The sequence below is a fragment of the Melanerpes formicivorus genome, unplaced genomic scaffold, assembly GCF_026170545.1.
Source record: "Melanerpes formicivorus ecotype bairdi unplaced genomic scaffold, bMelFor1.0.p_v2 SCAF_137, whole genome shotgun sequence".
NCBI classification, from domain to species: domain Eukaryota; kingdom Metazoa; phylum Chordata; class Aves; order Piciformes; family Picidae; genus Melanerpes; species Melanerpes formicivorus.
Window position 1 is genome coordinate 989,522 of NW_027142489.1, and position 129,501 is coordinate 1,119,022.

The 129,501-nt window shown below is 58.0% G+C and overlaps 5 protein-coding genes and 3 long non-coding RNA genes across 8 annotated transcripts in view; 1 reads left to right on the plus strand and 7 right to left on the minus strand.

Moving 5' to 3' along the window:
- The window catches only part of HYDIN (HYDIN axonemal central pair apparatus protein), a 130,497-nt gene extending 124,935 nt beyond the window's left edge, over positions 1-5,562 (plus strand). The window contains exons 61-64 of the mRNA XM_068168409.1: positions 404-554; positions 2,967-3,146; positions 3,649-3,828; positions 4,759-5,562. Of these exons, the coding sequence (XP_068024510.1) occupies positions 404-554; positions 2,967-3,146; positions 3,649-3,828; positions 4,759-5,220 (973 nt within the window). The 3' untranslated portion in view covers positions 5,221-5,562. The remainder of the gene's footprint in view (positions 1-403; positions 555-2,966; positions 3,147-3,648; positions 3,829-4,758) is intronic.
- Positions 5,563-5,723: 161 nt separating this feature from the next.
- On the minus strand, positions 5,724-10,776 carry LOC137456801 (C-C motif chemokine 17-like). Its single transcript, XM_068168423.1, has 3 exons — positions 10,569-10,776; positions 7,692-7,797; positions 5,724-6,661 (listed from the first exon to the last, which is right to left on the minus strand). Exons 1-3 carry the CDS (start codon positions 10,633-10,635, stop codon positions 6,571-6,573), a joined length of 264 nt encoding a protein of 87 aa, XP_068024524.1. The 5' UTR covers positions 10,636-10,776; the 3' UTR covers positions 5,724-6,570.
- A 53,581-nt stretch (positions 10,777-64,357) lies between these two features.
- LOC137456796 (uncharacterized) lies at positions 64,358-66,776 on the minus strand. The gene is made up of 4 exons (XR_010991107.1): positions 66,638-66,776; positions 65,456-65,586; positions 64,805-65,008; positions 64,358-64,391 (listed from the first exon to the last, which is right to left on the minus strand). It is a non-coding gene; the product is annotated as an uncharacterized lncRNA (long non-coding RNA).
- An 18,758-nt stretch (positions 66,777-85,534) lies between these two features.
- LOC137456783 (uncharacterized) lies at positions 85,535-88,236 on the minus strand. The gene is made up of 3 exons (XR_010991105.1): positions 88,088-88,236; positions 86,666-87,258; positions 85,535-85,577 (listed from the first exon to the last, which is right to left on the minus strand). It is a non-coding gene; the product is annotated as an uncharacterized lncRNA (long non-coding RNA).
- Positions 88,237-88,686: 450 nt separating this feature from the next.
- Positions 88,687-95,647, minus strand: LOC137456788 (ubiquitin carboxyl-terminal hydrolase 36-like). Its single transcript, XM_068168410.1, has 14 exons — positions 95,386-95,647; positions 95,094-95,315; positions 94,281-94,391; positions 93,542-93,644; positions 92,891-92,958; positions 92,657-92,727; positions 92,212-92,294; positions 91,788-91,899; positions 91,347-91,487; positions 90,941-91,044; positions 90,566-90,653; positions 89,976-90,275; positions 89,484-89,609; positions 88,687-88,935 (listed from the first exon to the last, which is right to left on the minus strand). Exons 1-14 carry the CDS (start codon positions 95,645-95,647, stop codon positions 88,687-88,689), a joined length of 2,040 nt encoding a protein of 679 aa, XP_068024511.1.
- A 5,302-nt stretch (positions 95,648-100,949) lies between these two features.
- LOC137456789 (obscurin-like) lies at positions 100,950-113,587 on the minus strand. The gene is made up of 7 exons (XM_068168411.1): positions 113,534-113,587; positions 109,217-109,378; positions 108,494-108,763; positions 107,272-107,538; positions 104,679-104,948; positions 103,238-103,504; positions 100,950-101,658 (listed from the first exon to the last, which is right to left on the minus strand). Exons 2-7 carry the CDS (start codon positions 109,227-109,229, stop codon positions 101,321-101,323), a joined length of 1,425 nt encoding a protein of 474 aa, XP_068024512.1. The 5' UTR covers positions 109,230-109,378; positions 113,534-113,587; the 3' UTR covers positions 100,950-101,320.
- Positions 113,588-114,183: 596 nt separating this feature from the next.
- Positions 114,184-116,176, minus strand: LOC137456790 (obscurin-like). Its single transcript, XM_068168413.1, has 3 exons — positions 115,912-116,176; positions 115,051-115,326; positions 114,184-114,421 (listed from the first exon to the last, which is right to left on the minus strand). The coding sequence occupies exons 1-3, from the start codon at positions 116,174-116,176 to the stop codon at positions 114,303-114,305; spliced, it is 660 nt and encodes a 219-aa protein (XP_068024514.1). The 3' UTR covers positions 114,184-114,302.
- A 1,238-nt stretch (positions 116,177-117,414) lies between these two features.
- LOC137456793 (uncharacterized) lies at positions 117,415-121,661 on the minus strand. Its single transcript, XR_010991106.1, has 3 exons — positions 121,549-121,661; positions 118,176-118,431; positions 117,415-117,609 (listed from the first exon to the last, which is right to left on the minus strand). It is a non-coding gene; the product is annotated as an uncharacterized lncRNA (long non-coding RNA).
- Between the last annotated feature and the right edge of the window lie 7,840 nt (positions 121,662-129,501).

A 129,501-nucleotide genomic window follows, 5' to 3' on the forward strand; every position in this document is an offset into this window, starting at 1 on the left:
TCAGTAGGTCAGAGAGGATCTCCTGCCCCTCTGCCCTGCCCTGCCCAGGCCACCTCTGGGCCCCTCAGGCCCAGCAGGAGCTCAGGGAGCTGCTGCAGAGAGTCCAGCCCAGAGGCACAGAGCTGCTGCAGGCAGGGGAAGAGCTCCCTGGGAGCACAGCTGAGGCAGCTGGGAGCACAGCAGCCCGAGGGGGATCAAGCTGTGCAGGGCTGGAGCCAGGCTCTGCTCAGGGCTGGCCAAGGACTCCCTCCACATCCTGCAGAGCTGTCCTCCCAGGTGGCTGAGAGCTTCCTCCCTCTGCCTGAGGGGCTGAGGAGGAGGAGGAGAGGGCCCCTGCAGTCCCCACACAATGCACCCCCATGGGAGCCCTACCTGCTGACCTGCTCCCCACCTCCTCCCCCAGGTTCCTGGTGCTGGTGGACATCCTGCAGCCTGAGAAGCTGGAGAGCAGCCCTGTGCTGAAGGGCCTGGAGGCCCTGGAGGTGCCAGGCTCTGCCAGGAGGGACTACAAGCTCACCTTCCTCTCCTACACAGAAGGGGTCTTCAACACCAAGGTGAAGTGGGAGCTCTGGGACCCTTGAGGGGGCTGTGGGACCCCTCAGGGAGAGCTGTGGGACCCCTCAGGGAGAGCTGTGGGACCCCTCAGGGAGCTGTGGGACCCCTCAGGGAGAGCTGTGGGACCCCTCAGGATGCTGTGGGACTCCTCAGGGAGCTGTGGGACCCCTCAGGGAGCTGTGGGACCCCTCAGGGTGAGCTGTGGGACCCCTCAGGGTGCTGTGGGACCCCTCAGGGAGAGCTGTGGGACCCCTCAGGGTGCTGTGGGACCCCTCAGGGAGCTGTGGGACCCCTCAGGGTGCTGTGGGACCCCTCAGGGAGCTGTGGGACCCCTCAGGGTGCTGTGGGACCCCTCAGGGAGCTGTGGGACCCCTCAGGAAGAGCTGTGGGACCCCTCAGGATGCTGTGGGACCCCTCAGGGTGCTGTGGGACCCCTCAGGGAGCTGTGGGACCCCTCAGGGTGCTGTGGGACCCCTCAGGGAGCTGTGGGACCCCTCAGGAAGAGCTGTGGGACCCCTCAGGATGCTGTGGGACTCCTCAGGGAGCTGTGGGACCCCTCAGGGAGCTGTGGGACCCCTCAGGGAGAGCTGTGGGACCCCTCAGGATGCTGTGGGACTCCTCAGGGAGCTGTGGGACCCCTCAGGGAGCTGTGGGACCCCTCAGGGTGAGCTGTGGGACCCCTCAGGGTGCTGTGGGACTCCTCAGGGAGCTGTGGGACCCCTCAGGGAGCTGTGGGACCCCTCAGGAAGAGCTGTGGGACCCCTCAGGATGCTGTGGGACTCCTCAGGGAGCTGTGGGACCCCTCAGGGAGCTGTGGGACCCCTCAGGGTGAGCTGTGGGACCCCTCAGGGTGCTGTGGGACCCCTCAGGGAGAGCTGTGGGACCCCTCAGGATGCTGTGGGACTCCTCAGGGAGCTGTGGGACCCCTCAGGGAGCTGTGGGACCCCTCAGGGTGAGCTGTGGGACCCCTCAGGGTGCTGTGGGACCCCTCAGGGAGAGCTGTGGGACCCCTCAGGGAGCTGTGGGACCCCTCAGGGTGCTGTGGGACCCTCAGGGAGCTGTGGGACCCCTCAGGATGCTGTGGGACTCCTCAGGGAGCTGTGGGACCCCTCAGGAAGAGCTGTGGGACCCCTCAGGATGCTGTGGGACCCCTCAGGGAGCTGTGGGACCCCTCAGGGTGAGCTGTGGGACCCTCAGGGTGCTGTGGGACCCCTCAGGGTGAGCTGTGGGACCCCTCAGGGTGCTGTGAGACCCCTCAGAGTGCTGTGGGACCCCTCAGGGTGCTGTGTGCTCACTGAGAAGCTCCAGGCCTGCTCCACTCCCCCCTGTGCCTATGGGTGGGGTTGCAGAGCAGGTGTGGGTAGGGGCTGGGCTCTCCACACACCCACTCGTGGGACAGTCTCTGAGGGCTGCCCAGGGAGCTTCTGACCTTCCTGGAGCCTCCTCCTCTGGGCCAGGACCTTGGTGAGCTGGAGGCAGCAGGCAGTTAGGGCAGTCCCAGGTGCAGTGCAGGTCCCAGCCATGAGCCCTGGGCTTGGCTGCCCCCTTGGCTGCTTCTGGCCACCCTTGGAGGCAGGGTGCTGAACTTGGAGGAGCTGGAACAGCACAGCAAGGAGAAGTGCTTGCTGCAAGGTCCTGCAGCCGGCTCAGGGCAGTGGAGTGGCTGAGAGCAGCCTGCAGGAGAAGGCCTTGGGGGTGCCAGGGGGTGGCAAAGTGCCCAGGAGCCAGCACTGGGCCCTGGCAGCCCAGAGGCAGCTGAGTGCTGAGCTGCAGCCAGAGCAGGGAGAGCAGCAGCACAGGGAGGGGATTCTGCCCCTCTGCTCTGCTCTGCTCAGCCCCCACCTGCAGCACTGCCTCCAGCTCTGGGGCCCCCAGCACAAGGAGGACCTGGAGCTGCTGCAGAGGCTCCAGAGGAGGCCCCAGAGATGCTGAGAGGCTGCAGAGCCTCCCCTGTGGGGCCAGGCTGGGAGGGTTGGGGCTGTGCAGCCTGCAGGAGAGAAGGCTACAGGCAGAGCTCAGAGCAACCTTGCAGGAGCTGAAGGGCTCCAGGAGAGCTGGGGAGGGACTCTGGGCAAGGGCTGGGAGTGCCAGGAGCAGGGAGAATGGCTTGGAGCTGGGAGAGGGCAGAGGGAGAGTGGAGAGGAGGAAGGAATGGTTGGCAGGGAGGCTGGGGAGAGCCTGGCACAGGCTGCCCAGGGAGGCTGTGGCTGCCCCCTGGCTGGAGGTGCTGAGGACCAGGCTGGATGAGGCCTTGAGCAGCCTGGGCTGGGGGCAGGGGTCCCTGCTCATGGCAGGGGGTTGGAGCTGGCTGAGCTCTGAGCTCTCTAGCAGCTCTTCCTGTGGCTCCTTGCCCCCAGGGCCAGGGCTGCAGGGGGCAGGCTCCAGCCCTGTCCTCTCCTCCTCTCCTCCAGGTGACTTTCCTCAACGAGGTGACCAAGGAGTACTTGTTCTACCTGGTGACCTTCAAGGCCACCCCTGCAGGGCCCCCCAGCACTGTGGGAGTGAGCAGAGCTCTTGGGCAGAGAGTGTCTTGCAGTGCCAGGGTGGCCAAGCCCCTGCCCCCGCGCCTCAGCCTCCCTCCACCCCCACAGGTAGGAGCAAGGCTCAGCCAGCTCTGGGCCCCTGCCCTGCAGCCTGCCTGGGGGCTCAAGGGGCAGGAACCACCTGGGGGCTTCTTTCCAAGGGTGACTCTCCCCCTCCACCACCCCCTCCACCCGCAGTGGCATCCCCTGGGTGCCAGCTGGAGCAGAGGAGGTGCCCTGGGAACAGGAGGGAAACTCTGTCCCTGTGAGGCTGCTGGAGCCTGGAGCAGGCTGCCCAGGGAGGCTGTGGAGTCCTCCTTGTCTGGGGGAGCTTCCAACCCCCCCTGGATGTGTTCTGGGTGCCCTGCCCTGGGTGCTCTGCTCTGGCAGGGGCTTGGGCTGGGTGACCTCCAGAGGTCCCTTCCTGTGCTCCATGGAGAGGGTCCTGGGCTGCCTTCCAGCACTGTGAGTGCAGCAGGCCCTGCTCTGCCTCCTCCTGGGCCCTGCCTCCTCCTCCTCCTCCTCCTCCTCCTCTCCCTGAGCTTTGGCTTGTTCCCTTCCTTCCTGCCAGGCTGCCCTTGTCCTGGACTGCCAGCCCCTGGCAGTGGCTGAGGGCAGTGGGTGCCTGCTGGGAGCCTCCAGGAGCAGGGCAGAGCAGCCCCTCCGCTTCTGCACCACGCTGGGCTCCAGGCAGACCATCAGCACCACCCTCAGGAGCTATGCCCAGCACAAGACTCAGTACCAGCTGCAGGTGAGCCCAGCCTGCTCCTCCTGTGGGCACCAGGCTCCCCTGCCTGGCACCAGGCTCCCCTGCCCACCACCAGCCCTCTCCAACCCTGCCCCTCCAGCCTGGCCTGGCACAAGCAGAGGTGGCCATGGGGACTCAGGGCTCTGCCACCCACCCTGGGCTTGGCCCCAGCAGGACTTCCTCTGCCCTGCTGCCCTCCTTAGAGCTGCTCCTGCAGCCTGGGCTGCTGCTGGGGCTGGGTTCTGGGGCTCTGGGGGCTGGGTTGGAGCTGCTGGGGCATGTGGGCAGCCCCTGAGGTGGGCACCCAGCAGGTGCCATAGTGCCTGGGCTGGAGCTGGGTCCAGGGGCTCTGGGGGCTGGGTTGGAGCTGCTGGGGGCATGTGGGCAGCCCCTGAGGTGGGCACCCAGCAGGTGCCATAGTGCCTGGGCTGCAGCTGGGTCCAGGGGCTCTGGGGGTTGGGTTGGAGCTGCTGGGGGCATGTGGGCAGCCCCTGAGGTGGGCACCCAGCAGGTGCCATAGTGCCTGGGCTGCAGCTGGGTCCAGGGGCTCTGGGGGTTGGGTTGGAGCTGCTGGGGGCATGTGGGCAGCCCCTGAGGTGGGCACCCAGCAGGTGCCATAGTGCCTGGGCTGCAGCTGGGTCCAGGGGCTCTGGGGGCTGGGTTGGAGCTGCTGGGGGCATGTGGGCAGCCCCTGAGGTGGGCACCCAGCAGGTGCCATAGTGCCTGGGCTGGAGCTGGGTCCAGGGGCTCTGGGGGCTGGGTTGGAGCTGCTGGGGGCATGTGGGCAGCCCCTGAGGTGGGCACCCAGCAGGTGCAGTGGCAGGGAAGGGAAAGGGACCTTGCCCAGCCTGCTGGAGGGGCACCACTGCTTTCTTGCTGAGCTGCTGCTCTGCTCTTTTTGCCCCCCCCCGGTCTCTTCTCTCCCCTCTGCAGACCAACTCTGCTGCCTTCCAGACACAGAGAAGCCTCAGTGTGAGCCCTGCCAGCCCAGGGGGCTCAGAGCTGAGCCTGGAGGTGACCTTTGAGCCCTGCCAGCTGGGGGAAGCCCAGGCCACCCTGCAGCTCTCCTCTGCCCTCGGCACGGAGCACAGCATCCCCCTCCTGGGCCTCGCCCTCCCACCCAAGCCCCAGGGCCCCTTCCCCATCAGGGCTGGCAGCACCTTGCCCATCCCCTTCCAGAACATCTTCCAGCAGCCCATGGCCTTCCAGTACCAGGTGGAGCACCCAGGCTTCACTGTCAGGGGCCCTGAGAGCCTGCCTGCCAAGGCCACCACCCTCCTCCACCTCTCCTTCCAAGGTGCCACCCCTGCCAGCAGCAGGATGGTGGTGACCCCCCGGGGGGAGCCCAGTGTCTCCTGGGTCTACTACCTCCAGGGCCTTCCCCCCAGCAAGTGAGCTCCTGGGAAGGCCCTCGGGGGCAGGGGGTGGTGCCCTGGGGGTCGCCAGGGCTGTGCTGAGCGGGCAGGAGGAGTCCTCCATGAGCTCAAGCTGCTGTTCTCCAGGGTGCTGGAAGGACCTCTGGCTAAGGGCAGCCTCACCTGTGGGTCCCTGGCCCCTGACCCCATTCTCCCCCTCCCAGTGCAGCCCCTCCACCCCCCATGGCCATGCAGTGCCTGCTCCAGGCCACACCATGGGAGTTGTTTGGGCAGCCCAGGCCATGGCCTGGCAGGTTCTGCTCCTTGGGCTGAAGAATCAAGAGGAGTTCTGAGAGCAGCTGGTGGCAGAGAGTCTTTATTACAAATGGGCACAGCCCTGGCAGGGCAGTGGGGGCAGGAGGGCCCTGGATGCCAGCTGGCTGTGCCACCCTGGCACCTGGGCTGGTGCCAGCTGTGCCAACGTGGAACAGCCCTTTGGAGAGGTGCTGTGAGGATGCCAGGGGCTGGAAGGGACCTTTGGAGGCCATTAAGTGCACCATGGAAGGATCAAAGGAAAGCTTTGAGGCTTGAGGGTACCTGAGCTGGCAGCCAGCTCCCCCAGCCAGGTCTGGGCTTGGCAGGGAGCTGGGCAGAAAGGGCTTCCCAAACCTCTGAGAGGCCACCAGGCTGCAGCCCATGCAGCAGGGTCACAGCTCCAGGGTGCCAGGGGCAGGAAGGGATCTCTGGAGAGCTCCCAGTGCCAGCCCCTGCCAGAGCAGGAGCACAGAGCCCAGCCCAGGGGCACAGGAACACATCCAGCCAGGGCTGGGAAGGCTCCAGAGCAGGAGACTCCACAACCTCTCTGGGCAGCCTGCTCCAGGCCTCTGGCAGCCTCCCAGCCAAGAAGTTCTTCCTCCTGCTGAGCTGGAAGCTCCTGGGCTGCAGTTTCCAGCCCTTGCCTCTTGTGCTCCCCCAGGGCACAGTGAGCAGAGGCTGGCCCTGTGCCTCCCTTCCTGCCCCCCAGCCCTCAGCTCTGGAGAGACATTGCTCAGATCCCTCTCAGCCTTCTCCTCTGCACACTGCACCCCCCCAGGGCTCTCAGCCTCTCCTGCCCAGGCAGTGCTGCAGTCCCTTCAGCAGCCTTGGAGCCCTCCCTTGGCCTCTCTGCAGCAGATCCCTGTCCCTCTGGAGCTGGGGAGCCCAGAGCTGGAGGCAGTCTTCCAGCTGTGGCCTCCCCAGGGCAGGGCAGAGCAGAGGACTAAGCACCCCCAGGGCTCTCAGCCTCTCCTGGTAGGGAGCAACCTCTGCAGATGAGAGGCCTCAGAGGGCAGGGCAGGTGTTGGAGGGCAGGTGGGGGGCAGTGGAGGGCAGTGGAGGGCAGTGGAGGGCTTCACTTTCTCCTTCCAAGCCTTTTCAAGGCTTTCTTCACCCAGAGCTTCCCGGGGTCAGCGCAGATCTCCTGCCCGCCGGCAGCCACAATCCTGCAGGGAGAGGGAAGGGCACAGGCATGAAGCAAGCTCCCTGCCCTGCCCTGCTGCTCGCTGCCTGCAGCGTGGAGCCTGGGAAGCCATCTCCCAGTAGCCTGTGCCCTCCTCAGGTGCATCCCCTGGTGCCCTGCCCCAGCTCAGAGCGTCAGCAGCAAGCACCAGCCCCAAGTCCTCTTCTCCTCCACTCCCCCCATGGAGCTCCTGTGGCGTTGTGCTGGGGGGGACAAGGCCTGGGGTACAACCTGCTGGTGGGGGAGGTGCTAGAAATGAGGCAGCAGTGGTCCCTGGCAGCCCAGAGTGCCAATAGTGTCCTGGGCTGCATTGGAGCAAGTGTGGCCACAGCCAGCACAGGGAGGGGACTCTGCCCTCTGCTCAGCCCCCATCTGCAGCACTGCCTCCAGCCTTGGGGGTGGCAAAGTGCCCAGGAGCCAGCAGTGGGCCCTGGCAGCCCAGAGCCAGCTGAGTGCTGAGCTGCAGCCAGAGCAGGGAGAGCAGCAGCACAGGGAGGGGATTCTGCCCCTCTGCTCTGCTCTGCTCAGCCCCCACCTGCAGCACTGCCTCCAGCCCTGGGGCCCCCAGCACAAGGAGGACCTGGAGCTGCTGCAGAGGCTCCAGAGGAGGCCCCAGAGATGCTGAGAGGCTGCAGAGCCTCCCCTGTGGGGCCAGGCTGGGAGGGTTGGGGCTGTGCAGCCTGCAGGAGAGAAGGCTGCAGGCAGAGCTCAGAGCAACCTTGCAGGAGCTGAAGGGCTCCAGGAGAGCTGGGGAGGGACTGTGGGCAAGGGCTGGGAGTGGCAGGAGCAGGGAGAATGGCTTGGAGCTGGGAGAGGGCAGAGGGAGAGTGGAGAGGAGGAAGGAATGGTTGGCAGGGAGGCTGTGGCTGCCCCCTGGCTGGAGGTGCTGAGGACCAGGCTGGATGAGGCCTTGAGCAGCCTGGGCTGGGGGGAGGGGTCCCTGGGCATGGCAGGGGGCTGGAGCTGGCTGAGCTCCGAAGTCACTTCCCACCCAGCCCCTTCCCTGCACTCACACCACGGCCGGCAGGGAGCAGCCCCGGGGCGTGCGGTAGAAGCTCCGCGGGTGCCGGATTGGCCTCGCTGCGTATCGGTCACAGCACTCCAGGGGCGGGGAGTAGCCTGCAAGGGCAGAGGGAGAGGTGCTCAGCACCACTGCCAGCGCCGTGCTCAGCACCCCTGGCAGCGCCGTGCTCAGCCCCACTGCCAGCGCCGTGCTCAGCCCCACTGCCAGCGCCGTGCTCAGCCCCACTTCCAGCGCCGTGCTCAGCACCCCTGGCAGCGCCGTGCTCAGCACCCCTGCCAGCGCCGTGCTCAGCCCCACTGCCAGCGCCGTGCTCAGCACCCCTGCCAGCGCCGTGCTCAGCACCCCTGGCAGCGCCGTGCTCAGCCCCACTGCCAGCGCCGTGCTCAGCCCCACTGCCAGCGCCGTGCTCAGCACCCCTGCCAGCGCCGTGCTCAGCACCCCTGCCAGCGCCGTGCTCAGCACCCCTGCCAGCGCCGTGCTCAGCCCCACTGCCAGCGCCGTGCTCAGCACCCCTGCCAGCGCCGTGCTCAGCCCCACTGCCAGCGCCGTGCTCAGCCCCACTTCCAGCGCCGTGCTCAGCACCCCTGGCAGCGCCGTGCTCAGCACCCCTGCCAGCGCCGTGCTCAGCCCCACTGCCAGCGCCGTGCTCAGCCCCACTTCCAGCGCCGTGCTCAGCACCCCTGCCAGCGCCGTGCTCAGCACCCCTGCCAGCGCCGTGCTCAGCCCCACTGCCAGCGCCGTGCTCAGCCCCACTGCCAGCGCCGTGCTCAGCCCCACTTCCAGCGCCGTGCTCAGCCCCACTTCCAGCGCCGTGCTCAGCACCCCTGCCAGCGCCGTGCTCAGCCCCACTTCCAGCGCCGTGCTCAGCACCCCTGGCAGCGCCGTGCTCAGCCCCACTTCCAGCGCCGTGCTCAGCACCCCTGCCAGCGCCGTGCTCAGCCCCACTGCCAGCGCCGTGCTCAGCCCCACTGCCAGCGCCGTGCTCAGCACCCCTGGCAGCGCCGTGCTCAGCACCCCTGCCAGCGCCGTGCTCAGCCCCACTGCCAGCGCCGTGCTCAGCCCCACTGCCAGCGCCGTGCTCAGCACCCCTGCCAGCGCCGTGCTCAGCCCCACTGCCAGCGCCGTGCTCAGCACCCCTGGCAGCGCCGTGCTCAGCACCCCTGCCAGCGCCGTGCTCAGCCCCACTGCCAGCGCCGTGTTCAGCACCCCTGCCAGCGCCGTGCTCAGCACCCCTGCCAGCGCCGTGCTCAGCCCCACTTCCAGCGCCGTGCTCAGCACCCCTGGCAGCGCCGTGCTCAGCCCCACTTCCAGCGCCGTGCTCAGCACCCCTGGCAGCGCCGTGCTCAGCCCCACTGCCAGCGCCGTGCTCAGCCCCACTGCCAGCGCCGTGCTCAGCACCCCTGCCAGCGCCGTGCTCAGCCCCCCTGCCAGCGCCGTGCTCAGCACCCCTGCCAGCGCCGTGCTCAGCCCCACTGCCAGCGCCGTGCTCAGCGCCCCTGGCAGCGCCGTGCTCAGCCCCCCTGCCAGCGCCGTGCTCAGCACCCCTGGCAGCGCCGTGCTCAGCGCCCCTGGCAGCGCCGTGCTCAGCACCCCTGGCAGCGCCGTGCTCAGCCCCACTGCCAGCGCCGTGCTCAGCACCCTGCCAGCGCCGTGCTCAGCACCCCTGCCAGCGCCGTGCTCAGCCCCACTGCCAGCGCCGTGCTCAGCACCCCTGCCAGCGCCGTGCTCAGCACCCCTGCCAGCGCCGTGCTCAGCCCCACTGCCAGCGCCGTGCTCAGCACCCCTAGCAGCGCCGTGCTCAGCACCCCTGGCAGCGCCGTGCTCAGCCCCACTGCCAGCGCCGTGCTCAGCACCCCTGCCAGCGCCGTGCCGCTCCTGGCACCGCCAGCAGATGCCGGTGCAGGCTCCGTGCCCGGCCGGAGCTCCGCAGCAGCCTCCGCAGCATCCCGCGGCAGGGCTGCAGGTCCTTTCGGGGCAGCCGGCAGAGAGCTGGTCCCGATGGCGCCCCCGGAGCCCGCAGGGCTGCAGCTGCCGGAGGGCACAGCGAGCTTGTGCTGCTCGGGGGGCCGGGGCCCGGGGTTGGGGGTTCCAGTGTGAGGCTGCAGCCTGCAAGGTGTTTTGGGAGGCTCCGAACATGTTCCCCCCTTCCCCTTCCTCCCCTCTCCCAGCTCTTGCTTGCACCCAGCTGAGCCCTGGGGAGCTGCTGCCAGCTTCTTCTCCAAGCTCCTGGGGCATCTCCCCAGGGCTGGCACTGCTGAGGGCATCCCCAGCAACCCCCCTGCCCTCCCTGTCCCTGCACCCCTCTGCCATGCCCTGCCCTAGCCAGGGGGTTGCCCTCCAGGGAGCTGCTGGAGAGAGCCCCAGGGGAGGCTATGAGGATGCTGGGAGGAGAGGCTGATAGCCCTGGGGGTGTTTGGCCTGGAGAAGGTTAAGAGAAGATCTGATCAAGGTCTGTAAATATCTGAGGGGTGGGGGGCAGGGTGGAGGTGCCAGGCTCTGCTCAGGGGTGCCCAGGGCCAGGCCAAGGGGCAGAGGGCACAGACTGGCACCCAGGAGGAGAAAGTTGTTTGGGGTGAGGCTGCTGGAGCCTGGAGCAGGCTGCCCAGAGAGGTTGTGGAGTCTCCTGGTGTGGAGAGCTTCCAACCCCCCCTGGGCACTGTGCCCCTGGGCATTGTGCTGGGGGTGCCCTGCTGGGGCAGGGCTTGGACTGGGGGAGCTCCAGAGCTGCCTTCCAAGCCCTGCCCTGCTGTGACTCTGCCACCATCCCCATCCCCTGCTGGGCTCCCCTGCCTGCCCTCTCCAGCAGCTCATCCCCAGTGGGAAGCCCAAGCCCCCAGCCCCAGTGGTGGCCCAGGAGGTGCCATACCTGTGGCCTGCTGCAGGCAGCAGGTGAGGAGGAGGCCAAGCAGCAGCAGAGTCCTTGCAGGGAGCATGGTGGCCGTGGCAGGGCTCTTCCTTCCTTCCTCTGCCTCCTGTCTGTGGCTCTGGGTCTCCCCAGGCCATCCTTTGTCCCCCCATGCCTCCCACGCCCAGCAGCCTTCCAGGCACTCCAGAGGTGTTCTCAGAAGCCTCCTTCCCAGGGGCTGGGGATTTCTGGGCAGGCTTCTGGCAGGAGGTGGGGGGGGAGGGCAGGTCCTGTGGTGGGTGGGAGAGCCCCAGGCACGGAGCAGCCACTTCTGCTTTCTGCAGAAGAGCTCCAGAGGCTGCTGGGGGGCTTGGGAGGAACTGAAATGTACCCTTGGAAGAGGATCAGAAACTGCCTGCTGGGGAGGGCAGAGCTCAGCCCTCAGGCTGCAGAGGGATGGGGAAAGGGAGAGGGATGAAGAGGGGGTGAGGACAAGAGCAGGGATGAAGAAAGGGGAGAGGAGGGGGTGGGCTGGGAGGGGAGGGGATGGGCTAGAATGCTGTCTGGCAGCAAATGCCACACTGCAGCAAAGCAGGAGGGACCCCCCCAGAGCAGCAGGGGCAGAGGTGCTTTGGCTGGGTGGTTTTTGGAGGGGAAGAGATGAGGCTGCAGAAGAGGAGTGGCTGAGGAGAGCCCAGGCCTGACTGAATCAGAGAGTTGAAGGCTTGAGGTCAGCAGTGCCTGGAGGGGACATTCCTGCAGGCAGCTGGGGCAAACCCTGGCACCACCTCAAGAGCCTCATCCCAGCCCCCCGAGGGGGCCTGAGGCCAGGTGGCAGAGCCTCTGGTGGCAGCACCACGCAGCACTGCTGGGTGCCAGGCTGCCAGGGAGAGCTCTGCCCCCCAGGGAGGAGAGAGGCAGAGGCAGCCTGCAAGGAGGGGCTGAGGAGGTGGCAGGGAGCCCTGTGGGGTGATGCTGCTGATGTGTGGGAGCAGAGGAGGGGTCCTGGCTGTGGCCTGGGGGTGAGGCAAGCCCTGGGGGAGGCTTTTTGGAGAAGAAAGGTGGAAGCAACCTTCCTGGCAGAGCATCTCTCCTGCCTGCATTGCTTCTCTTCAGGGGAAAGGAGAAGGAAAGGCTGTGAGGAAGAAGTTGTTGGGCAGGAGGGTGGTGAGAGCCTGGCCCAGGCTGCCCAGGGAGGTGGTGGAAGCCTCCTGCTGATGCCTGGAGGTGTTTGCAGCCAGGCTGGAGGTGGCTGTGAGCAACCTGCTGTGGGGTGAGGTGTCCCTGCCCATGGCAGGGGGCTTGGAGCTGCCTGAGCCCAGAGCTCCCTTCCAGCCCTGGGGTTCTGTGACTCCAGCTGTAGACATCTGCTGAGGTTCTCTTGCCCCTGCTAAGGCTGCCAGCTCCAAGCTGCCTTGTGGGAGCTCTGCCACCTCTGCTCAGTGGGGCTGGCAGCTCTCACCCTGCTCTGATGCAGTCCTCCTCTCCTGGGGAGCATTGGGCTCACAGAATCCCTGTGACTGGAGAAGGCCTTCGAGACCACCAGGTCTGCCAGGGCCATCCTGCACAGAGCCTTCAGCACCACCTCTGGATGGCTTTTAAACACAGAATCACAGGGCCAGAGAAATGCTGAGGTTGGAAGAGACCTTGGAGGTCACCAAGCCCAGAGCTCACACTGCCAGCCCTGCTGCTGAGCCAGCACCACTCAGCCACCTCCCTCAGCACCACATCCAGGCAGCTTCTAAGCCCCTCCAGGGCTGGGGACTGCACCACCTCCCTGGGCAGCCTGGGACAGGCTTTCAGAACCCTTGCTGGGGGGGAGGTTGTTCCTGATGCCCAACCTGAGCCTCCCCTGGCACAGCTTGAGGCTGTGCCCTCTTCTGTCACTTGTTGCATGTGAAGAGAGACCAACCCCTGACCACTCTGGCAGCAAAGGAATTGTTCCTCAGCTCCAACCTCAGCCTCCCCAGGCACAGTTTCAGGCCAGTTCCTCTCCTTCTGTCCCCTGAGCCTGGGGAGCAGAGCTCAAGCCCCAGCTGGCTGCAGCCTCCTCCCAGGGAGCTGCAGAGAGCAACGAGGTCTCCCTCAGCCTCCTCTGCCCCACACCAACCCCCCCAGGGCCCTCAGCTGCTCCTCCCCAGCCCTCTCCTCCAGACCCTTCCCCAGCTTGGTTGCCCTTCTCTGGCCCTTCCCAGTGCCATGGCCTGGGTTGGTGTGGCCCAGAGCAGTCCAAACCTCACCCAACCACCTCCTCTCTCCTGCCCAAGGCAACCAGTGCCAGCCTCAGGAGCTGGTTCCTTGGAGCCAGAAGTGACCTCTGGCTCTGGAGATGGCCTCAGCCCACACTTGATGCAGAGGTCTTGGGCCATGACTGTAAGGAGGGAGAGAATGAAAGGGCAGGGGAGGGGGGAGGAGAAAATGTGTTTGGCACTGCAGGGAGCTGAACTTTCTCACATGAAAAGCAAAGCAGCAGGAAATGAGGAGCAGATGTGTGGCTCCTATGGGGCAGGCAGCAGGTCCTGGCTGGGAAGTCCCAGGGCAGCCTGGGCCTCGTGTTTGTGAGGTCATCAGAGGGGGCAGAGAGCATCACCCCAAGCTTTCACTTCTCTGAGCACCACAGCTTCCTCCTCCTCCTCAACATCCCCCCCAAACCCCTCCTCAGGCTGCACACTCTGTGCTCTCCCACAGGCTGCTGGGGAGCAGCTGGCACCCAGCACTGCCAGCCCAGCCCCAGCCATGCCCTGGGCTGAGCCCCAGCAGGGTGGGCAGCAGGGGCAGGGAGGGGATTCTGCCCCTCTGCTGTGCTCTGCTGAGACCTCCCTGCAGTGCTGGGGCAGCTCTGGAGCCCTCAGCACAGACAGGGACCTGCTGGAGCAGGGCAGAGGAGGCCACAGCAGTGCTGGCAGGGCTGGAGGGGCTCTGCTGTGAGGCCAGGCTGAGAGAGTTGGGCTTGGGCAGCCTGGAGAAGGCTCCAGGGAGACCTTCTGGTGGCCTTGCAGTGCTTCCCCTGCTGGCATCCCCTGCTGGCATCCCCTGCTGGCATCCCCTGCTGGCATCCCCTGGTCTCCTGACACAGAAGCTGTCAGATGCCTGAGAGTCTCCTACAGAAATGTCTCATTTCTGGAGTTCTGGAGTACTGCATCCAGCTCTGGAGCCTCCATGCCAGGAAGGCTCTGGAGGGGCTGGAAGGTGTCCAGAGCAGGGCCAGGAGGCTGAGCAGAGGGCTGGAGCTGCTCTGCTCTGAGCACAGCCTGAGAGAGTTGGGCTTGTGCAGGCTGCAGAGGAGAAGGCTCCAGGGAGACCTTCTGGTGGCCTTGCAGGATCTGCAGGGGGCTGCAGGAAAGCTGGGGAGGGACTTTGGAGGGGGTGAGGGAGGGACAGGCCTGGGGGGGCTGGTGCAAAACTCGAAGTGGGGAGCTGGAGATTGGCTGTGAGGAAGAAGCTCTTCCCCAGGAGGGAGCCAACCCTGACAGCTGTGTGATTCTATGGCATCCCAGCCCTGCAGAGCACCCAAGCAGCTCCTCCTGCCAAGCCCTGGCCCTGGGCACAAGCCAGGGATGCAGAGCAGCGACAGCAAAGAGCCTCAGGAGCCCTGCACCCCACCAGCTGTTCCATGGAGTGGCACAGAAACCACAGCAGAGATGGGCAGGGCACCAAAGCCAGGCAGACACCTGAGGCTCTCAGCCCTCCTGAAGCCTCAGCTGCTGCCTCAGCTGAGAGGGCAGAGGGTCCCCAGACCTCCTCCTTCTGCCTTGGGCTTTCTGCACCCCACGTTGTAAAGAGGAGGTCTCCTCAGTCTCTGCTCCTGCCCAGGCTCAGAGCACCAGGGAATGGGGTTGGGGTTGGAAGGGAGCTCAGAGCTCAGCCAGCTCCAGCCCCCTGCCATGCCCAGGGACCCCTCCCCCCAGCCCAGGCTGCTCAAGGCCTCATCCAGCCTGGTCCTGAGCACCTCCAGGCAGGGGGCAGCCACAGCCTCCCTGGGCATCTAATAGCTGATATAATCTAATACCTAATGCTATCATCTAATAGTGATCTCTTACAATACCATCTAACAGCTAATCTCACCTAACAGCTAACAACAGGGAATGTGCTGCCTGGGGAGGTGGTGGAGTCCCCATCCCTGGAGGTGTTCAAGAGGGGACTGGATGTGGCACTTGGAGCCATGGGTTAGTCATGAGGTCTGTGGTGACAGGTTGGACTCGATGAGCTTTGAGGTCTCTTCCAACCTGGGTGATACTGTGATATCCAACACTATCTAATGCCATCTAATTGCTAATAATCACTGAGCTCTACTGCCCAGGCTGCCACATGTCCCCTGAGAGCTAATATCTGCTAATACCTCACAGTCTCACAGTATCGCTTAGGTTGGAAAGGACCTCGAGGATCATCGAGTCCAACCTATCAACACAGACCCCATGGCTAGACCATGGCACCAAGTGCCACATCCAATCTCCCCTTGAACGCCTCCAGGGTCGATGACTCAACCACCTCCCTGGGCAGCACATTCCAATGCCGAATGACTCGCTCGGTGAAGAACTTCCTCCTCACCTCGAGTCTGAACCTCCCCTGGCACAGCTTGAGACTGTGTCCCCTTGTTCTGGTGCTGGTTGCCTGGGAGAAGAGGCCAACCCCTTCCTGGCTACAACCACCCTTCAGGTAGTTGTAGAGGGCAATGAGGTCACCCCTGAGCCTCCTCTTCTCCAGGATAAACAATCCCAGCTCCCTCAGCCTCTCCTCACAGGGCTGTGCTCAAGGCCTCTCCCCAGCCTTGTTGCCCTTCTCTGGACACGCTCAAGTGTTTCGATGTCCTTCTTAAACTGAGGGGCCCAGAACTGGACACAGTACTCAAGGTGCGGCCTAACCAGAGCAGAGTACAGGGGCACTATGACCTCCCTGCTCCTGCTGGCCACACTATTCCTAATGCAGGCCAGGATGCCATTGGCCCTCCTGGCCACCTGGGCACACTGCTGGCTCATATTCAGGTGGCTGTCGATCAGCACACCCAGGTCCCTCTCTGTTTGGGAGCTTTCCAGCCACTCTGCCCCCAGCCTATAGCTCTGCATGGGATTGCCATAGCCAAAGTGCAGCACCTGGCACTTGGACTTGTTGAATGCCATCCCATTGGACTCTGCCCATCTGTCCAGCCTGGCAAGGTCCCTCTGCAGAGCCTTTCTACCCTCTAACTGACTAACATCTGCCCCTAACTTTGTGTCATCTGCAAACTTGCTGATGACTGACTCTACCCCTTCATCCAGATCATCAACGAATATGTTGAAGAGGACAGGGCCCAGCACTGATCCCTGGGGGACACCACTGGTGCCTGGCTGCCAGCTGGATGTGGCACTGTTCACTACCACTCTCTGGGCCCGGCCCTCCAGCCAGTTCCTAACCCAGCACAGAGTGTAATGGTCCAATCCACGAGCTGACAGCTTAGCCAGCAGTTTGCTGTGGGGGATGGTGTCAAAGGCCTTTCCGAAGTCCAGGTAGACCACATCCACAGCCTGCCCCACATCCACCAGACGGGTCACCTGATCATAGAAAGAGATCAGGTTGGAGAGGCAGGATCTGCCCTTCCTGAATCCATGTTGGCTGGACCTGAGCCCTTGGCCATCCTTCAGGTGCGCAGTTATTGCTGCCAGGATAATCTGCTCCATCACTTTCCCTGGCACTGAGGTCAGGCTGCCAGGCCTGGAGTTTCCAGGTTCCTCCATCCAACCCTTCTTGTGGATGGGGACCACGTTGGCCAGTTTCAGTCATCTGGGACCTCACCTGTGAGCCAGGACTGGAGGAAAATGATGGAGAGCTGCCTGGCCAGCACATCTGCCAGCTCTCTCAGCACCCTAGGATCGATCCCATCCAGCCCCATGGACTTGTGAGTGTCCAAGTGGCTCAGCAGGTCCCGAACTAACTCCTCATGGATTTCCGGGGCATTACACTGCTCCCCGACCCCATCGCCCAGCTCTGGAGGCCACTCGTCCAGAACTCCTGCCCTGCTGTTAAACATTGAGGCAAAGAAGGTGTACAGGACCTCAGCCTTCTCCTCGTCTTCAGTCACCATGTTCCCCTCCAGGTCCACTAGGGAGTGCAGGTTCTTCCTGCCCTTCTTCTTATTCTTAATATATTTATAAAAATGCTTTTTATTGTCTTTGACTGAGGTGTTCAGCTTCAGTTCCAGCTGGGCCTTAGCCTCCCTAATTTTATTCCTACATAATCTAATAGCTTCCTTGAACATACCTGGAGAAGCCTTCCCCTCCTTCCAAAGGTGATACAGCCTCCTCTTCCCCCTTAAATCCTCCAGGAGCTGCTTGCTCATCCAGGCTGGTCGCCTTCCCCGCCGGCTTGCCTTCCGGCACATGGGAACCGCCAATTCCTGTGCCTTCAAGAGCTCCTGTTTGAAGTAGGTCCAACCCTCCTGAACCCCTTGGTTCATGAGGGCTGGTACCCAGGGGACTTTGCAGACAAGTTTTTTAAATAGGCTGCAGTTTGCCCTCCTGCAGTCCAAGGTGAAGGTTCTGTTGGCAGTGTTCCCTATCTCCCTGCATATTGAAAACTTCACTATCTCGTGGTCACTGCACCCTAGGCAGCCTCCCACCATCACCTCTCCCACCAGCCCTTCCCTACTGGAGAGCAGCAGGTCAAGCAGAGTCTGTCCCCTGGTAGGCTCACTTAACAGCTGTGTCAGGAAGCAGTCCTCCATTCGCTCCAGGAATCTTCTGGACTGCCTCCTCCCTGCTGAATTAAGTTCCCAGCAGATATCTGGGAGGTTGAAGTCGCCAACAAAGACAAGATCTGATGATCTTGAGACGGCCTCCAGTTGTTTGTAGAACAACTCATCAGCCTCCTCATCCTGGTTGGGTGGTCTGTAACAGATTCCAATCAGGATGTCAGACTTGTTAGGCTGTCCTCTGATTTTGACCCACAGGCTCTCAACTACCTCATCTTCCACCTCAAGTTCCGTGGCAGAGATTGACTCTCTAATATACAGAGCCACCCCTCCTCCTCTTCTCCCTCGCCTGTCTCTCCTAAAGAGCCTGTAACCCCCCATTGTAGCACTCCAATCGTGGATGCTGTCCCACCAAGTTTCTGAGATGGCGACTACATCATAGTCGCCCTGATGGATTAGGACCTCCAACTCCTCTTGCTTGTTGCCCAGGCTGCGTGCATTGGTGTACATGCACTGCATCTGGGTTCCTGACTTCTCAACTGACCCTACCTTGTGCCCTACTCTTACCTCTGCACAGGGACCGATTGCCTCGCCCACCCCCTTCAGACCTAGTTTAAAGCCCTCCTAATGAGCCCTGCCAACTCCAGTGCCAGGACTCTCTTACCCCTTCTAGATAGATGCACCCCATCAGGACCCAGCAGGTCAGTGTGGTGGGGTTGGAAGGGTAAGGCCAGTTCCCACAGGAATGTCATCAGGATTCAGAGTTTCATGTTCACCATAGAGTAGCTCTCTAACAGCAAATTCTCTCAAGCGCTTAATTCCCTCATCTATGGTAGTCCAGGGTTTAGGATTCCATGGAAGATCATCTCGGGAAGGGTATCTCAGGGCAACCGCCATTAAAAGGCGTATCCATAGATTAACCTTACCGAGAGCCCTGCCTAGATGTCTATCGATTCCATTATCCCTCGAGAGAGTTCCTAACTGAGCTGCTGACTTGTCTCCAACTGTCAGAGCCATAGCACCTGTATCATAACACCTACTAAGCCAAGCTAGAACTGGCTCCTTATCTGCCCTGGTGAAATCTTTACGGACGTCACGCAATTCCTCGTGGGGAGAAGAACACTCTGAAATATCATCTCCGTCTTCGTCTCCCTGAATTCTTTGTCCATATAATCCTGCTGTCATTCTCCTAAGGGTCTCTTTAAGCTGAGAACCACCTTTGCCAGCTGCTTTCCTAACTTCATCTCCATCCTGCTTTGATCTCACTAGGTTAGCTAGATCTTTAAAACAAACCTTCTCTTCCTCCTGAGCAGGATCTTTTAGAGTAGAGGGCCCCTCACCAGGATCAGTCTCCAGCTCTTCTTCTCCATCTTTGGCCTTTCCACTTCTAGTCTTTAAAGTAGCCACCTTAACTGGAGCTGTGTTTGAATTTACAGCCACCTTAATGGAAGCTGACAGGTCCTGAGATAAATCAGCTGCTGGGGCAGTGACTTCCGGTCCCACCGAGGGAGTGGGCAGAAGTGACGTTGCTCCGTTAATGGCCGACGGAGAAGAAGAAGGAGGAGAAGGAGTAGGAGAAGGAGTAGGCGCCGTGTTGATACCAGCCGACGCCTTTGGCAGCTTGCCAGAATCAGCAGAAAAGTCATTTAGAGCTGCTTTACCAATTAACTTTTTAGCCTTCTTTATAGCTGACACAGATTCTGCACATTCCTCATCACTAGATGACTCTGGGACTGATCCAGAGCCACGGCGTTTTCTTTTTGATCTGGTTTTAATAACAAAACAAGCTCTGGACACCTTTCTCTCTCACCGCAAAGAAATCAGGAGATACACGTTAATTATCACCAGCAGCAGAATTATAGACACCAAATAAATCACCTTTGGATCCCAGGCATCACCTAAAGTTACTCTCTCCTCAGGCGGAATCCTAAAACCCTTTATCTCAATTGTGAGAGTGGTGGAGGTAACATTTCTGCATCTCACTGGCCATAAGAAATTAATACATTTTCCATACCATAGTCTAACTCTATACATAACCCACATATAAATTGTCCGCACCAAATATTTACCCAGGTAATCCAAAATCAAACCCAAACAATATCTGTAAACTAGAGCCCCAAAAATTGAAAAGAATAATCGCTCCACAAACCACAATACCTTCATGTTTGCTAATTCAGGTGGAAAACACTAAATCAATCAAGTAATAAATTAAACAAATTATCTGCCCCACGTTGGGTACGCCAATAAAAAAAATGTGGTGGGGTTGGAAGGGTAAGGCCAAGAAGCCTCCTCCCTTCCCCCTTGTAAGGTAAAGGGAAAGAAAATTGAAGGGAAAGGAAAAAAAACCCTCACAAGCTGAATTAGCAAAGCAGTGGAGCTTTATATTTACAAAGCAATGTAGGGTATGCAGGGGAACATATATACAAATTTACAATATCTACAATATATACAAAGATATACAATAAAGTAACACAGAAATGAGAGTAACCCCCCTTGCAGAGGGGGTTCCCCACCTCCGCTCTCCCCTCTCTCCCCCCCTTTCCCCAGAGTAGGGCAGAAAAGAGAGAGAAAGAGGAAAAAAAAGGTTAGAGGCAGTTTCGTGTTAATTGGAAAGGAGTTAACACAGGCCTGGTATCTTATCGGCTTCAAGGCCGAAGCCTTGGCAGAAAGCCCAGCACAGAAAGCTGCTGCCTGAAGAAGAGGCGGAAGCAAGACTGCAGAAAAGTGCTGGAAAGCCCAGTATACCTTCCTGCTGTCCCAGTTCAGAAGGTGCTTCCTCCCATTTCACCAATGAAATAGTTTAGATTATTCTTTCCGTTTACCAACTTCTGTCCACCATATTCCCTTTCTTAAGGGGACAACGTCAACCGGTCACAGTCAGGTGCGGTGAAAGTTGTCCCATGGTCATAGAACCCAAAGTTCTGCCTCTGCCACCATCCCCTGAGCCAATTGTTGATGGTGTGGGTTCTCCCATTCCTCTCAGTGTACACCCCTGCCACTGAGGGAACTGAGCAGAACACCACTTGAGCTCCTGCCCCATCAATCAATTGTCCAAGGGCCCTGAACTCCTTCTTAATCACCTTGGTGCCCTTCCTGTCAATCTCATCGCTTCCAGCCTGTATTACCAGCAGAGGGCAATAGTCAGAGGGCTGGATTAATTTAGAGAGTCTCATTGCAATGTCCCAAACCCCTGCCCCTGGTAGGGAGCAGACCTCCCTGTGGGATGGGTTGGGACGACATATGGGTCCCTCAGTACCCCCCAGGAGAGAGTCCCCAACAACTATAACCCTTCTCCTTTTCTTTGTGGAGCTGGTTGTTATAGCTGGTGGGGACCGCTTGGGCTTAGGCTTCCCCCCGGAGCTGGTCGTTACAGCTGGTGGGGTCCGCTTGGCCTTAGGCTCCCCTCTGGATGGCTGCTCCTCAGCCTCAGCCCTCTCATCCTTACTGCCCTCAGTCTGCAGGGCCTCATACTTATTATGCAAGGGCAGCGGAGGAGGAGGAGAGGGTTGGGGTGGATTTCTCTTGCCACCCCTGGCAGGGACCTGTATCCATCCCTCTCTGCCTCCAGGAACCCTTCCCTCAGCAGGGGAGATCTGCAGAGCCTTCTCCCACAAGTCTAACTCCCTTTCACTTTCCCATATTGTCCTTAGCCTAGACACCTCCTCCTTCAGCTCGGCCACTTCATCCTTCAGCTCTGCCACCAGGCTGAGGAGAAAATTCACCTGCTCACACCTGACACAGGTGTCCTCTCCCTCCCCCTCTATTCCAAGTGCCAGGCTGAAACACTCTCTGCAGCTAGCAGCCTGGACTCCAGCATGTTGGTAAAACAGCTCTGTCTGGGCAGATGCTGCTTTTTTACCCTTTGTCCGAGTGACGACCATGGTGCAACGTTTGAGGTTTGGTTTTTGTGTTTGGGTGGGGTTTTTTTTTTTGTCACCCAGCCGCTTGGCAGCTACTGAACCACAAAGGCGCCGCGCGCACAGGCCATAGGCAGCTACTGAACCACAATGGCGCCGCGCGCACAGCCCATAGGCAGCTACTGAACCACAATGGCGCCGCATGCACAGCCCGGGTGGCTTTTAAAACTGCCGCGGCTGACGTCAGGCTCCTGTGAGCATGATCCTGCTGGCTCCTCCCCCTACCAGCAGTCCTCCCGACCCGCGAAGCCCCGAAAGGAAAGCAAAAAACCCCCGAGAAACTCACAGCTTAAGCGGAGCGGTTCCGGACGAGCGGTCCCGATCAGCTACTGAACCACAAATACTGAACCTAATAATATCTAACACTCTCTAACAGCTAACAGCTGATAAGACCCAATGGCTGCAGTGTCTATCATCATCTAATGTCTCCTCCTACCTGATGATAGCCAATGAGCTCTCCTAGCTCCCGCCCCAAATCCACACCTCCGACCCCACCCCTCCCAGCTGCCCTGCTTCAGGCTGAGCTGGGGGCTGCAAGTCAGGGCGGAGCCCAAGTGCCGGAGCCAAGCCCCCGGCCCAGGGGACCCCCCAGGGGGTTAAGGGAGCAGCGGCAAGCCGCAGAGCAAGGGCTGCCTCCAGGAGGGTGCGGGGCAGCGGCTGAGGATGTGCTGCTTCCCTTGGGCGCTCACAGGATGCCTGAGCAGGAACAAACCCACCCAGAGAGCCTCCAGGGCTGGCCCCTCGCTGACCCCAGCCCCAAGGTGACAGGGGACAAGAGGAGCCACAGGACCCTACCGGCTCTTTCCACCCCTTGAGTCCTGTGTCCAGCTGTGGGCTCCTCAGGTTAGGAAAGATGTTGAGATGCTGGAAGGTGTCCAGAGAAGGGCAACAAAGCTGGGGAGGGGTCTGGGGCACAGCCCTGTGAGGAGAGGCCGAGGGAGCTGGGGTTGTTTAGCCTGGAGAAGAGGAGGCTCAGGGGAGACCTCCTGGCTCTGCACAACTCCCTGGAAGGAGCTCTGTGAGCAGATTCGGAAGGGCCCCGTGTGCTGCTGCAGCAGACATTGCCCTCCTGTGGTGGCTCCTTCCTCGCTTCTGCCTCTGCTCTGCCTCGGGTGGGCTGGTTCTGCCACGTGGGGCAGGGGGCTGCTGCAGCAGAGCAGCAGGTGAGCGAGGGCTGGGGGGGCCCCCTAAAGTGCTGAAAATTCTCCGAGGGGACCACAAAATCTTTAACACTGTAAGTACTGGGGTGAGGCGAGGCGGAGCCAAACCTCTGGTGTGCAGCTGGAGAGGGATTGGAGTGACTGGTGCGTAAGAAAGCTTTGGAAACGACCCCCCCGTCTGCCCTCTCTGCTTCTAAAAGGCGTTTAGCATTGGAAAAAAAGCCCCCCGTGGGGGCCCGGCTGCTGCCCACGCCCAGGGAGGTGCTCAGTGCTCAACCCTGTGTGTAATGGCCGGCAGTGCAGCCGTGCCGCGGTGTCTGCCGCTCCGGGGGAGCTCAGTGCTGCCACCCGGTGTGTAATGGCCGGCAGTGCAGCCGTGCCGCGGTGTCTGCCGCCCCGGGGGAGCTCAGTGCTGCCACCCGGTGTGTAATGACCGGCAGTGCAGCCGTGCCGCGGCGTGTGCCGCCCCGGGGGAGCTCAGTGCTGCCACCCTGTGTGTAACGGCCGGCAGTGCAGCCGTGCCGCGGCGTGTGCCGCCCCGGGGCAGCTCATTTCTGCAGCCTAACTGCACTGAATGCTCAAAATGCTCGAAAATTATTAGGGGAAGAGGGGAGGGCGGAGAGCTTGACTCGAGCGTCGCTATGGATACGGCGCCTGCGCCCTAGCCCGCCTCTGCCCGTGTCAGAGGGGTAGCGTCCCGGTGGTCGCTATGGATCTAGCGCCTGCGCCCTAGCCCGGCTCTGGTCGCGCCAGCGGGGGCAGCGTCCCGGTCATCGCTGTGGTTACAGCGCCTGTGCCCTAGCCCGGCTCTGGTCGCGCCAGAGGGGCAGTGTCCCGGTCATCGCTGTGGTTACAGCGCCTGCGCCCTAGCCCGGCTCTGGTCGCGCCAGCGGGGCAGCGTCCCGGTCATCGCTGTGGTTACAGCGCCTGCGCCACAGCGGGTCTGGTCCCGCGCACGTGCCCTCCTCGTGGGCTGCGCCCCGCTTTTTTGGCAGGGACGTGGGCGCCGTGCTGTGCAGCTTTGGCACAGGACTGCTCATGGAGAGCCCTGATTCGGCGCCTGACGCCGTTCTGTGCCCCAGGGTGCCTGCGAACCGCCATCCTTTGGCGGGGGAAGGGGTCCTGGCGCATTCGGGGAGCTTGCAGTGCGGTTTCCGGTGTTGCTGCCGGCCCGGGACTCCCAGGTGTGTTCCTTCTGGCATCTGAAGGTGATCTGGGGGCATTTGCAGGGCTTTTGGGGGTGAGAGAGGAGGTCTGGGGGCACCTAAAAGGGTCTGGGGATATCTAAAGTTCTCGTGGGGTCATCTGAAAGGGTCAAGGGTCATGTAGAGGCACCTGGGCACTTCTGAAGGACCCTTTGGGAGGTCTCTGCAGGCTCCTGTGGGACATGGGGGTGTCTCGGGGTGGGTTTGGATTTGGATTTGTGCTGCAAACAGTGCTGATAACATAGGGATGTTTTAATTCCCACTGAGCGCATTGCATACTCAGCAAGGATTTTCGAACTTAGCAAGGCCATGCCGCATGCTCAGCCAGAAGACTGGAGGGCAGGTTGGCCAGTGGGCTACTCTCCAGGACTGGATTAACCTCAGTCAGCTGACGGTGAGCAATAGCATTCATTTCCATTCCTCATCCTCCTTAGGACTTCTGTTATTATTGCTCTTATTATTGGTATTACTATTGTTCCTACCCCTGAGTTTTCTCACTTTTACCCTTCCAATTGTCTTCCCCCCACATCCTGCTGTGTGATGCATGTTTGCTAGCTGGCGAGTGCCCTCAGGGCTGTGCCGGATGCAGAGCCTGCTTGTGTGATCTGCCTGGGCACACTTATGTGAATCCAGCATTCAGACAGGTGCTGCCTGTTTGAAGTATAAAGTTGGGCCGATTCAGTCCTATCAATGTGATGTCTGCAGGTAGCCAGCAGCTTGGCATATTTTCCTGAGCTCAGAGCCAGACAGCAGGATCGAACTCAGGTGCTAAGAGTGACCTGTGGTAAAAGCTGTGAACAATTTAATTGACATGTAATTAAGGTTTGGACACAAGGTCGTGGGAGTATGAGTGGGACAGAGGCTTCAGTTTCAGAAGCCTGTATTTCATAGTTTCATAGTTTCATTCAGGGTTGGAAGGGACCACAAGGATCATCTAGTTCCAACCCCCCTGCCATGGGCAGGGACACCCCACACTAGATCAGGCTGGACAGAGCCTCATCCAGCCTGGTCTTAAACACCCCCAGGGACGGGGCCTCGATCACCTCCCCGGACAACCCATTCCAGGGCTTCACCACTCTCATGGTGAAGAACCTCCTCCTCACATCTAGCCTGAATCTCCCCACCTCCAGCTTCATTCCATTCCCCCTAGTCCTATCACTACCTGAGAGCCTGAGAAGTCCTTCCCCAGCCTTCCTGTAGGCCCCCTTCAGATACTGGAAGGCCACAATTAGGTCACCTCAGAGCCTTCTCTTCTGCAGACTGAACAGCCCCAACTCCTTCAGTCTGTCCTCACAGGAGAGGTGCTCCAGCCCTCTGATCATCCTTGTGGCCCTTCTCTGGACACATTCCAGCACCTCCACATCCCTCTTGTAATAGGGGCTCCAGAACTGGAGGCAGTACTCCAGGTGGGGTCTCACCAGGGCTGAATAGAGGGGGAGAATCACCTCCCTTGCCCTGCTGGCCACACTTCTCCTGATGCAGCCCAGGATCTGATTGGCTTTCTGGGCTGCAAGTGCACACTGAGAGCTCATGTTGAGCTTTTTGTCCACCAGCACCCCCAAGTCTCTCTCCTCAGGGCTACTTTCCAGCCAGTCACTGCCCAGCCTGTATTTGTGCCTGGGATTGCCTCGACCCAGATGCAGGACCCTGCACTTGCTCTTATTGAACTTCATGAGGTTGGCTTGTGCCCACCTCTCCAGCCTGTCAAGGTCCCTCTGGATGGCCTCCCTTCCCTCCAGCCTGTCTGCTGCACCACAGAGCTTGGTGTCATCAGCAAACTTGCTGAGGGTGCACTCAATGCCACTGTCCATATCACCCACAAAGATGTTGCTAGGAGGTCATTCTACAGCTGAACACAGGAGCCGTGAAGTGCAAACCAAATGATTTCCAGAGCTCATGAAATTCAGGCCTGCCTTCCTGTAGTTTTGGATCTCTCAAGGGGAAAAAGGGGATAATTCTTTAGCTTTCTCTCTGTTTTCTTTCCCTTGATACACTTTGTCTTGCTTGGCTTTGAGTCATGACTGTGACATTCAGTTAGGTGGTGAATGTGTACGAGGTGGTATGACACCAAAAGAAGGGTAAAAAGAAAAGGAATAATTTGTCATAAAATACCCAATTCCTGTGGGATTTCGAGTTCCTGCTTAATAATATAAAGCAGTTTGTGGTTTGGTTGTTTTTGGTTTTTTCTTCTTGTTGTGCTGCAAAGATTTTGATAGGAATTTCTAGGTATTTACTACAGCCAGAGCAAGCCTCTAATTGCCTTGGAAATGCGGTGAAACCCTTTTGGGAATCGGTTCTGCTTTGTTACTCCTAAAGCTATGTACACACACACACACACAAAGTTGTTAACAGAGTTTCTTTGTGCATTCCAGGTCTGGTGCGTTCAGACTGGCAGGATCTTCCTGGGCCATCCAATTACAGTTTCTGTTGACACTTTTCAGCTCTTCCATCTAGTTTGCTGACAGAGGGTGTTGGATTTGTGGGGCCCAGCAGCAACAGATTTCCAAAGAGGAGCTCTAAGGGCAGCTGCAAGGTTAGGTTTGGATTCTCCTGGGGTGCCTGTGCTTGAAACGCCCCAGTCTGCAGCTGAGGCCATGCAGAGTGGTGCCCGCAGTAGCTCTGTGCAAGTCTGCCGTGGCCTCAGAAGGCCAGTATCTAGAGAGAGGGAAGGACAGAGACCTTTTTGAGACAGTTTTAAAGAAATAATTATGAGAAGAGACAAATCACTTCTGGGGACTAGTGTGATATATATCTGTTTAACAGGAAAAAAAAATTCAGGAGGTTTCTGACCATAACCAGGCTGACAAAGCACAGTCATGTGGTTTCCTATAGGATTCAACTCCTCCTGCATTGCATAGGACACTTCAATAACTGTCCTGACAAGCTACAAATAATTAACTTAATCCACCTTGTGCAAGCAATAGGGCAAAAGATTACAAAATCCTTGTATGCAATTGAGACACATTGGGACACCCAGGATGCACCTCATCAAGCTGATTGTCCTCTCCTAGTTTTTAGACGCAAGATGGAAGAAGGAAGGGGGAAGACAGAGCAGAAGCTATATTTGAAATATGAAACTCCTAGGCTGAAAGGAAAGAAAAACATTTGAAAGAATACTCAGTGAGACTCTGTCACCAGCATAGCTGATCACAGAATCACTGAGTGTTAGGGGTTGGAAGGGACCTCAAAATATCATCCAGTCCAACCCCTGTGCCAGTGCAGGATCGCCTAGGGCAGGCTTTGAATGTCTCCAGAGACTCCACAAACTCTCTGGGCAGCCTGCTCTAGGGCTCTGGCACACTCACAGTGAAAAGGTTTTTCCTTCTGTTCCTGTGGAATTTCCTCCTTTTATTTGTTGGACACAGCGAAGCCGCTGGGTCGTGTTGCTGCGGCAAGGTGACCCACCTGTAGGTCAGGGCTTGGGTCTCTGCCTTCATGGCAGCCTTTTCTCTTGGCACCCTGTCAGCTTAACAGCCCTGTACCCGGGGTCTGTGCGAAGAGTTGTGGAGCCCTCCATCCCCCTTCTGTCCCCAGCAGCAGCCCAAGGTTCTTGTAAGCAGGGCTGGGGAGGCTGCTTTAGGCAGCTAACAGGAACCAACCTTTGCCTGGCCCTTAGAAGGCTTCCCAGTCCTTTCTTAGTTCCCTCCCATTCCTGCCCAGTCCAGCCCATTCCCTCCCATTCCTGCCCAGTCCCCTCACATTCCCCTCCCTGTCCTTTCCCAGTCTCTTCCCAGTGCCCTCCCAGTCCCTTCCAAGTCCCCTACCAGTCCCTTCCTAGTTTTACCCAGTCCTTCCCAGTACTCTCCCATTCACCTTATTTCCTCCCACTTCCTTCCAGTGGACTTCCCACTCCCCTCCCAGTCCTCTCCAAGTCCCTTCACAGTCCCCAACCAGTCTCTTCCCCATCCCTTTCCAGTCCCCTCCCAGTTATACCTGCACTACCTGGCAAGAGCCCTGGTAGACAATTGGAAGCAGTAGCATCCCCACTGGGAGCATGACCCAGGAATTCCCTGTACCCCCCTCAGCCCCCCCATTTCAGCCCTTTACAGCCTCCCTGTCCACCCTATTTTCTCCTACACCTTTCCCAGTCTGGGAGGAGACTGGTAGGGACTGGAATTTACTGGGAGAGACTGGGAGCCATACCTGCAGCACCTGGTGTCAGTCTTCCAGTCCTGGGAGGCAACTGGAAGCAGCATGAATCCAACTGGGAGACAGCTGGGACCACTGGGATACCTCCCAGTAACAGCCAGTGCCCCCCTAAGGCCCCCAGCTCCCCCTCAGAGTCCTTCCACAGCCTCCCAATACCTCCCACTACCTGCCAGTAACCTTCCATACCCCACTGAGCACTCCCAATTCCCTCCCAGAGCCCTTTACAGCCCCCCAGTACTGTCCTGAGCCCTTCCCAGTGTCTCCCAGTCCCTCCCTGTCCTTTCCCAGCCTGGGAGGAGACTGGTAGGGACTGGAAGTTACTGGGATAGACTGGAAGCCGTACCTGCACCACCTGGCATCAGTCCTGGAGCCCTGAGAGACAACTGGAAGCAGCAGGAACCCAACTGGGAGACAGCTGTGAAAGTCCCATCCCAGTCCTTTCCCAGTATGTCCCCTCCCTGTCCCTCCAAGTCCCCTCCCATACTGTCCCACTCCCTTCCCAGTCTCTCCCTGTTTATTCCTGTCCCTCCCAGTACCTCCCAATCCCTTCTCGTCCTATCCCAGTCTGAGAGGAGACTGGTAGGGACCAGGAGGCACCGGGAGACATACCTGGACCAGGTGGAGGCATTGCTGGAGCCCTGGGACACAACTGTAAGCAGTCAGAACCCAACAGGGAGCACGAGGGGTCACTGGGAGGAACTGGGAGACAACTGGGAGAACACTGGGAGTATCTCCCCATAACCCCCAGTGCCCCCCTGAGCCTCTCCAGACCACCCCAAAGTCTTTCCAGTCTCCAAATTCTTCCCAGTGCCATTCAGAGCCCTTCCCAGTACCTCCCAGTTAACCCTTAGAACTCCCCAGTGCCACCTCACTCCCCCCCCAGTAACCCTTCCCCCCCGGAGTCCTTGCACAGACTCCCAGTACCCCCCCACTACCTCCCAGTACCTTCCAGTAAGCCCCAGTGCCCCCCTGAGCCCCACCCCCAGTTCCACTGAGGAGTCCTTCCACAGCCTCCCACTGACCCTCTGTACCCCACTGAGCCCCCCCCAATTCCCTCCCAGAGCCCTTTACAGCCTCCCAGTGACCCTCTGTACCCCACTGAGCCCCCCCCAATTCCCTCCCAGAGCCCTTTACAGCCTCCCAGTGACCCTCTGTACCCCACTGAGCCCCCCCCAATTCCCTCCCAGAGCCCTTTACAGCCTCCCAGTGACCCTCTGTACCCCACTGAGCCCCCCCCAATTCCCTCCCAGAGCCCTTTACAGCCTCCCAGTGACCCTCTGTACCCCACTGAGCCCCCCCAATTCCCTCCCAGAGCCCTTTACAGCCTCCCAGTCCTTCCCAGTACTGTCCAGAGCCCCTCCCAGTCTGGGAGGAGGCTGGTGGGGACTGAGAGGCACTGGGAGGGGCTGGGAGCCATACCTGCACCACCTGGAGTCAGTTCTGGAGCCCTGGGAGACAACTGGAAGCAGCAGGAACCCAACTGGGAGCACTGGGAGCTGCCATTTCATGCCCCCCCCCTCCCCCCGCCCCGTTCCCCTTCCCTGCCCGGCCCGGAGGGGGCAGCGCGGGAAAACCAAGCTGCGCTTTCATGGGGCAGCGCGGCTTAGGCGGGAAGCGCTCCCATTGGCTGCCTTGGTCCCCATCCCCCAGTTTGGGCTCTGTCCATTTTGGGGCCATTTGGGCCAATTGTGGCCCAGTTTGGAACTTTTGTCCTCAGCTCCTCCTCATCCCCTCCGTGTCCCCAGTACCATCCAGAGCCCACCCAGTACCTGCCAGTGACGCCCAGTGCACCCCTGCCCCCCCCAATTCCCCCCAGAGTCCTTCCACAGCCTCCCAGTACCTCCCAGTGACCCTCCTTACCCCACTGAGCACCCCCTAATTCCGCCCTGAGTCCTTCCACAGCCTCCCCATTCTTCCCAGTACTGTCCTGAGCCTCTCCCAGTGCCTCCCAGTCTGGAAAGAGGCTGGACTGAGAGGCACTGGGAGGGACTGGGAGCCATACCTGCACTACCTGGTGTCAGTTCTGGAGCCCTGGGAGACAACTGGAAGCAGCAGGAACCCAACTGGGAGCACTAGACCTCACTGGGAGAGCACTGGGAGTATCTCCCCATAGCTCCCAGTGCCCCCCTGAGCCCCTCCAGACCGCCCCAAAATCTCTCCACAGTCTCCAAGTTCTTCCCAGTGCCATTCAGAGCCCTTCCCAGTACCTCCCAGTTAACCCATATAGTTCTCCAGTGCCCCCTCACTCCCCCCAGTAACCCTCCCCCCCGAGTCCTTCCACAGCCTCCCAGTACCTTCTAGTACTTCCCAGTAACCTCCAGTTCCTCCTGGTACCTCACAGTCTCACATAATCAACCAGGTTTGAAGAGACCTCAGATCTCATCAGTTCCCACCTATTACTGCATCCCTAACCCCTCCTCACAATTAAACCATGGCTGCAGGTGCCACATCCAGTTCTTTTTTGGAACACCTCTGTGGATAAGGACTCCACCACCTCTCTGGGCAGCACATTCCAGTGGCCAATCTCTCTTGCTGGGAGGAACTTTCTCCTCACCTCCAGCCCAAACCTCCCCTGGCACAGCTTGAGACTGTGTCCTCTTATTCTGGTGCTGGGTGCCTGGGTAAAGAGCCCAACCCCCACCCGGCTACAACCTGCCCTCAGGTAGTTGTAGAGAGCAAGAAGGTCTCCCCTGATCCTCCTCTCCTCCAGGCTAAGCAACCCCAGCTCCCTCAGCCTCTCCTCACAGGGCTGTGCCCCAGACCCCTCCCCAGCTTTGTTGTCCTTCTCTGGACACCTTCCAGCAGCTCAACATGGTTCCTAAACTGAGGAGCCCAGCACTGGACACAGGACTCAAGGTGTGGCCTAACCAGTGCTGAGCACAGGGCACAATGACTTCCCTGTTCCTGCTGGCCACACTATTCCTCATGCAGGCCAGGATGCCATTGGCCTTCTTGGCCACCTGGGCACACTGCTGGCTCGTGTTCAGCTGGTGTCAACCAGCACCCTCAGGTCCCTTTCTTCCTGGTTGCTCTCCAGCTAGTCTGACCCCAGCCTGTAGCACTTCCTGGGGTTGTTGTGGCCAATGTGTAGAACCTGGCACTTGGATGTGTTAAATATCATGCCCTTGGACTCTGCCTGTAGAAAAGCAGAAAGTATCTATGGAAGGTTTCAGGATAGGAAAGAACAACAGGCTGCTGACAATGGAAGAATGGTCTGATAATAAAGAAGAGCTGACTGCAGTAAACAGCCTGAAGTGTGAGACAGAAGGATGCTTGCCTCCATGCTGGAGAAGCTCAACCTGATATGGGATGAAGGTAATAATGGACAGCTGCATATCAAAGGAGAAAACTCAGTTAGCAGCAGTGGTGCAAGAATGCCAGGGAATTGCTTAGCCTGCTTGATTTTTCCTGCATAAACTGCTTGTTCTGTACCAATAAACAATTCCTGCTTCACCAACCAGGGAGTCGTGCATGCTTTCCAAGATCCACCCATCTGTCCAGCCTGGCAAGGTCCCTCTGCTGAGCTCTCCCACTCTCTAATAGATCAACTCTTGCCCCCAGCTTGGTGTCATCTGCAAAGTTATTGATGATGGACTCAATCCCCTCATCCAGATCATCAATAAAGATATTGAACAGGATGGGACCCAGCACTGATCCCTGGGGCACACCACTAGCGCCTGGCTTCCAGCTGCATGTGGCACCATTCACCACCACTCTCTGGGCTCAGCCTCCAGCCAGTTCCTTTATTTAGAATAAATCTTTATTTAGAATAATCCAAGCCAGGTTGGAAGAGACCTTCAAGATTATCGCGTCCAACCCATCGACCAATCCAACACCACCTAAACAGCTAACCCATGGCACCAAGCACCCCAACAAGTCTCCTCCTAAACACCTCCAATGACGGCGACTCCACCACCTCCCCGGGCAGCCCATTCCAATGGGCAATCACTCTTTCTGTATAGAACTTCTTCCTAACATCCAACCTAAACCTCCCCGGGCGCAGCCTGAGACTGTGTCCTCTTGTTCTGGTACTGGCAGAGCCTCTCTACCCTCCAGCAGATCAATTCCTGTCCCCAGCTTGGTGTCGTCAGCAAATTTACTGCTGATGGACTCAATGCCCTCATCCAGATCATCAATAAAGATGTTAAAGAGCACAGGGCCCAGCACTGATCCCTGGGGCACATCACTAGTGACTGGTTGCCAGCTGGCTGTGGCACCATTCACCACCACTCTCTGGGCTCAGCCTCCAGCCAGTTCCTAACCCACCGCAGTGTGCTCCCATCCAAGCCATGGGCTGACAGCTTGGCCAGGAGTTTGCTGTGGGGGACGGTGTCAAAGGCCTTGCTGAGGTCCAGGTAGACTACATCAGCAGGCCTCCCCACATCCACCAGGTGGGTCACCTGATCATAGAAGGAGATCAGGTTGGTCAGGCAGGACCTGCCCTTCCTAAATCCATGCTGGCTGGGCCTGATCCCTTGGCCGTCCTGCAAGTGCTGTGTGATTGCACTCAGGATGACTGTTCCATGATCTTGCCTGGCACTGAGGTCAGGCTGACAGGCCTGTAATTCCCTGGCTCATCCAACCAGCCCTTCTTGTGGATGGGCACAACGTTGGCCAGCTTCCAGTCTTCTGGGACCTTTCCAGTGAGCCAGGACTGCTGGAAAATGATGGAGAGTGGCTTGGCCAGCTCATCTGCCAGCTCTCTCAGCACCCTAGGATGGATCCCATGTGGTCCCATGGGCTTGTGGGGATCCAAATTACTGAGGAGAGTTCCAACCACCTCCTCATGGAACATAGGGAAACTGCAGCTCCCTGGCTCCTTCTGCCAGCTCTGCAGGCCAGCTGTCAGGAAGACGTTCTGTCCTTTTAGGAAAAATTGAGGCAAAGGTGGTGTTAAGTACCTCTGCCTTTTCCTCATCCTTTGGTACAACATTTCCCTCCATGTCAACCAAGGAGTGGAGGTTGTCCTTGCCCTTCCTCTTGCTATTAATATATTTATAGAAGGACTTTTTGTTGTCCTTCACAGTAGAGGCCAGTTTAAGTTCCAAATGTGCTTTTGCCTCCCTAATTTTCTTCCTACATGATTTGGCAACATCCTTAAACATTCCGTGGGTTGCCTCACCTTTCTTCCAAAGGTGATACACCCTCTTTTTTTTCCCTTAGTTCTATTAAAAGTTTATTAACCATCCAGGCTGGCCATCTGCCCCGGGGCTCATCTTCCGGCACATTGGCACAGCCTGTCCTTGCGCCTTCAACAATTCTTCCTTGAAGCAGGTCCAGCGCTCCTGGACCCCTTTATTATTAAGGGCTTTATCCCAAGGAACCCTCTGAATTAGTTCCTTGAGTAACATGAAGTCTGCCCTCCGGAAGTCCAGAGTGGAGGTCTTCTTGCTGCCCCTCTTAGCTTGACCAAATACCAAAAATTCAATTATCTCGTGGTCACTGGACCCCAAACACCCTCCAACCACCACATCACCCACCAGCCCTTCCCTGTTGGTGAAGAGGAGGTGAAGCATAGCTTGCCCCTGGTAGGCTCTCACAGCACCTGGGATAAGAAGCTGTCCTCCATGCACTCTAAGAACCTCCTAGACCGTCTCCTCTCTGCTAACCTCTAACCCAGCACAGAGTGCTCCTGTCCAGGATGTGGGCTGTCAGCTTGGCCAGGAGTTTGTTGTGGCAGACAGTGTCAAAGGCCTTGCTGAAGTCCAGGCAGATTACCTCCACAGCCTTCCCCACACCTACCAGGCAGTCACCTGGGCATAGGAGATCAGGTTGGTGAGGCAGGACCTGCCCCTCCCAAATCTTTGCTGGCTGGGCCTGAGCCCTTGCCTGTCCTGCAGGTTTGCTGTGATTGCCCCCAGGATGACCTGCTCCATAGTCTTGCCAGGCACTGAGGTCAGGCTTACAGGCCTGGAGTTCCCAGGTTCTTCCCTCCAGCCCTTCTTGTGAATGGCAATACACTGGCAGCTTCCAGCCACCTGAGACCTCTGTGGTCATGCAGGACTGGTGGCAAATGTTGCACAGTGGCTTGGAGCTCATCTGCCAGAGCCCTGGGATGGATCCCATCTGGTCCCATAGACTTGTGAGGGTCCCAGTGGTATCCCAGTCTCTCCCAGTTCTTTCCCAGTCCTCAGACACCCCCAGTCCCTCCTAGTCCCTCCAATTTCCATCCCAGTTCCTCCCATTCCCTTCCCATTCCCTCCCATTCCCTTTGCAGTTCCTCACAGTCCCTCCTATTCCTCTCCCAGTACTTCCCAATCTCCTTCCAATCCCTTCCCAGTCTCTCCCAGTCCCTTCCCAGTCCCATCCCCATCCTTCCCAATCTTCTCCCAGTCTCCTCCCAGTCCCATCCCAGTCACTCCCAGTCCTCTTCCAGTCTCTCCTAGTCCTTTCCCAGTTCCTCTCAATCCCTCCCAGTCTCCTTCTCATCTTGCAGTGTGGCAGATTTCCCAGAGTGGGAAAGCAGAGTTGCTCTCTCTTTGGTCACTGCAGTTTAGGTGGGAAGTGCTTCCACTGGCTCCATTGGTCCAGATCACCCCAGTTTGGGCTCTGTTTACTTTGGGGCCATTTGGGCCAATTTAGGGTCCTGTTTGGGACTTTTTTCCCAGTTGTTCCCAGTCCCTTCCAGTTCCCTCAGAGCTCTTTCACAGTTCTTCCCAGTGCCTCCCACTTGAGCCTCCACTACCTCTTAGTCTCTACCAGTTTCCTCCCAGTTTTCTTTCAGTCTCTGACAGTTTCCTCCTCCTTCCCTCCCAGATTCCACCTAGTGCCCTCCCAGTCACTCCCAGTTTCTTCCAAGTCACTTCCAGTTCTCTCCCAGTCCTTTGGTGGGAGGAAACTGTTGGGACTTGGAGGGCACTGGGAGGAGGCCATTACGGTGTAGTTTGGTAATACTGATGGCTGCAGCTGGTGCTGAGCTAAACAGAATGATCACAGAAGGCTTTTTGCTCTGAAGCCAGAGCTGCCTGCTGGGGGAATGAACATTTTTCTGACAGCTCTTGGAGGAACATTTCTGTACAGGTGTTCCCCAGGGCTCCTCAGCTGCTGAGAACTCAACAGTCTTGGAGGGAAATAAAACCCATGAAAAGCTGAATATGAGGTGACAAAGGGGGTCTGGAGACACATAAATGAGTCGGGGGGCAGCAAGACAGGGCTGCCCTCCGCACAACGGCAACCTTCCTATCCCAGATGCCGGCGGTGCTCCCCCAAAAGTCGCCACCCTGCCCAAGACGGCCCCTGCCCTCCCGGAGCTGTCATCGCCCTGCCCGAGCAGGCACCGCCCTCCCCAAGCTGGCACTGCCCTCACCAACATGGTGCCGGATGCTTTAAAATGGCTCAGTGCCGGGTCGTGGCTGGTAGAGCTCTGAGCTCCTCTGCTGTGTCCCAGGTCAGTGCCAGCTTCTGCTGCTTTCGGGAGTCTCTCTATAGCAGCCGCTGGGGCGGCGCGGGGACCCGGGGCCTGGGGCGGCACGGGGCCGTGCACTCAGTATGTGTGGGGTGTGTGTATGGGCAAGTCATGAAGATGTGTAAATGGTATACTTGGGTTATTTTTGCATCGGTTTATGGGTACATTGATATAGACTGCCTCAATACATTTGAAGTTGGAAATGAATCTGTCAGATACAAGCACTGTCTTACCCGTGATGGCTAAAGGGTGCAAGTGTTTCACCCTTACACCTAAATAGCGAGGCAGGCACAACCTATAAAAGTGGTAGGATTTGCAGTAATAGTGCAGCGAAGCAAGCCTACTTTCAAAAGAAGCAGAATGTGTGGGTTTTAGAGAGGATAGCTCTAAACGAGTGTCTGAGCAGCCACATGGTTTATCTTTTCTGTTTCATACCATGCAGGTGTTGCAGGTCAGAGTAGATTTTGAAATGGGAACTCGCAGTTTTGTTAAACCCAGCCAGGCTGTGCAAATCATGAGACTTAATGCTGTAGCGAAGGGTATGAGGTGGTCTTTTATTACCTCCTCCTCTACTTGACATGCTAAATAGTCCCTTGACTTTTGGATCAGGTTGAAAGTGAGATATACTGGAAGAGCAATGTAGTCAGTTGGCTCAACTGTACCCAGAGATACTTGGAACTCTGGGCTCCTAGTGCATGCAGTAATGAGTGTAGTGTGGAACTGCAAGTGATGACAGAATTGGCCCTTTATCTCTGTTTCTTTTTTCTGGTACACCCAGTGTTTCCCAGCTCCTGTTAGAGTCTTGTCTGCAGGACTCTTGCTGTTCTATACATGTTGTATGTGTGTGTATGTCTACATCGGGAGTGGCCTATACGTTGTGCTTTGGAGAACAAGACCACAAGTAAGTCTGCATTGTGTTACACTCATGAGGAATGGGCTGCCCTGGGAGGTGATGGAGTCACCATCACTGCAAGTGTTTAAAATAAGACTGGATGAGGCACTTAGTACCACGGTTTAGTTGATTAGATGGTGGTGGGTGATAGGTTGGACTCAGTGATCTTGAAGGTCTTTTCCAGCCTGGTTAAATCTGTATTCTATTCTGCTTTCCCAGTTGCTCCCAGCATGGCCCCTGTGTTCTCCATGTTCCTCCCAGTAACTTCAAAATCCTTTTCTAGTGCTTCCAGTGCCTTCCCAAGTCTCCCAGTGCTCCCAGTAACCCCCAGATCTTCTCCCAGTGGGGCCCCAGATCTTCCCCCAGTGGGGAAGCGTCCTCCCAGTATGCCAAACTCTCTTCTTGTTGCTCCAAGTACCACCAGATGCTGACTGTGTGTTTTGGGACAGCATCAGTTCACAGCTCTGTGAGTTAAATGAATGCTGAAGGAAAAACAAATTATTTTGTAGTATTTTTATTGGATGCATGCAAACCTCCTCACAGCTTTGCAATGTGAGTAACTGAGATCTGCTCTTTGCTTTTTGCTTTATTCTTTACAGATTGACACTTTGCTTTCCACTTCATTGACCGAGCAAGCAAGACATGCAGCAGTGACACGGTCGGCACAAGGGCTATGGCTGCTGCGACAGTACAGCCTTGCCCTGCAGCCTAGCAGGGGATCTCCTTCTGCTTGGCTTGTGTGGGCTCCAGGTAGGGTTTGATCTCTGTCAGTCAGGAAGGAAAGGCTGAAAAGGAAATTGTTCAGTCCACGCATTTACCGAGGAGCTGAAATTTCTGCCAGTGTAGACTCCAACCGCACAGGTAGGTAAGCAGAAGTCCTCTGATAGGTATTATGGGGGTGGCAAAGAGGCTTCCCTTGTTTCCAGTGTGGAAAACCACTTGTTTGTCCCCTGACCCCAGGAGCTTCTCACAGGGGCTGTGTTCCTCTCCAACAGGCTAACAGCGAGGCTGCTCTCGGCACCTGGGGATGCTGCAACCGGAGCAGAGAAGTTGTGTTCCTGGCAGTTCTCTCTCCACCTGGATCAGGACGAAGGTGCAGGCTGATGCTCTGCAGCTGGGCACTGCTGAGAGCTGCAGCTGGTGCCCAGATCAAAGACAGCTTTGTCTCTAAGGCCAGCGCTTCACTACGGAGGAACCAAAATTTCTCTGCAGGTGTTCCTCAGGGTTCCTCATCTGCTCAAAATGCCCAGCTCCAGTGCCAGGCTGATGTCACCTCACAGCTGTCACTCTGTTGGTGCTTGCCTAGGAGTGCCGGAAATCTTCCTGGAACTATTGGAGAAAAGGAAGCTTTGTCTCTCTCTGTTTGTGGTGCCCTGAGAAGGTCTTGTACCGACACAGGCTCAGAAAACTGAAACAAAACAATGACAGCAACAGATGGAAGAGATTGGTTGATTGCCAGCAAGAAATGCACCAACTGCAAGGTGATTTTGGGGTAGTAAATCCCAGAACATGTGACGCTTGGAGATGCAGACCTGCGCAGCAGCTCTCAGAGAAGAGAAGTGCAGCAAAAACTCAGCTGTGTTCTGAAGGTGCAAATCCTACCGAGAAGGGCGTCTGTGGGTCAGGGTGATAAAAAGTGGGGCAGCCCCTCAGCTGTCTCTCTTTCCTTCCATGATACCACATGGGGGTGGGTGATGATGCAGGAGAGGAGCAGGTGAGTGAGGGGTGGGGGAAGCCGCCCCAAAAAGCTGCCTGAATGCTCTCAGAGGGGATGAAAACCCATGAAAAAAATGTAAGTATTAGTGTGAGGTATTCCAGCAGAGAAAAAGCTGTGCTCTTAATTGAGAGACTGCAGAACAGTAGTAATGTGGATGCAAAAAGGCTTTGAAATTATTCTTATTTACAAACTAAAAAACCCCACAAGACACACAAAGGAAACATCCCTGGTTTTATTTTTAGTTTCTTAATTTGAATGGGAAGTCAAGGGGAATATAGAGGCATGTGGGGACCAATGGAGGGTCTCCTGTGGGTATTTTAGTTGGATGGTTAGGGTTAGTTGTGGTGGTGGTGGTGAAGCTTTGCAGTAGTGGCTTTTGGGGCAGAGGTCTAAATAACCCTAAATATCCAACTAAAAGATCCTTTGGGAGACTCTCCAGAGGCCCTCCTGATCCCTCTATGTGCCCCCAGATTCCCCTTTGATACCCCCAGGTGCACCTTAGGTGCCAACCGATCCCCTGAAGAGGGATGGCAACACTGACCAGTTAGGGGCTTCTCTTGCCCCTGTGTGTGGGGAGCAGCTGAGTGGGGCCCTCTTTGAAGGTTTTTCCATTTGTATTGAAAACAAAGAAACAAAAAGAAAAAAAAAACCCAAAGAAGGTCAACCCCCCCTCCCATGACAGACAAAAAGGAAGTGTTGCAAGAAGGGGCCGCTATACGATCAATGTGATCAGCGGAATCCAACTTTATTGAGCATCAGACACATCTTATATACAGTTCACTATAATTATGCCCACTTGGCAACATATTATTGGTTACTCTCTAAAAGGTTACATCATTGTTTTCACAACTCTGTGGAATTCTTCTATCCGGCCTAATTGCTCTCTTTCCCAGATCTCGCCTCCTCCTTATCTTGCTTGCCTCCCTTCTCAGGGGCAGCTGGACTTCAGCATACCAAGCAATCAGCACTTTCTCACAGCTCCTACTCCACCACTATATTATCAACAGAGAATTCTTCAAGGCCTGAATTGCACAGGTGTTCCTGGGACCCAAGTCCCCTCTTGCTCAAAACAAACCCCAACAAATCCCCTGTTTTTCTTTTGTGCAAGTAAGGCCTTGGAGGTTGTCCTTTGAACACTTTGCATAATACAATTATAAACAAGTTTAACAATAATCAAAATTAGTACAATAATACCTAAAAACCTTAAAGCTTACTACTATAATTAACAAACATATTTACATCAAGTCTGGGTATCCCTATCAGACACGTCTGAAAAGGTTCACTCACGGTCTGAAGGCTCAATCAAAATTCATTATTGTCTGTTATGTTGGGCCATGTTACTTATACAAGGCACAAAGCTTAAGTTGAATCTAGATAGAATGCTCTAACAGAGCTGGTATAATACATGGTCAAAGATAACAGACATTGTAAAGAAGAACGTAGATCTTAACAGGTCTGATCTTTACATTTCACTCCTCTTACTGACAGAGAAGACTTGATTCTGCCTGAACACATTGCACACAGAGATTGAGGCACAACTGCAATCCTTAGCACTGTCTCTTGCAATCTGCTTTAGGGTTATCTTGCATCTTTATTTTCTCTAGGATGGTCAAAAATCATGAATTGTTTAATGGTAGCAAGATTTCTTTCATCTGTAAAGGTAGATCTGGCCAGGCTCTAGCTTCACAGACAGCAAACTTGCAGGCAATCAGCAAGAGCAAAAGAGCTCCATTGCTTTGCCCAATATAAAATTACCCATAATAATGTGTTTTTGCTCATCCTAGTAACACTGATCTCTTATTGGGACCATTGAAAAAACACCTTTTTTGTTTTGCTATGGGCTATTCTCTCTTCCCCCTTTGTATTTATTTATTTGTTTGTTTGTTTGTTGATGTTTTCAACCCAAAATGAAAATGCATGTTGTGTTGTTATGAGTTTTGATTTTCCCTCTAGGTGTGTAAAATTATAGCAAACTGGTGAGATAACAGATAAGTCCCTGTGAACATTTTCTCTAATCACACAACAATCAACCAACCATAACATTCAGTCCTAATTCACATGATGCTGTGGTACATGCTTCTGGTTGATGCTTTTGATCCCAGATTATCATAGCAGCTATTGTGATCGATGTTCAACTGCATGGGAAATGCTGTTTCCTCTTAGTCTTGATTCTTCTGCACATTAGCGAAGGAATACTTGTTAAAATTAAAACCTCTTTACTACAAACCTTAACTACATTACATGGAGCTCCTTTGAAATGCCAAGGCACACAGCTAAGAAGGTTCCAATCAAAAGAGAATCTTACAATGTGAATTCATTACTAAGTACTTACATCTTACTGCAATTACTATGTACTAAGTACCTGTAAATACCAAATGTTTACCATTCATTATGCTTACCAGGAAAACTTAGCACAACTCTAAATAACAAATCTCTGAAAGACATTACAATCAGAAATGAAGAAATTTGCACTGTTGCTTTAAATCAGAACAGAGCCATGGTCGACAATAGCCGTACCAGAAACTGCTGGGGGGGGGTGGGGTGGGTGTAGTGCAGCTGGAGCCGCAGGGGGGGCTGCTGGTGCGTGCCACCGCCGGGGGGGGTCCGCTGGTGCCGCAAGGTGTATCGGGGGCGGCCCCGGTCGATCGGTCAATACTTCTCAAACACATCATTCGGTCGTAATTCAGATACAACTGGCGCTGCATCCCGTCCTGACAAATTCGCTGTAACCGCAGCAGCCATTCGCTGCTCTAACTAACAGTTTTTGATACAGTTTCTGCATTCTTGCCACGGCTTTTGCAGCTTTATAGCAGTTTTATCACCATCAATGACCCAGTCCCACAACTTGTTCCCGTACTCTCTCCAACAAGCTTCATCAAAATAACTCTCTCCGCTAGGGAAATGCCCTGAAGCGGATCCATGGGCCCAAAGCCCAGGCATTACTTTGGGCGATGTCTCCGCCTTACGCTTTTCTAGAAAGCACTGAAATAAGGAGAGCGCTCCCTCTTTGTCCATATTCACCGACGTCCGTGAACTTCACTGCCGCGTTCCATTACCCGCCGGTGTCCACCGATCCTTTCCTCAGGCCCGCCAATACCTGCCCGCCCGAGCTCACCGCCGGCCCGCCAACTCCAGCCTGCCGACGTTTTCCACTGGCATGCCAATTTCGGCCTGCTGACTGGCTCGCCTGAGCCTTCCTCCGTGGTCGGCTCGCCCATAATCCCCGGGTGCAGTCTCCACTGTTGTCCCCATCAAAACGGCTCAGAGTACCCGCAGAACTGGGTCCCTGCTCGAGTGCCATTTGATGAGAACGGAGGCAGGGACGACAGCACTCAGTATGAGTGATAGTAATCATCCAACTTTATTGTTCCACACTTCATTATTCATAGTCTTATCTTATGCATAGTTAATTCTGTTCTAATTTAACACACACTGTTGGTTTCTCTCTAGAAGGTTACATCATTGTTTTCACAACTCTGTGGACTTTTTCTACTCAGTCTAATTGCCCTTTTTCCCAGATCTTGCCTCCTTCTTATCTTGCTTGCCTCCCTTCTCAGGGACAGCTGGACTTCAGCATACCAGGCAATCAACTCTTTCCCACAGCTCCTACTCCACCGCTCTATTATCAACAGAGAATTCTTCAAGGCCTGAATTGCACAGGTGTTGCTGGGACCCATGTCCCCTTGTCACCGGTTGAGGCTGTCCCCTTAAGAAAGGGAATATGGTGGACGGAAGTTGGTAAACGAAAAGAAGGATCTAAACTAATTTCATTGGTAGATTGGGAGGAAGCACCTTCTGAACTGGGAGTGCAGGAGGGTATCCTGGGCATTCCGGCACTTTTATCTTCAGTCTTTCTTCCGCTCCTCCGCCGAGCAGCAGCTCTCTCTGTGCTGGGCTTTCGGCCAAGGATTGACCTTGAAACTGATAAGCTGCAAGGCCTGTATTAACTGCTTTCCAATTGATACATAACTGCTTCTAACTTTTTTCTTTTTCTCTCTCTTACTAACCCGCTCTGGGGAAAGGGGGAGAGAGGGGGAGAGCGGAGGTGGGGAATCCCCTCAGCAGAGGGGGGAACTCTCATTTCTGTGCTACTTTGTTGTATATCTTTGTATATATTGTAAATATTGTAAATTTGTATATATTCCCCTGCATATCCTACATTGCTTTGTAAATATACAGCACCCACTGCTTTGCTAATTCAGCTGTGAGGTTTTTTTCCCTTTCCCTTCAATTTTCTTTCCTTTTACTTTACAGGGGGGAGGGAGGAGGCTTCTTGGCCTTACCCTTCCAACCCTACGACACCCCTCTTGCTCAAAACGATCCCCAACAGTGGTGACTGGTGCCACATCCAGCTGGCAGCCAGGCACCAGTGGTGCCCCCCAGGGATCAGTGCTGGGCCCCATCCTCTTTAACGTATTCATTGATGATCTGGATGAGGGGATTGAGTCAGTCAGCAGCACATTTGCAGATGACACAAAGTTAGGAGCAGATGTTGGTCAGTTAGAGGGCAGAAGGGCTCTGCAGAGGGACCTTGACCGACTGGACAGATGGGCAGAGTCCAACAGGATGGCATTCAACAAGTCCAAGTGCCAGGTGCTGCACTTTGGCCACAGCAACCCCAGGCAGAGCTACAGGCTGGGGGCAGAGTGGCTGAGAGCTGCCAAACAGAGAGGGACCTGGGGGTGCTGACTGACAGCTGCCTGAACATGAGCCAGCAGTGTGCCCAGGTATCCTGGCCTGCATCAGGAATAGTGTGGCCAGCGGGAGCAGGGAAGTCATTGTGCCCCTGTGCTATGCATTGGTTAGGCCACACCTTGAGTCCTGTGTCCAGTTCTGGGCTCCTCAGTTTAGGAAGAAGGTTGACTTGCTGGAAGGGGTCCAGAGAAGGGCAACAAAGTTGGTGAGGGGCTTGGAACACAAGCCTTTAAGGAGAGACTGAGAGAGCTGGGGTTGCTTAGCCTGCAGAAGAGGAGGCTCAGGGGTAACCTTATTGCTCTCCACAACTACCTGAAGGGAGGTTGTGGACAGGCAGAGGCTGGTCTCTTCTCTCTAGCAACCAGCCCCAGAACAAGAGGACACAGTCTCAGGCTGCACCAGGGGAGGTTTAGGCTGGAGGTTAGGAGGAAGTTCTACACACAGAGAGTGATTGCCCATTGGAATGGGCTGCCCAAGGAGTTGGTGGAGTCACCATCACTGGAGGTGTTCAAGAGGAGACTTGATAGGGTGCTTGGTGCCATGGGTTAGTTGTTTAGGTGGTGTTGGATGATAGGTTGGACTCGATGATCTTGAGGGTCTCTTCCAACCTGGTCTATTCTATCCTATTCTATTCTATCCTATCCTATTCTATCCTATTCTCTATATTGACTGTTGGAGACCATGTAGATCATGGTAGCCTCTATAGAGGTCTATAGAGCCTCTATAGAGCATTATGGAGACTCTATAGACCCATGGGGGCCCCTATAGAGGCCTATGGAGCCTCTATAGTGTCATATTGAGCCCATATTGAGCCAATGGGAGCAGCTATAGAGCCCGTGGGAACCTCTATAGAGGAATAGAGAGCCTCTGAAGAGCCCTTGGGAGCCTCTAGGGAGGCCCATAGAACCTCTATATTGAGCGTTGGAGCATCTATAGAGGTCTGTGGAGCCTCTATCCTGGCTGTTGGAGGCTCTATGTAGACCATGGTAGCTTCTATAGAGGACTATGCAGCCTCTCTATAGACAGTGGGAGCCTCTGTAAAGGCCTATGGAGCCTCTACAGAAGCCTATGGCACCTCTGTAGAGCCCGTGGCAGCCTCTGTAGAGGCCTAGGGAGCGTCTGAAGAGCCTGTGGGAGACTCTATGGAGGCCTGAGGAACCTCTCTATTGACCATTGGAGCTCCTGTAGAGGCTTATGCAGCCTCTGTATACATAGTGGGAGCCTCTCCAGAGGCCTATGGAGCCTCTACAGAAGCCTATGGTGCCCCTGTAGAGCCCCTGGGAGCCTCTCTAGAAGCCTATGGAGCCTCTCTAGACTCTCATGCAGACACTCTATATCCCTGGGAGCCTCTCTCTAGACCTTGGGAGCCTCTCTTGTGGCCTAAGGAGCCCACATTGAGCCCATGGGAGCATCTCTAGAGCCCGTGGGAGCCTCTCTAGAGCCCTAGGAAAGAGCTGTTCAGGAGAAGGTTGGAGCCTGGAGCGGGGCCCAGCTGGGCACTCCTGCCCCCGAGCAGGCACTGCTTGGAGCTTGCTCTGCATCAAGCTGGGAAGGTAAAGAAAGGAACATGAAAAATCAAAGACTGAAAAGCTTGGGGTCTAGGATCTGCCTTGAGAAACTGGGGACCACCTCTCAAGCCTTGCTTGTCACACAAGCCCACAGCCTGGTTCCTGCTCAGTGCTGCAGCAGCAATCCTCAGCAGATGCTCCAAGGACTCTGTTCACAGCCTGCCCTCAGGCTCCAGGCTCAAGGAGGTCTAAGAATTGCCTGGAAGCTTTGTGTGCCAGAGTTCAGTTGAGTGACTCTCACTCCTGATCCTGAAGAGCTTCTGCCCTTGCCAGAACATAAGGACAGCTCTGAGTCAAGAAACAAAGAGCAGCCCAGAGCAGAACACCTTGTGAGGCCCAGCTGGCACCAAGCAGGATGGCTGAGCTGCAGAGCCAACCACCTGTGCCTTTGTGCCAGGGGTACCTGAGCACTGCCTGCAGCTGCTGGCACTGCCCCTGCTGAACTGCCAGAGCAGGCCAGGAGGGAAAGAGAGCTCCTAAGAAAATGGCAGCTGCAAAGAATGTCCTGCTTGACAGACAAGCAGCTAGGGGAAAAGCTGGCCAGGAGCTCACAGAATCACAGACTGCTAGGGGCTGGCAGGGACCTCTGGAGAGCAGCCAGTGCAGCAGCAGCCAGAGCAGCAGCAGCCAGAGCAGGTCCCACAGGAATGCAGCAAGGTGGCTTTGGAAAGGCTCCAGAGAAAGAGACTCCACCACCTCTCTGGGCAGCCTGCTCCAGGCCTCCAGCACCCTCACCCCAAACAAGTGTCTCCTCCTGTGGAGGTGGCAGCTCGTGTGCTCCAATTGGTGCCTCCTCTTCCCTGGCCTAGCCCTGGGCACCACTGAGAAGAGCCTGGCACCTCCAGCTGACTCCCAGCCCTCAGATATGGATAGACAGTGAGCAGGTCCCCTCTCAGCCTTCTCCTTGCCAGACTAAAGAGCTCTCAGTCTTTCTTCAGCACAGAGATGGTCCAGTCCCCTCCTCATCCTCCTAGCTCTCTGCTGGGCTCTGTGGCAGTTTGAGGCTGCTTGCCTTGAAGAACTGCAAAGCTCCAGCAGCTAGAAAGGTCCAGGAGGTGTCCCACAAAGTGTCACCTCTGGATTCCATGCCCAGAAGTCCTGCCCCCCTGGAACACTGCCTGCAAAGGTCCTTTCTTCCCTTTTCCCTTCCTCTCTCCTCCTGGGAAGATGTGCAGGTTCTTAGCTGAGGCCTGCTCAGCATTGGTGATTCTGCCAAGCAGGCCTGGAGCAGCTGAATTGGGGCCTGGAGCTGCCAGGCTGAGTCTTGTGCTGCGGCACAAGCGGTGGGGGAAGGGAGGGGAGAGAGGCAGTGGCAGGGAGGGGGCCGTGGAAGCCTGGGGGTGGGTGGCCTGGTAGAGAGAGAGGTCTGTGTGAAGCTTTGGCTTCAGGAGCTTCTGTGTGGAGCCCAGAGTAGGGATTTCTGTCTATTTGCTCTGCACTACAGCCCTGGAGCAGTGGAGTTTGTGAGCAGCCTCTCCAGTGCAACTTCCCCATCCTATCCCCTCCTCTCTGGGAGCCCAAGCCCTTCTCTTGCCCCTTGTGCAGCAACAGAGCAACCTGCCTGCTCCTGAAAGCACCCCAGGCTCTCTCCAGCAGATCCCTGTCCCTCCTGACCTGGGCAGAGGCAAACCCACACCTGGGAACAATACTCCCTGAGCAATGCTGCTGGCTTGGCTCAGGCCCTGAGGCCTGGCAGCACAGGAACAAGGGCACTCCTGAGCCACACAGGAGGAGGTTGCTAAGAGGATGTTTGGGGGGGCTGCACAGCTGCCTCCAGAGGAAGTCAGCCTTGGCTCAGAGCAGTTGAAGTGTAAAAACACCAGAGGGGGAAAAGCAGCCAGGCAGAAACTGCTGGGAAAGTCTGCCCTGGAGTCAGCTCTCCTGCTCCAGGCACCAGGGCATGGCAGTGATCACCGCTCCCTTGGCAGCTGAGATCTGGCCCAGCAGCAGCCTTTAGCAGGCCAGGCTTACCTAGCTTGTGTCCAAGGGAAAACTAAGCCCATGGCTGCTCCCCCTTAAGCCCAGGAGGGGCAGGAAGAAGCCAAAGGAACCCTGCCTGCTGTGGGCACTTGAGAAGCAAAGCCAGAGAGCCAAAGAGAAACCCCTGTGGAAAGAGAGCAGGAGAAAGCTGGAAGGCAGCTGAAGGCAGAGCTGAGAGAACACAGCCCAGGCAGTGCCAGCTGAATACCTCTTGGCAGGATGTCCTGGGTGGACAGGACTAGGCCCAAAACAGGTTTCAGTCAGAGCCCTAAGAAGCTGGGGGAGACAGACCAAAGGAAAGATGTCCCAGTACAAAGCTAGCCAAAGCTGTTTGGCAGGGATCCTGACCACTCAGCGCTGTGCTGATGCCCAGCAGGGGATGGGCTAAGTTTCCAATCGCTTCTCTGCCAGGGCTCAGTTGTGTTTCACAGCAGAGCTCAACAGAGAGGTTCTTCAGTCACCCGGCCCCTGTTTGCCTTTGGCTCTGGCTCCTCTTCAGCCAGCCAGGTGTGTGCCACTCGCCCATCCCCCTGCACCAGCATCCCCCACCTGCACTCCAGTTTCACTTTCAGTGTCAGGCACCGTGCTTGGGTCCTATTTGTACTGTTCCTTGGCTTTACAGAATTATACCCAGCACAGAGTTCTGGGTGATAAACTTTCCTGCCTGCTGCTCCCAACCCCAGGTCTGGGACTGACTCACAATCTCCGGCCTGAATATTGCTTCACAGTGTCACAGGATCACCAAGGTTGGAAGAGACCTCAAAGATCATCCAGTCCAGCCTGTCACCACAGACCCCATGGCTAGACCATGGCACCAAGTGCCACATCCAATCCCCTCTTACTATGGTAGAGCCAAACACTACATGGTTGGAAACTCATCCTGTACCTCCTGCTACTGCACCGAACACCATTCTTGGTCTGGAGAGACAAATCCTGTGGAGACATGGAACTCCAGAGAGGATTGAGTCAGACAACAGAACTCACTTCAAAAACAATCTTGTGAAGAACTGGGCCACAGAGCAGGCATGGAGTGGATATTCCACATCCCCTACTCTGCACCAGCTGCAGGGAAGATTGAGCACTACAATAGTTTGCTGAAGACCACTCTGGGAGAAACATCTAGCAGCAGCAACCTGGCTGGTAAATAGCAGAGGCTCAGTGAATGGAGCTGGACCTGCACACTCAGGTTTGTCCCGAAAGGTAGAAGGTGATAGAGTTCCTGTTGTTAGAGAAAAGGATCTGTTAGGCAAAACTCTTTGGGTATTTTCTCCTTCAGGAGAGGCCAAACCTGTCTAAGGGCTGGTTTCTGCTGAAGGTCCTGGTCACACTTATTGGGTAATGCAAGAGAATGGAGAAATTCAGTGCATTCCCCAAAGAAATCCAACTTTAGCTGAGAGAGTTTCAATTCAGAGTGTTGTACAGATACAACCTTGTGCCCAAAGGAGTAATCCATGAGGCATCTACGGAGCACGAACCCTAAGAGCCCTGAGAGCCCTGAGTCACCTGAGAGTCCCTGCTCCTTTTCTTTGCTGCAATGCAGAGAGACAAACTGTTTTCTGTTTTCTTGGTGCCTGGTTTTTGGACTCCTGAATCATCTCCATCGGAAAGTATCCAGAATGGACTGTGAACTTTATTTACTCATTGTAGCTATTGTTTTAGATGAGATGGATAGTATTAGCAGCCACTGGAATTGTTTAGAAGGGGTGGAGCTCAGTGTGGTGAAGGCACATTATGCCCAGAATTATGCCCAGATACTGAAACCTGTCCCAGCATGCGGACAAGTTCCCTCTCCTTTCATGAGGGGAACAAAGGCCGAGGCAGCACAGCCCACTGCACACACCCATGGCAGGGGATGCTGGTGCTAATACCAAGTATGGCATCATTCTAGCTTCATGCTTCCTGTAGGCTGCAGCCGATTGTTTACGGCATGCCCATTGGCCAAGTCTAGCCGCAAGAAACCTGTAAGTATTACCCCAACTTGTAAATACGTTGCCCTCTTTCACTTTGCTCTCTCTCCTTGCTCCAGCCTAACCTCATGCCATAGCCTTGCTCTTAAGCCTGCATCCAGGCAGGCCTGTTGAGCCTTGGCCCTGAGAGTATCTCCAGAGGAGTGACATACGCTGAGCGCCTGAGAAGCTACAGCCTTGTATTACCAGTCTCACAGGCCGGAAGACCCTGCCATGTCTTCAAGAGGACTAGACCCCTGAGGGTAAGATCTGCCCAGTTGCCAGGGAAGAGACTAGCCGAGTCCAGCAGTCCAAACATCTGCCTCAGCCTTAAGCAGCAGACTAACAAGCTGCACAACCCTGGGTGTCAGCTCAGCAAGCAGGACCAGTGCTTAATCACATGCCTGCATGATGCCACTGTTGTGGGAGAGAAGAGGAGTCCATGCCCTGTGCTCCAAAGCTGGGACCACTCCGATAGGGTCCCGTCCACACCTTTGAGCCAAGCAAAGGGGAAGTCGCTGCTTCATGCAGCCGCACTTCCTCCCCAGGGCTGTCCACGCCGGCCCCGAAGGTCGTTGCCACAGGGCCGACCCCGTCCTGGGACCAGCCCTGCCGGCCCAGCCAGGCCGATCCCACAGGACCGCTCCCTGCCATCTGAAGGGAGCTGCCACAGTCCTGCCAAGGGAACCTGCCTGCCAGCTAGCCTCCATTCCATCTCTTCTCTGCTGCCGTGGGAGGGAGAAGGCTGCCCCCCACTGTCACCATCTGGACCAGTCAGGAGCCAGCCCGGTGACAGCAGACTGCTACAACAAAGGACACAGTGAATCTTCCCCCGTGCTTTCCACTTACTCATTAACATTTGGTTAAAGGCACCCGCGTCTAGCAAAGTCACCTCTGATGCATTGTAATGTCTCTCTCTCTAGTTGGGCAGCTGCCAATGTCCCATCAACTCGCCATCTGGTGGACAAGCAGTGGAATTGCACCCTTCTTTAGATTCATAGAAATTAACTCTGTAAATATTCCAATGGAGTCCAAATGATAAATACTAAACCACTTATGGGATGTATTGCACAACTGTGCACTAGAATATGTACATCAAATAGTGGTTATTAATTATTTTAATAATTAATACAATTAATATTTCTGTGTTCCATATTAATTAATAACCTCTTCATCACACCCCGAGCCAGTGACAACAGCGCTGAGGAAAATCTGCACCTCACGGCTGCTGCTCTCCAAGACAGTGTGAGCTGGTTCTGCCTCTGGCTCCAGCACCTGCAAAGAGAAGAGAAGAGTCACTGAGCAGGGCCCTGAGTGCCAGGCTGATCAGGGAGCCTCCAACAGCAGCCACACAGAGGGGCTAGGAAGGACATTCCCATGGCTCATCCCATGAAGACGGCAGCAGGAGACCCTTCTGCTGTAGGCTGTGTGTCACCTGCTGACCAAAGCCAGCAGCGCCAGCACTGCAAGCACACACGTGGGAACTGCCACTGGGTACCAGTGCCTGACCTTGCTTTTCCTGGCCCCTATAAACCTAGCAGCCTCCAGTTTCCCTCCTGGAGGCTGTGGGTGGAGAACCCCAAGAATGAACAGCTCCAGAAACTCTTTTTAGGACAAAGGACTTTCCGGAGAGATGTCTGGTGTGGGGCAGCCACCACACTGCTGGGGGCTGGGAAGGGGCATTTGGGGGTGGGAGTGAACTCATTTGGAAAGTCTCTGACTGCTCTGCCTCTGCTAGGCAAAATGATTTGGCTTCCAGGTCTTGCAGTGGTTCAGCAGCTGGGGCAGAGCCATCACCCAAGAGAAGTGTGTTGGGCAAGGAAAGTCAAAGCAGGAGCTGCTGCTGAGATCCCCACAGCCAACAGCAGAGGGTGTTGGAGTTGGAAAAGACCTGGATGATTGTTGAGTCCAACAGATTGTCGAGTCTACTCTCCAGACCCTTGGCCAGCTTTGCTGCCTTGCTCAGTGCAGACAACGCTCAAAGCTCAGCCCCAGGGTGCTGGGGGGCTCCGCAGCACACACAGCAGAGTGCTGCTACTGCTGCTCTGCAGCCAAAACAAGAAGCAGGGGATTGAACTCCTTGGGAGTTCAAAGGCACTGAATCTAAACCAGATCTGAACTCCAGGGAATGGAGATCTGCTCAGTGCTAACAGCTCAAGTGGGGGGCAGGAGATTGGGGGGCAAGAGGATGAGGCCAGACTCTTTTCTCAGTCATGCCCAGTGACAGGACAAGAAGCAAGGGGCACAAACTGGAGCCCAGGAGGTTCCATCTGACCAGGAGGAGAAAATTCTTTGCTGTGGGGGTGCTGGAGGCCTGGAGCAGGCTGCCCAGAGAGGCTGTGGAGTCTCCTTCTCTGCAGAGATCTCAACCCCCCCTGGTTATTGTGATCCTGGGCAAGCTGCTGTGGGTGTCCCTGCTTTAGCAGGGGGTTGAGACTGGATGACCTCCAGAGGTCCCTTCCAACCCCCACCATGCTGTGCAAGTGGGTTCAAAACTGTGAGCTCCCATCCAACACAGACTGCAACACTTCAGCTCTTGGTTTAGGGTTGGCCTCTCTTGTCCAAGAGACTTCCCCATCTTGTCTGAGCCCTCAGATCCCTGAGCAGCATCCTTTCCTCTAACACATCCTGCTGGTTCCCATTCAGGGATGGATTCACTGTCAGGAGGAGCAGCTCAGCCAGCAGAGATGGAGATCTGCTGCCCTCTGCCCCCCACAGACACACAGGACTCCAGCTCTACCTTCTCCAAGCCTTCCTTCCCCTGGGACATGCAGCCCAGGACATGTCTGGGCCTGGGCTGAGATCACAGCGCCAGCTCACCTCTAGATCTGCACCTTCCAGCGCCCCCAAGTCCTTCTCTGCAGGGCTGCTCTGGGCCCAGCATGGACCCCTGAGGGACACCAGTCTCCATCTGGACATTGAGCTGTTGATCACTATCCTCTGGCTGTGACTATCCAACCAATTCCTTAGCCACCAAGCAGTCCACCCAGAGAGGACACAAATGATCAGATGTGCTCTCCACAGCACCCCATGGGCTGGCAGACCTCCTTTTAGAGCTCCTCAATCAAAAGCTGCTTCCTTTGAGCCCTCCCTGCTGGCCTGCAAACTCCTCCCTTGACAGGGCACCTTCCCTGGGGCTCCCAAGCAAGGCTGCTCTGCAGGCTACAAAAGGTGACAGCAGCTGGCTGCTAAATCTGGGCCAGCCCTGTGCTGCCACAAGGTGTGCCCAGCCCTGGAGGTTCCTTGCTACACCCTGGCAGCCTCTCCTCTTACCCTCCAGGCTGTCCTCCTCCAGGCTGCTCTCAGGGAGGTTCTGCTCCTCCCTGTCTGCCACTAGTCCCTGGATGTTGTCCAGGGTGAAGTCATCTCCATAGCCTTCCCCCAGCAGCCTGCTGGTGGTCTCAGAGGGGTTGTCCAGCACGGACAGGTGGAGCTTCCCTTCCAGGCGTTGGGCCAGGGTGGGCTTGAAAACCACCTCAAACTCTGCTGTCTGCCCACGCTGCAGGAGCAGGGAAGCAGTGTGGGGCTTCCTCTCTGCACAGAGATGGACACCAGGGACAGGTGAGGCACTGCAAACATTTCCATGCTCCAGAAAAGAACAGGAGCTTGAAAACCAGCTGTCTCTAAGCACAGCTTGGCTCACCAGTGCTTCCAGACCCTCCTCCCATGGTCACAAAGCTGTGACACTACCAGGGGCATCCCTGTTAGTTGTCTTAAGCTCAGCTCAGTGCTCAGCTCTGGCTCAAACTGCAGCCAGATAGCTCCTGCCTTAAGCACAGCTGAGTCAGAGTGCTTTGGGCTTTTGCTGGCTGGCTGTGGGCTCAGGGGCAGCCTCCCTTCAGGATGGGGACTCCCCATATGCAGCACAGACCTCAGATGCTCCACTGAAGTGGTGTTACCCCCCCCAGGACTCAACCCACCACCTCCATAAGAATGGAAAAGCTTCCTAGAGCTTGCCAGGTAGAAATCAACCCTGCAAAGAGTCCATGTGCAACAGCCCCAGAGAGCCCCAGGACACAAGCTCTGGCCAACAGCTGCTTGCTGCTTGGCCAAGCCAGCAGCAGGACACAAGTTTTCCCTCTGTGAGTGACCACATTTCATGGGTGATGAATTCACCTTCCCCAGCAGAGTCCTCCATGCCCACAGCTTGGGAGAGGCATTTGGTGCTGGGCCTGGCTTTCAAGAAGAAAACTCCCTCTTCATCCAGCAGGTCCAGCAGCACCTGGGAAAAGAGCAGGACCAGACTGGGGTGGGCACAGGATGGCCCAGGGCCTGAGCCCACACTGCTGCTGTTCCACCACGGGCAGCCCAGCACGCTGCCCCCCTTCCAACACAGCTCTGAGCACAAGGCTGGAGCGAAACCAGCCCAAAGCCAGGCATCCAGAGACACTGGGAGGGGATGGAAACAGAAGCAGGCAGGACAGGAAGGCTCCAGCCTGACTCTCTGAGTTGTGTTTCCCTGAGAAGGTCCCAAAATCCCCTTTCCCAGAGGAACTCCCTTCCTGGCAAGCAGAAGTCAGCCAGGGGCTTCCAACAGACTTTCTGAGGCCCCTTCCCAGGCTGCTCCCTGAGGCAGGGAAAACACAAACCCCAGGGCTGGGTCAAGGCTGGCAAGGACAGCAGCAGAGCTTGCAAAGGAGGTGGGGGCAAAAGTGAAGGGCTGCTGAGGCACGAGCCTCTGCCCACTGCTTTGCCACAGCAGAAGCTCAGGAGGTCGTCCTCCTGCCACAGAGGGGCTCTGAGCACAAGCCAAGGCTTTCCTTTGGGCTCCAAGGGCACCTGCAGAGCAGTGGGGCCCCTGCCCACCCTCACCGGCTGCGCTGGGCCCTCTCCTGCCCAGCAGCAGCCTTCTTCCCAGAGCAGAGCTCCCTCAGCAGCTGCTCACCTGGGCAGGGACAGGGCCAGAGTTCTGCAGGACCAGGGGCAGCTTCTCCCAGGCCCCCAGCAGGAGCCTCCTGAAGAGCAGCAGGGGGTTCCCTCTCCTGTCCTTCAGCGCCGGGCGCAGGACCCTCACCTCCGGCAGCTTCCCCTCGCCGCTGATCTCAAAGCTCAGGCTCTGTGCTCTCACTGCTGCAGGGCTGCAGGAGAGGGGCAGCAGAGCCACTGCTCACTTGGCAAGCAGTGGAGCCAGGGCCACCTGCTGCATTTCCCCTGCCTGGGGCTCCTGGCCCCCAGGACACAGCTCCCCCTTGCCCCTCTCCTCCCAGTCCCATCCAAGAGGAATCTGCTCTGCAGAGCCAGAGCCTCCCAGAGCACCAGTTCAAACCATTCCACTCAGAGGAGCCCTGCAGGGCAGCAGAGACATGAGGAGGTGACAGAGGCCATGGGGCAGGTTCCCTGGCTGTGCTGAGGTGAGACAGAAGCAAGGAGCATGAGCAGAGCATGGAAAAGTCTCCAAGGAAGAAGGGGCAAATCAGTGACCCCAGCAGGGAAGGTGATCTCCACAGAGGCTCAGAGCAGGAATTGCTCCTTAGGGCAGCAGACTGATGGATCCAGTCCCAGCTCAGCTACTAAAGGGCTGGGCAAGGGCAGGGCAGGCCCAGGACACACACAGGGCCTAGGGCAGAAGAGCTGGGGTCTTTTAGTGAGGATCCAATGGCTCCTTTAGCATCAAAGATCTTCATGCACCCCAGGAGATCCACCAGATCACCTCCTGAGCACAGGAACAAGGAGGCAACAAGGGCAGCTGGCTCAGGGCATGGAAACAATCCTCTGTCCCTGGCACTCTCCAGCTCAGCTGAAGCTGCACAGCTCCATTGCTTCCTGATTCATCCACTCCCTGTTGGCTCCTTGGCATCAGAGAATCCTGGAATGCTTTGGCTTGGAAGGGACCTTGAAAGCTCATCCAGTCCAAGCCCCCTGCAGGCAGCAGGGCCCTTGGCAACTCCAGCAGTTTGCTCAGAGCCCCAGCCAACTTGACCTGGCATGGTTCCAAGCATGGGGCATTCCCCACCTCTCTGGGCACCCTGGGCCAGTGTCAGTGTCCCACTGCCCTCACAGGCACTGCTGCAGGCTACAGCAGGGCACTGACTCCCCGGCTCTGCTGGATCTCGCAGCTACAGCTTCTGAGTTCTCTGCAGCATCTCTGTCAGCAGGAGAGGCTGAGAGCCCTGGGGCTGCTGAGCCTGGAGAAGAGCAGCCCCAGAGGGGATCCTGGAGGTGAGGGTGCTGGAGCCCTGGAGCAGTGCCCAGAGAGCTTGGGGAGTCTTCTCTGCAGAGATTCCACAGTCCCCTGGCCATGGGGATCCTGGGCAAGCTGCTGTGGGTGCCCTGCTCAGGCAGGGGGTGGGGCTGGATGATCCCTAGAGCTCCCTTCCAAGCCCCTCCCTGCTGGGATGCTGTAACGCTGAGTACTCTACCCAAGGCTACTCCAAGAGCTAGAAGCCATCAGGAAGGTCCCCTCCCAAGCTCTCCTGAGGTGAGTTACCTTGTGTGGACATCGAGGGAGGCCTCAAAAGTGCAATGGTAGCTCTTCACCTTCCGTGGAGTGAAGGTGACCGTGGCAAAGGCCTGGGAGCAGCTGGGCACGGACAGCCGGACAGGATCCACCTCAAACACCTGGCCAGAGTGGCTCTTCAGCTTGGGGAAGCCCAGAGAAGGCTGTTAGGAGGAAACTTTTCTCCATGTGCTGCTGTCTCACCCATACAAGGATCATGAGGAACAGCCCCAGACAGTGTGGCCCCCTTCTGGCTTCCCTAGACAGGCTCCATCTGTCTCAGGGGGGGAATCCAAAGCAGTGCTGCCCCAGGGGGCTGCCATCAAGCCCAGGAGTGCAAAGCTTGCTTTCAGCACTGGTCAGAGCCCCAGCACACATGGGAAGTGGGGACTGCATGGAGAACCCTGCAAAGAACCTGCCCCTGGCCTTTAAAGAGAAGGGGCAAAGAGCAGGGAGCCTGAGGAAATCAGAGAATGGCTTTGGTTGGAAGAGACCTTTAGGATCATCAAGTCCAACTCTGAGCCCAGCACTGCCAGGTCACCACCAAACCATGGCCCTCAGCACCACAGCTCCACAGCTCTGAAATCCCTCTAGAGATGGGGCTCCACCTCTGCCCTGGGCAGCCTGGGCCAGGCCTTGACAACCCTCAAGGGAAAGAAATTGCTCCTCATGTCCAACCTAACCCTCCCCTGGCACAACCTGAGGCCATGTCCTCTTGTCCTAGCACTTATTCCTTTTGAGAGGAGACCAACCCCACCCCAAAAGGGTCTGCTTGGAGCCCTGGCTCAAAGCTGAGGAAAAGCTCCTCCTCTGCCTGTGCTTCCAAGAGATGTTCAGAAGGGCTCAGGTCTCACTCCAAAGCCCCAGGGGCCTGGAGCTAAAACCTTGCCTGAGACACACTGAATGCAGCCCAGCTGTCACCTGCCCTGAGCTGCACTAGTCTGGGCAAAAGGAAGCAAGGAAGCTGGAGAACAAGGCAGATGCCACACAGCCTTCAGAGACTCCCCAAGGCCTCCTGTTCTTACCTTGCTGGGGCTGGGTTTGCTGGAGAGGAGCACATGGCAGGGGATTCTGTTCACATTGCAGATCCTGAAGCGTGCCGTGGCCTGGTGCCCAACCAGGACCTTGGTGAAGATGAACTTGTTCTCATCTGTGAGGAACACCCCCTGCTGCTCCTGCACTGTCTGGAGGACCTGGCAGAGGTTGCTGCTGCTGCAGATCTGATGCCCCTCAAAGATGGACTCAAGGTCATCAGCCAGGAATGCTGTGAGCAGAGCAGAGGGAGGGCTGAGGATGGAGAATCCTCCCTGCTGAACTGACCTGCCCCTGCTGGCCTCTGAGAAGCTCTTTCTGCCCAGGGAGCTGCAAACTCCAGCCTTGGCTGGGGGAGCTGCCTGTGAGGATGGAGCTCAGGCACCCTCAGTCTGAAAGGGTTTCTTTTGATCCTTCCATGCATCCCTCCCAGCCTCTCCCACTGGTGGGCTTGGCAAGAACCTCTGAGGATTCGCAGAGAGATGCAAGGTCAGGCTCAGGCTGTCTGCTCTGTCCCAGGACTGAGGCTGGGTGCCGAGCAGCAGCAGCCTGGCCACAGGAACCCGTGGGCAGCACTCACCTGGAAGGCAGGACTCGGCCAGCAGGGTGTAGGGGATGCCAAGAGGGCTGTCCCTGGGGTCTCTGTTGCTGATGTCGATGAGCAGCTGCTCCTGGCACGGCCCTGGCAGCTCCGCAGCACAATCTACTGTCACCAGCTGCTGCTCCCCAGGAAGGATGGAGCCAAAGGCAGGGGACACTGTGAACATGCCCAGGGTGAGGCGAGCCTGCAGAAAGAGTCCCAGCAGAGGCTGATGGCAAACAGCCTCACTCTGAGCATCCCAGCAAGGAGGACCCTGGGCCTTGGCCTCCAGCTGGGCCCAGGGCAGGCAGGGATGACACCACGGCCCAGAGCACAACCCAGGATGAGAGGAACAAGCTAAGGAGATGTGCAGGCCTAGCCTGAGTGGCTTAGAGAAAGGAGCTGGGTTGTAAGGGTGAAGGTGGGAGCTGGGGTCCTTCAGCCTCCAATGTGAAACAGGAGAGCAGAGAGAACTGTGAGAAACCATCAGAGAGGAGAGCAGACTGGGCAGAAGGCAAGGCAAGGTCATCTCCTGTCCCTGGACTGGGAGTTCAGCAGGGACACTCCACAGCTGTGGCACTCACAGCCTTCTTTTGGCCAGCAGCTACCAGGTACAGATCCCTTCCCCTTGGCCCCACAGCTCCAGGGCTGAGCAAGAGCACAGCATTGAGCAGCTCCTTCCTCTGCTCATGGCTGGCAGAGGATGGGTCTCCCCCATGCAGCCCGTGTCCCATGCCGTGGGCACAAGCCCCCAGCCTGGGCACAGCAGTGGAGGAGCCTGTCCTGGGGAGCAGGAGCCACCCACCTTCACAGAGGGCTTGGTTTCCTTTGGCAGCAAGGGCTTGCTCTGCTTGGCTGCAGCAGACCTTCCACTGGAGCTCCCCTGCTTGTGGGAGTTGGAGAACTTCCTTTGATGTGCACCCAGAGGAGAGAGCAGAGAACATCCCTCAGGCTGAGCTCCTCCTGCCCTTCTCCACAGCCAAACCTTCCTCCCCAGGGAAGAAAGTCCTCCTGCTCTTCACAGCCCCCTGCACCACCTGTGGCTGTAGCTGATGGGCAGATGGGCTCCAGCAGCAGCTGCATGAGGATGAGCAGGAGGATTCTGTGGCATCTCTCTCCTCCCTGCTCACAAGCCAACTGCACAGGCAGACAATAACCCAGGGCTCACAGGACATGGACTTGTTTAGTTGGGAGAGACCTTTAAGGTCAGCAAGGCCAAGACTGACCCCAGCACTACAGGTCACCACTAAGCCATGGCCCTCAGCACCACACCTCACAGAGTCACAGAGGTGTTGGGGCTGGGACAGACCAAGCACCACATCTAAACGACCTTCAAACACACCCAGGCTTGGTGACTCCACCACCTCCCTGGGCAGCACATTCCTCTCCTGACCACTCTTGCTGGGACACAGTTTTTCCTGATGCCCAGTCTGAACCTACCCAGTCACAGCTTGAGGCTATTCCCTCTTTCCCTGTCCCTAATTACCTGTGAGAGGAGACCAGCACCAACCTCTCCACAGCTCTGAAACCCCTCCAGGAGCAGGCACTCCACCACTGCCCTGGGCAGTCTGGGCCAGGCCTTGACAGCCCTCAAGGGGAAGAAATTGTTCTTCATGTGCAGCCTAAACCTCCCCTGGCACAACTTGAGGCTGTGTCCTCTTGTCCTAGCAGTTGTTCCTTGGGAGAAAAGACTAACCTCAGCTGGCTCCAGCCTCCCTTCAGGGAGTTGTAGAGAGCCAGAAGGGCTTCCCTCAGCCTCCTCTTCTCCAGGCTAAACAATGCTAGGTGCCTCAGCTGCTCCTCACAGCCCATGTGCTCCAGACCCTTCCCCAGCTTTGTTGTCCTTCTCTGGCCACCTTCCAGCACCTCAATGCTCTTGGAGTAAGGGGCCCAAACCTGGCCCCAGGACTCACAGTGCAGCCTGCTTGTGTGTCCTGGCTGCCTGCCACACGCCAGCCCTGCTGTGGGGCCTCCTCCAGCAGGAAGGTTGCTGCAGGCCTTCTCACCTTTTCTTTGTGGGCTCAGCTGCAGCCTGCTCTGCTCTGCAGATGAGGAACTCGAAGGGCAGGAGGCCTCTGTTCTGCAGCAGGAAGCTGCAGGCCCTCCTGGTGCCGCTGGCCATGGCCCCGCAGTTGAGCAGCGCCGCAGGGCTGATGCTGTACTGGCTGAGCACAGCTCTGGCTGAGAGCCTCACTGGGATGCTGGCAATGGGCTCCCCTCCTGCCCTCAGCTTGGGCTCCAGCACCTGCAACCAGGGCAGGGCTTGGTAAATCCAGCAGAGCCCAACCTCTGGCTCTGGCCTGTGGCCACAGCCCAGGTGCCCATCAGCTCATCCCCCTGCTCTGAAGTCCTTCTCCAGAACTGCATTTTCAGCCCCTCTTAGAATCATGGAATGGGTTGGCTTGGAGGAGTCATTGGCTCAATTTTCCTGCAGTCAGCAGGAACAGCTGAGGGCAGAGCAGGTGCTTCAGAGCTCCAAACAACCTGACCTGCAGTGCTTCCAGTGATGGGGCAATGACCACCTCCCTGGCCAAGCTGGGCCAGGCTGGCACCACCCTCAGTGTCAGACATTTCTTCCTCCTATCCAGGCTGAATCTTCCTCTTTTAGTTTCAAACCATCACCCCTTGTCCTGTCCCAGCAGGCCCTGATCCAAAGTCTGTCCCCAGCTTTTGGATTGGCCCCCTCCAGCACTGGAAGGGCCAGAGCTGGCTTCTGAAAGCCTTTGCTGTGTGCAAATAACAGAAGGTTCCCCAGCTAAAGCTTGCTTTCCAGCACAGCCATGTCCTCCTGACCCCCTCAGCCCAGCTGTGCTCACCCTGCCTGCCCCAGGCAGCTCACCTGGCACAGCAGGATGGCTTTGTCCTCAATGCTGATCTCCCTCTGGGGGTGGAAGAGCAGCTGGACAGGGACAGGATGCTCAGAGGCAGGCAGCAGGCCCTGCTGGGGCTGCACAGTGAGGTGGGAGGCCAGGTCACGGCTTCCGGGCTCTGTGGGGCGCAGCCTGAACCTGGGGAGGGAAGGAGAAGAAGATCTCTGCAGTGAACAGCCCAGGGGCCAGCAGCACAGCCAGGACCTGGCATGGGACCAGTAAAAACCAACCAAAGAATTCTGCTGTGCTTAGGAGCCCCAGGCCCTGGCAGAGCCAGGCAGTGCTGAGTGCTGGCAGCTCCCCTCCACCCCCAGCGTTTTCATTCCTGCTCTGAAGAGTCTCCTGAAGAGAAAGGACTTAGCCCTGGAAGGACAGCAGCAGAGCTCAGCAGGGACTGGCCTCAACTTCAGGGGCACAAAATCCCAGACCCCCAGCATGGGAGGGCTTGGAAAGGACCTCTGGGGATCATCTGGTGCAGCCCCCCTGCTAAAGCAGGGCACCCCCAGCAGCTTGCCCAGGAGCACAAGGGCCAGGGGGGGTTGGAATCTCTGCAGAGAAGGAGACTCCACAACCTCTCTGGGCAGCCTGCTCCAGGCCTCCAGCAGCCTCACAGCAAAGATTCTCCTCCTGCTCAGATGGAACTTCCTGGGTTCCAGTTTGTGCCCACTGCCCCTTGGCCTGTCCCTGGACACCACTGTCAGGAGTCTGGCTCCAACCTCTTGCCTGCCACAGGTCCTTCATCTCCTGCTGAGCATTGCTCAGCTCCCCTCTGGGGCTGCTCTTCTCTAGGCTCAGCAGCCCCAGGGCTCTCAGCCTTTGCTCCTCACAGAGCTGCTCCAGGCCCCTCAGCACCTTTCTAGTTTCTGCTGGACTCTCTCCAGTGGTTCCCTCTTGCACTGAGGAGCCCAGAGCTGGAGCCAGGACTCCAGAGGTGGTCTCCCTAGGGCAGAGGACAGGCAGAGGAGAATGTCCCCTGACCTGCTGGCCACACTCTTCTTACTGCACCCCAGAGCCCAGGGGCTCTCCTTGTGGTGCCTGCTGAGCTGTGCAGAACTGCTGGGCTGGGGCTGGATTCTCCATGCAAATGGAGCCTGGAGCTCAGGACAGTCCCAGTGGTCACACACACCATGAGGCAGCCAGCATGGGAACAGCTTCTAGCCACAGGAGCAGACTGCAGGCCTGGGCAGGTGCTGGCCCCAGGCACTCCCAGAGCAGGCAGCTGGACCAACCTGTATGCAAGCTTGCACTGCCCTTGGTTCCTCAGGGTCAGCACTTGCTTGGCACTCCCCAGGACCTCCAGGACTCCAAAGTTCACACAGCCATCTGCACCTGCAGGACACCCCCAGAGCGAGGGAAGGGATGGGGAGGATGCTGGAGCTGCTGCAGGCTGCACCCAGTCAGGAGACAGAGACTGGGAGAGCTCAGGTGGGACAAAGCTCTGCTCAGCAAGTCTCCAGCCTTGCAAGGTTTCTCTGGCTGCTTTGCTGCCCTTTGCTCTTCTTACTCAGAGAGGATCTGTAGGGCTTAGCAGCCAAGGAGCTCAGCCTCTACCTCCTTGCTTCCAAGCACAGATCAACCACTTGATGTGCTGTACTGAGCCTTCAGGAACTGCCAGCTGCTTGTTCCCACCCCTGGTGTTTCAAAGGGGCACACTTCAAGGTGTGAGAGAGGCAAGGCACTGTGTGACCTGACAGTGCTTTACTCCACACAGCTGGCAAGAGACCTGTGCCATGGATCCATGCCAGGCCTGCATTGCTGTCCCATCCCATCCCACCCCATCCCATCCCATCCCACCCCATCCCATCCCCCACTTGCCCCAGCAATGCAATGCAGCTGAACTCCTTTGCTCTGGGGCCAGCCACTGACCTTCAGGCAGGGTGATGTTCAGAGCAACTTCGTAGGCCTCAGCCACAACTTCAATGCTCTCCACCTGAACAACACCCTGGACATTCTCTGCAGCTGAAACCTGAGGCAGCAAGAAGCAAACCCTAAAGTCCTTCTCCTCAGTGTTCCTGCTAAACAAGAGGAGTCCTTGTCTCTAGCAGCTGTCTTTACCCAGCCTGGGAGGCAGTGTGATGTACAAACACCCACAAGAGTCCTGAGGTGTCCCAGAGCAGGTGGCAATGACAGCCAACTCTCTCTTAGCAGGCAGCAGCCTCACTGCAATGCAGCCTCTAAACCCCAGGGAACAAAGCCTTAATAGCCAGAGGAGGAGACTCCACAACCTCTCTGGGCAACCTGCTCCAGGGCTCCAGCACCCTCACAGCAAAGCTGTTGGAGCCTCCTGGCTTCCAGTTCCTGCCTCTTCCCCCTTGTTCTGTGCTGGCACCACTGCCTGGCTCCAGCTTCTTGCCCCCCACCCTCAGCTCCTGCTCAGCACTGAGGTATTCATAAGCAGCATCCTTCAGTGAGGGTCCCTTGGTGCTAAGGGCCCAGACACTGTGGGCTCAAAGGAATCTCCTCAGGGCTCATCCTTTGGCCCTCTTTGCCTTCAGACACAGCCTCCATCCCCCAGGGCCCACAGCACTCTGCCCAGCTCTGCCAGGCAGGGCCCTGTCCCCTCACCTCCAAGCGGAGCTTCTTCTCCACGCCGAGAGCCTTGGTGCTCCTGAAGCACAGCTGCACGGCCAGCTCCGAGCGGGGCCCGACCGTGCCCTGCCTCTGCGACACCGAGAAGCCCTCGCCGAGGCTCTGCAGCCCGCTGAGCCTCCAGGCCACCGGCAGGGGGCAGCTGTTCCGCAGCAGCAGGCTCCTGCTGTGCTGGCTGCGGAGACACCAAGGCTCAGTGCCAGCTGCTGAGGGGCACAGCGGCAGCCCTGCCGCTGGCAGCAGCCCTCCCCATGGGGCTGAAACCACCCTGCAGGTTTTGCTCTTTGCCACAAGCCTGAGAGGGGAGGCCCTAGGGAGAGCTTGGTGGCAGAAGGGGATCCAACAGCAGGCAGAGCCAGAGCCAGATCCACTCTCTCTGCACCAGCAGAGGAGAAGCAAATGCATCAGGGCCCCCACTGCTGGGGGGCTAGAGCTGGGGACTGTCATGGGACATCCCAGCCAGCAAGGAACAGTGAGCAAGAGGCTGGCAAGTGCTGGGAGCAAGAGGGCTGCTGGCCCAGCCTCCAAGCTGAGGAAAGGGAAGCTGCAGCAGAGCCACCCCCAGCAGAGTGCCCCTGGCCTGACTGACCTGTGCAGAAGCACCCTGTTGAAATGCAGCTGCCTGGGGCTGACCCCCAGCTTCACCTGCACCCCTTGGCAGCACAGGTGGAAGACCACTGGCTCTGGGTTGCCCTTGATGCAGCAGATGAGGCTGTCTTCCACCAGGCCAGGTGAAGTGGGGTATGCCCAGATGCTCAGCTCCTGGCCCCAGCCCCACAAAGAGAAGCACAGAAGAACATTCAGTGAGCAGGAGGGGCAGCTCCTGGGCTCTGCTGCTGCTCCCTGTCCCACCTGCCTGTCTCCTACCTGCTTCTCCTTAGGTCCCAGCTGCATGCTGGCAGGCTCCAAGAGGAAGGTGCCCCCACTGCCACCCCTCTCAAAGGAGAAGTGCAGCTCTGCCTCCCAGGGGCTGACATTGCAGATGGAGAGCTGCTCGCAGTTGTCATCCTGCAGCACAGCCTTGGAGCTGGCCACAGAAAGGGCAAAGGCTGCAGGGGAGCTCTGTCAAGCAGCCTGAGAGAAAGGCTCATGTGGGACACCTTGCATGCTGCCTGTGTTCATTCCCTGCTTCCTTGGATGCCCAGCCCACACTTGGTGTCTCCATCCCAGAGGTGTGCACAGGCCACTTCAAGAGGCCTTCGACAAACCAGGACCTCAAAGGTGCCTGGCAAAACAGAAGCACAGCAGGCACCTGGATTCCTCCCCTCCTCTGCTGGCTTTCCCTCCCTGCAGGCTTCCCAGGAAAGTGTGGAGAGAGCTCAGCTTCTCTCTTCCAAAGCAGCCAGGAGACTGCCTGGGCCCAGCTCCTGGGTGAGCCTGAGGCTGAGGGCGGGAAAGCAAAAGGATTCCTTCCCGAGAGGAATCCCAGAGTTAACAAACACCTCCTGGTTCAGGTGTGGGACAGAGGTTGGTGGGAAAAGGTCAAAGAAAGGCAATGCCTCAGCCTGGCCAAATCCTCTTTTGGTTTTTAAACTCTTTTGATTTACCCTCCCTGGGGTGTCAGAATGCCACCAGCTCTCCAGAGCTCCCCTGGAGACAAACCTCCATTCCTAATGCTGAAAGAAGAGGGAAGTGAAAAACAGAAAGATGCCAGCAGCTACAGGGACATTATTTTAAGGCCAGACTCTATCCAGCAGTGAGGATCAGGAAAATGGAAATCCCCTTTGCCCTGCCCTGCAGGTGCTTGTCCCCCAACAGCAGCTCCAACCATCAAGTCTTGCTGACACTGCAGATTTCACGGAGGGTTTACAGTCCCTCAGCAGAAAAACTTCCTTTGCTCCTTCAGGCTGACCCACAGAGCTCCCAGCACTTGAAACAAACAGCACAAAGCTGCTGAAGCCGAGATGGGGGCTGACAAGTGACCCCAAGCTGCTTTCAGGCTGCAAGCAGCACCTGGCTCTGGCCACCAAAGCCCCCAGGGGGCAGGAAGATCAGCTCCATCCCCCCCAGCACTCCTGTGCCTGCTAGGTGCTCAAGTTGCCACAGCTGTGCTCCTTCAAAGCCACCAAACCCCCAGCTCTCTGCCCGGGCCTGCCCTGAATCGTGCCCCTGGGTGCATGTTCCTGGAAGCACAAGGTCCTGCAAGCAGCACAGCTGGGGGCTGGGCAGCACCTACCTGTCTCTTGCCTGGGCACACAGCAGCGGCCCCAAGTGGAACATCCCCGTGCTCAGGACATACTGCTTGGAGATGATGGCATCAGCTGCCTTGCTCTGCCTGCAGCCAGGAAACACCTCCCTGGCACAGAGAGAAGGAAGAGTTGGGAGATTCTCTGAGCACAAAACCTGCTCCCAAAGGCTGAACTCTTAGTGCTGGCCGAGGCACAGCACCGCTGCCCAGCTCCAAGCACGGCAAGAGATGCTGGGGGGCTCAGGCAGGTCCCAGGGGCACAAGGGGCAGAGTCTCAGCTCTGAGCTCAGGGGCAGCAGAGCGGGACGGCCCCAGGGGCCAGCCTTACCCTGGCTCCTGGCTGATGCTGGGGTACAGGCAGGTGCCCCTGCAGTGCAGCTGGTAGGGGCGCTTGGTGCCCAGCAGCTCCAAGTGCAGCCTCTGCTCAAAGCTGCCCAGCAGCGCGGAGCTGAAGTGGACCTGCAGCACCACCTGGCCCTGGGCAGGCACTACCCAGCGGTAGCTGCTGAGCCTGGCAGGGAAAGAGGAACCTTCAGGCACTGCTGAGGAGCAAAGGAGAGCAGGAGGAGCCATGGTGGAGCTGGGGTGGGAAACCTCCTTGGCAAGCTGGCCCTGAAGCAGAGGGATCCCTCCTCCCTCACAGCTCACCTGGCACAGCTCTCTGGGGGGGGCAGGGTGTCCACGTGCCTTTGGTCCCCCTCAGAGGAACGTCTGGGGGGTCCTGTGGCTGGTCCCTGGAGATCTCTCCTGCCACAGCCAGAGCTCTGCCTTCCCCTCACAGCCTCCTGGCTGCTGCTGCCTTTCTCCCTTCTCCAGTGGCCTCTGGCTGGGGTGCCCTGCTCCTCTGAGGTCTTCACCCCAAAGGGAGAGAGCAAAGGGAAAGACAGCTGAGACCTGCCCTGAGAGCCAGCACTGCAGGGGAGGTCTCAGCAGAGCAGAGCACAGCACAGGGGCAAAATCCTCTCCTTTGACCTGCTGCCCACATTGCTGGGGATCAGCCCAGGATAGGGCTTTCAGTGCCAGCTCCTCTCCATCTTTGCACCTCCCAGCTGAAGGTTTGAGGGGCAGAGCAGGGTTTGCTGCTGAGGCTTTGCCTCTCCTCTCAGACTGGCCCTGTGTTTCAAGCAGAGCTCTTTCTTCTGGACAGCCAGAAGGGATCTCTGCAGGCTTGGGCCCTGTCACATCTTCACTGCCCTGCCACTCTCACCCTTTTCCATCCCACCTGCCCCTTTGCCCCCATCCAGCCTGGTCCCTGTCCTGGCACCTTCACTGTGGGCACAGTGGGGACATCCACAACACTTTCAGGAGCCTCCTCCTCTTCTGGCCCTGTGGCAGCTGCTGGCAGGAGCACAAAGTGCTGGAGGACTTCTGCAGGCACCTCCCGCTTGGCTGGGCAGTGAACCACAGAGCAGACAGCAGGGGGAGGAATGGGGGGCCCTGAGGGACCCAGGCCCAGCTCATCCAGGACCTAAAGCAGAAGAGCAAACCTTGGTCATGCTCCTGTGGCCTCTATCCTCACACCTCCTGGAAGACACTGAGCTGTTAGGGAGCTCTGATTGATTGAGGTGGAGCACAGCCCTTGCTCTGCCCAGGGTGGGGAGCAGGCTGCAGAGCAGGGCCAGGACTACAGGTGGCACCTGCAGAGGAATCTGGCCCCATCAATTCACCCCCATGAGCATGGCCTGCAGGATCTCAGCCAGCTGCCAGGAAGCTCCTCCAGCTCCAGCAGGGACAACCTCCAGGGGTGGACAGCCCCTGGGGCAGCACTCAGCTGATGAGAGTCATGGCTGAGTGTGGGCAGGGAGGTCCCACCTGCTAGCAGGGCCCCAGGAAGCCTGTTGTGGGGTACAAGGGCATGCAGTGACACAAGGGGGAGAGGCTGGCTCCTGCCACACAGGGCAGCAGCTGTTCTCACCGTGGCAGCCAAGTCATCTGGGGTTGGTTCTGTGGCTGCAGCCTCCCCCAGGACAACTTCTCCATCTCTCTCACTGTCCTTGGCCATCTTTTCTTTCACCTTCCTGAAGGCCTTCTCATATTTCTCATTGCCTGAAGGCAGAAACCCCCCAGAGTGCAGTGTGGGCATCTGAGCTGGGCAGCCCCCTCCCCACACCACCTCTCCCAGAAACACTCCTCCAGCAGCTCAGGGCACAGCATTGGAAGAGACCTCGAGGATCATCCAGCCCAACCTGTCACCACAGACCTCATGGCCAGACCATGGCACCAAGTGCCACATCCAATCCCCTCCTGAACACCTCCAGGGATGGGGACTCCACCACCTCCCCAGGCAGCACATCCCAATGACCAATGACTCTCTCAGTGAAGAACCTTCTCCTCACCTCCAGCCTAAACCTCCCCTGGCACAGCTTGAGACTGTGTCCTCTTGTTCTGGTGCTGGGTGCCTGGGAGAAGAGACCAACCCCCACCTGGCTACAACCTCCCTTTAGGTAGCTGTAGAGGGCAATGAGGTCTCCCCTGAGCCTCCTCTTCTCCAGGCTAAGCAACCCCAGCTCCCTCAGCCTCTCCTCACAGGGCTGTGCTCAAGGCCTCTCCCCAGCCTTGTTGCCCTTCTCTGGACACCTTCAAGTCTCTCAATGTCCTTCTTGAACTGAGGGGCCCAGAACTGGACACAGGACTCAAGGTGTGGCCTAAGCAATGCAGAGCACAGGGGCACTATGACCTCCCTGCTCCTGCTGGCCACACCACTCCTAATGCAGGCCAGGATGCCCTTGGCCTTCCTGGCCACACTGCTGGCTCATGTTCAGGCAGCTGTCAGTCAGCACCCCCAGGTCCCTCTCTGCCTGGCTGCTCTCAGCCACTCTGAGCCCAGCCTGGAGCTCTGCCTGGGGCTGCCGTGGCCAAAGTGCAGCACCCGGCAGTGGGTGCCTATCCTCCTGCTGCATGCTGAGCTTCAGCCCTGCCCAGCTTCCTCCCCCAGAGGAGCAGCTCAGCCCCAGCTCTGCAGGGTGGCTCCTGGGACACAGCCCACAGGGACTTGCAGAGCCTGGGGAAGCCACCAGTGCTGCTCTGACAGCCTTGGGGGTAGGCCCTGGGGGAAAGCCCAGGGGAGCATCCTGAGGAGCAGCCAGGCAGTGCTCACCTTGGCTGTTCCTGGGCAGGTGCAGGCAGAGCCTGGGAAAGCTTCCCTCTCCTTTCAGGCAGACTTCTTGCGGCTCCAGGTGACCCACTGGGAGCTGGAAAGCCTTGCAGAAGGCCCCAGGCGCTTCTGGCAGCTAAGAGACTTTCAGCACCTGCTGCTGGCCGGCTCCAAGGCTACCCTGCAGGGAGGGAATGCACCAAAGAGGCTTTGATGGAGGGGGTGATGCTCAGCCAGGTTCTCCTCTGGAAGACAGCAGACAGCAGCACCTTCTAGCTCTCTGGTTTCCAAGAGCTTGTCTCCTGCCCCAGGCTGCCAGGTCCCCTCCAGAGTGCCAGCGTGGGGAGAGCTGGAAAGGACCTCTGGAGGTCATCACTCCAACTGCCCTGCTAAAGCAGGGCACCCCCAGCAGCTTGCCCAAGAGCAGCATGGCCAGGGGGAGCTGGAATCCCTCCAGAGCAGGAGGAGGCCTTCCCTCAGCACAGCCTGGCCTTTGCTCAGCACCAGCACAGCTCTGCTGCTCCCAGGCTTTGCCTTCAGCCAGCAGGAGCCAGGCCTGACCAAGCAAAGCTCCAGCAGCAGTGCTGGGCAAGGCAAGGGAAGTGCCCCTGCCCTCTGCAGGGCCAGCAGCTCCTGTCACAGCACCTCAGTGGTGTCCACTAGGCTCCTCAGCTCAAAAGGGACAGGGACCTACTGGAAAGAGTCCAAGGGAGACTACACACATGCTGAGGGCCTGCAGCATCTTTGTGAGGCTCAGAGGCTGAGACTCCTGGGGCTGTTGAGCCTGGAGAAGAGCAGCCCCAGAGAGGGCCTCTGATCAAAGCTCAGCAAGAGCTAAAGGGCTTGTGGGGGACAAGAGGATGGGGCTGGACTCTTGTCAGTGGTGCCCACTGACAGGACAAGAGGCAAGGGGCATCAGCTGGAACCCAGGGAGTTCCATCTGGCCAGGAGGAGAAAATTCTCTGCTGTGAGGGTGCTGGAGGCCTGGAGCAGGCTGCCCAGAGAAGTTGTGGAGTCTCCTATGGAGAGATTCCAACCCCCCCTGGGCACGCTGCTGGGGGTGCCCTGCTGGAAGGAGGAGGTTGGGCTGGATGACCCCAGAGGCCCCTTGCAGACCACCCCCCCTCCTGGGATCCTGGGAGTGCAGGTGGGTGTCCAGGGCTCTGAGCCCCACCTGGGACTCCCACCAAACCTCCTGCCTGTGCAGTTCAACTCAGGGTGCAGGAGCCTGCCCTGGCTCATGCTGAGCTCCAGAGAAAGGCCACAAGGAGGAGCAGAGGGCTGGAGCTGCTCTGCTATGAGGACAGAGTGAGAGAGTTGGGCTTGTGCAGGCTGGAGAGGAGAAGGCTCCAGGGAGACCTTCTGGTGGCCTTCAGGTCTCTGCAGGCAGCTCCAAGAAAGCTGGGGAGGGACTTTTGAGGGTGTCAGGGAGGGACAGGACTGGGGGGGTGGAGCAAAACTAGACAGGGGGAGATTCAGGTTGGGTGTTAGGAAGAAGTTGTTCCCCATGAGGGTGGTGAGAGCCTGGCACAGGCTGCCCAGGGAGGTGGTGGAAGCCTCCTGCTGATGCCTGGAGGTGTTTGCAGCCAGGCTGGAGGTGGCTGTGAGCAACCTGCTGTGGTGTGAGGTGTCCCTGCCCATGGCAGGGGCTTGGAGCTGGCTGAGCCTTGAGGTCCCTCCCAACCCTGACAATTCTGTGAGCTGCAAACACATCTCTGGCCACACAGCAGCAGAGCCTAGGACAAGATCTAGAACAGAAAGTGTCACTGGGGCTTCCAGAAGTGTCTCTGGCTTCCAGAAGAGCTGTCCCAGACCAGAGCAAAAGGAAGCAGATCCAGAGGCACCTGGCTCTGGGTGACAGGACACATCTGCAGCCTTCCTCAGCTGCCCACTGCACACAGGGCTGCACTTGCAGGTCCCTGCTCCCCTTCAGGCTGCAGGGAGAAGCTGAGGAGTGGGCCAGGACCTGCCCCCTGAGCCCCCACTCCAGCACAGGACACAGCCAGAGCCAGCCCAGCCCCACTGCCAGCACCATCCACGCTGCCACAGCAGCACCAAGCAGAGCTGTGCCTTCAGAAGCTGGCAGGAAGAGGGCATGAGCCTGGCACCTCTTGCAGGAGGCAGGCAGGAGGAAAGATGGAAGCCATTTGGCTTCCTTTGCCCATGGCACCAAGGGCCTGAGAGAGGAATGCTGCTCCAGCCCAGAGACATCCACCCAAGGCTCAGGAGCTGAGGTCACAGAATCCTGGAAGGCTTTGGCTGGGAAGGGACCTTTCAAGGTCACAGAATCACAGGGCTTGGAAGGGACCTCTGGAGATCATCAGAGCAGGGTCACCTAGAGCAGCTTGCACAGGAGTGCAGCCAGGAGGCTTTGGAATGGCTCCAGAGGAGACTCCACAGCCTCTCTGGGCAGCCTGCCCCAGTGCCCCACTGCCCTCAACACACAGAAGTTCCTCCTGCTGTCAGATGGAGCTTGGCTGTTGCAGTGTGTGCCCATTGCCCCTTGTCCTCTCCCTGGGCACCACTGACAAAGCCTTGGCCAGAGCCCCCTGGCTCCCCTTGAAGGCTTCAGAAGCACTGAGGGGATCTGCCCTCTGTCTTGTCTTCTCCAGGCTACAAAGCCCCAAGCCCCTCAGCCTTTCTTCACCAGACAGATGTTCCAGTCCCCTCAGAGCCCTTGGCTGGACCCTCTCAAGCAGCTCCCTCAGGTCCTGACCAGCTCCTGCCCCCTGGGGACCACCACTCACTACAGAAGCTCCAGCCAGCCTCTGTGCCAGCAGCTCCTTCAGGCCTGCAGTGAGCAGGGACAGCTGCAGCTAGGGCAGGCTGCTGGGATGCTGCAAACTCCTCTCTGCACTGCTCCAGCCCTGCTCAGCCCTGGCCCCCTCACTGCCCCCCCCAGCTGCTGCAGAGGAGCAGAGCTGGAGGGGTGAAGGAGCAGGGAAGGGCTGCTCCAGCTCCTGGCACAGGAGCTTCATGGCCAGGCAAGAGCCAGGCAGTCTCCTGGGCAGCCCTGGCAGGGGCAGGCAGGGCAGTTCCTGTCTGCTCCCACAGGAGGTGACCCAGGACAAGAGCAAATGCTCTCAGGCTGTGCCAGGGGAGGGGGAGGTTGGGCATCAGGCACAATTTCTTCCCCACAAGGGCTGTGAAGGCCTGGCCCAGGCTGCCCAGGGCAGCAGGCAGTCCCCAGCCCCGGAGGGACTGAAAAGCTGTGGAGATGTGGTGCCAAGGGCCAGGGTTTGGGGCTGGCCTGGCAGTGCTGAGCTCCCAGCTGGCCTTGAGGATCTGAAAGGGCTCTTCCAAGCCAAAGGATCCTGTGACTGCATCCCCTCAGCAGAGACAGCTCCCAGCCCTGCCTGCTGCTGGGACAGTTCCCTCCTGCTCTTCTCTTTCTCCCCGGTTTTCCCCTCCAAGCCCAGCCAGGGCAGGCTGGCACAGGGCCAGGGTCAGGCCCTTGTGCTGCCCCCATCCTCACCGTGCTGGGCACCACCAGGGGCACAGCGGGCAGGGGGCTGCGGGCAGTGCCCGTGCCAGGGCTCAGCACCACGAAGGGGAAGGGCAGCTTCCCACAGCTCTGCAGGGGCAGCTCCACCTCTGTGACCACGTCCCACAGCTGCAGAGAGGAGAGAGGAGTGGGCAGTTAGAGACAGGCCTGGCACTGGGCATCTCCTGCAGCTGGCACTGGGGAAGGAGCCAAGGGAGGCAGTGCAGCAGAGCAGCAGAGCAGAGCTGGACACTTGGCTCCCAGCTTCACCTGGGCACCCCCAGCCCCAAGGGACCTCTTGGCCCTGCACAGGAGCTGAGCTTTGGGGCCCTCCCAGCAGGAGCACACCAGCACACTGCTCCCTCTTCACACTCCAGCAGCAGCAAGGCCCAGGGCTGCTCACCTGAGCATCTGCAGGCAGGGGCTGCTGCTCCACATCACAGAGAGAGAAGGGCTGCCCTAAGGCCAGGACCATGCTGAGGGGCAGGGGGCAGATGTTCTTCAGAGACAGAGGCTGGGCCAGAGGAGTTAGGACATCCCCTGCTTGCTGCAAGCACAGGAGAGAAGCATCACTCACCCCCAAGTGCCCAGGGCCCTCCTTCCCCACCCGCTGCCTTTCCAAACCCTTCAGCCCCCAGAGCTCCCAACAGCTCCTCTGGACTCTTTGGATAGGTTTCTGCCCTTCTGGAAGGGCTTTCTCCAAGCACAGCAGATGCTGCTGCTGGCTGCAAACCACAGCATTGCCCAGGGGGAACAGCCTCAGGAATGTGCAGGGAACAGGCCCCTGAGAGGAGGCAGCTGCTGCTAAGAGATCCAGCCCATCTGATTGCAGTGGCCTGTCCTCTCCTGGGGACAGCAGCACAAGAGGAGTTCCAGTCACCTACACTCATGCCTCTAGGAGCCTCCTAAGGCCAGGGGTGCTGGGCAGAGGAGACAAGCAAGCAGGATGCAGCAGAGAGCCTGCAGGAGCCTAAGGCTGGCTTTGAGTATGCACAGCCAGCCAGCAACCTCCAGGCTCCTGCTGCCCCTGCTACAGTGCCAAGATGCTCAGGGGCCTGGAGCAGCTCTGGGAGGAGCTGAGAGCCCTGGGGCTCTTGATCCTGGAGAAGAGCAGCCCCAGAGGGGATCTGATCAGTGCTCAGCAAGAGCTAAAGGGTGGGGGACAAGAGCTTGGGGCCACTCTCCTCAGTGGTGCCACACCAACAAGAGCAAAGCAGTGCTGCTGAGGCTGTTGCCAGCCCCAGGGCAGCAAAGAATGAGCTCAGTGCTAACAGCAAAAGCTTGGTCCTGCTGCAGTCAACAGCCAAAGCCCTGGGGACTCAGAGCAGCTCTCTCCCCTCCTCCTTTGAAGCCAAGCACAGCCACAGCTTCCAGCCAGCAGATCCAGGGCCAGGATGCCAGCCAGACACTCACCTTCTCCACCTGGAAAGTGATTGCTGTGGAGGACATCTGCAGGGCAGGAGCAATGAATTGGCAGCTGAGCTCCACCTGCAGGGTCTGGGTGCTCCTGGCCTCGCTGCCCACCGCGGCCTGGCACAGCAGCTGCTCCCTCACCGCCTGCAGGAGAAGCCACAGGGCACATGGGGGCTGCCAGCAGGGTGGCCAGAGGACAGCCTGCCTCTGCCAGCCACCAGCCACGGCCCTGCCACTGCCCCCCTCACTGCTGGTTTCCCCTTGCCCTCCACAGCTTGTGCTGCATCCCCTTTCTCCTGCACTCCAGTGGCCATCAGGCTGCAGCCAACAGCCACAAACAGCTCTGGGGAGGCTTGTGCTGCCAGGGACAATCCCTGCCCCAAAGGGTTCTTCCTTTGATGTGCCCCAGTGCTGAGCACAGTGCTACAGAAAGCTGGAGGAGCTGATGGAATGAAGATGGAGATGGAACTGGGCAGAAAAACAGGAGACAGAAAGGCCAAGGGCAGTCAGCTCTGCCTTGGAAGCTCAGTGGAAATGATTCCTGAGGAGGAACAACCCCTGCCCCAGCACAGCTGAGGCCTTGGCCTGCTGGGAGCTTGCAGCTCTGCAGACAGGGACCTGGGAGTGCTGCTGGAGAGCAAGTTGCCCACGAGCCAGCAAGCTGCCCTTGTGTCCAAGAAGGCCAAGAGGATTCCTGAAGGAGACTGTGGCCAGCAGGCTCTCCTCCCCCTCCATCCTGCCCTGCTGAGGCCACAGCTGGCTCCAGTTTGGGGCTGCCCAGTTCAAAGCAGTCAGGGAACTACTGAAGAGAGCCCAGTGAAGACTACAAAGATGCTGAGGAGCCTGGAGCACCTCTCTGAGGAGGAAAGGCTGAGACCTGGAGCTGCTGAGCCTGGAGCATCACAGAATCACACAGAAGCACAGAAGGCTCTGAGCTGGAAGGGACCTCCACAGGTCTTCTAGTCCAACCCCCTCAAAAAGAAGAGCAGCCCCAGAGCAGATCTTCTGCATGCTCAGCAAGAGCTAAAGGGTGAGGGGCAAGAGGATGGAGCCTGTGACAGGACAAGGGGCACAGACTGGAACCCAGGAAGCTCCATCTGAGCAGGAAGAGAAAATTCTTCTCAGCGAGGGTGCTGAGGCCTGGAGCAGCCTGCCCAGAGAGGTTGTGGAGTCTCCTTCTCTGCAGAGACTCCAAACACCCCCTGGACACTGGCAACCTGGCCAAGCTGCTGTGGGTGCCCCTGCTGTAGCAGGGGGATTGGGCTGGATGATCCCCAGAGGTCCCTTCCAACCTCCCCCATGCTGGGATTCTGTGACCCACAGGAACCCCCCCCCAGGCAGATGCCTTCAGGTCAAGGAGGGATCACTCCCCACTAGGATGCCTCCTGCCCTCCTTCCCAGAGCTGCTTTGGAAAGAGACCTCCCCAGGACAGAGCTGCCTTGCATGTCCCAGCAGAGTCCTCTCTCAAGCTGGATGGGCTCACAGCCAAGCCTTGCTCTGGACAGCTCCTGGGATCACTTCTCCACTGCTGGCTCTTTCCTCTGCTACAGCACCACAACCCAACTCCTCCCAGAGCTCTTGGCTCTGACTGCAGGGCCAGGCAGGCACAGCTGGCTGCACAGAGCCCCTGCCAGCTTTCCAGGGAGACATTCTCACCACTGCACTCAACAGCTTGGTGCCTTTTGCTCCTCCTCAGCAAAACCTTTGGGCTCAGAACTGCATGGGGACAGCCCCAATACAGCCACCCAGGTGAGCAACGAAGTCTTCTTCAAGCCACTCTTGAGGCAAGCCTTTAGAACACCCTTCAAACCATGAACATCAGCAGGAGCTTCCTCTAGAGCTGTTCCACAGAGAATCATCTCATGGCTTGCCTTGGCTTGGCAGGGACCATTCAAGGTCATCCAGTCCAAGCCCTCTCCACTTCAACCTCTGTGCTGCTGGAGCTCAGCAGTGCACATCAGGGTGCAGCTCCTCTGCAGAGCTGCATTCCCCTGGCAGAAGGCTCCAGGCAGGAGGAGGCCCAGCGACCCATCCAAGGGTGCTGGCAAGACCTGGCTGCCCTTGGCACAGCAGGGCTGGCTGGGAGCCTGGGGCAAGTGTCACTGTTCCCAGGAAAGCAAGTTAAGCTGCCAGTTGCAGTGGTGCCATGGGGATGAACATCCCTGATCAGCAGAGCTGGCACTGGGCTCCTTCCTCTCCTCCAGCACTTGGTGCCAGACAAGGCCTCTGCCCATCTTTGTCTGCAGAGGAGAAATGCTGCAGCTCCAGCCACTGCCTGCCCTGCTGGCTTCCCCCAGACACAGGAAACCTGCCCTCCTGCCTTCCTTTCTGCCTCTGCTCCCAGGCTGTGAGTCACTTCTTCTCTCTGCCCTTCCCTCCTGCCTCAGCACCTGGCACCTTGGCACCTGCCACAGCAGCAGCTGCCTTCAGCCCCTGCTTTGGTAGCAGCAAGTGCTGCAGGATGGAACACAGAGCAGCCCCAGCCACTGATGGTGGCCAGCAAGGAAAGCAGAGGACTCTGCCAGGGGGAACCTGTGGCCTTCAAACACTCTCTTGCTCACATTCTCAGGCCAGTGCCAGGGGGCTGCAGGACAAGTCCCAGGGGAGGTGATCTGATTGGGAAGGCTCAGCCCTTGTGAGGGACCTCACCTGGGGAGTGCTGGAGAAGCCTTCCAGCATCACCTCCATCGTTTGGCCTGGCCTCAGCTCCATCCTCTTGGGCCGAAGCTGGAACACAGGGCAGGCAGCAGGGGGGCCCTGGGAGGAAGCTTTGCCCTTGGTGCTGCTGAGGGAAGGCAGCCAACGGCGCTGGCCAGGCAGGGAGCAACCTCCCACGGCCCAGCGGAGCCGCTGGGTGCGGCGGCCTCGGTTGGTGACCCTGGAGCTGTAACAGCAGGGAGCCAGGCTGCAAGAGGAGCAGAGATGGAAAAGATCAGGAGAGCTGCTACTGCCCAGCACTCACCCAGCTGCTGCTGCTGCTGTCTGACCACACAGCTGGCAATGGAACCACCTCTGAACTGCTGACCTAGCTCAAACCTTCAGCGGGAGCCAGCCCTTGCCTACCCCTGAGCTTCTCCCCACCCAGCAGCAGCTCTGGTTGTGCCCAGCCAGGGAAAGCTTCCTGAAGCACATCCTCTCAGCTGCTGTGGGCAGAGCAGCACCAGCCCCTGCTGCTTCACACTCAGCAGAGTTCTAGCAAAGGGCTGCCTGAGGGTCAGGCTGGATCAGACCCTGAGCTGGCCTGACCTGGCTGCAAGCCCCTATGACAAGAGGGATGTGGAGGTGCTGGAAGGTGTCCAGGGAAGGGCCACGAGGATGAGCAGAGGGCTGGAGCTGCTCTGCTGTGAGGACAGACTGAAGGAGTTGGGGCTGTTCAGTCTGCAGAAGAGAAGGTTCCCAGGTGACCTCATTGTGGCCTTCCAGGATCTGAAGGGGGCTCCAGGAAGGCTGGGGAGGGACTGCTCAGGATCTCAGGCAGTGATAGGACTAGGGGGAATGGAATGAAGCTGGAGGTGGGGAGATTCAGGCTGGATGTGAGGAGGAGGTTCTTCCCCATGAGAGTGGTGAAGCCCTGGAATGGGTTGTGCAGGGAGGTGGTTGGGGCCCTGTCCCTGGAGGTGTTTAAGGCCAGGCTGGATGAGGCTCTGGCCAGGCTGATCTAGTGTGGGGTGTCCCTGCCCATGGCAGGGGGGTTGGAACTGGATGATCCTTGTGGTCCTTTCCAACCCTGACTGATACTATGATCCTGTGATACTAAGCAGATGGAGGAAGAGCTCCAGGCCACTGCAGCTTCCCCTGGGCAGCTGCTGCCTCAGTTGGCTTCCTCTGCAGATGCCAGCAGGGAGCTGCAGGGTGTGGACTCCTCAGGGCCTGCCCGTGGCAGGAGGGTTGGAACCAGATGATCCCTTCCAAACCAAACCATTCTAGGATCCTATCTGGTGGTCAGGGCACCACTGGCTTCGCTGGTGGGGGGCTCTGGCATCCCTTTCATGCCTCCATCCTTTAGGAAGCATCCAGCCCTCATCAGCCTCTGCTGACCAGAGCAGCTGGGGTTGTGTTTGAGACAGAGCACTGAGCCTAAGAACATGGATCACCAGGAGTGTGGCTGAGAGGAGCAGGGCAGCCAGCCCAGCTCTGGCTGCTGAGGAAGCAGAGCCACAGCCAGAGATGATCAACCAGAGCCAGACAGAAACCCAAGGGAATGTCCCATGGGAATGGAAAGAAAGCCCAAGTGCAGCTGGGCAGACATGGCCACCCTTTGCTCCAGGAAACCCCTCCAGGGATGGGGACTCCAGCACTGCCCTGGGCAGCCTGGGCCAGGCCTTGACCCTTAGGGGAAGAATTTGTTCCTCATGTCCAACCTAAACCTCCCCTGGAGCAACCTGAGGCCATCTTCTCTCCTCCTATCCCTTGTTCCTTGGGAGATGAGACCAACCCCCACCTGGCTCCAGCCTCCTTCCAGGCTCTGGTAGACACCTGGCCCTCGGGGGGGATCGCTCCTCGGCTGGGCTCAACCCTCCAGCACCAGCCTCTGCCAGCCTGCAAGGCAAGGCAGAGCCCAGCTGAGGCCAGGAGCCACAGCCCTCGGTCTCTTGTGGGCTGGAGGAGCGAGGATGTGAGGGCAGCAAACCAGAAGGGCTTCCTTTGCCTGCAGCTGAGCTGGGGGGGCTGCAAGCAGCACCTCTGCAGGAGCTGACACCCCCCTGTGCCACCCTCCTCTCACAGACTCCCCTCATTAGCCACCACCTCACCAGCCCCAGAGACACTCGGCCTCAAGAGAAGGTTGTTTCCTCCTCCAGCCTCCTTGCAGGGAGTGCTCCCTGGCCAGCAGGACATGCACTGGCATGCAGATCTGCAGCTCCCAAGGCTCCAGCGTGGGGGCAGTGGGACATGCTCCACATTTCAGGGCTGTGCTTGGGACAAGAGGCCCTGCTCAGCCCAAACCCTGCAGCATCCCTGGAGAGGTTTTGCCCTTTGGAACAGGAGGCAGCAATGTGCTGGCAGGCTGGGCACGAGCCAAGCACATTGCATTGGGCAGGAGCCAGGGGAGGGCAGCTGGAGTTTCCAGCCTGGCAGCACTGAGCTCTCACAGGACAGCTGCTAGAAATCTCCCTCTCTGAGTTTCCAACTATCCCTCTTGGCCTCTCACTACAAGTCCTAGTCAACAGTCTGTCCCCAGCGTTCTTAGAGGCCTCTTTAAGTACTGACAAGCTGCAAGAAGTTGACTTTCCTCCAGCAAATCCCAGGGAGAAGATCAGAGAGTCACAGAATGCTTTGGCTTGGAAGGGACCTTCAACTAGTTCCAAGCCCCTGACCTGGGCAGGGACAGCTTCAACTAAAGCAGCTTGCTCAGAGCCCTGTCCTCAGTTCAAAGCTGAGGGACCTGGCATTGCTGAGCCTGGAGAAAAGGAGGCTGAGGGGAGACCTTCTGGCTCTCTACAGCTCCCTGAAAGGAGGCTGGAGCCAGGTGGGGTTCAGTCTCTCCTCCCAGGTACAAGCGATAGGACAAGAGGCAATGGCCTCCAGTTGCACCAGGGCAGGTTGAGGGTGGCCATGAGCAACAATTCCTTCCCTTGAGGGCTGCCAAGGCCTGGCCCAGGCTGCCCTAGGCAGGGGTGGAGTCCCCATCCCTGGAGGGATTTCAAAGCCTTGGAGCTGTGGTGCTGAGGGCCACGGTTCAGTGCTGAGCTGGCAGTGCTGGGCTGAGGCTTGGCCTGGAGGATCTGAAAGGTCTTTTCCACCCCAAGGCATTCTGTGATCCCAGAGCTCCAAAGCCATGACTCCCACAGCCAGAGACCTTCCACAGAGGAAAGGGAGAGCTTGGAAACAGGCTCCAGGCTCACTGCTGCTCAAACCTCTCCTCAAGCTCTGGGCTCCTGAGGGCTGCCCCAGCTGAACCTGCCCCCACAGCCAGGCTCCCCTGGCCACCTTCTGATGGAAGATCTTGCTTGCTCTCTCAGGCAGCCAGCTGGAAAGGCTCCAGAGGAGAACTGAGCCCCGGGTGGCCACAGAGCAGCCATTGCCACTGGAAGCCTCTCCAGATACTCAGCACCTCTGCCTGGAAGGCTGCAGGGATGGGGCTCTGATTGCAGAGCTGCAGACACCGGGAGGCCTCCTGCAGAACTTGGATGCTGCCAAAATCGAGCTGGCTGGGCTGCACAGAGACAACTGGGCCCTCTCCAGTGCTCACCAAAGAGACCTTCTGCTCCAGGGAGGAGAGAGGAAAAACACCATGGGGAAAGCTGGCAAGGGTCAGACAGCTCTGGGGCTGCTCCTGGATGGGGGAGAGCTCTGCCTGCTGGAAGCTGGCAGTGTTGGAAGCCTGAAGCAGGAGGCCTGCAGCAAGGGTGGGCTCTGGAGGGACCCCAGCTGAAAGCCACAAGCTGCTGTTGTCAGGGGGAAAGAAAGCAGCCTGCCCAGGCTGCAGTCTCTCCAGCAGCTCTCCTTCCTCTGCCCTGTGCCTGCTCCCAGCCCTGCTGCTGCTCAGCCTTGCCCCAAACCACTCTCCCTGGCTTCTGCTGCTGCACAGCCAGGCTTGGGCAGCAGCTTTTGGGACACTCCCAAAGCTCCCCCTTGACCAGCAGCCCTAGCTGGCACCAAGCTGGCTCTGCAGAGGAGAGATCATGGAAGCTGCTGCTCTGCTTTGTGCTCTGGGGTAATCCTGGCACCACCTGAGGAACAGAGCTGATGGCAGCACTCCAGCAGCCTTTTGGTCTCTTGAGCCAAAGCAGTGTTCTTGCAGAAGCAGCAAAGAGCACTGGAGGTGGCAGCTGGATGCCTTTGCTGCAGCACCTTCTCACTCATTCCAGAGCCAGCCTTTGCTTCAGCAGCACTCTGGGCTGTCCCTGGCTGCTCCTCCCCAGGACCCCCAAGGCAGCAGCAGTTGTTGCTCCTCTCCTAAGAGCAGAGGAGGAGAGCCAGGGACAGTGCTGGCTCCTTCCCCCACCTGCCCTGTCCCCAGTGCACTGCTGTGGCACACACTCTGATCACCCTCCCAGAGGGCACCACGCTGCCTCTCCTCTCCCCCTCACCCAGTGCCAGGGATCCCTGTGGTACAAGCCCCCTTTGCCCTGCAAGAAGCCCTGTACACCTCAGGCTCCAGCAAGCCCTGTGGCACGGAGCAGGCCCCTCCAGCACTCACCAGGGGGTGTCCTGCACGCCCAAAGACGGCCACACGGGCAGGAGTGTGCTGCTCTCCTGGCACCTGGGCCTCCAGGGTCAGTGGCACCTCCACGGAGCTGTGAGGCTGAATGAGCCCACAGGGCACGGGGCTGGAGCCCAGCACAGCAGCATCCTCCTGGTGCTCCTGGAAGGGGCAGGGGCACAGAAGGGGCTGGGCTGAAAGGGATCTTTCAAGCTCCTCCAGCCCAAGCCCCCTGCACTGAGCAGGGACAGCTGCAACTGCAGCAGGCTGCTCAGCACCCCTGACAGCCTGGCCAGGCTCCAGGGAGGGGCATCTCTCACCTCCCTGGGCACCCTGGGCAGGCTCTCACCACCTTCAGAGTGAAAAATATCTTCCTCTTATCCAGTCTACATCTCCCTCTCTTAGTTCAAGCCATCCCCTCTCCCAACAGGCTCTGAAAAGCCACCAGAAGCTCTCCCTGGAGCCTTCTCCTCTCCAGGCTGAGCAGCCCCAACTCTCCCAGCCTGGCCTCACAGCAGAGGGCTCCCAGGCCTCCCAGCATTGCTGTGGCCTCCTCCAGCCCCACTCCAACAGGTCCCTGGCTGTGCTGAGGCCTCCAGAGCTGCCCCAGCACTGCAGGGGGGGCTCAGCAGAGCACAGCAGAGGGGCAGAATCTCCTCCCTGCCCCTGCTGCCCACTGCTGGGGACCAGCCCAGGGCACAGCTGGCTCTGGGCTGGTACTGCACAGTGCCAGCTCAGGAGCAGCTTGGCAGCCCTCAGTATCCTCAGGGGCTTCTCCATAGGGCTGCTCTCCAGCCTGGGTTGATCCTGGCAATCAAAGGTTACTGCAGAGGGAACTTGTAGAAAAATGTCAACCCTTAAGGTGTGCACAGCAGCAACTCACAAAGAGTTTGAAATCCCTGGCAGGAAGGCACAGAATGAAAGGCAAGACTTGGATGGCCTCAGCATCCTCAGGGGGTCCCAAAGCTGCTGCACTCACAACTCTCCCTGCTTGGGCTGGCAGAGCAGCTTCTCACCACCCTCTGAGTTCTCCTGCATGACAGCACCCCAGAGCCAGAGCCCAAACTGCTTCCCAAGGAGCTGAAATTGCTGCCTGAAGTTGATCCTCAGGAAGGTTCCCATTTCCCTGCTTCCTGAGCTTACATTTGGGCAGCTGAGAGAGACTGAATCCTGTCTCTCTTGATGGGACTCAGCAAAGGTAAAGTCACCTTTGCTGCTTGCCCAGGCAATGGCTGATGTGTATTGGGAGCAGCCACTGGGATGCCTCTCAGGAAGGTGCAGAGATAAGCAGACTGCAGCTGTCCTGGAAACGGGCAGAGGCCACTGCTATCCCTGCTCTCTGGAACACACACCTCTGAAAAGCTGTTCCACAGATCTGAGCAACTACTGGCTCAGGAGAAGGCCAAGAGAGGAGAAGGCAAAGGCAGGAGAAGGCAAAGACAGGAGAAGGCAAAGGCAGGAGAAGGCCAAGACAGGAGAAGGCAAAGGCAGGAGGCAGGACAATGCTGCTCTGAAGGAAAACGGAGAGCATACCAGGAGAGGAAAAATGACAGAGACCCTGGAAGAAGCAGACCCAAAGGAACCCTCTCTCCATGTCTTAAGTTGTGCCTGCTACAACTCATGGAGCTGCAGAGGCTGCTCAGAGGACAGCAATGACCTCTGCTCTACAGCCAAAGCTGCAGCACCCTTCCTCCACAGACCCAAACTCTCTTGGGGGGTGAGGGGGTGCCAATAGAATTCCTCTTCTCTCTCTCCCTATTTTCTCTCTCTCTCCCCTTCTGATCCATCCACTTTATTTGTGTACTACACAGTCTAGCTGTTGCTATTTTGGCCTCCTCTGTGCCTCTAATTTCCTAACACAGGAACATTCACAAGAACTGAGGCTCTTTCCCTCTCCAGACCAAGACAGTGGGTTCCTGTTCCCAGCAAACCTGTAGGATGGACTGGAAAGCATCAAGGTCTCTCTCTCCCAAAGCCCTTTGCTCCCCAGCACAGCCTGGCTGAGCCCTGGGGGCAGGAGGTGGGTGGGGGTGATGCCAACCTGAGGCAGCAGTGCATAGCAGCCTGGCAGGTCGCTGTCCTTCCCCAGGGGCAGCAGCTGCTGGGCAGGGAGCTGCAGGTAGCAGCGGCCGAAGGTCACCACGGGCTTGGGCACTGGCAGAGCAGGAACCACACAGCTGGGCAGAGAGAGGGCCAAAGGCAATGGAGACACTGGCAGAGGAGAGGCTGCTTGACCCCTCATGTGGCATGGAAGGGAGCAGAACACAGCTGCCCAGAGCAGAGTGGCTGCAAATTGCCACCAGCAGCCTGGCCTGGATCAGCAACCCCGTGGCCAGCAGGAGCAGGGCAGGGATCGGCCCCCTGGGCTCAGCACTGCTGAGGCCACCCCTCACATCCTGGCAGCACTTTAGGGCCCCTCCAAGAAGGGCCTTGAGGGGCTGGAGCGGGTCCAGAGAAGGGCAACACAGCTGGGGAAGGGTCTGGAGAAGAGGGCTGGGCAGGAGCAGAGCTGCTGGGAGCAACTGGCAGCGTTTAGCCTGCAGCAAAGGAGGCAGAGCAGAGCCCTCCTGGCTCTCCACAAGTCCCTGCAAGGAGGGTGAAGCCAGCTGGGGCTTGGGCTCTGCTCCCAAGGCACAAGTGACAGCACAAGAGAAATGGCCCCAGGCTGTGCCAGGGGAGGGGCAGTGCCAAGCAGCCACAGAATTGCTGTGCCCTCTAGGAAAAGGCTCAGGGCCAGGCCTGGCCATTCTGGGCAGATGCTCCTCCAGGGGGCTGCCTGCAAGCCCTGCTGCTCCCAGCTCTGCCTGGGCAGAACCAGCTCATGATGCAAGGCTCCTCCTGGGGAGCTGCAGCCAGCAAACCACATGCAAGGGGCTGGAGGCAGCAGGAGAGCCAAAGGGCTGCAAGGAAAGTGCTGGTCCCTGGCTGTGAGGGGCAGTGCCAGCAGCTCCTGGCCCACACCATCCACATCCACCACCAGAGCCAGCTCATACAAGCCCTGGGTGTTGGAGCACAGGGTGAGCTGGGGGGAGAGCAAAGCCCCAAACACTTCAGCACCCCCACAGCTGCTGCCTTTCCATTCCCAGGCCATGGGAAGCAAGGGAGGCCTTGGCCCTGGTGCTGCTCCATCTGCAGAGCACAGGCCCTGGCAGCACCACAAGGCTGCTGGCAAGAGCTGCTTGCAGAAGTGCCTGTGGCAGCTCCCAGGCCATGGGTGAGAGGAATGCAGGCCCCAGCAGGCTGCCACTCAGCACTGCATGGCCAGGGAACAGCAGCAGTGCAGGGCAGAGCTGCTGCCTCCAGCAGAACCACTGCAGCTGTGCAGGGGGAAGCTGCTGCAGAAGCTTGGCCCAGCAGAACCTGCTCAGCTCACAGCCACCACAGCTTCTGCAGTCCCCCTGCAGAGCACTGCAGGGAATCCAACTCATCCTGCCCACAGCACAGGAGGAAGAAGAGCAGGCAGAGAAGCTAACTGCTTCCTCCAGCCACATCTCTCCCTGCAACAGCCTCCTGCTGCCCTCAGCCTTCCTCTGCCCAGCTGCAGGCCAAGGAATCAGCCTAAGCAGCTCTGAAAGCCTCAGCAGTGGCTTCTGGCCTGCAGCCTGGGGGGCAGGAGCTGCAGCTTCTGCCTGCAGGCTCCAAAGGCTGCTCCTTCAGGCAAGCCCCAGAGCAGCACAGCTCCCAACAGCCCAGCCCTGCTGCAGGGCTCTGCCTGGCCTCCCCCTCCCAGCCAGCAGCACTGAAGCCCTCTCCCAGAGCAGGGCAGCCTCAGCCCCAGCTGCTGAAGCCCCTCTGGCCCCACTGCTCCCTACCTGGATGTCCTGGAAGCTCAGGGCAGGGCTGGTGCCTCTGCCAGGGCTGCTGGGGAACTCACAGGGCCTGAGGCAGCTCCTGGCTCTCCTCTCCCAGCAGGGCAGAGAGGTGTCCAGCCCCTGGGCAGCGCTGGGCACGCTGGGCTCTGCCACACCGGCCCCGGGCACACGGAGGGTGAAGGCCACAGGCAGCAGGGAGGTGTTGGTCAGGCGACAGAACAGGCTGGGAGGGAAGCCTAGGAGAAAGGACACAGCTCTGCACCTCTGCACACAGCTCCTCTGCCTCCTGCAGGCAATCTCCTGACATGCTCAGGCTGCCCTTGGGCTCTGGCTCTCTTCCCTCTGAGCTGCAGCTGCCGCGGAAGCCAAGCAGCTCTGTGCCGGCACTGCTGGGGGACAACAAGTTCCCCATCGGGCAGCCAGGGGCCCTCCTGGCCAAGAAGGCCAAGGCTGCTCTCAGCAGAGGGTGGCCAGCAGGGCACAGCAAGCACCAGGAGCCTGCAGCTGCAAAGGCCTTCTCCAGGCCAGCAGCTGGAGAGGACTCTTCTCCTCTTGGATCCCAGGCTGCTGCCTGCTGGCATCCCTCTGGCTTTGTCTGCTCACAAGGAAGCCAAGAGACAGGGCAGGGATGGAGGGAGGGGAGGCTGCAGCTCAGCAAGGGCCAGCACTTCTCTTAGCCAGGTCCCTCAGCAGCAGGAAAACAGAGAGGCATCCTGGCCAGGCTGAGCACAGCTCTTCAGTCAGCCCAGAACTGGCTTCCCAGGCAGAGCTGAGAGCCCCTCAGGGAAAAGCCTTCTGGGAGCCTGAGCTGAAGCAGCAGAACCTGCAGCTCAGTGCTCAGGCAGCAGAGCTGGGCCTCTGCTGGGCAAGGAGAAGGAGCCCAGGGCTCTGAGCACACCAGGGCCTGAGGCAGAGCTCTTTCTTGGCCACATTCCCTGGCAGTGACAGCCAGTGGCCCTCCCAGCACCAAGCAACATCTCACCCTGCAGCTCAGGGGGGCAATGGTCTCCAAGCCTGGCAGCATTGACCCCCAGCAGCTATGGGCTAGGCCAGAGTTTCAACTCCCTCCTCCTGCAGTCCCAGCCCCTGGGCCCTGCTGGGGCTCTCACAGCCATCCTGCTGCCAAGGACTGGCAGCCTGGGGCTGATCAGACCATCAGGGACCCCACAAGACCCTGCTCTGCCAGTCCTTTGGGCCTCTGTGCCCTCAGGATGGCAAAGCCCTGCCCAGGCAGCCTGCAGCCCTGCTTGAACCTCCTGCAGGCTGCTCTGGAGGGCCACCAGTGCTGGAGGCTCTGAGGCTGCACTCTGGGGCTGCAGAGCCCTCGGGCTGTGCTCCAAGGCCAGGCCACACTCACCCCAGGAGCCGTCCCCGAAGCGCAGGCAAGGGACATGGAAGCGCAGAGGGGGTGCAGAGACACAGCCCCTGGGGGGACACAGCAGAGGAGGCCTTGGCTTGGCTGCAGAGCACTGCAGAGCCTGCAGCTTGCACTGCTGCTGGCAGGCTGCAAAGCTGCTCTCACAGCACAGGGGGCTGCACTCAGCCTCTCACCTGACAGCCAAGGGCCCAGGCTCAGGGGATCCTTCCACACTGCACCTCAACTCCTCTCTCAAGTGCCCCAGGACAGGGGGACAGAAGCAGACCTGGATGACTTGGAACTCCTCTGGCCAAAGGAGGCCCTGACAGGGGGAGAAGCTGAAGCAGGAGCCCAGAGCTGCAGCTGCAGGAGGCATGGATGGCTCCTGTCTTGTGCAGGATCACCTGCAAGACATCCCATGGCAAGCCCTGAGGAACCTTCTTTCCTTCCAGGAGGCTGATTTGTGTCCTGCCCAAGCACCTCCCTGCAGGGTTACACCCCCCTTGACGGGGGCTGAAAAGAGCCCAGCCCCAGCTGCTCTGGCTGGGCAGAGAGAGACTTGGCTTTCCCCCTCCCAGGAGGAGGGGGCCCCTGGCTCCAAGGGGCTCTATGCCACTGCCCCTCCCTGCCCAGCAAGCCTTGCTAGGCAGGGCAGAGCTCTGCTCCTGCTCTCTCTTTCCCCTGCACAGCCACTGCTGCACAGAAGGCTCCCCAGGGCTGCTGCATCCCCCCCCTGCTGCTCCCTGCTGCATCCACACCTCCTGAAGAGCTGCAGCCACTGGCACCAAGGGAGTCCAGTGCCAGCTGGGGCTGCCTTTGGATGCTTTGCCCCCTGCCCTTCACCCTATCCCTTTGGAACCTGCCCTGGGACTGAGATCTACACAAAGAGAGTGGAACAAGGACCTTTTCTTCTGCCCAACAGATTCCAGACCATTTGCTGTCCTGAGCTTACCTCTCCTTTCTCCTGCCTGATTTGCTTGACCTTCCCAGCCAAGGCAGAGGGGGAGGGAATCTCCATCAGCTTCCATTTGGGCTTTTGGCCTGCAGGTCCAGCCCAGAGCAGCACAAGCTGACAGCTGGCAAAGGCAGAGGATGCTGCCTGCTGCTGCTTGGCAGAAGCCAAAGGGGAGTTCAGCCTTTGGGGGTTTGATGCCAAGCAGCCAGGACTTCATAGAATGGATCCTGGAATGGCTTGGTTGGAAGGGACCTTCCAGCTCATCCAGTTCCAACCCCCACCAGAGGCAGAGACCCCTCCCACCAGCCCAGGCTGCTCCAGGCCTCATCCAGCCTGGCCCTCAGCACCTGCAGGGAGGGGGCAGCCACAGCCTCCCTGGGCAGCCTGTGCCAGGCTCTCCCTCCTCTCACTCTAAAGACTCTTCCTAAGCTCCAGGCTCAAGCTGCCCTCCCCAAGCTTCACCCCATTCCCTCTCCTCCTCTCCCCCAGCCCTTGGCCAAAGTCCCTCCCCAGCTCTCCTGGAGCTCCCACAGCTCCTGGAAGGCTGCTCTGAGCTCTCCCTGGAGCCTTCTCTTCCCCAGCCTGAACAGCCCCAGCTCCCACAGCCTGTCTCCACAGTGGGACTTCCCCCCAAGCCCTGCCAGCCCCTGCTGCTCACCTCAGAGCTGTTGCTGGAGCCAACCAACAGCTGCCCAGGGTCCAGCTGCTCAAGGCTGAAGCAGAGCCAGGGCCCTCGGCCTTCCCCTTGGATGTGCAGAGGCAGCCTGGCCTCACAGCCTGGGGGGAGAGTTCCATGGGATGACTCCTTGAGGCCTTGAGGTGGGAAGGGAGCTTCCAAGGGCAGCCAGCCCAAGCAGCAGCACTCAGCAGAACAGCTGCAGGCACAGCAGGGAGCTCTGAGCCCCAAGCAACCTGACCTGAAGTGGTGCCAGCAGTGGGGCACCTACCCCTCCCTGGGCAACTGGGGCCAGGCTCTCACCACCCTCAGTGTCAAACATGCTGGAGGTCTGAGGAGGTCAGCCAAGGGGCTTGGAGGAATCAAGGAGCAACAGGAACTGACTGCCCACTTAAACATCCTGGGCTTCCTCTTCAAGCTCACAGGGACCTGGACTCTGGGCCAGTGTCTGCCCCGGGGGCACAGGGGATCCCCCCTGGGGGCACAGGGGGTCCCACCCCGGCAGAAGAGCCAAGGGCAGCCTCTGCTCATCTCACTTGTCAGCTGGAGCAGCACTTGGATCCTTTCTACAAGCTCCAGCCAGCTCCAGTGCTCACTGCAGGGCTGCAGCACCACAGCAGCACCCAGAGAGCACAGCAGGCTGCCCAGGAGCCAAGGGCAGCCCCAGGCACAAAGCAAAGCTCTGCTGCAGGCAGAGACAACACAGCCCCAGGGCACTGTCAGCAAGGCTCTGCCTCAGCATCAGCTCTGCTGAGCCAAGGCTGTGGGCAGCATTTGGAGGTCACCTTGGCTCCCCACTTCCTCCTCAAGGGCCTGCTGAGGCTGACACTTCTCCTGGGGCCTGCTCTTGGCTTCTCCTGCCCCAGGAGGAGTTTGACACCTCTCCAAGGAGGCAGTGAGCACTTCCTGCCCAAGCCCAAGAGCCTGAAGAGCCAGCAGAAGCAGAGAACCTTTCTGGCTGGAAGAGCTCTTTCAGCTCCAGTCCAACCATGCTCCCATTGCTAGGGCACCCCCAAACCATGGCCCTCAGCACCACACCAACCCCCCAGGGATGGGGACTCCACCACTGCCCTGGGCAGCCTGCAGCAGGCCTTGACAACCCTCAAGGGCAAGAGATCCCAGCCTAGAAAGCAGCCAGGAACAAGCAAAGCCTGGCCTGAAGAGCAGAGCAGGATGCTGAGCTCCTCACCTCTGAGTGCTGAGGCTGTAGGGAGCCTCCTTGGCTCTCTTCCTGCCCTTGGCTCCTGCAGCTCCTCCCAGACTCTGCTCTCTGGGCAATCTCCGCCGGCTCTGGCCACTGGCCTGCCCCCTGCCCCCTCAGCCTGCTCAGGGCTATCTGAGGCAGCTCTCTAATTTGAGGAGTTGCTGAAGGAGGAGACTAACTTCTAAGCCTTCTTCTGAGGCTCTGTGAGCAGCACCACTCAGCCCTTTGCCTCTGCTGCCTGCTGCTCTGCCTCTGCATGTCTCGGCTTCTGCTTTGGCTTCCTTCTCCCTGCAGCTCCTCCTTTTCTTCCCCTCCTTCTCTTCGCCCTCTGCCTTATCCTCAAGATGTCTTTTCAGCCTTGATTGCTGCTTGCTGACTCCAGACACCTTTGTGCTGTCCCTTGCCTGGGGGGCAGCACGCTGGGGAGGACTTGGGCAGGGTTGCTTCTCCTCAGCTTGCACAGCAGGCTGAGCAGGGCCTTTAGCTGCCAGATGAGCTGTGGCAGCCCTGTGCTGCTCAGCAGGGGCTGGAGCTGGAGCTGCAGGAGATGATCCTTGCTGAACACCCAGAGAGGCAGCCTGCAAGACAGACAAATCCACCACTGGGCTGCCTGGCACAGCTCTGACTCTGAGCTGCTCAGATCCTCTCTGCAAACCAAAGCCACCACCAGAAGTGTCTTGAAAGCTGTGAGGCTCAGCCCCTGCCCTGCTAAGGAGCCCTGCACTGCTCATCACCAGCACTGCAGCCATGGAGCCCCCTTACAAAAGATCCAATCCAAGCCCAGGGCAGAATCAGGGCTCCAGAGCAGCACTGCAAGCTGTGGCCCTTCACACAGGGCCTCACTGCAGCCTTCCTGCTTCTCCCCAGCCCTCCTGCTCAAGGCCAATCAGCTGCCCAGCCCCTGAGACACTTTCCCTCTTGTGGCCCTTCTGAGGTGCTTGGCTTTGCCTCCAGCTGCCAGCACAGCAAACTTTCAATGGCAAAGGCAAAGCCCTGCAGCTTAGCTGCCATCTTCAGAGGCTGGCCTCCAACCAGCCTGGCCTGAGGAGCAATGGACTTGATTGCCAGCAGCCAGGCCTCCTTGTCCTGCCACAGAGCAGAGCTTTGAGGAAGCCTGGCTTGCTGTGAGCCACAAGAAGGGCTGGAAGAGGAGGATCACAGGCAGGGATCATTGGGGAGGGAAACTCAGGACCTTTTTTTGCCTCCCTTTTGAGTGCAAGTCTTAGTTTTGAGGTCACCACGTCCTGCCCAAGCCCCCCAGATGAACTGGCACTGCTCCACTCCTCACAGAGCTCTGCCTCCCAGGCAGCAGCACCAGCTGAGGGCTGGCAGCTCCCAGCACAGCCAAGGACTGTCCCCAAGAGCCTGAGCCCCCCCCAGCAAAGTGTCACCACCTGTCCTGCTCACCTGTGCTTGGGCCTGCTCCAGCTCTGAGAGCTTCTGCCGCAGCTCCAGCAGCTCCTTTTCCTTCTCAAGCACTTGCTGCCTCAGCAGCTGCTCCTGGCTCAAAGGCTGTGCTGGAGGAGCAGAGGCAGCAGCCCTGGCACAGGCAGGGGCAGTGCATTCCTCTGCCTAGAAACAGAACAGAACCTGTGACACTGCACATCCTGAGGGAGCCAGGGAGCCCTGGAGCTGCTTTGCTTAGAACAAGGTCACCCAGCCCCAGCCTCAACCTAACACCCCCACGGCCCCCATGCTCAGCTCACTCCAGCTCCCTTCCCTGCTGCCACCCTCCAGCACTGGAGCTCACTCTCTGCAGCTGTTAGGAGCTGCACTCTTCAGGCACAATGGAACCAAACTCATTTGAAACCTTTGCCCCCACTCCAATTTGCTGCTGTGACAGGGGGACGTCGCCTAACAGCAGTTCCTCCATGGCCACCCTCCAGAGCACAGGTCTGACATAGGCAAAGCAAGCCCCCCCAGTGCTCTGCATTCAGGAGTGCCTCTGCCCTGCCTCCACAGCCCAGGCCCTGCACTCCTGAGGCACTGCACTCTCACCCAGCAGCCTACAGACAAGGATGGCTGCTCTGGGACCCTCTGTCCGTACAGCAGGCACACACACTGACCGAGGGAGCTGCAGGCTGAGGGCTCACAGGGCTGCCAGCAGCACTCCCAGCTGCAGGCAGAGGTGTCACTGGCCAAGCAGGATCTAAGGACTTGACTCTGACATCCAGGGCATGCAGCTTCTCCAGGGGGAAAACCCTGTCCCACGTCGAGCGCAAGAGGAATAAACTCTTGCGAGTCTCTGTGTCCCCCTGCAGCAACAAAACCCCAGGGCTCCCTCAGCTCCTGCCACACACAGCCTGCAGCTTTGCTGCCAGAAGGAAGGCTGCATGGCTGTCCTGTTGCTCTCAGCACTTGGCATCTCAACACACTGGCCTGGCTGTGCAGCAGCTCTCAGCAGTGCAGCTCACACTCCCATGCCAAGGGAGTCAGGCAACAGCCTCTGAGGCAAGCAATGAGCCCAGGGGCTTGTGCTCAGCTCTCCAGCCCCTGCAGGACTTTGCCCCACCAGATGCCAGAGCAGGGCTAGCACTTCCAATTCAGCCAGTTCTGCTTCAGCTCAGCTGCACCCTCAGACCCCTCTGGGAGACACAGATCCAAGCTCCTTGGAGGCTCAGGGCCCACTTGATTGCTTCAAACCACCAGCAGGGACCATGGCCCTCAGTGCAGAGCCAGGACAGAGATGCAGAAAAGCCAAGCACTTGGTGTGCTTCACCACCCAAGCAAAGCCACCCCTGGGCACAGGGCTCACTGCCCAGCCACAGCTTTGGCCTACAGAACTCTTCTGAGGTGCAGAGACCTTCTCAAAGACAGAGAGAAAGGTTTCCACCAGGTTTGGGGCAAAAGCCTGCAGGTATGCTCCTCCCACGTTCTTGATGATGGAGTCCAGCAGGTAGAGAGCAGGGAGCTTCTGTGCTGGAGGAGCCTGGAATCATGAGAAGAGAGGGAGGAGTTGAGACAACCAAAGCACCTCTGAAGCATTGCAAACCCAGGGATTGCCAGGCTCAGACACCTCAGAGCCAGCACTTCAGCAGGGTTGGAACACTGAGGTTTGCTCTTGCAGGCCAAACCAGCCCCTGGGACAGGCTTGCAGACAGCTTTTAACCCCCAGGCTTCTGGGCAGGCTGGAAAGCAGCCCTCGGCCCCCTGCTGCCCTGCTCTGCCCCTCTCCTGCCTCACAGCAGGACATCTCCCCAGGCCCTCCTCGCCCTCCAGGCCCCCCCAGCCCGCTGGCTCCAGCTGCTCCCCCCAGCAGCACAGCTAGGAGCAGCAGGCAGGGGAACTTCCAAACCTTGGCCGCTTGTGCCTCCACCAGGGCGGCAATGCTGCTGGCAAAGGCCACCTTCTGCTGGGCCAGGACGGTCAGCTTGCTGATGTAGGACTTGCTGCTGCGTGTCAGGCCCTGCAGCTGTGCCCAATAATCCTGGCACACAGCTGACACCTCTCTCCTGGCTGCTGGGCACTCAGCAGGCAGCTCTGGCAGGCTGGTTCCGCTCAGCAGCTCCGACCCCATCCCAAAGGCGCTGTGGGCTACAGGGCCTCCCACCTCCTCCAGCCCAGGCAGCTGCTTCCCTGGCAGCAGCTCTGCTCTCTAGACAGGGAGAGCAGTTCAGTGACAAGTCCAGGAGCCAAGGACACGCAGACCCTGCCCTCCCCAGCCCTCCCCAGCCCCACACAGGCCTTGGCTCTGCAGGATGCCTCCTGCAAACCCTCCTGCCCTGCGCCTGCCTCCCTGCCAGGCTGCAGCCCCCCTGCCCTGGCAGAGCAGAGAGAGGGGCAGCAGCTCCCAGCACCCAGGAGCACTGGCCAAGAGCAGCCTCCAGGGCTCCCCTGGCCCACCCCTGCTGAAGACAGGAGCCCCCTGCCCGCAGCTTTCCTGACCTCCTCTGGGACGCTGCCAGTGCGGCCGGGCAGGCTGGAGGCAGCCTTGGCAATGGGCCCCTGCCAGCTCTTCCTGAGGCTGGGGATCCTGGGGAAGGCAGAGAAGGGCTGGCATGAGCTGCCAGGGGCTGAGCCTCTCTCAGAGATGCAGAGGAGAAAGAGGAGCCAAAGCTCTGAGGGCATGAGGTGCTCTTGAGGGAGAGTGAAACCGTGACAAGGGGCTGGGCCCCTCCCTGCCACCCTCCTCCCAGCCAGGGCATGCACAGGGCATTGGGGTACCCGGGCCAAGCTCCTGCCCACAGCCAGCCCTGTGCCAGCCCTGTGCCAAGTGCTGGGAGCAGGGGGCAGAGGGGCCAGCAGGCAGCAGACACTCACCTCTGGTAGAACAGCAGGTAGGCCTGCTGCTGCTGCAGGACCTCTTGGGGGGCTGCGGAGCCGACCCGCTCGTCGTCCGCTCGATACCACTGCCCATCGCTGGCCTGCAGCAGCAGAAGAGAGAGCAGGGCTGGGCTGTGCCCAGGCACCTTCCTGGCAGCAGGAGCAGCAGGAGCAGCGCCCGTGGGCACAGCTCCTCTCCCCACGAGGCAGAGGAGGCCCAGGGCAGGCCAGGGGGCTCTGCCAGAGCTGAACCTTCCCCCCTCCTGCGGCACAGCACAGCCTGTACCCCGCAGCCAGTGCTCCCCACCACGCACATCTGCTGAGCACCCTCCTTGCTGGGCCTACAGGGACCCCCCAGCACCCCCCAGCCCTGAGGGGGTGGCACCACAGCTCCTGGGCTCACCTTCACGTAGCAGTAGTAGTGCCCTGCGTGGCAGCTGTGCCCAGAGTGCAGCAGCACCGCATAGAGGCTGTACAGGACGGGGTCCCTGCGCCGCACAGACATGTAGGGGCGGAGGTTCAGCAGCATGGGGTACCGCACCTCCTGCAGAGACAGGAGGGCTCAGCAGCCGGCACAGGCCATGGCTTCTGTGCTGGGGCAAGAGCAGCACAGCTCTCCCAGCAGGGCCACCTCTCCAGAGAAGGGCACTCAGCCTCCTGGTGCAGAGGGGGTGCTGAGGAAGGCGGCAGGAGGAGCCGAACTCCGCCTGCAGCGCACAGCGGGGGAAGGGCTGCAGGAGCGCGGCACAGCTCCCGCTGGCCACAGCAGCACCTCCCGGCCTGCTCTGGGCAGCAGCACCTGGGGCCAGGAGAGAGCCTCAGCCCTGGGCTGCCAAGCGCTCACCTTGGTGATCTTCCCTGCGGCGTAGGGGGCAAAGCGCTTCAGTGCCACCGTGAGGACGTTGGGGGCTCGGTGGATGCTGAAGCGTTTGCTGGCCGACACCTCCTGCTGGCACCTGCACAGGCAGAGCTCCACCTCTTCAAGCTGCTGCGCCAGCCAGCTGTCTGCCAGCCCTGGCCGGGCAGCAAAGCCCTTGGCACTGACCCTGCTGACAGCAGCCGCTGCTCCAGGGCCCCTGCTCACGGCCACGGCTGCCGGCCCAGCTCCTCCTCACCACAGGAGGCAGCCTTCGCGGCAGGCTTCCACGGCCACGGCCCTCAGGGCTGAGCCGCGGAGCAGGCAGTCGAGCCCTCCCGCAGCCAGCAGGGGGCACACCTGCTTGCCCCCAGCACAGCGCCCCCCGGCCGCCCGCAGCCCCCAGCCTCACCTGCCACACTTGTAGGCGTTCTCCCCGCACAGCAGCTCTGCCTGCACAAACTGCCCCAGCGCCTGCACCACGCTCCTGGCCTCCTGCAAGGACAGAGCAGAGCTCAGGCCACCAGTGGCTGTCCACGCCACGGCCCCGAGAGAGCACACCCAGCGTGGGCACAGGGCCACAGGCTGCAGCAAACCCCTCAGCCCCACCAGCTGGCAGCGCCCAGCACCACGAGGGGCAGCTGCAGGGGCCCCAGCACCACGCAGCCTCACGCCCAGGCACCGGGCACTGCCCTGCCAGACACAGCAGGCAGCTCAACAAGGCAGCGGCTTCCCTCTTGCCTGGGCTGTGCCTTGGCACCGGCAGGCTCAGGAGCCCTGAGGGCAGCGATGCTGCAGCTGCAAGAACAGCCCCAGGAGAGCAGAGCTCCTCCCCAGCCCCCACCCTGCCGCCCTACCCCGATCTCCAGCGCCAGGTCCAGGCAAGGCTCGTAGCTGTCCGAGGTGCTCTTGCACTCCAAGCACGTCACTGCCAGAGAAAGAGCACTGAGCGCAGCCTGCCAGGGCCCTGCACCCACCCCAGCAGCTGCAGCTGGGCATCTTCTGCACACGCTCAGCAGTGCTCCCAAATGATTCCTCCTGCCGGGCAGCCCTGAGAGGCCCAGGCCCAGGAGCTGGCAGCCAACACTCACCACGGGACCGCAGGGAGCCGCCGAAGATCTGCTGAACCAGCGTCGGGGCCTGGCTCTGGCCATCCAACCTAGGCACAGGAGCAGCAGGGCTCACACCGCCCCTCCCCCACGCCCGAGGGCCCCCCCCGTGTCCTCAGCACAGCTCCCCCCGCTGCGCTCTGCCCAGCACACAGGCTGCAGAGCTCCAGAGGCAGAGGGAAGTCGCAGCCTCTGCCAGGCTGCTCTCCCAGGGCCACAGCTCCAGGGCTGGCACCAGGCTCCCAGGGGCACCTTCCTCCAGAAGGAGCAGAAGCTGCCGGCCGCGGCTCAGAGCTGTGCGCTGCAGACTGAGGCAGCGCAGGGCCCAGAGGAAAGCTGCTCACCCACAGCCACAGAGCTGCACCTGAGCCAGCTGCACCCCGGGTTCCCGGGCAGCTGGCACAGGATCCAGACCCACAGCAGCCTCAGGAGCGGGGGAGAGGGCCACAGCTAGGCTGGGGCAGAGGAGCCGGGAGAAGGGGGACTGTGGCACAGAGGGGCAGAGAGCTGGGCCATCCAGTGCGGCCCCTGCACTCAGTGCCTCCCTCTGGCAGTTCAGCCTGGGGCACAGGGTCAGCCCTCCCACGGGCACGGGGCACTGGTGAGGGCACAGGGCAGGAGGGCCACACATACTGGGCACAGCCGTTCCTGCAGGCCTGCTGCATGGCGTCGATGCTGTAGCGCAGGAACTCGTGGGCATCCTGCTGCTGCCGCAAGCAGAGGTGCTGGGCAATGTCTGCAGGAGGGGCAGCAGCCAGCCTCAGCATCTGCTGCAACAGATGCAGCTCCTCCCTCCCTCCCTGCTCCCCCGCAGCCCAAACCTGCTGTCAGACTCACGGCCACGGGAGGAGCCCCCCGCAGCCCACGGAGCCCCCAGCCCCTGGCAGGCTCCCTGAGTCACCTCAGGAGAGCTGTCTGCCAAGAGCTGCTCCCAGCCCACAGCTGCTGCTCCAGCATCAGTCCCTGCTGCAGGGCAGGGCAGGGCAGGGCAGGGCAGGGCAGGGCAGGGCAAGGCAGGGCAGGGCAGGGCAGGGCAAGGCAGGGCAGGGCAGGGCAGGGCAGGGCAGGGCAAGGGAAGGCAGGGCAGGGCAGGGCAGGGCAGGGCAAGGCAGGGCAGGGCAGGGCAGGGCAGGGCAGGGCAGGGGAAGGCAGGGCAGGGCAGGGCAGGGCAGGGCAAGGCAGGGCAGGGCAGGGCAGGGCAAGGGAAGGCAGGGCAGGGCAGGGCAGGGCAGGGCAAGGCAGGGCAGGGCAGGGCAGGGCAGGGCAGGGCAGGGCAGGGCAGTGCAGGGCAGGGCAGGGCAAGGCAAGGCAGGGCAGGGCAGGGCAGGGCAGGGCAGGGCAGGGCAGGGCAGGGCAGGGCAGCCTCCCTTACTCTTGAGGTTCCGGATGAAGGACACCGGCTTTATGGCCTGCCCACTGCTGGCAAACGCCTGCCCCACGTGGTCCTGCATCAGGCACAGCATGCAGAAGCCTTCTTGGCGACCTGGAGCAGCAGAGCAGAGGACAGGACGTCAAGGACAAAGCCAGGAGAGATGGAGGCAGGACAGAGGCTGCAGGGATCTCTCTTCCAACAGAGCTCAGCCACGCTCAGCGGTCCCTAGGAGCTCTGTGCTGCAGCACAGCTCTTGGGCACCCTGGGTACACAGGGGCCAGCAGACCTCACCCTGGCTGATGCCATCCCACTCACAGTACCACTGCAACAGCCCTCCCCCTCCCCCCCCCCCCCCCCAGAGGAGAGAGCATCCATGGGGATGGAAACAGCCACAGGCACTCTCCGGAGGAGGGCACAGGTTGGCCCTGAGGGGCAGGTCCCAGCAGAGCCCTACAGACAGGGCTGTGAGCCCTGAGAGCTCCCCCTGCTCCCAGCTCCGAGCCTCCCACAGCAGCTGCTGCCCGCAGGCAGCCTCCTGCCCTGCCCTGGCTGCAGCCAGCAGAGGCAGCACCTCGCCGGTGCCAGGCTGCAGAGCTGGGGAGCACCGCTAGGGCCAGGAGAAGACAGGAACAGCCTCTGGTGGAGACAGGGGCAGCAGGGACAGAGAGGGCACTGCCCAACACTCGCAGCCCCTGCCAGGGCCACCTGCAGAGGTGCCGAGCGCAGGACAGGCAGGCAGCTCCCGCTCCCCACGGGCACCCTGGCACTGCCAGCCTGGCACCGCCAGCCGCCCGGCCCAGGCTCCCCACTCACAGCTGCGGCCGTGCTCCTCGGAGAGCAGGTAGTTGGCGAGCGGCGCCGTGTGGCTCAGGCACTGCAGCGTGGCGTTGAGGAAGCAGCTGCGCCCCAGGTTGTGCAGCCCAGCGCCGACCCCGCAGAGCCGCTCCCACCGCAGGGACAGGCGCCCCACGGGGAAGGGCAGCTGCTGGGGCACGGGGACCCCGTCCCCTCCTGCTGCTGGGGCTCGCTCACCGCCTGCAGGGAGAGGGGCGCTGAGCCACAGGGCTGAGGAGCACCAGCAGCCCCCTCGGCCCTCTCTACCTACCCTGCTTGCTGGTCAGCTCCTCCTTGGGGCTGCCGCCGTGGCTGCCAGCCTCGACCCAGGGCTCCAGCTGCTTCCCCCAGGGCTGATCCCCCTTGCCACGACCGGCACGCTCAGACTCTGCCCCCTGCTGCCACAGCTCCTTGGGCGAGGCAGCCGGCGGCCAGCCCGGAGCCCCTTCCTCACCCAGCCCCAGCCGGCGCCTCTTGGCTGCCGGCGCCAGCCCCTCCTCCAGCTCCTTCAGCCGCCGCATGCTGTGCACCATGGCGCCACGCTCGCTGGCCTCGACTCAGCCGTCCCTGGCCACTGAACTCCTTCCTCCTCCTCCTCCTCCTTCTCCTCCTCCTCCTCCTCTTCCTCCTCCTCCTCCTCGTGTCCCTCGCGCTCGGTGTCCAGGCAACAGGCTGAGGCGGAGCGGCGCTGCTGATTGGCTGCAGTGCCAAGGGGGGGCGGGACTTGTCAGGGCGTGGCCGTCGGGCTCGGCGATGCCCATTGTGTGCTGGCAGCGCGGCACAGCCGGGGGGGGCCTGGCCCTGCCCTGCTCCAGCCCCTGGCCCTGGCAGGTGCTGAGGGCAGTGGCACCAGGAGGGATCTGAAGGTGGCCTCGCAGCAGCTCCTCTCCTCCCCTCCTCCTCTCTTCCCCTCCATTCCCGGGGGCCCAGGGGATCCCTCCCTGGCTGAGGAGGGCTGCTGCAGACCCCAGCTAGTAGCTTCCCCTGCTCCTTGACCAGTGGGGTTCTTGTGCTGGTTGTCAGTTGTGAATATATCTCAATACTGTAACTCCTGGAGAGTTTGTACATATTCCTTGCACCCCATTGCAGATTTCCCTTTGCCTATAAATACAGCTTTCCTTTGCTTCCAGCTGGGCTGGGCTGGCACAGGTAATGTTGGGGGGGAATTTCAACCACAGGGAAGAAGGAGCAAAGATCATTGTCACATTTGATGCTGAGTTTACATCTGACTGGAGGGGAACAAGCCTTTGGCTGTCAAAGACCCTTCCAGACTTGCATTCCCAGTTACAGCTCTCCTTCAAAGTAAGCACAAGCTGTTCTCCAGGGCAGTATCAAAGCTAGGAGGAGAATCCAGGTGTGTTCCTGAACACCTCCTGAAGTCCATTCAAGCCAGCAGCTGGAAAACCAGCAGGGAAATCCAGCTTCTGGGTGATAAAAATGCCACCATGGGTCTGTTAAGGAAGCACAACCCACAGCACCCTCTGCCCTTGCCAGGCTGTGTCCCTCTGCCTAGATCTGCAGTTGAATTCATTTCTGACTCAGCAGTGGGGTTTTGTGTGCACTCTGCTGTTCCCTGCTCTGCAGAGGAGTTGGGGTTTTGTTGCAGACAAATGACTTGCATGTGCCTAAACAAAAGCAGGAACCACTCCCAGAAGTTTGCTTCTGTCTGCTGGCTTTTAAGGCACTGATTTGATTTGGGTTAAGCTAACCAGGCAGGAATTACAACAAGAGACTTCTCTTTATTCCCCCCCCCAAGATTAGGTATTACACTTATCAGATTGTGGACAGGTTCTGTTTGCTTGCAAATTCCCCCAGGATGCTCCTGGGCAGCTTGAGCGCAGTGTAGAGCATTCAGAAAATGGCAAAGACTAAACCACGAAACAGCTTCACCCCACTGATCAAACCAGAGGCCAGGCAGGAGCTCAGGGAGAGCCAAGGAGAGCGCAGGTTGTGCTCCCGGGGATGGAGCAGGAATTGGGAGATGCTCCCTAGGTCTCTGGCCGGCAGCAGGCTCCAGAGCTGCCGCTTTGTAACCTGATTTGCGGATGGTGTGGCACAGCCCAAAGGGAAAGGCCCTGCCAGAACCAAAGTGTCCTCAGGCACGGCTGCCACGAGGCCAAACTCCTGCGGCAGCCCTGTCGGAAGGGTGCGAGGCAGCCGCAGCTTGCCGGCAGGCAGCCAGGGAGCAGGGCCCCAGGGCAGGCAGGGCCAGGGAGAAGCCAGGACCCAGGGCTGGTGTCTGCAGTGCTGCCGCCAAGGCAGCGAGGCCAAGAGGAAAGCAGAACATGGGAGTGAGCAAGAGGAAGGCAAGAGCAAGAGAGCCCCCACAGCTTGCTGCTCACCCTGCTTAAGCTGTTCAGAGACAATGTGCCCCAGGCCAAGGCACACTGGGTGCCAAGCACCCTGCTAATCATAATGCCAACCCCAAGCGCACTTCCCCCTCCAGCAGCCTTGACCTGTCCCAGGGGAAGGCAATTTCCTGCCTTTGTCTTTCCCCATTCAGACCTCCACTGGTGGAGATGGGGGAAGGAGGGTTTGGAGCACACTGTAACAGCCACATCTGAGCAAACTCCTTCTTTTAGGTGCAGTGGGGCTTAAACCCGAGATCCAGCTATAGATTGGCCTAGTGACAGAATGGTGTCAAAGCAGCTGCTCTGCTGCATAAGCAGAGGAAGGCACATTTTCCCCTGGGTGACATGTGTAGACCTCTAGCAAGACAGTTCCAGGGCCTCAAAATGCCAGAAGAGGTGAAGAGAGCTTATTCTGTGAGCCCCACCTGCATCTGTCACAATCCCCTCCCAGAGCAACCTGGCAGGGCCAGTGCTGACCTGGAGATGTCACCTGAGGGCTGTGGGGGCAGGCAGGGCCCAGGCCAGCAAGAAGAGAGCAGAGACAAGCCCAGATGAGTGTGGAGTCCTGCCTGGGGGCTGGCATCAGCTGGGAGCCCTGTGCAGGCTGGGGAGCAGCCTGGTGCAGAGGGCCCTGGGGGTCCTGCTGGACAGGATGTGAGTGGGAGGCAGCAGTGCCCCATAGCAGGAGCTGGGTTTGGGGCTGTGTCCCCAGGGGCATTTCCAGCTGAGGCAGAGCTGGGAGCATCCCCCCAGTGCTGCTGTTGCTGAAGGCTGCTCTCAGGGCTCCTCCCTTTCTCCTCCCAGTGTTTGCCTACGGAGCAACAGGAGCAGGGAAAACCTACCCCATGCTGGGCTCAGAGAAGAGCCCTGGCATCATCTACCTCACCATGGAGGAGCTGTACAGGAGGCTGGAGGCTAGGAAGGAGCAGAAGAGCTACCAGGTCCTGGTCTCCTACCTGGAGGTAGGCTGTGCCCAGCTGTGCCCCTCCTGCTGCCAGGCCACCACCTCCAAGGTCTGGGCTTGTAGTGCCAGGGCTACCCCTGTGCTGCCAGCTGTGCCCAGGGCAGCCCCAGACTGGAAGCAGGCTGCCCCTACCCAGTCTGCTGAGCTGGTGCTGCTGGTCTGCCCCCTCTGGAGCTGGGGGCCACAGGGCAATGAGGGCTTCCTGGCTGCAAGGGCTTTGGAGGAGCAATGGCTCAGTGCCTCACTGGTGAAGCCTCCTGAGCTGTCCTCTGCCTTTAAGGCACCTTCAGCTGCTCCTGCTGGCTCCAGGTGCCAGAGGTGCTGTTGGGTGGGCAGCAGGCCCTGGGGTCCAGAGCTGCTCTGCCTGCTGCCCTTTGGGGCCCCAAGCCTCAGCCTGAGCTGGAGCTGCCTGCTGCAGGTCTACAACGAGCAGATCCGTGACCTGCTGGAGCCCAAGGGCCCTCTGCCCATCCGGGAGGATCCGGAGAGAGGAGCTGTGGTTCAGGGTCTCTCCATCCAGCAGGTGGGGGTGGAAGCAGGCACAAGGTGTGGGCAGCGCTGCGCCTGCCCCAGGGGTGCCAGCGGGCACTGGGGGACCTGGAGGGGGGAGGGGAGGGCTGTGGGGCCCCGGGGCAGGGGCTGTGGGGACCCGGGAGTGCCAGCCGGCTGGGTGCTGGCTGGCAGCAGCGCTGAGCCCGAGGCCAGAGGAGCCCTGCAGAGCCGCAGGAGGCCTCAGCCTGTGTGCCTGTGGCCGCTCGGTGCCCGTGCCGGGGCTGCGCCGATCCCTGCCCTCTGCCTGCTCCCCGCCAGCCCAGCTCGGCAGAGCAGCTCCTGCAGATGCTGCTCGGGGGCAGCAGGAACCGCACGCAGCATCCCACCGATGCCAACGCCTCCTCCTCCCGCTCCCACGCCGTGCTGCAGGTGAGGGGTGGTGCTTGGGGCAGCCCTTGGCACCGCTGCCCGGAGGGGGGCAGGCGGCGATGCTGTGCCAGGGCCGGCGTGCCAGGGCTGCTGCCGCGGCTGCGAGCGGCGAGCCCGAGCGCCCTGCGGAGCCGCAGCCTGCCCTGCCTGTGCCCTGCCAGGTACAGGTGAAGCAGCAGGACCGCGCCGGGGGCCTCGCTGGGGCTCTGCCGGTGGCCGAGATGAGCTTGGGCGACCTGGCCGGCTCGGAGCGAGCCGCGGTGGCCAAGAGCAGGGGCGAGCGGCTGCGGGAGGGAGCCAGCATCAACCGCTCGCTGCTGGCCCTGCTCAGCGTCAGCCAGGCGCTGGCTGGGGCCGAGGGAAGGCTGCCGCCGAGGGGCCCTGAGCGCCGTCCCCAGGGCAGAGCTGCCGTGGGCTGAGCGTGGCCAGGGCTGGGAGCCGAGGGCCAGCCCCTGAGCGGAGCCTCGCTGTGCCGGGCAGGGCAAGCAGAGCCACGTCCCGTAGCGGGACAGCAAGCTGAGGCGGCTGCTGAAGGGCTCCATCGGCCGCACCCTGATGCTGGCTGCCCTCAGCCCCTCGCCGCTCTGCTGCCAGGACACCCTCAACACCCTCAGGTGTGCCAGCAGGGCCAAGGAGATCCAGGTCTCGGTGAGCACCTCGCCCCGCGGCCGGCAGCTGCTGGGGCTGCCCGGGAAGGAGCCTGGGGCAGGCTGCTGCGGGCTGCTGCCTCCCTGCCGCCTCCCTGCTGCAGCCGGGCTGCCTCTGGAGCCCCTCTCAGAGTCGGCTGCAGCCGCCCGGGCCCCACCAGCCCAGAGGAGGCTGAGGAGCTGCCCCGCTGCCGCCTCAGCAGAGGGGAAGGAGCTGTCCCGGGGCTGCTCTCAGCTCCGCTCCTCCCTCTCCCTGCAGCTCAAGAGCAACCTGCTCAGCCCGGACTCCCACGTCTGTCCGTACGTTGTGCTGTGTGCGCAGCTGAGAGCGGAGGTGAGCTGCCGGGGGCAGGGCTGGGCTCTGTCTGCAGCTCTGCTTTGCCTGGCACCCAGCCTGCTGAGCTGCTGGGGCTCAGGGCATGCTCTGAGCCAGGGCTGCCCCTTGCTCACAGGTGGCAGAGCTGCAGGCCAAGCTCCGTGCCTGTGAGGATGCTGCCCGGGGGGCACAGAGCCAGGCGCCAGTGCTGCTGCCTGCCCTCAGCTCCAGCCTGCTGCAGCTGCCCAGGTGAGGCTGCTGGGCAGGAGGGATGGAGCCTGGGCTGGCATCTTGGGGTCCCCCATGGCCAGGGACAGGGAGAAAAGCCTGGGGGCAGAATAATGCTTCCCTCCTCTAACAGCAGGCACTCTGGATGCTGTTCAGCACATGCTCCCCCAGCAGCATCAGCTTCTCCTCTCCTCACACCAGCTCTTCAGGTTTCAAGTCCCATCCACAGTGCTCCAGGTGTAACTTGTTCAAGCTGGCAGATTGCTCTGTGTGCCCAGCTCCCTGCTGCTGTATACAGCTCTGCCCCAGCCCCATGCAGTGGCTCCAGCTCATGAGTGAGCCAGAGCCAGAAATCAGTGATCTCTGCTTCTATGGAATCACAGACTCAGTTTGCTTGGAAGAGACCTTTACAATCCTGGAGCCCAGCTGTTAAGCCAGCACTGCCAGATCACCACTAAACCATGCCCCTCAGCACCACATCTTTGTCTGTAAGTCCCTCCAGGGAAGCAGATTCCACCACTGCCCTGGGCAGCCTGTTCCAGGCCTTGGCAACCCTTTGGGGGAGGAAATGTTTCCTAGTGTCCAGCCTAAAGCTCCCTGGTACAAGCAGAGGCCATTTCCTCCTGTCCTATTGCTTGTTCTCGGCGAGACCGAGCCCCAGCTCACTCCAATTTCCCTTCAGAGAGCCAGAAGGCATCCCTGCAGTCTTCTCTGCCCCAGGCTAAACAACTCCAGTTCCCTCAGCTGCTCCTCAGACTTGTGCTCCAGACCCTTCACCACTATGGAAGGCATCTGCCTCTGCACACAGTGGCTTCTGCTGGAGAGATGAGAGGCACAATCTCATGCACACCTTGCACCACAAGCTTGGCTCTGGACTGGGCATCACCAATGGCACAGGGGGAAGTGTCACTGTCACTTTTCTCCAGGTCATTGATGGCCAGCTGCAGCATTTGTCCTTTCTCTGTGATCTCAGACTGCTTGGTAGCCCTGAGCTCAGCAGTGCCTTCCCTCCAGACCACAGAGGATGCAGCTCTCTGGCTCTGGCCAATCAAAACTGCAGTTCCCCTTTCAGCAGCTCTCAGGGCTGAGAGTTCCTGGACAGCATAATTAGGTTGTTCTGGAAGGGAGAAACCAAGAAAGAAAGACAGAAAGAAAGAGCTCTGTTAACTACCCAAGTGCTGAGCACAGAGTGCTCTGGGATCTCCTCTGCCCTCCCTTGGAGAATTACAGCATATAGAATCCTTTAGCTTGAAAAAGGTCCTTGAGATCACCACATCTAACTCTTCCAGCCTACCCCTGCCAAGCCCACCACTACCCTGTGTGCCTTAGCACCACCTCTAGATGGCTTTTCAATCCCTCCAGGGAGGGTGAAACCACCACTGCCCTGGACAGTCTGTTCCAGAGCTTGATAATCTTTTGGGTGAAGAAACTATTCCCAATAGCCAACCTAAACCCCCCCTGATACAACCTGAGGCTGTTTGCTCTCATCCTAGCAGATGAAGAACCAATCTTAGAGGATCACCAGCTTCAACTCCAGCTCCCTCAGCCTCTCCTCATGGGGCTTGAGGGGTCTGGAGCACAGCCTTAGGAGGAGAGGCTGAGGGAGCTGGGGTTGCTTAGCCTGGAGGAAAGGAGGCTCAGGGGAGACCTCATTGCTGTCTACAACTCCCTGAAGGGAGGTTGTAGCCAGGAGGGGGTTGGTCTCTTCTCCCAGGCACCCAGCACCAGAACAAGAGGACACAGTCTCAAGCTGTGCCAGGGAAGGTTTAGGCTGGAGGTGAGGAGAAAGTTCTTCACTGAGAGAGTTGTTGGCCACTGGAATGTGCTGCCCAGGGAGGTGGTAGAGTCCCCATCCCTGGAGGTGTTTAGGAAGAGCCTGGATGAGGCCCTTGGTGCCATGGTTGTAGTTGATGAGATGGTGCTGGGTGCTAGGTTGGACTGGATGATCTCAAAGGTCTCTCCTCTCCTCTCCTCTCCTCTCCTCTCCTCTCCTCTCCTCTCCTCTCCTCTCCTCTCCTCTCCTCTCCTCTCCTCTCCTCTCCTCTCCTCTCCTCGAGTCTCCTCTCCTCTCCTCGAGTCTCCTCTCCTCTCCTCGAGTCTCCTCTCCTCGAGTCTCCTCTCCTCTCCTCGAGTCTCCTCTCCTCTCCTCGAGTCTCCTCTCCTCGAGTCTCCTCTCCTCGAGTCTCCTCTCCTCTCCTCTCCTCTCCTCGAGTCTCCTCTCCTCTCCTCGAGTCTCCTCTCCTCTCCTCGAGTCTCCTCTCCTCTCCTCGAGTCTCCTCTCCTCTCCTCGAGTCTCCTCTCCTCTCCTCTCCTCTCCTCTCCTCTCCTCTCCTCTCCTCTCCTCTGTCACAAAGCAGAGGAGGCAGAGTGTTTCCAGCATGTTTGTCACTGCACAGGTGTGGCTGAGGTCTCCTCTTGCAGCCCCCAGGCAGTTCTGATCACCCATGCTCAAGGCAGACTCATTCACACTGCCAGGTTTGATGGGCTTGTGAAGCAGCACAAGAGCTACTTCAGTGCCTTGGAGGTGCTGAAGTTGCTCACAGCTTTGGTGTTTGTTTGAATATTTAATCCATGACAGGTTGTGACAACTGAAAACTGCTCCTGGTGAGGGAGCTGGGAGGGAAGAGCATCTCCCACAGGCTGCAGACCTTTAGCCCAGCTTCTGTACACCCTGGCCCCTGCATGCTTCCACTGACCTTGCACTGTGATCCCGGCTTTTGCTTTAGAGGCCTCTGTCTCACAGGGGTATTCCCCCCTGGCCTTGGCTGTGGGCTCATGGATGATCAGAGTGGCTCCTGTGCCCTCTTGGTGCCAGTCACACTTCTGGCTTTTCCGGATGGCTTTGCCGTCCTTGTACCACCTGATGGCGGCATCAGGCTCTGACAGTTCCCAGCTCAGGCTGATGTCCTGTCCTGCTGCTGCTCTTCTGTCCTCCAGCTGCTTTACAGCCTCAGGAGGTTTTTCTGAAGAGGGGAACAGAACAGAACAAAACATGAGGGTGGTGAGAGCCTGGCACAGGTTGCCAGGGAGGTGATGGAAGCCTCATCCCTGGAGGTTGTGAGGGCCAGGCTGGCGGTGGTGCTGAGCAACCTGCTGTAGTGTGAGGTGTCCCTGGCCATGGCAGGGGGGTTGGGACTGGATGGGCCTTGAGGTCCCTAAACAATTCTATGATTCTAACAAACCAAATCAAAACCAAACCAAATTAAAGCCAATCCACATCAAACCAAACCAAACCCAAATCAAAACAATACAAAACCAAACCAAGCATAAAGAAACCCAAACCAAACCCAAACCAAGCCAAACCCAACCCAAACCAAACCCACAACACCCCACCAAGCCAAACCAACCAACCACACCCCAAGGGCACTTTGAATACAACTCATGACCAATATATTATCAAGGGTTTCACAACTCAGATGCCCAGCAAGGTTTCACACTCCCCAGTGAATGACTGACATCAGGCTAGGGAAAGGGGGAGAAAAGCAGATCTTCAGGGCCCAGGAATGGCAGCTCTGGAGTTTCAGTGGCTGTTAAGGATTCTGATAAGCCAGATCTAAGGAAGAAATTAGAGTAGATAGAAGAGAGAAATGTTTGACACTGAGGGTGATGACCTGGCCCAGGTCACCTAGTGAGGTTGTACAAGTCCCATGCTTGGAACCACTCCAGGTCAGGTTGGACAGGGCTCTGAGCAGCCTGATCTAGTTGCAGATGTTCCTGCTGCCTGCAGGGGGACTGGACTGGATGACCTTTGAAGGTCCCTTCCATCCTAAACCATTCTGTGGTCCTACAATTGCTTACAGGAGCTGAGGACTTGTCCTGAGGGCATCCATTTCAAGGGATGTCATCGTGTCTGCTGCCTGCACAGAGAGCCTTGGCTGATTCTCTCACATGCAGACAGTGTGAGCAGCAATTGTCTGTCCAATGAGACAGCTCAGTGGGTTCTGCCCTTCTCAAACACCTCTAAAACATTTCAGCATTTCCCTTGTTTCCAAGGCCAAAGCTCAGTGCCTTGAGGCTGGCAACGAAGGCTGCTCTTCATTTGGATCACCACTAAAGTTTGCCTTCATGGGTAACTGACAGAACCTCCTGGAAAGACAGCCAAGGATGCAAACCCCAGAGCCTTTCTCATCTCCTTACCTTTCACACCCAGAGAAGCCTTGGAGGTCAGAGCAGGGGCAGTGAGGATGACTTCCCCAGCATCCCCAGGAGCCACGGCCCCGACGGGAAGTGTGCACTGCTGCCGCGCGGCGGAGGCTTCAGATCGCCCTCCGCTTTCCACTTGGCTCCCAGGCAGTGTCCAGCTGAAGTCAGCAATGCTTTCATGGGACACAAGACACTCAAAAGTGCAATCTGCTCCCTCCTGGATTCCTGTGTTCTTCAAGCCTTTGGTGATGCCAATGTTCAGCCCTGGAGGACAAAAAGTGGCTTGGTACAATGACATGGGCAGGGGTGTGGACATTGTTAGCTCATCAGACTGCTTTGTCCACTCAGCTGGGAAGACACCACTGCATTCATTCCAGGTGTGTTTGACATGGGAAGGGTTTCTCAGCCATTATCCACTCAGAGTCACCACAGAGCTACAGAGAAGGGCATTGCGGTGGAAGGACTGCGGGAAGAACTGAGTGGAGAGAAGTCAAGACTCACTGAGCTAGAGGGGAGAAAAGTTGTCAGGTAGGAGGCCTCTGGGATGTTGTCTGAGGTATTTCTCTGTGCAGCTAGGAGAAATGGGATGTTTGTTCACTTGTTACCATCCTACCCCCACCTAATATTCATGGAACCATCATGGAATGGCTGCAGTTGGAAGGGACACCTCCTACTAGCCCGGCTTGCCCAGAGCCTCATCCAGCCTGCTCCTAAACACTTGCAGGGATGGGGCAGCCACAGCTTCTCTGGACAGCCTGTTGCAGTGTCTCACCACCCTCAACAATAAGGAACTTCTGCCTAATGTCTGATGGAGCTGCTTCCTGATGCTCAAATCAGAGACATTCAAACTGTGTCTCACACATGTGAGTGTGAAACCATCAACAATGCTGCAGCTGTCCTTCAAGAGGAACTGGGCTTTGCTCAGACACCACCTTGTGATGGGAGGCTTTAGGAGGAACAGCTGTGAGACCAAGTGACCAAGGGCACCAAGAATTACAGCACTCTTTGGATGGCCATCACCCACAGTACTTCCCCTGGACGCTGACCTTTGGCTTGGCAACATCAGTGCCAGTGTCACAGGTGTGTAAGCCTGCATCTGTCTTTTCTAGGTCATGGCTAAGGAGGCACAGGGGCTCCCACTCTGTGTCTGCTCCTACTTGCTACCAGAAGTGATCTTCTCACCATCCTTTCTCCAAGCAGGTTTGACCTTCTCTTTGGAGACTTCACACTGCAGGTACATCACACCACACTCCTCCCCAAAGCCATCAGCCAAGGCCTTCATGAAGGCAGCAGGCTCCTCTGAAGGCTAGCAGCCAAACCAGAGCACAACCAGGATATGTCAGCTGAGGCACTTTCAGCTGCTGCCCACTATTGAAAGAGAGCTGCAGGAAACCCTTGCAATGCTGCTGATGCCAATGCAGACCCCAAAGCAGTCCCACACCTCCTGACTGCAATGAGTGTTAGGGAAAGCAGAACCTGTTCCTGGGTGGGTGAAAGGAAGGAGAGAAGCATTGCCATGGATAAGGAATGAGAGCCAGTGCTACAGCAGCAGTCTCTCTATGACTCTGCAGCTGTGAGGTTGCAAGGACATATTGCTCTCTGTGTTGGGGCATCTGTCAGGCAAAGGAGATCTCCTCACAGGGAACAGGGCTTGGAGCAGGCATGGAGTGAAGGCCAGAGGGACAGCTTCACACTTCTCTGGAGCAGCTACTCAACAAGCTAGGCTAGATTTAAGGAAGCCCTTGGCTGCATCATCAGGAGCAGAAATGTTCTTCAGGAATCTCCATCTCTGGAGCCATGTGGCATACTAAGGACAGCAGCAAACTGCTTTCTCTATGCTGAGTCAGACCAGCTCCAGACCTGCTGTACTGAGGATGTGCCCTACCTTTAAAGGCTCCTTCAAACCCCATAGTATTCTATGATTCTATGGCTCATAACACAGTCAGTTCAGGGAGCTGGAGAGGGCAAGAAGGTCTCCCCTGAGCCTCCTCTTCTGCAGGCTAAGCAACCCCAGCTCCCTCAGCCTCTCCTCACAGGGCTGTGCCCCAGACCCCTCCCCAGCTTTGTTGCCCTTCTCTGGACACCTTCCAGCACCTCAACCTCTTTCCTAACCTGAGGGGCCCAGAACTGGACACAGGACTCAAGGTGTGGCCTAACCAGTGCTGAGCACAGGGCACAATGACCTCCCTGCTCCTGCTGGCCACACTCTTCCTGATGCAGGCCAGGATGCCCTTGGCCTTCTTGGCCCCCTGGGTGCACTGCTGGCTCATGTTCAGCTGCTGTCCACCAGTACCCCCAGGTCCCTTTCTGCCTGGCTGCTCTCAGCCACTCTGACCCCAGCCTGCAGCACTGCCTGGGGTTGCTATGGCCAATGTGTAGCCCCTGGCACTTGGATGTGTTCAATCTCCTGCCCTTGCACTCTGCCCATCTGTCCAGCCTGTCCAGGTCCCTCTGCAGAGCTCTCCTACCCTCTAACAGATCAACACCTGCCCCAGCTTGGTGTCATCTGCAGATGTACTGATGATGGACTCAATGCCCTCACCCAGATCATCACCAGGCCAACCTCCCTGCTGCACACCATCTGTACCTTCAACAGGCAGTGTGGCTTCAGTCTCCGCGTTTCCAGCCCTGCCCTTGGACACACCAGCATCTTCAGGCTTCACCTTCAAAACCCTGAGCTCTGCTGAATGCTGCTCCTGCTTGATTTTGGACTTCTCAGAGGGCTCAGTGGCTGTGTGCTCCTTGAACCACTTCACACTCTTGGGAGAAGGCCTGAAGTCACAGGCCAAGATGAGCGAATGGTGCTCCAGAGCTCTCTTGTCCTCCAGCTTCCTGGTGATCTGTATGTGGGAATCTGCAAAGCAGGGGTAGGGAAGGAGAAAGGGGGAATGGGCAGAAGAGGAAAGTTTCTGATCTGTATTTCATGCCAGTTTATTTCCTGTATGTCATTCCCAGCTGCTTGGTGAACTGCTCAGATGATGCTGCGGGTTTCTGTTACAGACCTGATTGGCTTTGAAGCAAACCCAACCTGAGGATCTTTAGGGAATGCAAGGTTTCTGTAAGGCAACACTTTACATTGCAGATGCAGGGATCAATACTTACTGAATTGCTTGCTGATTAGAGTTGCCATTCAAGTATGAGCAAAGGAAAGTCAAAACAAGGACTTTAGAATGGGATTGGAGATATTTACCATGGTGACAGCAGAAGACATCAAGCCTGGAAGCTTGGTCCCAGATCAAGTCAATGACCAAGCAGATTCATTACATGAGCTGGCAAACTTGTCTAGCTCAGGAATGGGACAAAATAATCTCTCCTGGCAAATTTCTTTGGTTTTGTCCTCTGTGGTAAAGTCAAGAAGGAAAAAACAACCAACCCAAAGCCTAGCCTTGGCTCCATTTGAATACCAGGCACTCCAAACTCATGGAGTCAAATCCTTTCCTAAGGCATGGATGTCTCATCTATAGAATCACAGAATCATTAAGCTTGGAAAAGACCTCAAAGATTAACAGGTACAACCATGAGCCCAACCCCACCATGCCCACTCAACTGTGTCCTGAAGTGCCATGTCTGCACATCTCTTCAATGCCTCCAAGGATGGGGACTCCACCACTGCCCTGGGCAGCCTGTCCCAGCGTTCCAACCAACAACTGGGAGCTGGGAATTGACCAGATCTTCCACATGCACCTACACTGCCAGGAGCCCAGAGCGTGGAAGCTGCACACTAGACAGTGCTGTCTGAAACAAATGACTGCCCAGGCCCTGTGAGAGGGAGGATCTCTCCATGGTGCAGCCAAGCCAGGACACCTTACCTCTGACAAGTAGGTTTGCTGTGGCTTTGGACTTGCCAGTGGGGAGCTGCACGGTGCCTGTCACGCTGGCACTGGTTTGCAGGACGGTCAGCCTGGGGCTGGTGCCTTCTTGCTGCATGATAATGTTTCTGCCAGCCTGCAAGGCTTCTCCACACAGCAGCCATCTGGGAGGTTTCACAGATGGAGTGGAGGTCTCCCATTCCAAGGTGGCCTCTTCAGGCTCGGTCACATCCTCGTCACACAACTCCTTTACCATGCTAATGGATTGCTCTGGATCCAGGGGGGAAGAGGAGAGCAGGGATTTAGGAATCCCTCAGTAGCATTCTGCACACTTCTGCAATCTTTACTGAACTTAGTGGCTCAAAAAGCCTTCAAACATTCCTTTGTTTGTGCATCACAATAACCTCAGCTCCTCCAGGGACTGATTGAATGTGGTCCCCACCATCTGGGAAGGACTTGAAAGAGAAGGATCCCACCCATTATCAGAAGATACAAATTCCTCCCCACTGCTGGTGGCATGGGATGGGCTCACACCACCAAATCTGCCTTAAGTTCTCACCACCTTCCTGTCCCTGCCCAGCTGCACCCCCAAAACAATAGGCTAACTCTCCTGAACCTTCCTCCTTGGATTGGGAAGGTCAGAGCCTTCTTCTCAGTCCTTCTTCTCAGCACTTACTCCACCCCACCCCCATGCAGGAACAAGATTCCCCTTTGTCCTCCTACCCTCCTGAGGCATCCTGATGTTGGCAGCAGCCTTCAGCTTGTTGTCAGTTTTGGACCATTGGGGCTGGGCCTCACCATGTGAAATGTCCCAGACAAAAGATCCACTCTCCTATTCATTCACTTCCACATCTTCCAGGGCTTTAACAATCCTGATCTCTGGGGCTGTGAAAGGAGAGAGAGGAAGATTTCCCTGAGCTTCATCATGCCTGGCTCTGCTGTGATCACCTTCTGCATGCTTGCAGACAGAGCACATGGAGTGTGTGTTATTCCAGACCAACATCCCCTCCTGGCCACTTTCCTTCTTCAGCACAGGAATCACATTCCCTGCTTGACCCTAGAGGCACAGTACCAGCTCCAGCAGAGGATTTTATGGCTGCTAGAACTTTACACAGGCTTCAAAAGAAGTTAACCACATTAAGGAGTGAAAATCTGCCAAGGATTCCTAAACACAAGCCTCCCATCTCCTGCATCCTAATCACTGAGCAACCTGATCCAGCTGCAGATGTCTCTGTGCACTGCCAGGGGGTTGGACTAGAGGATCTTTAAAGGTCTCTTGCAAGCCAAAGGATGCTATTCTACAGGAAAGCTGGAGAAGGGATCTGGAGAAGGGACTGCAGTGACAGGACAAGGAGCATTGATTTCCACCCAGAGCAGGGCAGATTGAGATTGGACATCAGGAAGAAGTCCTTTAGTGAGTGTGGTGAGACACTGGAACAGATTGCCTGGAGACACTGTAGATGCCTCATCCCTGGAAGTATTGAAGACCAGGCTGGATGGGGCTTTGAGCAAGCCAGTGTAGTGGGAGCTGTCCTGGCAGGGGGGTTGGAACTGGATGAGCTTTAAGCTCCCTTCCAAGCCAAACCATTCTATGATTCTATGAAACCTGTCCCATTCACATCCTTCTCTGCAAGCTTACAGCCTTGGCTGTGTGTCTGGACCACAGCAGCCACAGGGACATCTGCCACATGCTTTGCCCCAGCTGTAGCTTTGCTTCAGAGTCTCTTGCACTCAGCATATTCCTCTTTAACTCTGCACCTTTGCACTGACTCATCAGAACCAATTCACCATTTTGTGCTCCTGCAGCCCTTGCCTTTTGGAAGGGATTTCACCTTGACTCATCCTCAGGAGCAGGGCTCAGATGTAAAGCAGCCTGCATGCAAAGGGCATCTCATCCCAGTGACAAAGTCAGGGAGGAAGGAGGAGTTCAACAGAGCAGTGGAACAGAACAAGTGTGTGTGAAGTTCTTGCTAAACCTAAGTGGCCACATGAGGACAGCATCTAGTAAGGAACAGGACACTGCCAGTTTGTCTTTTCAGAGCACAGACTCATAGACTGCTCTGAGTTGGAAGGAACCTTAACATCATTTTCGCCCAACCCCTCTGCCATGGGCAGAGACATTTTCCCCTAGATGAGGTTGTTCCAAACTCCATCTCACCTGACCTTGAACACTCCAAGGCAGGGGGCACCCATAACCTCTCTTAGGAAACTCTTCCTGTGCCTTACCCTCTTCAGAGTGAGCCTAAGAGCTAATCTAAATCTACCTTCTGGCAGCTTCAAATCCTTATTCCTCATCCCATCATGACATTGCCCTGATGGAGGTCCCTCCCCATCTTTCCTGAGGGCCCCTTGAAGTACTGGAAGCCTACTCTGAGGTCCCTCTGGAGTTTATCTTCTCCAGGCAGAACAACCCCAACTTCCTCAGGCCCTCCTCACAGGGGCAGTGCTTCAGCTCTCCAATTTTCACCTCCCTTCAGATGCAGCTCTGGGAAAAAAACATCTGCCAGGGCAGAGCAGACCATTTATTTTTATTTAGAATAACCCATATTTATTTAGAAGAAACCAAACCAGGTTGGAAGAGACCTTCAAGATCATTGTGTCCAACCCATCAACCAATCCAACCCACCCAAACAGCTAACCCATGGCACCAAGCACCCCAGCAAGTCTCCTCCTGAACACCTCCAGGGATGGGGACTCCACCACCTCCTTGGGCAGCCCATTCCAATGGGCAATCACTCTCTCTGTGTAGAACTTCTTCCTAACATCCAACCTGAACCTCCCCTGGCACAGCTTGAGACTGTGTCCTCTTGTTCTGGTGCTGGCTGCCTGGGAGAAGAGACCAACCCCGTCTGGCTACAACCTCCCTTCAGGGAGTTGGAGAGAGCAATAAGGTCACCCCTGAGCCTCCTCTCCTCCAGGCTAAGCAACCCCAGCTCCCTCAGCCTCTCCTCACAGGGCTGTGTTCCAAACCCCTCCCCAGCTTTGTTGCTCTTCTCTGGACTCATTCCAGCAGCTCAACCTCCTTCCTAACCTGAGGGGCCCAGAACTGGACACAGGACTCGAGGTGTGGCCTAACCAGTGCTGAGCACAGGGCACAATGACTTCCCTGCTCCTGCTGGCCACACTCTTCCTGATGCAGGCCAGGATGCCCTTGGCCTTCTTGGCCCCCTGGGTGCACTGCAGGCTCATGTTCAGCCTTCCATCAACCAGTACCCCCAGTTCCCTCTCTGCCTGGCTGCTCTCAGCCACTCTGACCCCAGCCTGCAGCACTGCATGGGGTTGCTGTGGCCAATGTGCAGCCCCTGGCACTTGGATGCGTTCAATCTCCTGCCCTTGGACTCTGCCCATCTGTCCAGCCTGTCCAGGTCCCTCTGCAGAGCCCTTCTGTCCTCTAACAGCTCAACTCCTGCCCCCAGCTTGGTGTTGTCTGCAAACTTACTGCTGATGGACTCAAGATCCTCATCCAGATCATCAATGAAGATGTTAAAGAGCACAGTGCCCAGCACTGATCCTTGGGGCACACCACTGGTGCCTGGCTGCCAGCTGGCTGTGGCACCATTCACCACCACTCTCTGGGCTCAGCCTCCAGCCAGTTCCTAACCCAGCTCAGAGAGCTGCTGTCCAAGCCATGGGCTGACAGCTTGGCCAGCAGTTTGCTATGGGGGACAGTGTCAAAGGCCTTGCTGAGGTCCAGGTAGACTACATCAACAGGCCTCCCCACATCCACCAGGCAGTCACCTGATCATAGAAGGAGATCAGGTTGGTCAGGCAGGACCTGCCCTTCCTGAATCCATGCTGGCTGGGCCTGATCCCTTGGCCATGCTGTCAGTGCTGTGTGATTGCACTCAGGGTGACCTGTTCCATGATCTTGCCTGGCACTGAGGTCAGGCTGACAGGCCTGTAATTCCCTGGCTCATCCAACCAGCCCTTCTTGTGGATGGGCACCATGTTGGCCAGCTTCCAGTCCTCTGGGACCCCTCCAGTGAGCCAGGACTGCTGAAAAATGATGGAGAGTGGCTTGGCCAGCTCCTCTGCCAGCTCTCTCAGCACCCTAGGATGGATCCCATCCTGTCCCATGGACTTGTGGGGATCCAAGCTGCTGAGGAGAGTTCCAACCACCTCCTCATGGAACATAGGGAAACTGTGCAGCTCCCTGGCTCCTTCTGCCAGCTCTGCAGGCCAGCTGTCAGGAAGACGTTCTGTCCTTCTCGTAACAGCTCCTGCCCAGCTTTCCTCTAGGCCTGCCTGAAATGAATCTTCATGTTTCCCAGGTCTAAGTTTGGTTCATAAAGATGCAGGAAGAGAGACAAACAACTGGGGGGAGAGGAAATCCCATTTGACATTTGGGACACTTAATTCCAGCCTCAAATGCACTACAAGGTGGGTGTTGGTCTCTTCTCCCTAGGATCATAGAATCATATCAGCAACAAGGTTGGGAAAGACCTCAGAGATCATCAAGTCCAAGCTGTCACCCAAGGCCTCAGGACTAACTAAGCCATGGCACCAAGTGCCACGTCCCATCCCCTCTTGAACCCCTCCAGGGATGGGGACTCCACCACCTCCCTGGGCAGCACATCCCAATGGCCAACAACTCTCTCTGGGAAGAACTTTCTCCTCCCCTCCAGCCTAAACCTCCCCTGGCACAGCTTGAGTGACAGAAGGAGAGGAAATGGCCTCAAGGTGTACCAGGGGAGGTTTAGGTTGGCTATTAGGAAAGATTTCTTTACTGCAAGAGGGAGGGAGGGAGGGGAGCAGGGAGGGGGAAGGTGTTGGGAACCCCCTGGTTTTGTCCAGGGGGGTTCTGGTGTTGTTGATGAATTGTAACTGGATGTAACCATTGTGTATTCTGTACACAGCCATCGCATTCCATAGTTTAGATTGGAGCTTTGCTTGCCAATACAGCTTCCTTTGCTTTCCAGCTGAGCTGCTCTGGCAATGGTCAGTTGGGAAGGGCTGGGGGGGTCATTGCAACCCACCCCAGGTGCAACAACTGAGGACAAACCCAAAGCTCCCTCCACATTGCCACCAAAGGAGCCATACCTTTGGGGGTGATCCTGAGGCTGCTCTTGTCAACCCTGGGCTGGCAGGACTACTCTCCCTCATCCTCAGCCCGGATGCCTGTGATGCTCAGGCTCCTTCTGAGCCCCTCCTGGTGAATCTGGAAGCGTTTGCTGGCTCTGAGCTCCACACCGCTCCTGCGCCACACCACCTGCCCCTTGGCCTGGCTCACCTCCCAGCTCAGAGAGATGCTGCCTCCAATCTCAGCAGCAACAGCTTCCAGGCTCTGGGCAAACTTCACAGATGCAGGAGAAGAGAAAAGCTGTGGGGAAAGGAAAAGATCAAAAGCCTGTTCCAAGAAGCTGGTTCTGGGCAACTGTAGCAAATGAATCATCCTAAGAATCACAGAATCAGAGAACTGTCAGGGTTGGAAGGGACCTCAAGGCTCAGCCAGGGGCTGGCTTCCCTCAGGCAGCCAGCAAAAGGCTACACTTGGGCATTTGGGAGCAGGAGAACTTTGCTGGCCTCTGCTGGGGCAGCCACAGCAGCTGCACCACCAAGTCAGGCTTTGAGGCTGGAACAGTTTCAGAGTAGTGTCCTCCACCCTCCCAAGGCAGTAGAGCTTTGGGACACAACGTGCACTGCTCTCTCCCCACCTTGCACCTGCACTTGGAATGCCTGCTTGGCATTCTTTGTCTGGCAGCTGTAGGCAGCAGGCTCTGAGCTCTCAGCCAGGGTGCCTGGCAGGGTCCTGGGTGCCCCTCACTCTTAATCACCTATGTCTTGCTGCCCTTGATTTCTGTTCCATCCTTCAGCCACTGCGTGCAGCCGGTTCAGGCGTCACTGAGGTGCTCAGTGTGATGCTCTCATGTTCTGCAACAACAAGAGGCTCCTCCTGGACAGCTTTGTGCTCAAATTTAGCCTCTGCTTCTAGGACAGGCATTAAAAGAGGAAAAATTAACAATTTCCATCTCAAATCCTTAACACAAAGAAGGGCAACAAGGCTGGGGAGGGGTCTGGAGCACAGCCCTGGGAGGAGAGGCTGAGGGAGCTGGGGTTGTTTAGCCTGGAGAGGAGGAGACTCAGGGGAGACCTCATTGCTCTCTCCAACTCCCTGCAGGGAGGTTGTAGCCAGGTGGGGGTTGGTCTCTTCTCCCAGGCCCCCAGCACCAGAACAAGAGGACACAGTCTCAAGCTGTGCCAGGGGAGGGTTAGGCTGGAGGTTAGGAAGAAGTACTTCATAGAGAGAGAGATTGGAATGTGCTGCCCAGGGAGGTGGTGGAGTCCCCATCCCTGGAGGTGTTCAGGAAGAGCCTGGATGAGGCCCTTGGTGCCATGGTTGAGTTGATGAGATGGTGCTGGGTGCTAGGTTGGACTGGATGATCTCAAAGGTCTTTTCCAACCTGGTTCATTCCATTCCATTCCATTCCATTCCATTCCATTCCATTCCATTCCATTCCATTCCATTCCATTCCATTCCATTCTATTCTCCTAGGTAGGGAATCTCCATTGTTGTTTCCCTCTAAGCCACACAGAGAGCTGCTTCGGTGAGAGCTCACCGGTTGGTTCCAACTTGAAGGGCAGCTTCTGGCCTGCAGCCTCACAGATGGATTCTCCAGCATCTCTCCTCTCCAGCTGCTCCACCACCAGGCCCTGAGGCTTGCCCAGGGTTTCTAGTTTGAACTTTCTAGAGGCAATCAGCAGTTTGCCATCCTTGAAGCATTTCCCTTCAGTTGTGTCCTCTGCCACCTCCCAGCTGAGGCTGGCACTTTCTGTCAGGACAGCATTCACCTCCTGCTGGACCTTTTCCTGGGTGATGAAGGCAGGCTTGGGCTCTGAAGGGAGCAAACATTGATTGAGGGAGTGAATGAGCTCAGGCTTACACATTTCTGTGCAGGCACCTGGAAAAGATTTGGGCTGTCACCTGCCCAAACAGGTTGCCCTCACTGGGAAGAATCTACCCTTCTATGGATGCCAACTGCAGTGTGGGAACTAGGGAAGCAGGAGCCTGGGGATGGAGAAGAGCTCAAAGGTCTCTTCCAGCTTGGGTAATCCTATCCTATCCTATCCTATCCTATCCTATCCTATCCTATCCTATCCTATCCTATCCTATCCTATCCTATCCTATCCTATCCTATCCTATCCTATCCTATCCTATCCTGTCCTATCCTGTCCTATCCCCAAGAGGGTCCTTGACAGCAATCCTGTGGTGGGAAATCACCATGCAGAACCCTCCTTTAACTCAAACAGAATGAGCTCAGCCTTTGTGCCATACTAGAAACAACCATTCCACATCTGCAAGCCCAGACAAGGAGGTACAGAAGATCAGGTGAAGCCTACAGACTATTGCCACTGAGCCACTGTGCAACAGCTACTACAGTTCTTATCCTCTCCTGTAATTCAGACCAGATGTGTCTCACCTGGGACAGCAGCCTTGAAGGTCAGCTTCTGGCCAGCAGCCTCACAGCTGTACTCCCCAGCAGCTTTCTTCTCCAGCTGACTCACCACCAGCCCACCAGATTTGCCCTCTGACTCCACCTTGAACTTCTTGCTGGCAGTGATCAGCTTCCCTTCCTTGGACCATTTCACCTCGGGCTTCTCCTGGGCCACCTCCCAGCTCAGGGGGGCATTTTGTGTCAGTGCAGCTTTCACCTCCTTCTGTACCTTCTCCTTGTTGGGAAACATCTCTTCTGTCTCTGGAAGCAAACCACAGCACTCATGCTTGAGGGTGTTTGCAGTTGTCTTCTCCAGTTCTTAACCAAGTCTCTCCTATTGCACTGTGCTTGCCCTTGCCAGGTGGCATCATGAGCAGAGGGCTGCAGCACCTCTCCTGTGAGGACAGGCTGAGGGAGTTGGGGCTGTTCAGGCTGCAGAGGAGAAGGCTCCCAGCAGACCTAATTGTGGCCTTCCAGGATCTGCAGGGGGCTACAGGAAAGCTGGGGAGGGACTTCTGAGGGTGTCAGGGAGGGATAGGACTGGGGGGGATGGAACACAACTAGAAATGGGGAGATTCAGCTTGGCTGTTAGGAAGAAGCTCTTCCCCAGGAGGGTGCTGAGAGCCTGGCACAGGCTGCCCAGGGAGGGGGTGGAAGCCTCATCCCTGGAGGTTTTGAAGGCCAGGCTGGAGGTGGCTGTGAGCAACCTGCTGTGGTGTGAGGTGTCCCTGCCCATGGCAGGGGGTTGGAACTGGCTGAGCCTTGAGGTCCCTTCCAGCCCTGACAATTCTCTGACTCTATGATCATGGTAGCCCACTCAAGACAAGAAAACTCTTTCCCCTCCATCTGGCTGACAGTGCAGAAGTGCATGGGAACTCTGGGATAAAGGGTAAAAAAGTCATCATTGGAGCACAGATTTGGACCTGGCTCTTAGAGCATCACCAGGCACTCCCTGAACCCTCCTCCCTCTTGTTCCCAAGCTTCCAGTCAATGAAGCTTCAGTCTTCAGTCAGTCTCCCTCTCCAGGAACTGTTCCCCTTCTTTGATTAGGATCACTGCAGTTCAGCTCTTCTCCATCTCATCAGAGCTCTCTCAGCACCTCCTCCTTGCCTTGTCTCTATCCTTGCACCTCTGCTATGGCCTCACACTATGATTCTGCAGGAGCTTCTCTGCAGGCACAGCAGGGAGCTGAGAGAGATGCACAACTGGCCAGCCTTGCCCTTCAATTGTGATGGTTCCATGGCAGCCAAAGTGCACCTTGAGAAGGTTGATAGGGCAGCTGCCAGAACTGAAGTCCTCCAGCTGAAATCCTTCCCCCCAGAGAGGCTGTGAGGTGATCCTCCAAACGTCAGACCCCACCCAAAAGGGAAGGTTTCTTTAGTTTGGGCCTTCCCAGCATTTTCTCACCTTTGACTTTGACTTGGAATGTTGTGCTGTCATCCTTTGTGTCACAGCTGTAGCTCCCTTGGGCTGCTCGTGTCACCTGCTTGCCCCTGAGCTTGTGCTGCGTCCCCTGGGAGCTGACTGCTGTCCTCTGGGCCTGCTTCACCTCCCTGTGATCCTTCTGCCACAGCACAGCTCCACTGGCGCCTGACACCTCCCACCCCAGCTCCAGGCTGTCAGAAGGACTGCCTGAGACCTCTGGAGGCGTTTTGGGCTTGTTGACAAAGTTAACAGCTTCATCTGGAAAGAGAAAGCAGCTCATGGCTTGGGCTCAGGGGGAGGGAAGGGGAGGGGAGGGGAGGGGAGGGAAGGGGAGGGGAGGGGAGGGGAGGGGAGGGGAGGGGAGGGGAGGGGAGGGGAGGGGAGGGGAGGGGAGGGGAGGGGAGGGGAGGGGAAGGGAGGGGAAGGGAAGGGAAAGGGAGGGGAAGGGAGGGGAGGGGAGGGGAGGGGAGGGGAGGGGAGGGGAGGGGAGGGGAGGGGAGACCAAGTTGGAAGAGACCTTTGAGATCATCCAGTCCAACCTAGCACCCAGCACCATCTGATCAACTCAACCATGGCACCAAGGGCCTCATCCAGGCTCTTCCTAAACACCTCCAGGGATGGGGACTCCACCACCTCCCTGGGCAGCACATCCCCAGGGCCAATCTCTCTGGCTGGGAAGAACTTCTTCCTAGCACCCAGCCTAACCCTCCCCTGGCACAGCTTGCAGACAGCAGTGGCAGCTGTGGCAATCAACTGTGGATGGCAGTCAGAACAGTCCTGAGTTTCTAACAGACTCTGCTCCAACCTTTGCATCCCAGACTCACCTGAGACTTTTCAATCACAAGGCAGAGTGTCATCTCCTATGTTGCACAGCTATGTTCCTTCATCTTCTTCTGTCACAGCTGCAGCCACAAGCTTCTGCAGCTTTCCTTTCTCTCCCACCGTGAATTCCTTGCTGGCTGTGATCTCTTTGCCATCTTTGTACCACTGAACCATGAGGCTGGCCTCAGAGGTCTCAGAAAGCAATTCAGCCTGCTTGCCAGTGCTGGCCCTGACAGCTCCTCCACTTTCCTCTTTGTGCTGAAACAGGACCCAGACACACAGTGGTGCTCAGGAATGGCCTGGCCAGCAGGAAATGCACGCCCTGAGCCCTAAGTAGGTGCATCTTCCCTCTGGCACAGGCTGGCCAGAGAGCTGGGGGATGCCCCAGCCCTAGCAACATTCCAGGCCAGGCTGGATGGGTCTTTGAGCAGCCTTGTCTAGCTGAGGCTACCCCTGCTCACCTCTAAAGGTTCCTTCCTACCCAACCCCTGCTGTGATTTGATGACCTACAGGAGGTATTCATTTATCCTAAGACCAAACACTCATGCTTCATTATGGATCTAATCCCTAGATGCTAATGCACAAGCAGACTAACTTCCAGCCTTGATAAACCATAGGCTAAGTACCAGGTCATCAGGAGGGAAGGGACTGCCATGAGGGCAAGAACACCCAAAGGAGGCAGCTATGAAACAGTACTGGTTCCAACCTAGCAACCACTGAGACAAAAGAGCCTTTAGCTGTTTCTCTGTGCAGCCTTCTGTCTGAACACCCTGCACCCAGCAGGCCAGCTGCTGTGCCTTGGGAAAATCTGTTCTTATGCCTCAGGGGATTGACAGAAACCAAAACCAAACCAAACCCAAGGGGGAAAAACCAAATCACAGTAATCAAAGCAAAGCCCAAAACTCCCTGCACAGCCTCTGGAGCACTCTCTGCCCATCCCTTGCTGACTCTGCTGGCTTAGAGTCCCTAAAGCAGAGCAGCCCAGACAGTCACACACCTTTCACTGCCAGCTGAGACCATTTGATCCCCTGCACAGGTGCACTCAGGAACTCCAGCAGCCTCTGCTGCAGGGTGGAGGATTTGCAGGCTATGCTTCTTCCCCCCACTTTGAAGCTCATATTTGTCACTGCCCTTGAGCTCTTTCCCATCCTTCATCCACCTCACAGCAACTTCTGTGTCTGAGAGCTCAGCCAGAAGTTTGGCTTCCCCCCTGCAGCCTGGCACAGACCTTCTCTCCATCTCTGCTCTTGTTGGCAAACCTCACTGCAGCACCTGGCAGGAGCAAAGGGTTTGTTATTGCAAGCTCTATCAAGATAGCCCTGAGATGAGTCTGCTGGAGAGGCTGGGATCTCTGACAAAGTATTAGGTCCTGTTCCTGCTCTCACACTCCTGGCAATAATGAGCTGCTTCTCTGCTTGGGATTTTTTGTCCCACTTTGGCCACACCAACGCCAGGCAGTGCTGCAGGCTGGGGTCAGAGTGGCTGAGAGCAGCAGGCAGAAAGAGGTCTGGGGCTGAACATGAGCCAGCAGTGCACCCAGGGGGCCAAGAAGGCCAAGGACATCCTGGCCTGCAGCAGGAAGAGTGTGGCCAGCAGGAGCAGGGAAGTCCTTGTGCCTGTGCTCAGCACTGCTCAGGCCACACCTCGAGTCCTGTGTCCAGTTCTGGGCCCCTCAGGTTAGGAAAGATGTTGAGGTGCTGGAAGGTGTCCAGAGAAGGGCAACAAAGCTGGGGAGGGGTCTGGGGCACAGCCCTGTGAGGAGAGGCTGAGGGAGCTGGGGTTGCTTAGCCTGCAGAAGAGGAGGCTCAGGGGAGACCTCATTGCTCTCTCCAACTCCCTCAAGGGAGGTTGTAGACAGGCAGAGGTTGGTCTCTTCTCCCAGGCAGCCAGCACCAGAACAAGAGGACACAGTCTCAAGCTGTGCCAGGGGAGGGTTAGGCTGGAGGTGAGGAAGAAGTTCTTCCCAGACAGAGAGATTGGCCCTTGGGATGTGCTGCCCAGGGAGGTGGTGGAGTCCCCATCCCTGGAGGGGTTCAAAAAAGGCTTGGATGTGGCACTTGAAGCCATGGTGCAGTTGTCAGGAGGTGTTAGGGATTAGGCTAGAGGTTGAGCTTGATCTCTGAGGTCTTTTCCTACTTCATTGACTCTCTGATGGTTTTGTGCTCACCAAGCTGCTCCCTGGGAACTCCAAGCAGGGCTCTGCCCTAGGTGCTGCCAGCAGACACTGAACTGCTAGTCAGCCTCCTCTGGCAGGCTGCTCCCCGTGAGCTCAGGGGCAGGGCCAGCAGCCTCCTGGCGCCTCACCCAGCTGGAGCCAGGCAGCTTCTTGCGCTCCAGGCCGCAGCCGGCGCCGGCAATGGGAGGCTCTGGCTTCGGGGGGACCAGGCTGCCCTCACTGAGGCTTCTGCTTTATTTGTCACCACAGGGGCAGCTGGGGCTTGGGGGTGGCTGTTGGGGAGCTGCACAGGGGAAAAGAAAGAACAGAGCAAGAGGTTTATGTTTGGCAGCAGCTCACAGGCTCCTCCCAGCCACACAGTTCTTGAATGCCTCCAGGGCTGGGGACTCCACCACCTGCCTGGGCAGCCTGTGCCAGGCTCTCAGCACCCTCCTGGGGAAGAACTGCTTCCTAACAGCCAAGCTGAACCTACCCAGTTCTAGCTTTGCTCCATCCCCCCCTGTCCTATCTCTCCCTGACACCCTCAACAGTCCCTCCCCAGCTTTCTTGTAGCCCCCTGCAGCTCCTGGAAGGCCACAATTAGGTCTGCTGGGAGCCTTCTCTTCTCCAGACTGAACAGCCCCAACTCCCTCAGCCCTCAGAGCAGAGGTGCTCCAGCCCTCTGCTCATCCTCCTGGCCCTTCCTGGCAGACATCAAAACCTTCTGCATTCTTTGGCCAACAAACTTACCAGGATGGTACTCAAACTGCAGCCCTGCCCCTGGAGCATAGAGTCGTGGAATCAATAAGCTTGGAAAAGACCTCAGAGATCATCAAGTCCAACCTGGCACCCAAGGCCTCAGGACTACTAAACCATGGCTTCAAGTGCCACATCCAATCCCTTTCTGAACCCCTCCAGGGCTGGGGACTCCACCACCTCCCTGGGCAGCACATCCCAGTGGCCAACAGCTCTCTCTGGGAAGAACTTTCTCCTCCCCTCCAGCCGAAACCTCCCCTGGCGCAGTACCTGCGTGCTGGGGGTGACACAGCACCCAAGGCCCAAGAGAAGTGCAGCTTGCTGCTCCCAGTGCCCTGGGTGGCAGTCTTGCTCTGCTCAGCCAGGAGGGCAATCTCAGCAGCATCTCCCATCTCCCACTCTCGGCTGGCCACGCTGTGCCGCTCGCCGCAGCGCGCGCTGGAGCTCCGGCCCCCGGCTCTCACCTCTGCCTTGCTCTGCAGCCAGGGCACTCCTGGCACTCGCTGTCCAGCTCCACCAGAGGATGGCTGTGTCCTTCACAGAGACTGCAGCCTCCTGGGGCAGCTTCTTAATGATGGTCCCTGGCAAGGAGAGACCAAGGGTGGTCAGCAAACAGAGCAGCAGAGGTTGAAGTCTCTGACAGCAAAGGACCTCCCAGCCTGCCCCAGGAGTAAGTAGCCAACAGCTCTCCTGGAGTCACAGAGAGGCTGGAAAAGACCTCTGAGCTCATGGAGTCCAGCCTATGGTCTGACACCACCACAGCAGCTAAACCATGCCACCCAGTGCCACATCCAAGCTTTGCTCCCAGCCCTTTAGTGATGGTGACTCCACCACCCCCTGGACAGTCCATCCCAGTGCCTACTCAGCTCTTCTGTGAGGAAGTGCTTCCTGGGTCAGAACAAGAGGACACAGTCTCAAGCTGTGCCAGGGGAGGGTTAGGCTGGAGCTTAGGAAGAAGTTTTCCCAGCCAGAGAGATTGGCCACTGGGATGTGCTGCCCAGGGAGGTGGTGGAGTCCCCAGCCCTGGAGCTGCTTAGGAAGAGCCTGGATGGGCTGCTTGGTGCCATGGTTTAGTTGATTAGTGTTGGAGAATAGGTTGGACTGGATGAGCTCAAAGGTCTCTTCCAACCTGCTTCATTCTATTCTATTCTATTCTAATATCCAACCTCAGTCTCCCCTGGCACAGCTTCATCCCATGCCCTCTTGTCCTGTCACTGCTCCCCTGGGAGCAGAGCCTGACCCCCACCTGACTACAGCTTCCTTGTAGGTAGTTGGAGAGAGTGATAAGGTCCTCTCTAAGTCTCCTCTGCTCCAGGCTGATCACCCCCAGCTCCCTCAGCCTTTCCTCACAGGACTGTCCCTCCAGCCCCAGTCTTGTGGACACTGTGCAGACATCCCTAAGCCAATTGCTGGGCTCCAAGTGGCACAGAACAGACAATCCCAAGGACTCAGTGTGCTCTTCACAGAGAGAAAAGCAGTCTTGTCTGGCTTGCAGTCACTCCTGTTTCTAGCCTACCATGGGGAGCCCCTTGTTAGGCACCCAGCAGCTAAGTGGCCTTGCCCAGAACAGATCTGACAGCAGTGCAGCTTCTGCTGCCCACAGCAGCTGGGAATTCACATCCAACCTCTGCTAAAGCAGGGCAGACTTAAACCAGGGAGGGCTCTGCTCTGCCTTTGGGATTTGACCTCCATCCCAGTTACCAGGAAGCAGCTGCTTACTTCTCAGGGATCCAGAGAATGGATCTGCTTTCCAATCAAACCAGAGTGGTGCTGACTGCACTTGCACCACACATTGGACCATAAACCACAACTCCTCCATCAGCTTCCCAGGGAGGTCAACACCACTCTTGGGCAGAATGCAGCCTTGTGCTCCCCAGGCCACAGCCAAGACAAGTGTAAGGCAGTGGGAGGAGGCCTAGGTCGTGTTTGGGATCATGTGAAGGGAATTCTGGAGTGCTGGGTTACAGCTCAAGGACTTGGCCTTCTAGGGAGCCCCTTGAACCATGGCTCCCTACCAGGTGACACAGCTTGTGCAGCAACCCAATCTGTCCCTGCTCTTTGATCCTGTGGCCCAGGTACACCCTGGCAGGAGAGCCAGGGGCCCATGGGCTGCCCACAGGTGGTTCTCCTCTCACCCCCTGAGGGAATCCTCTGCTCTGCACATGCCTGGGGTGAATGTTATTCACAAGGTCAAGCCTGGAGGCTCACCTGTGAATCACACTCTTGGCAGGTGAGACTTGGCCAACCTTGTCTCTTCCCTGGGACAGACAACTCTGCCATGCTCCTGCTGCCTGCCTTCATCTCACAGAGCAGACAGCATCACCCTCTGCAGTGAGGCCCTGGGCGCTGAGCCGGCCATCGCTGCCCTCTGCTTCCATGCTGCATTGCTTGCTCTGCCTGAGTTTGCTTTCCTCCTTGAGCCAAGCTGCCTCTGTGCTAGCAACAGGCACTGCACTGGAAGGTGGCAGATTCCTTCTCCCTCACTTCAAGATCCCTCAGCTTTTCCTTGAAGGGTACTGAGGGCTCTTAAGAGGAGAGAAGCAGAAAGGAGAGAGCAGAGTTTAGGGAGGGCTGCAGTGGGAGGGGCAAGGAAATAAGTCACCAGAATCAAACTAAACTAAGTAGCAGCTCTCAGGAATGAGATTGGTTTGTCCTGAACTCTCAGCCAAGCCCTACTGCAGGAAGTGTTCTGCTGTCAGCTGAAAGCAATCCTGGATCCCAGCAGAAGAATGTTAAGGTCTTACCTAAAGATGAGCAAGCCCCAAGGGCAGTCCCTGCCCCACAGCAGCACACAGAGAAGTTTGCTCTAAACCCAAGCAGCCTGAGCAAGCTGCTGGAGCATCACCTTCATCAGTTCTGCCCTTGTGAACATCTCTGTGTTGTACCTTCTCCCTTAGTGAAGGCAGCAGAAGGAAGCCAACCAGCCTGACTCTCTAGACAGCAGCAGCCCCTTCCCATCCAAGTCATGGCAGATGCTGCAGGTGGGTGAGGAGCAAACAAGCTGCTGACAGGGAGCAGGCACAGGGCAGAAATGCTAGGTGAGTGTGAGCAGCTGAGCTGGTCAGCTGGGACAGGCCTCTTCTAAAAGCCTTTCAGCAGAAGCAAGCTCAGCAAAGGGATCTGAAAACGCCCAGAGAGGTGAATCACAGAATGCTTTTCTTTAGGAGAGACCTTGAAGCTCATCAGGTGCCAGCACTAAACCACAGCCCTCAGCACAGCTACAGGAGGAGTGGTTGTGAGCAGAGTTACAGATGTGGGGGGAAGCACAGAGGTGATGAAAGGAGGAGTTTTCTCTCCTCCTCCCCAGCTGCTGTCACTGACAAGAAAAGAACTAAAGGCAGAGCCCAGCCAGCCCAACTGCCTCTGCTCTCCTCCAGGCACAGACCTGCAGCGCTCCAGCTGAGAGAGAAACAAGAGTGGAGTCCAACCTGCAAGACAGCTGCATGGAAGTGTGGGGAGACACTGCCAGTTTCATTCCAGCCACAGCTGGGCTGGGAAATCATCCTTGTACCTCTCCCCCCAGCTGGAGAAAGGGAAGCTGGACTGAGGGGGACAGCCAGTGCTCACAGCCACAGGACTGGTGCCACACTCAGGCCACAGGTCTGGATTAGCCAGTGCTGATTCATCACCACTTAGGCTTCAAGAGAGATCAGGTTTTGACCTGAACCTTCATCTTCTAACAGCTCCTCAGCACCTCCCAGCCTCCATTCTCCCTCTCCCTGACCATTCACCCTCCCAGGCTGCTCATTCCCTGTGCTCACTAGCAGTGGGGAATGGAAGTTCTTAGACTGAAAGCCAAGCAGGATTAGGTTTGGCTTAGATTCCTAAACCCATGCCCACGGTGACACATCCCACTCAGTGCTCTAGAGGCTGGAGACACCAACTGAGGCCCTCCAACATCCCACACCCAAACTTTGATGGCCAGGAACCTCTATTCTATACAATTCAGAGCTTAGCCTCTGAGACTATCACCTCCTTCCCCACCACTAGGACAGGAGGATGCTGTCTTGGATCTGCTTTGCTCTTTCAGAAACCCAGGCCCTAGAAACTCAGGCCTTCAGTTCTGCAGCTCATTCATTCCAGCCCTGGCACAGCCATGCTTGCAGCTGTCACCTAAACACCTCCAGCCATGTCTAGCTGAGCACAGCCTGGATAGAGAGACCAGACTGTAAGGGGTTGCCAGGGGGAGCAATGCTATCTACTGCTTTGGTTGGATCTCAGGAGTCAAACCTGGCTGGGAGCCCATACAATCCCTCCAGAAACAGGAAGGTCACTCTAGCTCACCACATCAACTTGATGAGGACTTCATGCACCTCAACTCAAGGCCAAAACCTCTTGCCTTGAAGGGCTATGGTTACAGAGACCTGCTCTGCCCACACCCCACATGGCAAACATCCATTGTGCTTTAGCCAGCAGGCAACTCAGATTCTGCCTTGGAATTCCACAGAGACTCAGAGAATTGCTTTAGCTGGAAAAGACCTCCAAGGGCATCAAGCCCAACTGGCAGCCTAACACCACCATGGCTCTCAAACCATGGCCCAAAGTGCCATGGCCACATGTTCTTTGAGCACCTCCAGGGATGCTTGACTCCACCACCTCCCTGGGCAGCCCACACCAATCTCTCCTCTGGAAGCAACTCATGTGGCCAGGGGGAGTGAAGAGTGAAGCAGCTGCAATTCTCATGCCATGGAAACCAGCAAGAGGGCAAGAGCAAGAAAGCCTTCAGCAGAAGGATGCCAGCCTTCAGGAGCTGGATGCAGTCTTGCTGGGGGAGATAGGAAAGAGTCTTGAGAAGACACTAAGAAGACATCCCAAAGGCCAGAAGGAAACAGGAGAGGCACCTGAGAAGCACAGCAGTGTCCTCCCAGCCTTGGAGCAGCTGGCCAGCTCACTAACCCTTCTCCCCTTACAGTCACCAAGCAGTGCCATAGAATCACTCACAACAATTTGCCTGTGGGGGAAAAAGGTGAGGCAGAAAGAGCAAAGCCCAAGCTTGAGGGAGCAGGGAGCAAGAGCAGCTCATGGAGTCAGGGGGAAGCTGCAGGAGCTCAGAGCAGACACCAAGTTGGCTGCTGGTCTTGAGGACAGATTTCCCCACAGCATCACAGGCATTTGGTTTGCTCCACACCAAGCAAAGCAGCAACAAGATGATGTTGTCTTTAAAAGCAGGCCCTGCTGACACAGCTTTGGCTGAGAACAGCTCCAGCCTGCAAAGAAGCCAAGGTTTGCTTCACCTTCTCCAGGCTTGGCCTGCTCTTCTCCCTCGCCTGCCTTTCCTCTGGCCTGGGCCTGGCCTTCTCCTGGCCTCTTCTCCTTGGTTATTCCAGAGGCAAGTTTTCCCTCTGCCTAGCAAACAGGATCCAGTCAGACCAAGAGCATGGAGAATCCTTCCCAAGGGAGCTAGCTAGGAATGCATGGACAAGCTCCCAGCACTTGCTGCCTTTGCTCTTCCTCCTGGTTTCTGTGCTTTCCCTGGCTCCTCTCTTCCTCCACATCTCTCCTCTCTCAGTTCAGGTCTCAAGTGTCACTGCCATGACAATGGTCATCTAAAATCCCTTCAGCTCAGAGGAATAAAGTGGCCTCAGCCCCACTCTGCTTTTCCAGCCTCTCTCCTCTCTGGCCTGCAACCTTTAACCTTTTCATCCAGGATCTGATTGCTGCATTCAGGGACTGAGATGAACATTGCTTGGCCCAAGCCCCAGGATGGAGGCTTGTCCACTGCTCTCACCAGCTTTACACATGGCCTCAGGACATCTCCAAAGCCTTTAGGAATGTTAGGTTGGTTATTTGTGTTCCCCCCAGCCCCTCTGCTCTTTGCTTTGGGGGAAAAAAGGGCGAAACCAAGCAAACCAAACCCCACAGCCAAGAACCAAACCAACAGGACTAGAGAATCCTTTTGCTGGGCAGAGAGCTTTAAGATCATCAAGTCCAACCACTAAACCCATTATCTCACCAGCTAAACCATGTCTCTCTCTGCCACACCTCCACAGCTGCCAACCCCCTCCAGGGATGGGGACTCCACCACTGCCCTGGGCAGCCTGGGCCAGGGCTTCACAGCCCTTTGGGGGAAGCAATTGTTCCTCATGCCCAGTCTAAAGCTCCCCTGGCAGACAGGTTTGCTCCTGGGGAGTGCCTCAGCACTTCTTTCACCCCTCAGGTTTCAGGGTGTGGCTTTGTCATTTCAGCCTGCTCTGGACACTAGGATTCCCTCTGCCTGACCAAGAGGATTTCCAAAGCAGAGGAATCAGCTCCTGGCTTTCCTTAGCTGGGAGGGTGACATTCTGCCCTGCAGCTCCTCCTTTGAGACTGACATCTGATTCCATTGCATCTCCTCGAGGGAGAGCTCCAAAATCTCTCTGTTTAGCTCAGGGACCTTTAAGGAATGAGCTCAGCAGAGGTCCTGTGTCTAGGCTCTAGGCTGACAGCAGCCAGGAGGCTTTCTAGAGGAGCTTTGACCTATAGCCAGCTCTAGACCCTGAGAGAGAGCTAGAGCCACCTTGCTGACAAGAGGCTGGAGCTGGCAGTCTTCATGAGTCCTACTTTGAGCAGACACACAGATATTGTCTGGGCTGCAGCAAAAGAAGTGAGCTCAAAGGAGATGATTCTGCCCCTCTGCTCTGCTCTTGTGAGACCCCACCTGCAGCACTGCATCCAGCTCTGGAGCCCCCAACACAAGAAGGCCTTGGAACTGTTGGAGAAGGTCCAGAGGAAGAGCACCAAGAGAAGCAGAGGGCTGGAGCTCCTCCCTGGAGGGCACAGGCTGAGGGAGTTTGGGCTGTTCAGCCTGCAGAACTCTCTAGGGAGACCTCAGAGGAGCATTTCAATAGCTGAAGGGGGTGTAGTGGTTTGAGCCTTAACTGAGAGTTAAAAGCTCAAATGGGGAAAAGGCTGAGAATCTCTTCCCCACTTCCCCCCCGCCTCCTCCCTCCAAACAGGGAGAGGAGGGAAAAAAAAGGTAAGGAGCAAATCCACTAAGCAACAATCTGGAGTCAGCTTGGAAGTAGAGAGGCAAGTAATTTTTTTTTTCCTTAAAAATATACATATATAGCAATAACAGGGAAAAAGGTTCACAAGGGCAAGGAGAAAGAATGGATGGGAGGGGGACAGAAAAAGAACAATACAAAACCAGTCTGTCTCTGAGGAGGCGCAGAGGCAGCAGGGAGAAGGATCAGGTCCGGCCACGTGGCTGAGGAGCAGGAGGGCAGCTGCAGTAGCTCTCATCCAGCAGAGGCAGGAGCCAAAAAGGAGATCCCACAGCTATGAGGTCCTGCTTTTTTTATACCCTTGCTGGGCAGGGAGGGGGGAGTGGAACAGCCTCAGCTTTCCCAGGGGGGAGACGCCCTTCAGGGAGTGTAAAGTACCTGCAAGCCCTCCCCCTGCTTGCTTCTTTTGTTTTCAGAAAAAGGTGTTAACCCACCACACACCCCCAAGCCCCAGCTGCCCCTGTGGTGACAAATAAAGCAGAAGCCTCAGTGAGGGCAGCCTGGTCCCCCTGAAGCCAGAGCCTCCCATTGCCGGCGCCGGCTGCGGCCTGGAGCGCAAGAAGCTGCCTGGCTGCAGCTGGGTGAGGCGCCAGGAGGCTGCTGGCCCTGCCCCTGAGCTCACGGGGAGCAGCCTGCCAGAGGAGGCTGACTAGCAGTTCAGTGTCTGCTGGCAGCACCTAGGGCAGAGCCCTGCTTGGAGTTCCCAGGGAGCAGCTTGGTGAGCACAAAACCATCAGAGAGTCAATGAAGTAGGAAAAGACCTCAGAGATCAAGCTCAACCTCTAGCCTAATCCCTAACACCTCCTGACAACTGCACCATGGCTTCAAGTGCCACATCCAAGCCTTTTTTGAACCCCTCCAGGGATGGGGACTCCACCACCTCCCTGGGCAGCACATCCCCAGGGCCAATCTCTCTGTCTGGGAAGAACTTCTTCCTCACCTCCAGCCTAACCCTCCCCTGGTACAGCTTGAGACTGTGTCCTCTTGTTCTGGTGCTGGCTGCCTGGGAGAAGAGACCAACCTCTGCCTGTCTACAACCTCCCTAATGGGGCGACGGAGATAGGAATCAATACGGCTGACCAATGTGATCGAGTATTGTTCCTTTATTGTTCCAGTGGTGCAGGCAGATGGTGCAGGCCTGAGGTGCAGGCCTATGGAGCAGGCCTGTAGTGCAAGTATAGCACGGTAAAGTGTAGCAGAAACAGGAGACAGGAAAGGCAGAAGTGCGTAGCAAGGCAACTGCTACGACTTCTATAGACTGGGAGAGCCTCGTTGGCACAGCTCCATTGGCTCCCTAGGAGTGAGCACACATTGCACCCTTACAGATTATTGGTCCAACTACTACTGACACAACGAGGTTGTTGATGCAGGTGCATGTCCTGTTGTCCCAAGATAACTGTCCATGTTTATAGCTACCAGTGTCTTGTTTTAGTT

What these genes read in the sequence shown, in the direction of transcription:
- LOC137456801 (XM_068168423.1), bottom strand. Translation starts at nt 10,635, where the DNA reads ATGCTCCCTGCAAGGACTCTGCTGCTGCTTGGCCTCCTCCTCACCTGC. An exon ending in CTGCCTGCAGCAGGCCACAG is followed by an intron (nt 7,798 to 10,568) that starts GTATGGCACCTC and finishes CTGCCCTTGCAG; the next exon opens with GCTACTCCCCGCCCCTGGAG. An exon ending in TGCTCCCTGCCGGCCGTGGT is followed by an intron (nt 6,662 to 7,691) that starts GTGAGTGCAGGG and finishes CTCTCCCTGCAG; the next exon opens with GATTGTGGCTGCCGGCGGGC.
- LOC137456788 (XM_068168410.1), bottom strand. Translation starts at nt 95,647, where the DNA reads ATGGTGCACAGCATGCGGCGGCTGAAGGAGCTGGAGGAGGGGCTGGCG. An exon ending in ACTACTACTGCTACGTGAAG is followed by an intron (nt 91,045 to 91,346) that starts GTGAGCCCAGGA and finishes CTGCTGCTGCAG; the next exon opens with GCCAGCGATGGGCAGTGGTA. An exon ending in TTCTCTCTGTCTTTGAGAAG is followed by an intron (nt 88,936 to 89,483) that starts GTCTCTGCACCT and finishes TTGTTGCTGCAG; the next exon opens with GGGGACACAGAGACTCGCAA.
- LOC137456790 (XM_068168413.1), bottom strand. Translation starts at nt 116,176, where the DNA reads ATGTTTCCCAACAAGGAGAAGGTACAGAAGGAGGTGAAAGCTGCACTG. An exon ending in CTTCAAGGCTGCTGTCCCAG is followed by an intron (nt 115,327 to 115,911) that starts GTGAGACACATC and finishes TGCTCCCTTCAG; the next exon opens with AGCCCAAGCCTGCCTTCATC. An exon ending in CTTCAAGTTGGAACCAACCG is followed by an intron (nt 114,422 to 115,050) that starts GTGAGCTCTCAC and finishes TGCCTGTCCTAG; the next exon opens with AAGCAGAGGCTAAATTTGAG.
- LOC137456789 (XM_068168411.1), bottom strand. An exon ending in AGCAAACCTACTTGTCAGAG is followed by an intron (nt 107,539 to 108,493) that starts GTAAGGTGTCCT and finishes CCTGCTTTGCAG; the next exon opens with ATTCCCACATACAGATCACC. An exon ending in AGCCGGGATCACAGTGCAAG is followed by an intron (nt 101,659 to 103,237) that starts GTCAGTGGAAGC and finishes TCTCCCTTCCAG; the next exon opens with AACAACCTAATTATGCTGTC.